The following is a 141,359-nucleotide window of genomic DNA, read 5'->3' on the forward strand; positions in this document are numbered from 1 at the left end:
AATCGCTGGACGTTTGCAGTTTCGGTGTTGACCTCTGGGCAGGTTGAGCAGGAGAGCGAGTGTATGCTGGCACTTTCAATAGTCCAGACAAGTTCAGAGCCCAAGTGTTTGTGTTTCATTTGAGATGTTAGCAGAGGGAGGTGAGAGCCAGCAACAGCTTTCAGTGATGGCACCTTTAGGGTAGGATCAATCGCTGGACGTTTGCAGTTTCAGTGTTGAGCTCTGGGCAGGTTGAGCACGAGAGCGAGTGTATGCTGGCACTTTTCCTAGTCCAAACAAGTTCCTAGGCCAAGAGTTTGTATTTCATTTGAGAGATTAGCAGGGGGAGATGAGGGCCAGCAACAGCTTTCAGTGCTGGTAAGTATCTAGTAGAAGCAATCTCTGGACGTTTGCAGTTTCGGTGTTGAGCTCTGGGCAGGTTGAGCAGGAGAGTGAGTGTATGCTGGCACTTTTAATAGACCAAACAAGTTCAGAGCCCAAGAGTTTGTGGTTCATTTGAGAGTTTAGAAGGGGGAGGTGAGGGCCAGCAACAGCTTTCAGTGATGGCACCTTAAGGGTAGGATTAGCCGCTGGAGGTTTGCAGTTTCGGTGTTGAGCTCTGGGCAGGTTGAGCAGGAGAGCGAGTGTATGCTGGCACTTTTCATAGTCCAAACAAGTTCAGAACCCAAGTGTTTGTGGTTCATTTCAGAGGTTAGCAGGGGGAGATGAGGGCCAGCAACAGCTTTCAGTGCCTGCAAGTTTCTAGTAGGAGCAATCGCTGGACGTTTCCAGTTTCAGTGCTGAGCTCTGGGCAGGTTGAGCAGGAGAGCGACTGTATGCTGACACTTTTAATAGACCAAACAATTTCAGAGCCCACGTGTTTGTGGTTCATTTGAGAGGTTAGCAGGGGGAGGTGAGGTCCAGCAACAGCTTTCAGTGCTGACACCTTTAGTGTAGGAGCAACCGCTGGACGTTTGCAGATTCTGTTTTGAGATCTGGGCAGGTTGATCAGGAGAGCGAGTGTATGCTGACACTTTTAATAGACCAAACAAGTTCAGAGCCCAAGAGTTTGCAGTTGATTTTAGAGGTTAGCAGGGGGAGGTGAGGGCCAGCAACAGCTTTCAGTGCTGGCACCTTTAGGGTAGGAGCAATCGATGGATATTTGCACTTTCGGTGTTGATCTCTGGACAGGTTGAGCAGTACAGCGAGTGATGCTGGCAATTTTAATAGTCCAAACAAGGTCCTAGGACAAGAGTTTGAAGTTCATTGGAGAGATACACTTTTAATGGTCCAAACAAGTTCAGAACCCAAGAGTTTGTGGTTCATTTGAGAGGTTAACAGGGGTAGGTAAGGGCCAGCAACAGCTTTCAGTGCTGGCACCTTTAGGGTAGGAGCAATCGCTGGACGTTTGAAGTTTCGGTGTTGAGCTCTGGGCAGGTTGAGCAGGAGAGCGAGTGGATACTGCCACATTTAATAGTCCAAACAATTTCATAGGCCAAGAGATTGCAGTTCATTTGAGAGGTTAGCAGTGGGCGTACAGGGTCAGCAACAGCTTTCACTGCTGTCAAGATTCTAGTAGGAGCAATCACTGGACGTTTGCAGTTTCGGTGTTGAGCTCTGGGCAGGTTGAGCAGGAGAGCGATTGGATACTGGCATTTTTCATAGTCCAAACAAGTTCAGAGCCCAAGTGTTTGTGGTTCATTTGAGAGGTTAGCAGGGGGAGGTGAGGGCCAGCAACAGCTTTCAGTACTGGCAAGTTTCTAGTAGGAGCAATCGCTGGACGTTTGCAGTTTTGGTGTTGAGCTCTGGGCATGTTGAGCAGGAGAGCGAGTGGATACTGGCACTTTTAATAGTCCAAACAAGTTAAGAACCGAAGTTTTTGTGGTTCATTTGAGAGGTTAGCAGGGGGAGGTGAGGGCCAGCAACAGCTTTCAGTGCTGGCACCTTTAGGGTAGGAGCAATCGCTGGACGTTTGCAGTTTCGGTGTTGAGCTCTGGGCAGGTTGAGCAGGAGAGCGAGTGTATGCTGTCACTTTTAATAGACCAAACAAGTTCAGAGCTCAAGAGTTTGTGGTTCATTTGAGAGGTTAGCAGAGGGCGTACAGGGTCAGCAATAGCTTTCACTGCTGTCAAGATTCTAGTAGGAGCAATCACTGGAGGTTTGCAGTTTTGGTGATGAGCTATGGGCAGGTCTAGCAGGCGAGCGTGTGTATGTTGGCACTTTTCATAGTCCAAACAAGTTCAGAGCCTAAGTGTTTGTGGTTCATTTGAGAGGTTAGCAGGGGGAGGTGAGGGCCAGCAACAGCTTTCAGTGCTGGCACCTTTAGGGTAGGAGCAATCACTGGATGTTTGCAGTTTCGGTGTTGAGCTCTGGGCAGGTTGAGCAGGAGAGCGAGTGTATGCTGGCACTTATAATAGTCCAAACAAGTTCAGAAACCAAGCATTTGTGGTTCATTTGATAGTTTAGCAGGGGAGCTGAGGGCCAGCAACAGCTTTCAGTGCTGGCAAGTTTCTCGAAGGAGCAATTGCTGGACATTTGCAGTTTCGGTGTTGAGCTCTGAAAAGGTTGAGCAGGAGAGCGAGTGTATGCTGGCATTTTTCATAGTCCAAACAAGTTCAGAAACCAAGTGTTTGTGGTTCATTTGAGAGGTTAGCAGTGGGAGGTGAGGGCCACCAATGGCTTTCAGTGCTGGCACCTTTAGGGTAGGAGCAATCGCTGGAGGTTTGCAGTTTCGGTGTTGAGCTCTGGGCAGGTTGAGCAGGAGAGCGAGTGTATGCTGGCACTTCTAATAGACCAAACAAGTTCTACACCCTAGCGTTTCTGGTTTATTTGAGAGGTTAGCAGGGGGAGGTCACGGCCAGCAACAGCTTTCAGTGCTGGCAAGTTTCTAGAAGGAGCAATCGCTGGACGTTTGCAGTTTCATTGTTGAGCTGTGGGCATGTTGAGCAGGAGAGCGAGTGTATGTTGGCCCTTTTAATAGCCTAAACAAGTTCATAGGCCAAGACTTTTCAGTTCATTTGAGACATTAGCAGGGGTTGTGAGGTCCAGCAACAGCTTTCAGTGCTGGCAAGTTTTTACTACGAGCAATCGCTGGACGTTTGCAGTTTCGGTGTTGAGCTCTGGGCGGGTTGAGCAGGAGAGCGAGTGTATGGTGGCACTTTTAATACGCCAGACAACTTCAGAGCCCAAGTGTTTTCGGTTCATTTGAGAGGTTAGCAGTGGGAGGTGACGGCCAGCAACAGCTTTCAGTGCTGGCACCTTTAGGGTAGGAGCAATCGCTGGACGTTTGCGGTTTCGGTGTTGAGCTCTGGGCAGGTTGAGCAGGACAGCGCCTGTATGCTGGCACTTTTCATAGTCCAGACAAGTTCAGAGCCCAAGCATTTGTGGTTCATTTGAGAGGTTAGCAGTGGGAGCTGACGGCCAGCAACAGCTTTCAGTGCTGGCACCTTTAGGGTAGGAGCAATCGCTGGACGTTTGCAGTTTCGGTGTTGAGCTCTGGGCAGGTTGAGCAGGAGAGCGAGTGTATGTTGGCACTTTTAATAGTCTAAAAAAGTTCATAGGCCAAGACTATGCAGTTCATTTGAGAGGTTAGCAGGGGGAGGTGAGGGTCAGCAACAGCTTTCAGTGCTGGCAAGTTTTTAGGACGAGCAATCGCTGGACGTTTGCAGTTTCGGTGTTGAGCTCTGGGCAGTTTGGGCAGGACAGCGAGTGTATGCTGGCACTTTTCATAGTCCAAACAAGTTCAGAGCCCAAGTGTTTGCGGTTCATTTGAGAGGTTAGCAGGGGTAGGTGAACGCCAGCAACAGCTTTCAGTGCTGGCAAGTTTCTAGTACGAGCAATCGCTGGACGTTTGCAGTTTCGGTGTTGAGCTCTGGGCAGGTTGAGCAGGAGAGCGAGTGTATGCTGGCTCTTTTCATAGTCCAAACAAGTTCAGAGCCCAAGTGTTTGTTGTTCATTTGAGCGGATAGCAGGGGGAGGTGAGGGCCAGCAACAGCTTTCAGTGCTGGCACCTTTAGGGCAGGAGCAATCGCTGGACGTTTGCCATTTCGGTGTTGAGCTCTGGGCAGTTTGACAGGAGAGCGCGTGTATGCTGGCACTTTTCATAGTCCAAACAAGTTCAGAGCCCAAGTGTTTGTGGTTCATTTCAGAGGTTAGCAGGGGGAGGTGAGGGCCAGCAACAGCTCTCAGTGCTGGCAACTTTCTAGTAGGAGCAATCGCTGGACTTTTGCAGTTTCAGTGTTGAGCTCCGGGCAGTTTGAGAACTAGAGCGAGTGTATGCTGGCACTTTTCATAGTCCAAACAAGTTTAGAACCCAAGCGTTTGAGGTTCATTTGAGAGATTGTCAGGGGGAGGTGAGGGCCAGCAACAGCTTTCAGTGCTGGCACCTTTAGGGTAGGAGCAATCGCTGGAGGTTTGCAGTTTCGGTGTTGAGCTCTGGGCAGGTTGAGCAGGAGAGCGAGTGTATACTGCCACATTTAATAGTCCCAACAAGCTCATAGGCCAAGAGATTGCAGTTCATTTGACAGTTTAGCAGTGGGAGTACAGGGTCAGCAACAGCTTTCACTGCTGTCAAGATTCTAGTAGGAGCAATCACTGGAGGTTTGCAGTTTCGGTGATGAGCTCTGGGCAGGTCTAGCAGGAGAGCGTGTGTATGTTGACACTTTTCATAGTCCAAACAAGTTCAGAGCCCAAGTGTTTGTGGTTCATTTGAGAGGTTAACAGGGGGAGGTGAGGGCCAGCAACAGCTTTCAGTGCTGGCAAGTTTCTAGTAGGAGCAATCGCTGGACGTCTGCAGTTTCGGTGTTGAGCTCTGGGCATGTTGAGCAGGAGAGCGAGTGGATACTGGCACATTTAATAGTCCAAACAAGTTCATAGGCCAACAGCTTGCAGTTGCTTTGAGAGATTAGCAGGGGGAGGTGAGGGCCAGCAACAGCTTTCAGTGCTGTCAAGTTACTAGTAGGAGCAATCGCTGGACATCTGCAGTTTCGGTGTTGAGCTCTGGGCAGGTTGAGCAGGAGAGCGAGTGGATACTGGCACATTTAATAGTCCAAACAAGTTCATAGGCCAACAGCTTGCAGTTGCTTTGAGAGATTAGCAGTGGGAGGTGAGGGCCAGCAACAGCTTTCAGTGCTGTCAATTTACTAGTAGGAGCAATCGCTGGACGTTTGCAGTTTCGGTGTTGAGCTCTGGGTAGGTTGAGCAGGAGAGCGAGTGTATGCTGACACTTTTAGTAGACCAAACAAGATCAGAGCCCAAGAGTTTGTGGTTCATTTGAGAGGTTAGCGGGGGGAGGTGAGGGCCAGCAACAGCTTTCAGTGCTGGCACCTTTAGGGTAGGAGCAATCGCTGGACGTTTGCAGTTTCGGTGTTGAGCTCTGGGCAGGTTGAGCAGGAGAGCGAGTGTATACTGCCACTTTTAATAGTCCAAAAAAGTTCATAGGCCAAGAGATTGCAGTTCATTTGAGAGGTTAGCAGTGGGAGTACAGGGTCAGCAACAGCTTTCACTGCTGTCAAGATTCTAGTAGGAGCAATCACTGGAGGTTTGCAGTTTCGGTGCTGAGCTATGGGCAGGTCTAGCAGGAGAGCGTGTGTATGTTGGCACTTTTCATAGTCCAAACAAGTTCAGAGCCCAAGTGTTTGTGGTTCATTTGAGAGGTTCGCAGGGGGAGGTGAGGGCCAGCAACAGCTTTCAGTACTGGCAAGTTTCTAGTAGGAGCAATCGCTGGACGTTTGCAGTTTCGGTGTTGAGCTCTGGGCAGGTTGAGCACGAGAGCGAGTGGATACTGGCACATTTAATAGTCCCAACAAGCTCATAGGCCAAGAGATTGCAGTTCATTTGACAGTTTAGCAGTGGGAGTACAGGGTCAGCAACAGCTTTCACTGCTGTCAAGATTCTAGTAGGAGCAATCACTGGACGTTTGCAGTTTCGGTGCTGAGCTCTGGGCAGGTCTAGCAGGAGAGCGTGTGTATGTTGGCACTTTTCATAGTCCAAACAAGTTCAGAGCCCAAGTGTTTGTGGTTCATTTGAGAGGTTAGCAGGGGGAGGTGAGGGCCAGCAACAGCTCTCAGCACTGGCACCTTTAGTGTAGGAGCAATCGCTGGACGTTTGCAGTTTCGGTGTTGAGCTCTGGGCAGGTTGAGCAGGAGAGCGAGTGGATACTGGCATTTTTCATAGTCCAAACAAGTTCAGAGCCCAAGCGTTTGTGGTTCATTTGAGAGGTTAGCAGGGGGAGGTGAGGGCCAGCAACAGCTTTCAGTGCTGGCAAGTTTCTAGTACGAGCAATCGCTGGACTTTTGCAGTTTCGGTGTTGAGCTCTGGGTAGGTTGAGCAGGAGAGCGAGTGTATGCTGACACTTTTAATAGACCAAACAAGTTCAGAGCCCAAGAGTTTGTGGTTCATTTGATAGGTTAGCAGGGGGAGGTGAGGGCCAGCAACAGCTTTCAGTGCTGGCACCTTTAGGGTAGGGAGCAATCGCTGGACGTTTGCAGTTTCGGTGCTGAGCTCTGGGCAGGTTAAGCAGGAGAGCGAGTGTATGCTGGCACTTTTCCTAGTCCAAAAAAGTTCAGAACCCAAGTGTTTCTGGTTCATTTGAGAGGTTCGCAGGGGGAGGTGAGGTCCAGCAACAGCTTTCAGTGCTGGTAAGTATCTAGTAGAAGCAATCTCTGGACGTTTGCAGTTTCGGTGTTGAGCTCTGGGCAGGTTGAGCAGGAGAGTGAGTGTATGCTGGCACTTTTAATAGACCAAACAAGTTCAGAGCCCAAGAGTTTGTGGTTCATTTGAGAGTTTAGAAGGGGGAGGTGAGGGCCAGCAACAGCTTTCAGTGATGGCACCTTAAGGGTAGGATTAGCCGCTGGAGGTTTGCAGTTTCGGTGTTGAGCTCTGGGCAGGTTGAGCAGGAGAGCGAGTGTATGCTGGCACTTTTCATAGTCCAAACAAGTTCAGAACCCAAGTGTTTGTGGTTCATTTCAGAGGTTAGCAGGGGGAGATGAGGGCCAGCAACAGCTTTCAGTGCCTGCAAGTTTCTAGTAGGAGCAATCGCTGGACGTTTCCAGTTTCAGTGCTGAGCTCTGGGCAGGTTGAGCAGGAGAGCGACTGTATGCTGACACTTTTAATAGACCAAACAATTTCAGAGCCCACGTGTTTGTGGTTCATTTGAGAGGTTAGCAGGGGGAGGTGAGGTCCAGCAACAGCTTTCAGTGCTGACACCTTTAGTGTAGGAGCAACCGCTGGACGTTTGCAGATTCTGTTTTGAGATCTGGGCAGGTTGATCAGGAGAGCGAGTGTATGCTGACACTTTTAATAGACCAAACAAGTTCAGAGCCCAAGAGTTTGCAGTTGATTTTAGAGGTTAGCAGGGGGAGGTGAGGGCCAGCAACAGCTTTCAGTGCTGGCACCTTTAGGGTAGGAGCAATCGATGGATATTTGCACTTTCGGTGTTGATCTCTGGACAGGTTGAGCAGTACAGCGAGTGATGCTGGCAATTTTAATAGTCCAAACAAGGTCCTAGGACAAGAGTTTGAAGTTCATTGGAGAGATACACTTTTAATGGTCCAAACAAGTTCAGAACCCAAGAGTTTGTGGTTCATTTGAGAGGTTAACAGGGGTAGGTAAGGGCCAGCAACAGCTTTCAGTGCTGGCACCTTTAGGGTAGGAGCAATCGCTGGACGTTTGAAGTTTCGGTGTTGAGCTCTGGGCAGGTTGAGCAGGAGAGCGAGTGGATACTGCCACATTTAATAGTCCAAACAATTTCATAGGCCAAGAGATTGCAGTTCATTTGAGAGGTTAGCAGTGGGCGTACAGGGTCAGCAACAGCTTTCACTGCTGTCAAGATTCTAGTAGGAGCAATCACTGGACGTTTGCAGTTTCGGTGTTGAGCTCTGGGCAGGTTGAGCAGGAGAGCGATTGGATACTGGCATTTTTCATAGTCCAAACAAGTTCAGAGCCCAAGTGTTTGTGGTTCATTTGAGAGGTTAGCAGGGGGAGGTGAGGGCCAGCAACAGCTTTCAGTACTGGCAAGTTTCTAGTAGGAGCAATCGCTGGACGTTTGCAGTTTTGGTGTTGAGCTCTGGGCATGTTGAGCAGGAGAGCGAGTGGATACTGGCACTTTTAATAGTCCAAACAAGTTAAGAACCGAAGTTTTTGTGGTTCATTTGAGAGGTTAGCAGGGGGAGGTGAGGGCCAGCAACAGCTTTCAGTGCTGGCACCTTTAGGGTAGGAGCAATCGCTGGACGTTTGCAGTTTCGGTGTTGAGCTCTGGGCAGGTTGAGCAGGAGAGCGAGTGTATGCTGTCACTTTTAATAGACCAAACAAGTTCAGAGCTCAAGAGTTTGTGGTTCATTTGAGAGGTTAGCAGAGGGCGTACAGGGTCAGCAATAGCTTTCACTGCTGTCAAGATTCTAGTAGGAGCAATCACTGGAGGTTTGCAGTTTTGGTGATGAGCTATGGGCAGGTCTAGCAGGCGAGCGTGTGTATGTTGGCACTTTTCATAGTCCAAACAAGTTCAGAGCCTAAGTGTTTGTGGTTCATTTGAGAGGTTAGCAGGGGGAGGTGAGGGCCAGCAACAGCTTTCAGTGCTGGCACCTTTAGGGTAGGAGCAATCACTGGATGTTTGCAGTTTCGGTGTTGAGCTCTGGGCAGGTTGAGCAGGAGAGCGAGTGTATGCTGGCACTTATAATAGTCCAAACAAGTTCAGAGCCCAAGCGTTTGTGGTTCATTTGATAGTTTAGCAGGGGAGCTGAGGGCCAGCAACAGCTTTCAGTGCTGGCAAGTTTCTCGAAGGAGCAATTGCTGGACATTTGCAGTTTCGGTGTTGAGCTCTGAAAAGGTTGAGCAGGAGAGCGAGTGTATGCTGGCATTTTTCATAGTCCAAACAAGTTCAGAAACCAAGTGTTTGTGGTTCATTTGAGAGGTTAGCAGTGGGAGGTGAGGGCCACCAATGGCTTTCAGTGCTGGCACCTTTAGGGTAGGAGCAATCGCTGGAGGTTTGCAGTTTCGGTGTTGAGCTCTGGGCAGGTTGAGCAGGAGAGCGAGTGTATGCTGGCACTTCTAATAGACCAAACAAGTTCTACACCCTAGCGTTTCTGGTTTATTTGAGAGGTTAGCAGGGGGAGGTCACGGCCAGCAACAGCTTTCAGTGCTGGCAAGTTTCTAGAAGGAGCAATCGCTGGACGTTTGCAGTTTCATTGTTGAGCTGTGGGCATGTTGAGCAGGAGAGCGAGTGTATGTTGGCCCTTTTAATAGCCTAAACAAGTTCATAGGCCAAGACTTTTCAGTTCATTTGAGACATTAGCAGGGGTTGTGAGGTCCAGCAACAGCTTTCAGTGCTGGCAAGTTTTTACTACGAGCAATCGCTGGACGTTTGCAGTTTCGGTGTTGAGCTCTGGGCGGGTTGAGCAGGAGAGCGAGTGTATGGTGGCACTTTTAATACGCCAGACAACTTCAGAGCCCAAGTGTTTTCGGTTCATTTGAGAGGTTAGCAGTGGGAGGTGACGGCCAGCAACAGCTTTCAGTGCTGGCACCTTTAGGGTAGGAGCAATCGCTGGACGTTTGCGGTTTCGGTGTTGAGCTCTGGGCAGGTTGAGCAGGACAGCGCCTGTATGCTGGCACTTTTCATAGTCCAGACAAGTTCAGAGCCCAAGCATTTGTGGTTCATTTGAGAGGTTAGCAGTGGGAGCTGACGGCCAGCAACAGCTTTCAGTGCTGGCACCTTTAGGGTAGGAGCAATCGCTGGACGTTTGCAGTTTCGGTGTTGAGCTCTGGGCAGGTTGAGCAGGAGAGCGAGTGTATGTTGGCACTTTTAATAGTCTAAAAAAGTTCATAGGCCAAGACTATGCAGTTCATTTGAGAGGTTAGCAGGTGGAGGTGAGGGTCAGCAACAGCTTTCAGTGCTGGCAAGTTTTTAGGACGAGCAATCGCTGGACGTTTGCAGTTTCGGTGTTGAGCTCTGGGCAGTTTGGGCAGGACAGCGAGTGTATGCTGGCACTTTTCATAGTCCAAACAAGTTCAGAGCCCAAGTGTTTGCGGTTCATTTGAGAGGTTAGCAGGGGTAGGTGAACGCCAGCAACAGCTTTCAGTGCTGGCAAGTTTCTAGTACGAGCAATCGCTGGACGTTTGCAGTTTCGGTGTTGAGCTCTGGGCAGGTTGAGCAGGAGAGCGAGTGTATGCTGGCTCTTTTCATAGTCCAAACAAGTTCAGAGCCCAAGTGTTTGTTGTTCATTTGAGCGGATAGCAGGGGGAGGTGAGGGCCAGCAACAGCTTTCAGTGCTGGCACCTTTAGGGCAGGAGCAATCGCTGGACGTTTGCGGTTTCGGTGTTGAGCTCTGGGCAGGTTGAGCAGGACAGCGCCTGTATGCTGGCACTTTTCATAGTCCAGACAAGTTCAGAGCCCAAGCATTTGTGGTTCATTTGAGAGGTTAGCAGTGGGAGCTGACGGCCAGCAACAGCTTTCAGTGCTGGCACCTTTAGGGTAGGAGCAATCGCTGGACGTTTGCAGTTTCGGTGTTGAGCTCTGGGCAGGTTGAGCAGGAGAGCGAGTGTATGTTGGCACTTTTAATAGTCTAAAAAAGTTCATAGGCCAAGACTATGCAGTTCATTTGAGAGGTTAGCAGGTGGAGGTGAGGGTCAGCAACAGCTTTCAGTGCTGGCAAGTTTTTAGGACGAGCAATCGCTGGACGTTTGCAGTTTCGGTGTTGAGCTCTGGGCAGTTTGGGCAGGACAGCGAGTGTATGCTGGCACTTTTCATAGTCCAAACAAGTTCAGAGCCCAAGTGTTTGCGGTTCATTTGAGAGGTTAGCAGGGGTAGGTGAACGCCAGCAACAGCTTTCAGTGCTGGCAAGTTTCTAGTACGAGCAATCGCTGGACGTTTGCAGTTTCGGTGTTGAGCTCTGGGCAGTTTGACAGGAGAGCGCGTGTATGCTGGCACTTTTCATAGTCCAAACAAGTTCAGAGCCCAAGTGTTTGTGGTTCATTTCAGAGGTTAGCAGGGGGAGGTGAGGGCCAGCAACAGCTCTCAGTGCTGGCAACTTTCTAGTAGGAGCAATCGCTGGACTTTTGCAGTTTCAGTGTTGAGCTCCGGGCAGTTTGAGAACTAGAGCGAGTGTATGCTGGCACTTTTCATAGTCCAAACAAGTTTAGAACCCAAGCGTTTGAGGTTCATTTGAGAGATTGTCAGGGGGAGGTGAGGGCCAGCAACAGCTTTCAGTGCTGGCACCTTTAGGGTAGGAGCAATCGCTGGACGTTTGCAGTTTCGGTGTTGAGCTCTGGGCAGGTTGAGCAGGAGAGCGAGTGTATACTGCCACATTTAATAGTCCCAACAAGCTCATAGGCCAAGAGATTGCAGTTCATTTGACAGTTTAGCAGTGGGAGTACAGGGTCAGCAACAGCTTTCACTGCTGTCAAGATTCTAGTAGGAGCAATCACTGGAGGTTTGCAGTTTCGGTGATGAGCTCTGGGCAGGTCTAGCAGGAGAGCGTGTGTATGTTGACACTTTTCATAGTCCAAACAAGTTCAGAGCCCAAGTGTTTGTGGTTCATTTGAGAGGTTAACAGGGGGAGGTGAGGGCCAGCAACAGCTTTCAGTGCTGGCAAGTTTCTAGTAGGAGCAATCGCTGGACGTCTGCAGTTTCGGTGTTGAGCTCTGGGCATGTTGAGCAGGAGAGCGAGTGGATACTGGCACATTTAATAGTCCAAACAAGTTCATAGGCCAACAGCTTGCAGTTGCTTTGAGAGATTAGCAGGGGGAGGTGAGGGCCAGCAACAGCTTTCAGTGCTGTCAAGTTACTAGTAGGAGCAATCGCTGGACATCTGCAGTTTCGGTGTTGAGCTCTGGGCAGGTTGAGCAGGAGAGCGAGTGGATACTGGCACATTTAATAGTCCAAACAAGTTCATAGGCCAACAGCTTGCAGTTGCTTTGAGAGATTAGCAGTGGGAGGTGAGGGCCAGCAACAGCTTTCAGTGCTGTCAATTTACTAGTAGGAGCAATCGCTGGACGTTTGCAGTTTCGGTGTTGAGCTCTGGGTAGGTTGAGCAGGAGAGCGAGTGTATGCTGACACTTTTAGTAGACCAAACAAGATCAGAGCCCAAGAGTTTGTGGTTCATTTGAGAGGTTAGCGGGGGGAGGTGAGGGCCAGCAACAGCTTTCAGTGCTGGCACCTTTAGGGTAGGAGCAATCGCTGGACGTTTGCAGTTTCGGTGTTGAGCTCTGGGCAGGTTGAGCAGGAGAGCGAGTGTATACTGCCACTTTTAATAGTCCAAAAAAGTTCATAGGCCAAGAGATTGCAGTTCATTTGAGAGGTTAGCAGTGGGAGTACAGGGTCAGCAACAGCTTTCACTGCTGTCAAGATTCTAGTAGGAGCAATCACTGGAGGTTTGCAGTTTCGGTGCTGAGCTATGGGCAGGTCTAGCAGGAGAGCGTGTGTATGTTGGCACTTTTCATAGTCCAAACAAGTTCAGAGCCCAAGTGTTTGTGGTTCATTTGAGAGGTTCGCAGGGGGAGGTGAGGGCCAGCAACAGCTTTCAGTACTGGCAAGTTTCTAGTAGGAGCAATCGCTGGACGTTTGCAGTTTCGGTGTTGAGCTCTGGGCAGGTTGAGCACGAGAGCGAGTGGATACTGGCACATTTAATAGTCCCAACAAGCTCATAGGCCAAGAGATTGCAGTTCATTTGACAGTTTAGCAGTGGGAGTACAGGGTCAGCAACAGCTTTCACTGCTGTCAAGATTCTAGTAGGAGCAATCACTGGACGTTTGCAGTTTCGGTGCTGAGCTCTGGGCAGGTCTAGCAGGAGAGCGTGTGTATGTTGGCACTTTTCATAGTCCAAACAAGTTCAGAGCCCAAGTGTTTGTGGTTCATTTGAGAGGTTAGCAGGGGGAGGTGAGGGCCAGCAACAGCTTTCAGTGCTGGCAAGTTTCTAGTACGAGCAATCGCTGGACTTTTGCAGTTTCGGTGTTGAGCTCTGGGTAGGTTGAGCAGGAGAGCGAGTGTATGCTGACACTTTTAATAGACCAAACAAGTTCAGAGCCCAAGAGTTTGTGGTTCATTTGATAGGTTAGCAGGGGGAGGTGAGGGCCAGCAACAGCTTTCAGTGCTGGCACGTTTAGGGTAGGAGCAATCGCTGGACGTTTGCAGTTTCGGTGTTGAGCTCTGGGCAGGTTGAGCAGGAGAGCGTGTGTATGTTGGCACTTTTAATATTCCAAACAAGTTCAGAGCCCAAGCGTTTGTGGTTCATTTGAGAGGTTAGCTGGGGGAGGTGAGGACCAGCAACACCTTTCAGTGCTGGCAAGTTTCTAGTAGGAGCAATCGCTGGACGTTTGCAGTTTTGGTGTTGAGCTCTGGGCAGGTTGAGCAGGAGAGCGTGTGTATGTTGGCACTTTTCATAGTCCAAACAAGTTCAGAACCCAAGTGTTTGTGGTTCATTTGAGAGGTTAGCAGGGGGAGGTGAGGGCCAGCAACAGCTTTCAGTGCTGGCACGTTTACGGTAGGAGCAATCGCTGGACGTTTGCAGTTTCGGTGTTGAGCTCTGGGCAGGTTGAGCAGGAGAGCGCATGTATGCTGGCACTTTTAATAGTCCAAACAAGTTCAGAACCCAAGTGTTTGTGTTTCATTTGAGAGGTTAGCAGGGGGAGGTGAGGGCCAGCAACAGCTTTCAGTGCTGGCACCTTTAGGGTAGGAGCAATCGCTGGACGTTTGCAGTTTCAGTGTTGAGCTCTGGGCAGGTTGAGCAGGAGAGCGTGTGTATGTTGGCACTTTTAATATTCCAAACAAGTTCAGAGCCCAAGAGTTTGTGGTTCATTTGAGAGGTTAGCTGGGGGAGGTGAGGACCAGCAACACCTTTCAGTGCTGGCAAGTTTCTAGTAGGAGCAATCGCTGGACGTTTGCAGTTTTGGTGTTGAGCTCTGGGCAGGTTGAGCAGGAGAGCGTGTGTATGTTGGCACTTTTCATAGTCCAAACAAGTTCAGAACCCAAGTGTTTGTGGTTCATTTGAGAGGTTAGCAGGGGGAGGTGAGGGCCAGCAACAGCTTTCAGTGCTGGCAAGTTTCTAGTACGAGCAATCGCTGGACGTTTGCAGTTTCGGTGTTGAGCTCTGGGTAGGTTGAGCAGGAGAGCGAGTGTATGTTGGCACTTTTCATAGTCCAAACAAGTTCAGAGGCCAAGTGTTTGTCCTTCATTTGAGAGGTTAGCAGGGGGAGGTGAGGGCCAGCAACAGCTTTCAGTGCTGGCACCTTTAGGGTAGGGAGCAATCGCTGGACGTTTGCAGTTTCGGTGTTGAGTTCTGGGCAGGTTGAGCACGAGAGCGAGTGTATATTGCCACTTTTAATAGTCCAAAAAAGTTCATAGGCCAAGAGATTGCAGTTCATTTGAGAGGTAAGCAGTGGGAGTACAGGGTCAGCAACAGCTTTCACTGCTGTCAAGATTCTAGTAGGAGCAATCGCTGGACGTTTGCAGTTTCGGTGTCGAGCTCTGGGCAGGTTGAGCAGGAGAGCGAGTGGATACTGGCACTTTTAATAGTCCAAATAAGTTCTGAACCCAAGCGTTTGTGGTTCATTTGAGAGGTTAGCAGGGGGAGGTGAGGGCCAGCAACAGCTTTTAGTGCTGGCAAGTTTCTAGTACGAGCAATCGCTGGACGTTTGCAGTTTCAGTGTTGAGCTCAGGGCAGGTTGAGCAGGAGAGAGAGTGTATGCTGGCACTTTTCATAGTCCAAACAAGTTCAGAATCCTAGCGTTTGTGGTTCATTTGAGAGGTTAGCAGTGGGAGGTGAGGGCCAGCAACAACTTTTATTGCTGGCAAGTTTCTAGTACGAGCAATCGCGGGACGCTGGGTAGGTTGAGCAGGACAGCGAATGTATGTTGACACTTCTAATACTCTTAGCAAGTTCGGAGCCCAAGTGTTTGTGGTTCATTTGAGAGGTTAGCAGGGGTACGTGAGGGCCAGCAACAGCTTTCAGTGCTAGGACCTTTAGGGTAGGAGCAATCGCTGGACGTTTGCAGTTTCGGTGTTGACCTCTGGGCAGGTTGAGCAGGAGAGCGAGTGTATGCTGGCACTTTCAATAGTCCAGACAAGTTCAGAGCCCAAGTGTTTGTGTTTCATTTGAGATGTTAGCAGAGGGAGGTGAGAGCCAGCAACAGCTTTCAGTGATGGCACCTTTAGGGTAGGATCAATCGCTGGACGTTTGCAGTTTCAGTGTTGAGCTCTGGGCAGGTTGAGCACGAGAGCGAGTGTATGCTGGCACTTTTCCTAGTCCAAAGAAGTTCCTAGGCCAAGAGTTTGTATTTCATTTGAGAGATTAGCAGGGGGAGATGAGGGCCAGCAACAGCTTTCAGTGCTGTCAGGTTTCTAGCAGGAGCAATCGCTGGACGTTTGCAGTTTCGGTGTTGAGCTCTGGTCAGGTTGAGCAGGAGAGCAAGTGAATGTTGACACTTTTAAGAGTCCAAACAAGTTCAGAACCCAAGTGTTTGTGGTTCATTTGAGAGGTTAACAGGGGTAGGTAAGGGTCAGCAACAGCTTTTAGTGCTGGCAAGTTTCTCGAAGGAGCAATCGCTGGACGTTTGCAGTTTTGGTGCTGAGCTCTGGGCAGGTTGAGCAGGAGAGCGACTGTATGCTGACACTTTTAATAGACCAAACAATTTCAGAGCCCACGTGTTTGTGGTTCATTTGAGAGGTTAGCAGGGGGAGGTGAGGTCCAGCAACAGCTTTCAGTGCTGACACCTTTAGTGTAGGAGCAACCGCTGGACGTTTGCAGATTCTGTTTTGAGATCTGGGCAGGTTGGTCAGGAGAGCGAGTGTATGCTGACACTTTTAATAGACCAAACAAGTTCAGAGCCCAAGAGTTTGCAGTTGATTTTAGAGGTTAGCAGGGGGAGGTGAGGGCCAGCAACAGCTTTCAGTGCTGGCACCTTTAGGGTAGGAGCAATCGATGGATATTTGCACTTTCGGTGTTGATCTCTGGACAGGTTGAGCAGTACAGCGAGTGATGCTGGCAATTTTAATAGTCCAAACAAGGTCCTAGGACAAGAGTTTGAAGTTCATTGGAGAGATACACTTTTAATGGTCCAAACAAGTTCAGAACCCAAGAGTTTGTGGTTCATTTGAGAGGTTAACAGGGGTAGGTAAGGGCCAGCAACAGCTTTCAGTGCTGGCACCTTTAGGGTAGGAGCAATCGATGGATATTTGCACTTTCGGTGTTGATCTCTGGACAGGTTGAGCAGTACAGCGAGTGATGCTGGCAATTTTAATAGTCCAAACAAGGTCCTAGGACAAGAGTTTGAAGTTCATTGGAGAGATACACTTTTAATGGTCCAAACAAGTTCAGAACCCAAGAGTTTGTGGTTCATTTGAGAGGTTAACAGGGGTAGGTAAGGGCCAGCAACAGCTTTCAGTGCTGGCACCTTTAGGGTAGGGAGCAATCGCTGGACGTTTGCAGTTTCGGTGCTGAGCTCTGGGCAGGTTAAGCAGGAGAGCGAGTGTATGCTGGCACTTTTCCTAGTCCAAAAAAGTTCAGAACCCAAGTGTTTGTGGTTCATTTGAGAGGTTCGCAGGGGGAGGTGAGGGCCAGCAACAGCTTTCAGTGCTGGTAAGTATCTAGTAGAAGCAATCTCTGGACGTTTGCAGTTTCGGTGTTGAGCTCTGGGCAGGTTGAGCAGGAGAGTGAGTGTATGCTGGCACTTTTAATAGACCAAACAAGTTCAGAGCCCAAGAGTTTGTGGTTCATTTGAGAGTTTAGAAGGGGGAGGTGAGGGCCAGCAATAGCTTTCAGTGATGGCACCTTAAGGGTAGGATTAGCCGCTGGAGGTTTGCAGTTTCGGTGTTGAGCTCTGGGCAGGTTGAGCAGGAGAGCGAGTGTATGCTGGCACTTTTCATAGTCCAAACAAGTTCAGAACCCAAGTGTTTGTGGTTCATTTCAGAGGTTAGCAGGGGGAGATGAGGGCCAGCAACAGCTTTCAGTGCCTGCAAGTTTCTAGTAGGAGCAATCGCTGGACGTTTCCAGTTTCAGTGCTGAGCTCTGGGCAGGTTGAGCAGGAGAGCGACTGTATGCTGACACTTTTAATAGACCAAACAAGTTCAGAGCCCACGTGTTTGTGGTTCATTTGAGAGGTTAGCAGGGGGAGGTGAGGTCCAGCAACAGCTTTCAGTGCTGACACCTTTAGTGTAGGAGCAACCGCTGGACGTTTGCAGATTCTGTTTTGAGATCTGGGCAGGTTGATCAGGAGAGCGAGTGTATGCTGACACTTTTAATAGACCAAACAAGTTCAGAGCCCAAGAGTTTGCAGTTGATTTTAGAGGTTAGCAGGGGGAGGTGAGGGCCAGCAACAGCTTTCAGTGCTGGCACCTTTAGGGTAGGAGCAATCGATGGATATTTGCACTTTCGGTGTTGATCTCTGGACAGGTTGAGCAGTACAGCGAGTGATGCTGGCAATTTTAATAGTCCAAACAAGGTCCTAGGACAAGAGTTTGAAGTTCATTGGAGAGATACACTTTTAATGGTCCAAACAAGTTCAGAACCCAAGAGTTTGTGGTTCATTTGAGAGGTTAACACGGGTAGGTAAGGGCCAGCAACAGCTTTCAGTGCTGGCACCTTTAGGGTAGGAGCAATCGCTGGACGTTTGCAGTTTCGGTGCTGAGCTCTGGGCAGGTTAAGCAGGAGAGCGAGTGTATGCTGGCACTTTTCCTAGTCCAAAAAAGTTCAGAACCCAAGTGTTTGTGGTTCATTTGAGAGGTTCGCAGGGGGAGGTGAGGGCCAGCAACAGCTTTCAGTGCTGGTAAGTATCTAGTAGAAGCAATCTCTGGACGTTTGCAGTTTCGGTGTTGAGCTCTGGGCAGGTTGAGCAGGAGAGTGAGTGTATGCTGGCACTTTTAATAGACCAAACAAGTTCAGAGCCCAAGAGTTTGTGGTTCATTTGAGAGTTTAGAAGGGGGAGGTGAGGGCCAGCAACAGCTTTCAGTGATGGCACCTTAAGGGTAGGATTAGCCGCTGGAGGTTTGCAGTTTCGGTGTTGAGCTCTGGGCAGGTTGAGCAGGAGAGCGAGTGTATGCTGGCACTTTTCATAGTCCAAACAAGTTCAGAACCCAAGTGTTTGTGGTTCATTTGAGAGGTTAGCAGTGGGAGTACAGGGTCAGCAACAGCTTTCACTGCTGGCACCTTTAGGGTAGGAGCAATCACTGGACTTTTGAAGTTTCGGTGTTGAGCTCTGGGCAGGTTGAGCAGGAGAGCGAGTGGATACTGCCACATTTAATAGTCCAAACAATTTCATAGGCCAAGAGATTGCAGTTCATTTGAGAGGTTAGCAGTGGGCGTACAGGGTCAGCAACAGCTTTCACTGCTGTCAAGATTCTAGTAGGAGCAATCACTGGACGTTTGCAGTTTCGGTGTTGAGCTCTGGGCAGGTTGAGCAGGAGAGCGATTGGATACTGGCATTTTTCATAGTCCAAACAAGTTCAGAGCCCAAGTGTTTGTGGTTCATTTGAGAGGTTAGCAGGGGGAGGTGAGGGCCAGCAACAGCTTTCAGTACTGGCAAGTTTCTAGTAGGAGCAATCGCTGGACGTTTGCAGTTTTGGTGTTGAGCTCTGGGCATGTTGAGCAGGAGAGCGAGTGGATACTGGCACTTTTAATAGTCCAAACAAGTTAAGAACCAAAGTTTTTGTGGTTCATTTGAGAGGTTAGCAGGGGGAGGTGAGGGCCAGCAACAGCTTTCAGTGCTGGCAAGTTTCTAGTACGAGCAATCGCTGGACGTTTGCAGTTTCGGTGTTTAGGTATGGGTAGGTTGAGCAGGAGAGCGAGTGTATGCTGGCACTTATAATAGTCCAAACAAGTTCAGAAACCAAGCATTTGTGGTTCATTTGATAGTTTAGCAGGGGAGCTGAGGGCCAGCAACAGCTTTCAGTGCTGGCAAGTTTCTCGAAGGAGCAATTGCTGGACATTTGCAGTTTCGGTGTTGAGCTCTGAAAAGGTTGAGCAGGAGAGCGAGTGTATGCTGGCATTTTTCATAGTCCAAACAAGTTCAGAAACCAAGTGTTTGTGGTTCATTTGAGAGGTTAGCAGTGGGAGGTGAGGGCCACCAATGGCTTTCAGTGCTGGCACCTTTAGGGTAGGAGCAATCGCTGGAGGTTTGCAGTTTCGGTGTTGAGCTCTGGGCAGGTTGAGCAGGAGAGCGAGTGTATGCTGGCACTTCTAATAGACCAAACAAGTTCTACACCCTAGCGTTTCTGGTTTATTTGAGAGGTTAGCAGGGGGAGGTCACGGCCAGCAACAGCTTTCAGTGCTGGCAAGTTTCTAGAAGGAGCAATCGCTGGACGTTTGCAGTTTCATTGTTGAGCTGTGGGCATGTTGAGCAGGAGAGCGAGTGTATGTTGGCCCTTTTAATAGCCTAAACAAGTTCATAGGCCAAGACTTTTCAGTTCATTTGAGACATTAGCAGGGGTTGTGAGGTCCAGCAACAGCTTTCAGTGCTGGCAAGTTTTTACTATGAGCAATCGCTGGACGTTTGCAGTTTCGGTATTGAGCTCTGGGCGGGTTGAGCAGGAGAGCGAGTGTATGGTGGCACTTTTAATACGCCAGACAACTTCAGAGCCCAAGTGTTTTCAGTTCATTTGAGAGGTTAGCAGTGGGAGGTGACGGCCAGCAACAGCTTTCAGTGCTGGCACCTTTAGGGTAGGAGCAATCGCTGGACGTTTGCAGTTTCGGTGTTGAGCTCTGGGCAGGTTGAGCAGGACAGCGCCTGTATGCTGGCACTTTTCATAGTCCAAACAAGTTTAGAACCCAAGCGTTTGAGGTTCATTTGAGAGATTGTCAGGGGGAGGTGAGGGCCAGCAACAGCTTTCAGTGCTGGCACCTTTAGGGTAGGAGCAATCGCTGGAGGTTTGCAGTTTCGGTGTTGAGCTCTGGGCAGGTTGAGCAGGGGAGCGAGTGTATACTGCCACATTTAATAGTCCCAACAAGCTCATAGGCCAAGAGATTGCAGTTCATTTGACAGTTTAGCAGTGGGAGTACAGGGTCAGCAACAGCTTTCACTGCTGTCAAGATTCTAGTAGGAGCAATCACTGGAGGTTTGCAGTTTCGGTGATGAGCTCTGGGCAGGTCTAGCAGGAGAGCGTGTGTATGTTCACACTTTTCATAGTCCAAACAAGTTCAGAGCCCAAGTGTTTGTGGTTCATTTGAGAGGTTAACAGGGGGAGGTGAGGGCCAGCAACAGCTTTCAGTGCTGGCAAGTTTCTAGTAGGAGCAATCGCTGGACGTCTGCAGTTTCGGTGTTGAGCTCTGGGCATGTTGAGCAGGAGAGCGAGTGGATACTGGCACATTTAATAGTCCAAACAAGTTCAGAGGCCAACAGCTTGCAGTTGCTTTGAGAGATTAGCAGGGGGAGGTGAGGGCCAGCAACAGCTTTCAGTGCTGTCAAGTTACTAGTAGGAGCAATCGCTGGACATCTGCAGTTTCGGTGTTGAGCTCTGGGCAGGTTGAGCAGGAGACCGAGTGGATACTGGCACATTTAATAGTCCAAACAAGTTCATAGGCCAACAGCTTGCAGTTGCTTTGAGAGATTAGCAGTGGGAGGTGAGGGCCAGCAACAGCTTTCAGTGCTGTCAATTTACTAGTAGGAGCAATCGCTGGACGTTTGCAGTTTCGGTGTTGAGCTCTGGGTAGGTTGAGCAGGAGAGCGAGTGTATGCTGACACTTTTAGTAGAACAAACAAGATCAGAGCCCAAGAGTTTGTGGTTCATTTGAGAGGTTAGCAGGGGGAGGTGAGGGCCAGCAACAGCTTTCAGTGCTGGCACCTTTAGGGTAGGAGCAATCGCTGGACGTTTGCAGTTTCGGTGTTGAGCTCTGGGCAGGTTGAGCAGGAGAGCGAGTGTATACTGCCACTTTTAATAGTCCAAAAAAGTTCATATGCCAAGAGATTGCAGTTCATTTGAGAGGTTAGCAGTGGGAGTACAGGGTCAGCAACAGCTTTCACTGCTGTCAAGATTCTAGGAGGAGCAATCACTGGAGGTTTGCAGTTTCGGTGCTGAGCTATGGGCAGGTCTAGCAGGAGAGCGTGTGTATGTTGGCACTTTTCATAGTCCAAACAAGTTCAGAGCCCAAGTGTTTGTGGTTCATTTGAGAGGTTCGCAGGGGGAGGTGAGGGCCAGCAACAGCTTTCAGTACTGGCAAGTTTCTAGTAGGAGCAATCGCTGGACGTCTGCAGTTTCGGTGTTGAGCTCTGGGCATGTTGAGCAGGAGAGCGAGTGGATACTGGCACATTTAATAGTCCAAACAAGTTCAGAGGCCAAGCGTTTGTGGTTCATTTGAGAGGTTAGCAGGGGGAGGTGAGGGCCAGCAACACCTTTCAGTGCTGGCAAGTTTCTAGTACGAGCAATCGCTGGATCTTTGCAGTTTTGGTGTTGATCTCTGGGTAGGTTGAGCAGGAGAACGAGTGTATGCTGGCACTTTTAATAGTCCAAACAAGTTCAGAACCCAAGTGTTTGTGGTTCATTTGAGAGGTTAGCAGTGGGAGGTGAGGGCCAGCAACAGCTTTCAGTGCTGGCACCTTTAGGGTAGGAGCAATCACTGGACGTTTGCAGTTTCGGTGTTGAGCTCTGGGCAGGTTGAGCAGGAGAGCAAGTGTATGTTGGCACTTTTAATATTCCAAACAAGGTCAGAGCCCAAGAGTTTGTGGTTCATTTGAGAGGTTAGCAGGGGGAGGTGAGGACCAGCAACAGCTTTCAGTGCTGGCAAGTTTCTAGTAGGAGCAATCGCTGGACGTTTGCAGTTTTGGTGTTGAGCTCTGGGCATGTTGAGCAGGAGAGCGAGTCGATGCTGGCACTTTTCATAGTCCAAACAAGTTCAGAGCCCAAGTGTTTGTGGTTCATTTGAGAGGTTAGCAGGGGGAGGTGAGGGCCAGCAACAGCTTTCAGTGCTGGCACCTTTAGGGTAGGAGCAATCGCTGGACTTTTGAAGTTTCGGTGTTGAGCTCTGGGCAGGTTGAGCAGGAGAGCGAGTGTATACTGCCACATTTAATAGTCCCAACAAGCTCATAGGCCAAGAGATTGCAGTTCATTTGACAGTTTAGCAGTGGGAGTACAGGGTCAGCAACAGCTTTCACTGCTGTCAAGATTCTAGTAGGAGCAATCACTGGACGTTTGCAGTTTCGGTGCTGCGCTCTGGGCAGGTCTAGCAGGAGAGCGTGTGTATGTTGGCACTTTTCATAGTCCAAACAAGTTCAGAGCCCAAGTGTTTGTGGTTCATTTGAGAGGTTAGCAGGGGGAGGTGAGGGCCAGCAACAGCTCTCAGCACTGGCACCTTTAGTGTAGGAGCAATCGCTGGACGTTTGCAGTTTCGGTGTTGAGCTCTGGGCAGGTTGAGCAGGAGAGCGAGTGGATACTGGCATTTTTCATAGTCCAAACAAGTTCAGAGCCCAAGCGTTTGTGGTTCATTTGAGAGGTTAGCAGGGGGAGGTGAGGGCCAGCAACAGCTTTCAGTGCTGGCAAGTTTCTAGTACGAGCAATCGCTGGACGTTTGCAGTTTCGGTGTTGAGCTCTGGGTAGGTTGAGCAGGAGAGCGAGTGTATGCTGACACTTTTAATAGACCAAACAAGTTCAGAGCCCAAGAGTTTGTGGTTCATTTGATAGGTTAGCAGGGGGAGGTGAGGGCCAGCAACAGCTTTCAGTGCTGGCACGTTTAGGGTAGGAGCAATCGCTGGACGTTTGCAGTTTCGGTGTTGAGCTCTGGGCAGGTTGAGCAGGAGAGCAAGTGTATGTTGGCACTTTTAATATTCCAAACAAGTTCAGAGCCCAAGCGTTTGTGGTTCATTTGAGAGGTTAGCTGGGGGAGGTGAGGACCAGCAACACCTTTCAGTGCTGGCAAGTTTCTAGTAGGAGCAATCGCTGGACGTTTGCAGTTTCGGTGTTGAGCTCTGGGCAGGTTGAGCAGGAGAGCGTGTGTATGTTGGCACTTTTCATAGTCCAAACAAGTTCAGAACCCAAGTGTTTGTGGTTCATTTGAGAGGTTAGCAGGGGGAGGTGAGGGCCAGCAACAGCTTTCAGTGCTGGCAAGTTTCTAGTACGAGCAATCACTGGACGTTTGCAGTTTCGGTGTTGAGCTCTGGGTAGGTTGAGCAGGAGAGCGAGTGTATGCTGGCACTTTTCATAGTCCAAACAAGTTCAGAACCCAAGTGTTTGTCGTTCATTTGAGAGGTTAGCAGGGGGAGGTGAGGGCCAGCAACAGCTTTCAGTGCTGGCAAGTTTCTAGTACGAGCAATCGCTGGACGTTTGCAGTTTTGGTGTTGAGCTCTGGGCAGGTTGAGCAGGAGAGCGTGTGTATGTTGGCACTTTTCATAGTCCAAACAAGTTCAGAACCCAAGTGTTTGTGGTTCATTTGAGAGGTTAGCAGGGGGAGGTGAGGGCCAGCAAGAGCTTTCAGTGCTGGCACGTTTACGGTAGGAGCAATCGCTGGACGTTTGCAGTTTCGGTGTTGAGCTCTGGGCAGGTTGAGCAGGAGAGCGCATGTATGCTGGCACTTTTAATAGTCCAAACAAGTTCAGAACCCAAGTGTTTGTGTTTCATTTGAGAGGTTAGCAGGGGGAGGTGAGGGCCAGCAACAGCTTTCAGTGCTGGCACCTTTAGGGTAGGAGCAATCGCTGGACGTTTGCAGTTTCAGTGTTGAGCTCTGGGCAGGTTGAGCAGGAGAGCGTGTGTATGTTGGCACTTTTAATATTCCAAACAAGTTCAGAGCCCAAGAGTTTGTGGTTCATTTGAGAGGTTAGCTGGGGGAGGTGAGGACCAGCAACACCTTTCAGTGCTGGCAAGTTTCTAGTAGGAGCAATCGCTGGACGTTTGCAGTTTTGGTGTTGAGCTCTGGGCAGGTTGAGCAGGAGAGCGTGTGTATGTTGGCACTTTTCATAGTCCAAACAAGTTCAGAACCCAAGTGTTTGTGGTTCATTTGAGAGGTTAGCAGGGGGAGGTGAGGGCCAGCAACAGCTTTCAGTGCTGGCAAGTTTCTAGTACGAGCAATCGCTGGACGTTTGCAGTTTCGGTGTTGAGCTCTGGGTAGGTTGAGCAGGAGAGCGAGTGTATGTTGGCACTTTTCATAGTCCAAACAAGTTCAGAGGCCAAGTGTTTGTCCTTCATTTGAGAGGTTAGCAGGGGGAGGTGAGGGCCAGCAACAGCTTTCAGTGCTGGCACCTTTAGGGTAGGGAGCAATCGCTGGACGTTTGCAGTTTCGGTGTTGAGTTCTGGGCAGGTTGAGCACGAGAGCGAGTGTATATTGCCACTTTTAATAGTCCAAAAAAGTTCATAGGCCAAGAGATTGCAGTTCATTTGAGAGGTAAGCAGTGGGAGTACAGGGTCAGCAACAGCTTTCACTGCTGTCAAGATTCTAGTAGGAGCAATCGCTGGACGTTTGCAGTTTCGGTGTCGAGCTCTGGGCAGGTTGAGCAGGAGAGCGAGTGGATACTGGCACTTTTAATAGTCCAAATAAGTTCTGAACCCAAGCGTTTGTGGTTCATTTGAGAGGTTAGCAGGGGGAGGTGAGGGCCAGCAACAGCTTTTAGTGCTGGCAAGTTTCTAGTACGAGCAATCGCTGGACGTTTGCAGTTTCAGTGTTGAGCTCAGGGCAGGTTGAGCAGGAGAGAGAGTGTATGCTGGCACTTTTCATAGTCCAAACAAGTTCAGAATCCTAGCGTTTGTGGTTCATTTGAGAGGTTAGCAGTGGGAGGTGAGGGCCAGCAACAACTTTTATTGCTGGCAAGTTTCTAGTACGAGCAATCGCGGGACGCTGGGTAGGTTGAGCAGGACAGCGAATGTATGTTGACACTTCTAATACTCTTAGCAAGTTCGGAGCCCAAGTGTTTGTGGTTCATTTGAGAGGTTAGCAGGGGTACGTGAGGGCCAGCAACAGCTTTCAGTGCTAGGACCTTTAGGATAGGAGCAATCGCTGGACGTTTGCAGTTTCGGTGTTGACCTCTGGGCAGGTTGAGCAGGAGAGCGAGTGTATGCTGGCACTTTCAATAGTCCAGACAAGTTCAGAGCCCAAGTGTTTGTGTTTCATTTGAGATGTTAGCAGAGGGAGGTGAGAGCCAGCAACAGCTTTCAGTGATGGCACCTTTAGGGTAGGATCAATCGCTGGACGTTTGCAGTTTCAGTGTTGAGCTCTGGGCAGGTTGAGCACGAGAGCGAGTGTATGCTGGCACTTTTCCTAGTCCAAAGAAGTTCCTAGGCCAAGAGTTTGTATTTCATTTGAGAGATTAGCAGGGGGAGATGAGGGCCAGCAACAGCTTTCAGTGCTGTCAGGTTTCTAGCAGGAGCAATCGCTGGACGTTTGCAGTTTCGGTGTTGAGCTCTGGTCAGGTTGAGCAGGAGAGCAAGTGAATGTTGACACTTTTAAGAGTCCAAACAAGTTCAGAACCCAAGTGTTTGTGGTTCATTTGAGAGGTTAACAGGGGGAGGTAAGGGTCAGCAACAGCTTTCAGTGCTGGCAAGTTTCTCGAAGGAGCAATCGCTGGACGTTTGCAGTTTTGGTGTTGAGCTCTGGGCATGTTGAGCAGGAGAGCGAGTGGATACTGACACTTTTATTAGTCCAAACAAGTTCTGAACCCAAGCATTTGTGGTTCATTTGAGAGGTTAGCAGTGGGAGGTGAGAGCCAGCGATAGCTTTCAGGGCTGTCACCTTTAGGGTAGGAGCAATCGCTGGACGTTTGCAGTTTTGGTGCTGAGCTCTGGGCAGGTTGAGCAGGAGAGCGACTGTATGCTGACACTTTTAATAGACCAAACAATTTCAGAGCCCACGTGTTTGTGGTTCATTTGAGAGGTTAGCAGGGGGAGGTGAGGTCCAGCAACAGCTTTCAGTGCTGACACCTTTAGTGTAGGAGCAACCGCTGGACGTTTGCAGATTCTGTTTTGAGATCTGGGCAGGTTGATCAGGAGAGCGAGTGTATGCTGACACTTTTAATAGACCAAACAAGTTCAGAGCCCAAGAGTTTGCAGTTGATTTTAGAGGTTAGCAGGGGGAGGTGAGGGCCAGCAACAGCTTTCAGTGCTGGCACCTTTAGGGTAGGAGCAATCGATGGATATTTGCACTTTCGGTGTTGATCTCTGGACAGGTTGAGCAGTACAGCGAGTGATGCTGGCAATTTTAATAGTCCAAACAAGGTCCTAGGACAAGAGTTTGAAGTTCATTGGAGAGATACACTTTTAATGGTCCAAACAAGTTCAGAACCCAAGAGTTTGTGGTTCATTTGAGAGGTTAACAGGGGTAGGTAAGGGCCAGCAACAGCTTTCAGTGCTGGCACCTTTAGGGTAGGAGCAATCGCTGGACGTTTGCAGTTTCGGTGCTGAGCTCTGGGCAGGTTAAGCAGGAGAGCGAGTGTATGCTGGCACTTTTCCTAGTCCAAAAAAGTTCAGAACCCAAGTGTTTGTGGTTCATTTGAGAGGTTCGCAGGGGGAGGTGAGGGCCAGCAACAGCTTTCAGTGCTGGTAAGTATCTAGTAGAAGCAATCTCTGGACGTTTGCAGTTTCGGTGTTGAGCTCTGGGCAGGTTGAGCAGGAGAGTGAGTGTATGCTGGCACTTTTAATAGACCAAACAAGTTCAGAGCCCAAGAGTTTGTGGTTCATTTGAGAGTTTAGAAGGGGGAGGTGAGGGCCAGCAACAGCTTTCAGTGATGGCACCTTAAGGGTAGGATTAGCCGCTGGAGGTTTGCAGTTTCGGTGTTGAGCTCTGGGCAGGTTGAGCAGGAGAGCGAGTGTATGCTGGCACTTTTCATAGTCCAAACAAGTTCAGAACCCAAGTGTTTGTGGTTCATTTCAGAGGTTAGCAGGGGGAGATGAGGGCCAGCAACAGCTTTCAGTGCCTGCAAGTTTCTAGTAGGAGCAATCGCTGGACGTTTCCAGTTTCAGTGCTGAGCTCTGGGCAGGTTGAGCAGGAGAGCGACTGTATGCTGACACTTTTAATAGACCAAACAATTTCAGAGCCCACGTGTTTGTGGTTCATTTGAGAGGTTAGCAGGGGGAGGTGAGGTCCAGCAACAGCTTTCAGTGCTGACACCTTTAGTGTAGGAGCAACCGCTGGACGTTTGCAGATTCTGTTTTGAGATCTGGGCAGGTTGATCAGGAGAGCGAGTGTATGCTGACACTTTTAATAGACCAAACAAGTTCAGAGCCCAAGAGTTTGCAGTTGATTTTAGAGGTTAGCAGGGGGAGGTGAGGGCCAGCAACAGCTTTCAGTGCTGGCACCTTTAGGGTAGGAGCAATCGATGGATATTTGCACTTTCGGTGTTGATCTCTGGACAGGTTGAGCAGTACAGCGAGTGATGCTGGCAATTTTAATAGTCCAAACAAGGTCCTAGGACAAGAGTTTGAAGTTCATTGGAGAGATACACTTTTAATGGTCCAAACAAGTTCAGAACCCAAGAGTTTGTGGTTCATTTGAGAGGTTAACAGGGGTAGGTAAGGGCCAGCAACAGCTTTCAGTGCTGGCACCTTTAGGGTAGGAGCAATCGCTGGACGTTTGCAGTTTCGGTGCTGAGCTCTGGGCAGGTTAAGCAGGAGAGCGAGTGTATGCTGGCACTTTTCCTAGTCCAAAAAAGTTCAGAACCCAAGTGTTTGTGGTTCATTTGAGAGGTTCGCAGGGGGAGGTGAGGGCCAGCAACAGCTTTCAGTGCTGGTAAGTATCTAGTAGAAGCAATCTCTGGACGTTTGCAGTTTCGGTGTTGAGCTCTGGGCAGGTTGAGCAGGAGAGTGAGTGTATGCTGGCACTTTTAATAGACCAAACAAGTTCAGAGCCCAAGAGTTTGTGGTTCATTTGAGAGTTTAGAAGGGGGAGGTGAGGGCCAGCAACAGCTTTCAGTGATGGCACCTTAAGGGTAGGATTAGCCGCTGGAGGTTTGCAGTTTCGGTGTTGAGCTCTGGGCAGGTTGAGCAGGAGAGCGAGTGTATGCTGGCACTTTTCATAGTCCAAACAAGTTCAGAACCCAAGTGTTTGTGGTTCATTTCAGAGGTTAGCAGGGGGAGATGAGGGCCAGCAACAGCTTTCAGTGCCTGCAAGTTTCTAGTAGGAGCAATCGCTGGACGTTTCCAGTTTCAGTGCTGAGCTCTGGGCAGGTTGAGCAGGAGAGCGACTGTATGCTGACACTTTTAATAGACCAAACAATTTCAGAGCCCACGTGTTTGTGATTCATTTGAGAGGTTAGCAGGGGGAGGTGAGGTCCAGCAACAGCTTTCAGTGCTGACACCTTTAGTGTAGGAGCAACCGCTGGACGTTTGCAGATTCTGTTTTGAGATCTGGGCAGGTTGATCAGGAGAGCGAGTGTATGCTGACACTTTTAATAGACCAAACAAGTTCAGAGCCCAAGAGTTTGCAGTTGATTTTAGAGGTTAGCAGGGGGAGGTGAGGGCCAGCAACAGCTTTCAGTGCTGGCACCTTTAGGGTAGGAGCAATCGATGGATATTTGCACTTTCGGTGTTGATCTCTGGACAGGTTGAGCAGTACAGCGAGTGATGCTGGCAATTTTAATAGTCCAAACAAGGTCCTAGGACAAGAGTTTGAAGTTCATTGGAGAGATACACTTTTAATGGTCCAAACAAGTTCAGAACCCAAGAGTTTGTGGTTCATTTGAGAGGTTAACAGGGGTAGGTAAGGGCCAGCAACAGCTTTCAGTGCTGGCACCTTTAGGGTAGGAGCAATCGCTGGACGTTTGCAGTTTCGGTGCTGAGCTCTGGGCAGGTTAAGCAGGAGAGCGAGTGTATGCTGGCACTTTTCCTAGTCCAAAAAAGTTCAGAACCCAAGTGTTTGTGGTTCATTTGAGAGGTTCGCAGGGGGAGGTGAGGGCCAGCAACAGCTTTCAGTGCTGGTAAGTATCTAGTAGAAGCAATCTCTGGACGTTTGCAGTTTCGGTGTTGAGCTCTGGGCAGGTTGAGCAGGAGAGTGAGTGTATGCTGGCACTTTTAATAGACCAAACAATTTCAGAGCCCAAGAGTTTGTGGTTCATTTGAGAGTTTAGAAGGGGGAGGTGAGGGCCAGCAACAGCTTTCAGTGATGGCACCTTAAGGGTAGGATTAGCCGCTGGAGGTTTGCAGTTTCGGTGTTGAGCTCTGGGCAGGTTGAGCAGGAGAGCGAGTGTATGCTGGCACTTTTCATAGTCCAAACAAGTTCAGAACCCAAGTGTTTGTGGTTCATTTCAGAGGTTAGCAGGGGGAGATGAGGGCCAGCAACAGCTTTCAGTGCCTGCAAGTTTCTAGTAGGAGCAATCGCTGGACGTTTCCAGTTTCAGTGTTGAGCTCTGGGCAGGTTGAGCAGGAGAGCGAGTGTATGTTGGCACTTTTCATAGTCCAAACAAGTTCAGAACCCAAGAGTTTGTGGTTCATTTGAGAGGTTAGCAGTGGGAGGTGAGGGCCAGTAACAGCTTTCACTGCTGGCACCTTTAGGGTAGGAGCAATCACTGGACTTTTGAAGTTTCGGTGTTGAGCTCTGGACAGGTTGAGCAGGAGAGCGAGTGGATACTGCCACATTTAATAGTCCAAACAATTTCATAGGCCAAGAGATTGCAGTTCATTTGAGAGGTTAGCAGTGGGCGTACAGGGTCAGCAACAGCTTTCACTGCTGTCAAGATTCTAGTAGGAGCAATCACTGGACGTTTGCAGTTTCGGTGTTGAGCTCTGGGCAGGTTGAGCAGGAGAGCGATTGGATACTGGCATTTTTCATAGTCCAAACAAGTTCAGAGCCCAAGTGTTTGTGGTTCATTTGAGAGGTTAGCAGGGGGAGGTGAGGGCCAGCAACAGCTTTCAGTACTGGCAAGTTTCTAGTAGGAGCAATCGCTGGACGTCTGCAGTTTTGGTGTTGAGCTCTGGGCATGTTGAGCAGGAGAGCGAGTGGATACTGGCACTTTTAATAGTCCAAACAAGTTAAGAACCGAAGTTTTTGTGGTTCATTTGAGAGGTTAGCAGGGGGAGGTGAGGGCCAGCAACAGCTTTCAGTGCTGGCAAGTTTCTAGTACGAGCAATCGCTGGACGTTTGCAGTTTCGGTGTTTAGCTATGGGTAGGTTGAGCAGGAGAGCGAGTGTATGCTGGCACTTATAATAGTCCAAACAAGTTCAGAAACCAAGCATTTGTGGTTCATTTGATAGTTTAGCAGGGGAGCTGAGGGCCAGCAACAGCTTTCAGTGCTGGCAAGTTTCTCGAAGGAGCAATTGCTGGACATTTGCAGTTTCGGTGTTGAGCTCTGAAAAGGTTGAGCAGGAGAGCGAGTGTATGCTGGCATTTTTCATAGTCCAAACAAGTTCAGAAACCAAGTGTTTGTGGTTCATTTGAGAGGTTAGCAGTGGGAGGTGAGGGCCACCAATGGCTTTCAGTGCTGGCACCTTTAGGGTAGGAGCAATCGCTGGAGGTTTGCAGTTTCGGTGTTGAGCTCTGGGCAGGTTGAGCAGGAGAGCGAGTGTATGCTGGCACTTCTAATAGACCAAACAAGTTCTACACCCTAGCGTTTCTGGTTTATTTGAGAGGTTAGCAGGGGGAGGTCACGGCCAGCAACAGCTTTCAGTGCTGGCAAGTTTCTAGAAGGAGCAATCGCTGGACGTTTGCAGTTTCATTGTTGAGCTGTGGGCATGTTGAGCAGGAGAGCGAGTGTATGTTGGCCCTTTTAATAGCCTAAACAAGTTCATAGGCCAAGACTTTTCAGTTCATTTGAGACATTAGCAGGGGTTGTGAGGTCCAGCAACAGCTTTCAGTGCTGGCAAGTTTTTACTACGAGCAATCGCTGGACGTTTGCAGTTTCGGTGTTGAGCTCTGGGCGGGTTGAGCAGGAGAGCGAGTGTATGGTGGCACTTTTAATACGCCAGACAACTTCAGAGCCCAAGTGTTTTCAGTTCATTTGAGAGGTTAGCAGTGGGAGGTGACGGCCAGCAACAGCTTTCAGTGCTGGCACCTTTAGGGTAGGAGCAATCGCTGGATGTTTGCAGTTTCGGTGTTGAGCTCTGGGCAGGTTGAGCAGGACAGCGCCTGTATGCTGGCACTTTTCATAGTCCAGACAAGTTCAGAGCCCAAGCATTTGTGGTTCATTTGAGAGGTTAGCAGTGGGAGCTGACGGCCAGCAACAGCTTTCAGTGCTGGCACCTTTAGGGTAGGAGCAATCGCTGGACGTTTGCAGTTTCGGTGTTGAGCTCTGGGCAGGTTGAGCACGAGAGCGAGTGTGTGTTGGCACTTTTAATAGTCTAAAAAAGTTCATAGGCCAAGACTATGCAGTTCATTTGAGAGGTTAGCAGGTGGAGGTGAGGGTCAGCAACAGCTTTCAGTGCTGGCAAGTTTTTAGGACGAGCAATCGCTGGACGTTTGCAGTTTCGGTGTTGAGCTCTGGGCAGTTTGGGCAGGACAGCGAGTGTATGCTGGCACTTTTCATAGTCCAAACAAGTTCAGAGCCCAAGTGTTTGCGGTTCATTTGAGAGGTTAGCAGGGGTAGGTGAACGCCAGCAACAGCTTTCAGTGCTGGCAAGTTTCTAGTACGAGCAATCGCTGGACGTTTGCAGTTTCGGTGTTGAGCTCTGGGCAGGTTGAGCAGGAGAGCGAGTGTATGCTGGCTCTTTTCATAGTCCAAACAAGTTCAGAGCCCAAGTGTTTGTTGTTCATTTGAGCGGATAGCAGGGGGAGGTGAGGGCCAGCAACAGCTTTCAGTGCTGGCACCTTTAGGGCAGGAGCAATCGCTGGACGTTTGCCATTTCGGTGTTGAGCTCTGGGCAGTTTGACAGGAGAGCGCGTGTATGCTGGCACTTTTCATAGTCCAAACAAGTTCAGAGCCCAAGTGTTTGTGGTTCATTTGAGAGGTTAGCAGGGGGAGGTGAGGGCCAGCAACAGCTCTCAGTGCTGGCAAGTTTCTAGTAGGAGCAATCGCTGGACTTTTGCAGTTTCAGTGTTGAGCTCCGGGCAGTTTGAGAACTAGAGTGAGTGTATGCTGGCACTTTTCATAGTCCAAACAAGTTTAGAACCCAAGCGTTTGAGGTTCATTTGAGAGATTGTCAGGGGGAGGTGAGGGCCAGCAACAGCTTTCAGTGCTGGCACCTTTAGGGTAGGAGCAATCGCTGGAGGTTTGCAGTTTCGGTGTTCAGCTCTGCACAGGTTGAGCAGAAGAGCCGGTGTATGCTGGCACTTTTAATAGTCTAAACAAGTTCATAGGCCAAGATTTTGCAGTTCATTTGAGAGATTAGCAGGGGGAGGTGAGGGCCAGCAGCAGCTTTTACTGCTGGCTCCTTTAGGATAGGAGCCATTGCTGGACGTTTGCAGTTTCGGTGTTGAGTTCTGGGCGGGTTGAGCAGGAGAGCGAGTGTATGTTGGCACTTTTAATAGTCCAGACAAGGTCAGAGCCCAAGAGTTTGTGATTCCTCTGAGATGTTAGTACGGGGAGGTGAGGGCCAACAACAGCTTTCAGTGCTGGCACCTTTAGGGTAGGAGCAATTGCTGGACGTTTGTAGTTTGGGTGTTTATCTCTGGGCAGTTGAGCAGGAGAGCGAGTGTATGTTGGCATATTTAATAGTCTAAACAAGGTCAGATCCCAGGAGTTTCTGGTTCATTTGAGCGGTTAGCAGTGGGAGGTGAGGGTCAGAAACAGCTTCCAGTGCTTGCACGTTTATAGTAGGAGCAATCGCTGGACGTTTGCAGTTTCGGTATTGAGCTCTGGGCAGTTGAGCAGGAGAGCGAGTGTATGTAAGCACTTTTCATAGTCTAAACAAGTTCAGAGCCCAAGTGTTTGTGGTTCATTTGAGAGGTTAACAGGGGGATGTGAGCAATCGCTGGACGTCTACAGTTTCAGTGTTGATATCTGGGCAGGTTGAGCAGGAGAGCGATTGTATGTTGGCACTTCTAATAGTCCAGACAAGTTCAGAGCCCAAGAGTTTGTGGTTCATTTGACAGGTTAACAGGGGGATGTGAGGGTCAGCAACAGCTTTCAGAGCTCTCAAGTTTCTAGCAGGAGCAATGGGTGTACGTTTGCAGTTTTGGTGTTGATATCTGGGCAGGTTGAGCAGGAGAGCGATTGCATGTTGGCACTTTTAATAGTCCAAACAAGGTCAGAGCCCAAGAGTTTGAGGTTCATTTGAGAGGTTAGCAGAGGGAGGTGAGGGCCAGCAACAGCTTTCAGTGCTGGCTCCTTTAGGGTAGGAGCAATCGCTGGACATTTGCAGTTTCGGTGTTGAGCTCTGGGCAGGTTGAGCAGGAGAGCGAGTGTATATTTGCACTTTTAATAGTCCAAACAAGTTCAGAGCAAATGAGTTTGTCGTTCATCTGAAAGGTTAGCAGGGGGAGGTGAGGGCCAGCAACAGCTTTCAGTGCTGGCACCTTTAGGCTAGGAGCAATCGCTGGAAGTTTGCAGTTTCGGTGTTGAGTTCTGGGCAGTTGAGCAGGAGAGTGAGTGTATGTTGGCAAATTTAATAGTCCAAACAAGGTCAGATGCCAAGAGTTTCTGGTTCATTTGAGAGGTTAGCAGGGGGAGATGAGGGTCAGCAACAGCTTTCAGTGCTGGCAATTTTATAGTAGGAGAAATCGCTGGACGTTTGCAGTTTCGGTGTGGAGCTCTGGGCAGTTGATCAGGAGAGTGAGTTTATGTTGGCACTTTTAATAGTCCAAACAAGGTCAGAGCTCAGGAGTTGGCGGTACATTTGAGAGGTTAGCAGTGGGAGGTGAGGGCCAGGAACAGTTTTCAGTGCTGGCACATTTAGAGCAGGATAAATCGCTGGACGTTTTCAGTTTCAGTGTTGAGCTCTGGGCAGGTTGATCAGGAGAGCGAGTGTATGTTGGCACTTCTAATAGTCCCAACAAGTTCAGAGACCAAGAGTTTGCGATTCATTTGAGAGGTTAGCAGGGGGAGGTAGCACCAGCAACAGCTTTCAGTGCTGGCACCTTTAGGGTAGGAGCATTCGCTGGACGTTTGCAGTTTCAGTGTTGAGCTCTGGGCATGTTGAGCAGGAGAGCGAGTGTATGTTGGCACTTTTAATAGTCCAAACAAGTTCAGAGCCTGGGATTTGGCACTTCATTTGAGAGGTTAGCAGATGGAGGTGAGGGCCAGCAACAGCTTTCAGTGCTGGTGAATGAAGGGTCAAATCACTGACGGTCCCTGGCTGAGACCCTACTCTGATACATAAAAGCTTTACTTGCATATTTTTAGTTATTTGCTGAGCAGAGTTGATAATAGGATGTTTCAAGACATGTAACTCCCTTCGTGTCAAGATCAAATGGGCCTTGAGGTAGCTCCTTATGCCTCCTGAATATATCATTGATAACAGGGACTTGAGACGTTTGTTTCAAGCTAAGTGCTAAAGAACTAGTTCAAACTGACCCTTTTGTAACATTCCGAGGCCAAAGGATGGATAAGCCAATTCCATGACCATGTATGGACAAAGGAAGCCCGAAGTTTAATTAGCGGACAGTGTGAGGAAGACTATGAACGACCACCAGAGGGTGAAAAGACCCTAACCCTAATTTTACTGCGCATGCTTGGACTATGCAAATGAATTCCGGGAACTCATCCACATAAGACCGCCCTTTTTAGAATTCTGATGAATATGTATGATTTTTCTGTATATGAACTGAGGTGCTTTGCTAACCCGTTGGAGCACTCGTGGTGGACGAATCCCCAGTGCTGCCCAGCGCTGTATTAAAGAATGCCTGCTTAATAACAAACTAGTTGTTATTGAGTTATTCATCTCAGAAAACCGTCCCGATCGCGGGCTTGGTACCGACTTTGTTGTTTCAGTTTTGGCGACCCAGATGGGACGATCTCTGTCCGGCTGCAGGAACCTCTGAGTCGGCGACTCCCTAGGCCGGCCCTGGAGAATTCTCTGGAGGGACTCACCGATTCAGTGGATCTTCGCGGGGGCCGACAAGGACCTCTGGTAAGAATAAGGCATTCTTTTTGGTTTGGGACCGGTCATTTGAAGCTGCTCATAAGTCGCGGTTCGTGAGAACCCCGCCGGGTGGCATACAATTGCATGTATGATTTGTATTAATCACTTGGTTACTACGTTGCATGGTTTGTATTGATCATTTGGTTAGTACGGTCATTTGGTCGTGCATTTGTATTTGATTGCAGTTTACATATGTGTGTGTGATGCACACATATGTCTGATATACGCGTATTTGAAAATCTTTCATCAGCCTAAGTTGACATTTGTTACCCGGGAGTTAATAGTTGTTATTTTATCTGTGATAGTAATTGTCAGTTTTGTGTAGTGTTCGTGCCCCGACCCCTGTCCTTGTGTCCTATAAATTTAGAATGGGGAACCAACAAGGCGGAGTGTTGAAAAAGAGCCCTTTGGGCTGCATTTTAGACCACTGGAAAGATATCGGGGGACCACCTGGAGGGACTGTAAATCGTAAGACCTTAATTAAATATTGTAACCAGTGGTGGCCTTTATACAAGCTAGATGATGAAGAAAAATGGCCTTTTAACAGAACTTTAAAGTACAACACTTTGTTGCAGCTTATGTTATTTCTGCGCTGAGAAGGAAAATGGGATGAAGTGGTTTATGCAGATATGTTTTTCACTTTGCGAAATCACCCTGAATGGCAAAAAGAATGCGGAATCAATTTAGCACCCCAGGACCCTATGGTCCTGGCGATAGAAAAAGAGAACAATAAGCAAAATAGGAAGCTAAAAAGATGCTGCTCGGCTTGCAGCATTGGGCAAAGATGTTTAAAGATTGGTTCACAGAATGAGAGATTAGAGGATTGCTTGCCTCCACCAGAAGAAGGTGATAGAGAAGGAGATGCTGGTGCTGTTGGGGGTTGAAGAATCAGGACCCTGATTGGGAGGATGTGGATGCAATGTTGGATGCGGTGTTTAGTGAGTGAGAGAAGCAGATGGTTGTGAGAGTGGCTAGAACCCAGGTACAGGCTCTGGTTTTGGCTGGAACTCTGCCAGGAACAGTGGATCCGATTACTAATCCCGGTTGGGACCCTAATCAGACGGGAGACCGGAATTTGTTAGTGCGGTACAGGGAATGGATTGCTTATGGAACAAGAAATGCTGTCCCAAAATCAGTGAATTGGTCTAAGTTGTATGTAATTAAACAAGATAAAAAAGAATCCCCTACTGAATTTTTGAACCAATTAAAAGAAGGAATGCAGAAATATACCCCTTTAGACCCTACCTCTCAGGAGGGAAAGGGTCATTTGATATTCCTGTTTTTGGGACAGTCGGCGGATGATATCAGGAGAAAGTTACAGAAAGTGCAAGGGACAGATATGAGAGATTTGGCGAAATTGTTGGAGGCTGCCTGGCAAGTGTGGCGGAATAGGGATAGTCAGAAAGGGAGTGTAATGAGCAAAACAATTGCCAATGCTACAGTGGCTGCCTTACGCACCACAGGGGGCCAGGTACCCCCTCGGAACCCATCAAGAAACAACACTGTTGGAGGAAGGGGGGCCACGAGAAGCGGTGTAAGTGCCCCACCTGGGGGAAATCAACCCCTCCTGAAAGATCAGTGTGTTTACTGCAAGCAAGTGGGGCATTGGAAAAGGGATTGTCCGAGGCTGGGCAACCCGGTGATGGTAACAGATGTAGAAGATGATTGATGGGGACCAGGGCAATCTTCCCTAGCGGAGCCCTTGGTAAAAGTTCAGCTAGGGAAAGAAAAGAAACCTGTAGAATTTTTAATAGATACAGGTACTATGTTTTCAGTGTTGAATCAGACCTTATTACCTGTGAGTAGGCAAACTGTTAATATTGTAGGAGCAACTGGACAGGTTGAGAAGGCGTTCTTTCTGAAACCATTAAAATTCAAAATTGGGAAAAGCGTAGGGATTCATAAATTCCTCTACCTGCCTGAGGCTCCTAAACCACTTTTGGGAAGGGACTTATTAGAACAACTGAATGCCAAAATAAGATTTAGAAATGCAGGAATTGAATTTAAAATACCAGAAGAAAACCACATTGAAATTTTAAGTTTGGCTCTTACTGAACCCCCAATTAGGGAAGAAAGAATTCCACAAGAAATAAAAGACCAGGTATACCCAGGAGTATGGGCCTCAGGGATACCTGGAAAGGCTAAAAATGCAGAATTGGTTGTTGTTAAACTCAAAGAGGGAGCATGACCTGTTAGGGTGAAGCAGTATCCTCTGAAATTGGAAGACAGGCGAGGAGTGAAAAACATTATAGAAGAGTTTATAAAATTTGAATTATTAATTGAATGTTCTTCAGAATATAACACTCTTATTCTACCTGTCAAAAAGCCTCAATTAATACAAGACCTGAGGGCAATAAATAAGATAGTGGAAGATTTACACCCGGTAGTGGCAAACCCATACACCTTATTGACTAATTTAAAGGAAACCTGTGAATGGTTCACAGTATTAGATCTGAAAGATGCATTCTTTTGCCTCACCTTGGCCCCTGAAAGCCACAAGTTATTTGCCTTTGAATGGGAAAACCCTGATTCAGGACGAAAAACCCAACTAACCTGGACAGTGCTACCTCAAGGATTTAAAAACAGCCCCACAATATTTGGAAATCAATTAGCTAAAGAATTAGAGGCCTGGGAAAGACCTCCAGGAAATGGGAATTTTTTGCAATATGTGGATGATATTTTGATAGCCACAGAAACGAATGAAGAATGTAAAGAATGGACTGTGAGTTTGTTGAATTTTCTTGGACTAAGTGGTTACCAAGTCTCATTACAGAAAGCCCAGATCCTGAAGAAAGAAGTAATATACTTGGGATTTGTGATTTCCAAGGGACAGAGACAGCTCGGAAAAGACCGAAAAGAAGCTATTTGCAGGACTCCAGAACCAACCACGGTAAAAGAGCTTCGAACCTTTTTGGGAATGACAGGTTGGTGCCGATTATGGATTTATAATTATGGACTTACGGTTCATGCTGACGTGATCCTAAGACTTTTGGATGTGGTACAATTGCCTTCGGTGGTTGCAATTATGCATTGCAAAGGGCACCAAAAGGGTAACACTGCTCAGGAAGTGGGGAATAAATTGGCAGATTATGAGGCAAAAAGAGCGGCCGAACAAGGTGAGGTATTAAGTTTGGTTCCTGAAAGAGCTTTGCCACTACCAGACTTGGTCGATTATGATGAAAAGTGGTCGATTATGATGAAAAGGATCTTAGATTAATTAAAGATTTGGAAGCAGAAGCTGAATCATCAGGTTGGGCGAAATTAAAAGATACTAGAATAATAGTTCCCTTTAGAATATTATGGAAACTGGTGAAAACAGAACATGACAAGACCCATTGGGGAACTGAAGCTTTGTATAATTCCCTTACAAAGCAAATGGTGGCCGGGAATTTGTTTCAAACTGTGAAAACCATAGGTGATAGATGTGAGACATGCTTAAAGAATAATCCAAAAGTAGAAAATCGTGTAAAATTTGGAAGTATTGATAAAGGGAAAGTTCCAGGTCAAAATTGGCAGATAGATGCCCTCTCTATTGTGTTACTAAGGCTCCGAGTCAAACCAAGGACTAAAGGAAAACTGAGTCCTTTTGAAATTTTGTACAGAAGACTATTTCAAACTAGGTATCAAGGGCAAGATCTCACCCAAGTAGGAGAAATTAATATACAACAATATCTGATTGCATTGGGGAAGCAATTACAAAAAGTAAATAAATTAGTAATGTCCACTAGAGCATGGGGTTTGGATTCCCCGGTGCATTTGTTTAAACTGGGGATTGGGTTTACGTTAAAAATATTTCAGGTGATCCTCTTGGAGAGAAATGGAGCGGCCCCTTTCAAGTTCTACTCACAACCTACACTGCAGTCAAGCTTGAGAAGCACGCTGCTTGGATCCACTATTCGAGAATTAAGAAAGCGCCCGGTGGATCATGGAAATCCCAACCCATAGGACCCACGTCTGTAAGACTGATCCAAAACAAATATTAATGTATGATATGTGGTGTGCAGGAAAATTGATATTCTATAATGTAACCGACCCAGAAATAATGTGTAAATTTTTAATTCTGCCAACACTCTTTTCGAGTCAAGAGAATGTAGAATATTGGTTACTGGGATTCCGAGGGAAGTATATTGGGAATAGTAATAAAACATACGATTTAGATCTTCGCGAGACCACCCCTGACGGCCTTTTGTGTGGACAACAATCCCAATTATATGAACCCTGCTTGTTAGAACATTCTCTTAATAGTTGTAAACAGACAATCCTTTCTCCTAATGTGTTCAAAATGTTTGTAGAGGTTAATGCTAGAAATGTGTGCTTGGTGACTAACAATCAATCAATAGTTGAAGAATATAACGTGACCACCCCATTCATTTAACTTGGCATGGGCAAACATACTCATTCTTTGCATATACAGAGGAGCAAGTGGCAATGTTTTGGCATTATGAGAGCTTAAATTTAAGTCATGCAAGTTTATCTCTAAAGAAATTATAACTAGAGACAAACTTGTTGGACTATCTAGTCAAATTGAATCTGATACTGCCCATCATTGGTGGGATACCTTTTCAGGATACTCACCCTCTGCAAAACAAACTTTGAATGTTTTAGTTCATCCACTTTTGATACTGTTGGTATTTGTTATCATACTAACAGCCGTCAATTGCCTCTTGTGGTATAGGCTGAAAAAGCTGACTGTGAGAGTTTGGGCTTTGCCTAAGGTAATGAAATATGACAATTTAGAATCTTTGTAAAAGAATTTACAAAGTTTAAAGAAAAGGGGGGAATGAATGAAGGGTTAAATCACTGATGGTCCCCGGCTGAGACCCTGCTCTGATACATAAAAGCTTTACTTGCATAGTTTTAGTTATTTGCTGAGCAGAGTTGATAATAGGATGTTTCAAGACGTGTAACTCCCTTCCTGACAAGATCAAATGGGCCTTGAGGTAGCTCGTTATGCCTCCTGAGTATATCATTGATAACAGGGAGTCAGGACGTTTGTTTCAAGCTAAGTGCTAAAGAACTAGTTCAAACTGACCCTTTTGTAACATTCCGAGGCCAAAGGATGGATGAGCCAATTCCATGACCATGTATGGACAAAGGAAGCCCGAAGTTCAATTAGCGGACAGTGTGAGGAAGACTATGAACGACCACCAGAGGGTGAAAAGACCCTAACCCTAATTTTACTGCGCATGCTTGGACTATGCAAATGAATTCCGGGAACTCATCCACATAAGACCGCCCTTTTTAGAATTCTGATGAATATGTATGATTTTTCTGTATATGAACTGAGGTGCTTTGCTAACCCGTTGGAGCACTCGTGGTGGACGAATCCCCAGTGCTGCCCAGCGCTGTATTAAAAAATGCCTGCTTAATAACAAACTAGTTGTTATTGAGTTATTCATCTCAGAAAACCGTCCCGATCGCGGGCTCGGTACCGACTTTGTTCTTTCACTGGCACCTTTAGGGCAGGAGCAATCGTTGGACATTTGCAGTTTTGGTGTTGACCTCTGGGCAGGTTGAGCAGGAGAGCGAGTGTATGTTGGCACTTTTAATAGTCCAAACAAGTTCAGAGACCAAGATTTGGCGGTTCATTTGAGAAGTTAGCAGGGGGAGGTGAGCGCCAGCAACAGCTTTCAGTGATGGCAAGTTTCTAGTAGGAGCAATCGCTGGACGTTTGCAGTTTCGGTGGTGAGCTCTGGGCAGGTTGAGCACGACAGTGAGTGTATGTTGGCACTTTTCATAGTCCAACCAAGTTCAGAGTAAAAGAGTTTGCAGTTCATTTGAGAGGTTAGGAGGGGGACGTGAGGGCCAGCAACAGCTTTCAGTGCTGGCACCTTTAGGGTAGGAGCAATTGCTGGACGTTTGCAGTTTCGGTGTTGAGCTCTAGTCAGGTTGAGCAGGAGAGCGAGTGTATGTTGGCACTTTTCATAGTCTAAACAAGTTCAGAGGCCAAGTGTTTGCTGTTCATTTGAGAGGTTAGCAGGGGGAGGTGAGGGCCAGCAACAGCTTTCAGTGCTGGCTCCTTTAGGGTAGGAGCAATTGCTGGACGTTTGCAGTTTCGGTGTTGAGCTCTGGGTGTTGGAGAGGGAGAACCACCCGGAGTAACGATGAAATCTCAATATGAGTATAGTCGTTCTCCCCTTTATTCAGGCTTACAGAGTATATATAGACAGATGCCAAGAACACGCGTCCGCAACAGTTGTATAATTGGCTTACAGCCTCTGTTCACGCGCCAGGGTGGCGAGTGTGAGTGGTACAGTGCTCTTGTGCACGCACAGGAGCACTTCTCCTCTTCGTGGATATAGCTCCTTCTTCTTGTTTACCATTCGGGGAACTACAGGCCTGTCAGCCTGACCTCGGTGCCGGGGAAGGTTATGGAGAGGCTCATCTTGAGGGCGCTCACGGGACACGTGCAGGTTACCCAAGGGATCAGGCCCAGGCAGCACGGGTTCATGAAAGGCAGGTCCTGCTTGACCAACCTGATCTCCTTCTATGACCAGGTGACCCGCCTAGTGGATGAGGGGAAGGCTGTTGATGTTGTCTACCTGGACTTCAGCAAAGCCTTTGACACTGTTCCCCACAGTATTCTCCTAGAGAAGCTGGCGGCCTGTGGTTTAGACAGGTACACTCTTCGCTGGGTAAAAAACTGGCTGGATGGCCGAGCCCAGAGGGTTGTGGTGAATGGGGTGAAATCCAGCTGGCGGCCGGTCACAAGCGGAGTCCCCCAGGGCTCGGTTTTGGGACCGGTCTTGTTTAATATCTTCATTGATGATCTGGATGAGGGGATAGAGTGCTCCCTCAGCAAGTTTGCAGATGACACCAAGTTGGGAGGGAGTGTTGATCTGCTTGAGGGTAGGAAGGCTCTGCAGAGGGATCTGGACAGGCTGGATCGATGGGCTGAGGCCAACGGGATGAAGTTCAATAAGGCCAAGTGCCGGGTTCTACACTTCGGCCACAACAACCCCAGGCAACGCTACAGGCTTGGGGATGAGTGGCTGGAAAGTTCCCCTGCAGAAAAGGACCTGGGGGTGTTGATCGACACCCGGCTGAATATGAGCCAGCAGTGTGCCCAGGTGGCCAAGAAGGCCAACGGCATCCTGGCTTGCATCAGAAATGGTGTGGCCAGCAGGAGCAGGGAGGTGATCATGCCTCTGTACTCGGCTCTGGTGAGGCCGCACCTCGAATACTGTGTTCAGTTTTGGGCCCCTCACTACAAGAAGGACATTGAGGTGCTGGAGCGTGTCCAGAGAAGGGCGACGAAGCTGGTGAGGGGTCTGGAACACAAGTCTTATGAGGAGCGGCTGAGCGAGCTGGGGTTGTTTAGCCTGGAGAAGAGGAGGCTGAGGGGAGACCTCATCGCTCTCTACAACTACCTGAAAGGGGGTTGCAGAGAGGTGGGTGTTGGTCTCTTCTCCCAAGTGAATAGTGACAGGACTAGAGGAAATGGCCTCAAGTTGCGACAGGGGAGGTTCAGGCTAGACATTAGGAAAAAGTTCTTCACTGAGAGAGTGGTGAGACACTGGAATAGGCTGCCCAGGGAGGTGGTAGAGTCACCCTCCCTGGAGGTATTCAAGGAGCGTGTGGATGTGGCATTGTGGGATGTAGCTTGATGGACATGGTGCTGTGTGGTGTTGGGTGGGTTGTGGCTTGTTATTGTTGTTGTGTGGCGTGGGTTTTGTGGTTGTGTTGTGGTTTGGTTTTTTTTTTTTTTTTTTTGTGGGTTTTTTGATGTTGTGTGTTGTGGGTTCCCCCCCCCCCCCCCCCCCCCCAGGTTGGACTCGATGATCTTACAGGTCTTTTCCAACCGTACTGATTCTGTGATTCTGTGATTCTGTGATTCCACTGTTTCTTATCACAACAGGCTTTCAAGGACAGTTAACGGTTTCCTCCGAGCCTTCCCTCTCATCAAAGACTGGGTTGCTCATGGGAATCAGATCGTGTCCCTTCTTACTAAGCCATTCCTCCACATCTGGGCAGGTTGAGCAGGAGAGCGAGTGTATGTTGGCACTTTTAATAGTCCAAACGAAGTCAGAGCCCAATAGTTTGAGGTCCATTTGAGAGGTTAGCAGTGGGAGGTGAGGGCCAGCAACAGCTTTCAGTGCTGGCACCTTTAGGGTAGGACCAATTGCTGGACGTTTACAGTTTTGGTGTTGAGCTCTGGGCAGGTTGAGCAGGAGAGCGAGTGTATGTTGGCACTTTTAACAGTCCAAACAATGTTAGAGCCCAAGAGTTTGTGGCTCATTTGAGAGGGTAGCAGTGGGAGGTGAGGGCCATCAACAGCTATCAGTTCTGGCAGCTTTAGGGTAGGAGCAATTGCTGGACGTTTGCAGTTTCACTGTTGAGCTCTGGGCAGGTTGAGCAGGAGAGCGAGTGTATGTTGGCACTTCTCCTATTCTAAACAAGTGCAGAGCCCAAGAGTTTGTGGTTCATTTGAGAGGTTAGCAGGGGGAAATGAGGGTCAGCAACAACTTCCAGTGCTGGCAAGTTTCTAGTAGGAGCAATCACTGGACGATTGCATTTTATGTGTTGAGTACTGGGGAGGTTGAGCAGGAGAGTGAGTGTATGTTGGCACTTTTTATAGTCCAAACACATTCAGAGCCCAAGAATTGATGGTTCTTTTGAGAGGTTAGCAGTGGGAGGTGAGGGCCAGCAACAGCTTTCAGTGCTGGCACCTTTAGGGTAGGAGCAATCACTGGACGATTGCAGTTTCGGTGTTGAGCTCTGGGCAGGTTGAGACTGAGATCGAGTGTATGTTGGCACTTTTCATAGTCCAAACAAGTTCAGAGCCCAAGTGTTTGTGGTTCATTTGAGAGGTTAGCAGGGGGAGGTGAGGGCCAGCAACAGTTTTCACTGCTGGCACCTTTAATGTAGGAGCAATCATTGGACGTTTGCAGTTTCGGTGTTGAGCTGTGGGCAGGTTGAGCAGGAGAGCGAGTCTATGCTGACACTTTTAGTAGTCGAAACTAATTCAGAGCCCACGAGTTTGTTGTTCATTTCAGAGGTTAGCAGTGGGAAATGAGGGCCAGCAATAGCTTTCAGTGCTGGCAAGTTTCTAGTTTGCTGTATCAGTGTTGAGCTCTAGGCAGTTTGAGCAGGAGAGCGATTGCATTTTGGCACTTTTAATAGTCCAAACAAGGTCAGAGTCCAAGAGTTTGTTTTTCGTTTGAGAGGTTAGCAGTGGGAGGTGAGGGCCGGCAACAGCTTTCAGTGCTGGCACCTTTAGAGTAGGAGAAATTGCTGTACGTTTGCAGTTTCGGTGTTGAGCTCTGGGCAGGCTGAGCAGGAGAGCGAGTGTATGCTGGCACTTTTCATAATCCAAACAACGTCAGAGCCCAAGAGTTTGAGGTTGATTTGCAAGGTTAGCAGTGGGAGATGAGGGCCAGCAACAGCGTTCAGTGCTGGCAAGTTTCTAGTAGGACCACTCGCCGGAGGTTTGCAGTTTCGGTGTGGAGCTCTGGGCTGGTTGAGCAGGAGACGGAGTGTATGTTGGCACTTTTAATAGTCCAAACAAGTTCAGAGACCAAGTGTTTGTGGTTCATTTCAGAGGTTAGCAGGGGGAGATGAAGGCCAGCAACAGCTTTCAGTGCCTGCAAGTTCCTAGTAGGACCACTCGCCGGACGTTTACAGTTTCGGTGTTGAGGTCTGGGCTGGTTGAGCAGGAGAGCGAGTGTATGTTGGCAGTTTTAATAGTTCAAATAAGGTCAGAGCCCCAGAGTTTGTGGTCATTTGAGAGGTTAGCAGGGGGAGGTGAGGGCCAGGAACAGCTTTCAGTGCTGGCACCTTTAGGGTAGGAGAAATCGCTGGACGTTTGCAGTTTCAGTGTTGAGCTCTGGGCAGGTTGAGCAGGACAGTGAGTATATGTTGGCACATTTCACACTCTAAACAAGTTCAGAGCAAAAGTGTTTGCAGTTCATTTGAGAGGTTAGCAGCGGGAGGTGAGGGCCAGCAACAGCTTTCAGTGCTGGCACCTTTAGGGAAGGAGCAATCGCTGGACGTTTGCAGTTTCGGTGTTGAGCTCTGGGCAGGTTGAGCAGGAGAGCGAGTGTATGCTGGCACTTTTAATAGTCCAAAGAAGTTCTGAACCCAAGCGTTTGTGGTTCATTTGAGAGGTTAGCAGGGGGAGGTGAGGGCCAGCAACAGCTTTCAGTGCTGGCAAGTTTCTAGTACGAGCAATCGCTGGACGTTTGCAGTTTCGGTGGTGAGCTCTGGGCAGGTTGAGCAGGAGAGCGAGTGCCTGTTGGCACTTTTCATAGTCCAAAAAAGTTCAGAACCCCAGTGTTTGTGGTTCCTTTGAGAGGTTAGCAGGGGGAGGTGGGGGCCAGCAACAGCTTTCAGTGCTGGCACTTTTCGAGTAGGAGCAATCGCTGGACATTTGCACTTTCTGTGTTGAGCTCTTGGCAGGTTGATCAGGAGAGCGGGTATATGTTGGCAAATATAATAGTCTAAAAAGCTCAGAGCCCAAGTGTTTGTGGTTCATTTGAGAGGTTAGTAGTGGGAGGTGAGGGCCAGCAACACCTTTCAGTGCTGGCACCTTTAGCGTAGGTTCAATTCCTGGACATTTGCCGTTTCTCTTTTGAGCTCTGGGCATATTGAGCAGGAGAGCAACTGTATGTTGGCACTTTTACTAGGTGATCAAAACCCCTCTCCCCCCAGCCGCTGCCAGCGCCCGGCCCTTCAGGAGTGTCGCCATCCTCATATGTGAGTCCCTGTCATTGTCAAGGGATCGGGCATGGCACTTTGTCCCCCAGGCTCATTTTCCAAAACTTTGATTGTACGGTTGAAAGCCTCATTTGTATGGTCCCAAACCCTCATTTTTAGGGTACAAACCCTTATTTATATATTCCAAACCCCCTTTTAAGTTTCAAAGTCTCAATGATTACCGACTTACACAATTCTATATTTCTACTATTCTGTGATTTTAAGGGCCCGGAGTTTCATTTTTAAAGCCCAAAGTCTGATTGTGAAGTTCCAAAGCCTCAGTTTTAGAGGCCAAAGCCTTATGTATAGGGTCCAAAGGCTCATCTGTAGCTTCCAAAGCCTCCTTTTCAGGGACCAAAGCCTCATTTTCATGATTCGGTCCACAATTTGGAGAGCCCAACGCCTATTTTGAGCCTCCCAAGACCCATTTCTAGGGTGCAAAGACTTTTTTTTTGGTATCGAAGCATCATTTGAGGGCACAAATCCTAATTTCCGTGTTCATTAATGCTTCAAGATATGTCTGATACTTCAGAGTTTTGCTTCTGACTTTGACCTATGAAAGGGTTGTGCAATCTCCTCTCAGTACCTGAGGTTCAAGGACTCAGCCCCAAATGCACCCTGGGGCTCGTTACAATGCACAAAGCCCTGAAGATGCATATCCCCTTCACAATTCTCTTAAAGCCTTCAAGCCTTTTACAGATCATTGGAGAGGTTTCATAGCGTAGTTCAGGAGGAAGATTTCAAAGAGCACCTTTTAAAAATGGATTTTTTTTTATTTTCAAAGCTATATTTTGTGACTTTTGAGTTTAAAGAAGAGGTGATAGCAGCATTCTCCGATAGATATTGATCCACGGTGTCTCCTCCAGGAGATCTGGACAGGCAGGAGAAACAGTCATTTCTCTCATTGGCCACCTGGGAATTCCATCCCTTTTCCTTACATCAGACTCCTCCAGTGAGGTCTGCAGCTGGAAGTTACAGCTCCTTTGTAGCAGCTCCCACCTGCTTTGCTTAGACAACTGGCTGTAAAGAGGCACAGAAGGGATTTTCCTAACTGCAAGCAAGCAAAAGAAATGATACAAATTAATAACTGTGTAAAAATGCCTCAGATTTTCAGGCAGAGCTCTGCTGTCTGATGATAAGTGTCCTGGGAGACGCAGGTGGAGCCTGGGCAGAGGGTCCCAGGGCACCTACACTACTACCAGGGATCTGTGTCCCTGTACCTGCACCCTGCACCATGGTGCTTGAGGTGCCTTTGCTTTTAAAACCAAAACATCACACATATTCCTTCCAAAGACCAGTATAGAAAAGCAAACCAAAAACCAAAACCACCAAGAGTTTTAGAAGTTGAGAAGTGAAGTTGAACATTTCCTTCCCTTTTCCATTGTTTCCTTCATTTCTTCGTTGCTTCTGTGGAATATTTGCTGGAGGTAATTTAGGAATTAAATTTATATTAAAGGTACAGCATTGAAGAAATCTTCAGGGTGGAGTGTGGCGAATATGCAAGGAATCCATCCCACAGAAGTTCCCTAGGCAACCTTAGATGTTGGCAACACCAGGGGAGTTTGGTGCGCTGACTCTAAGAGAAACTACACGGAGGGTGGAGCGGAGTGGAGACACTGCGGCCAGGCTCTGTGATAAGATGGGAACTGGAAGGTACTATGGAACTGACAAGCTGCATATTTACTACCCTGAGCTGCATATTTACCACCCTGAGCCAACAGTCTGTCATTTTTCGACAAAATACTATCCTTTGGGTGAACTTTGCTCATTATAATCTCATTATAATACAAGAAAACACACCTCCATCCCAAAGCTACCCACCTCCAAGGTGCGACCACCCCTCACTGAGCTTGCGCTCTGAATTTTTCTTAGTCTATACCTTTAAAAGTAAATGAGAAACTTTTACACCAATTACAATAGAGGTATGTATGACTACAGTCACTCAAGCTCCACCTGTAAGGACAAATAACATAAAAATGGCTTAAGAGAGGAAGGATGCCAGGGAAGATACCATCGCAGACCACCTTTGACACCTGGGATCAGTCGACGGGCTGAGCCTCTCTTCCCCCCCACAGGAACGCCTTTGGGTAAGATTCGAACACTTGGTTATACCAAGTGCTTCCCTGGGAAACTTAGAAATCTCTATAGAGTCGCTTTATAACTTAACACGTTTGTAGCCAGGCTATATTACTCATATTCTTGGTATTTGCACATGCTTTGCAAGCAGTAATTTTATCACCAGCAATCCAAAAGAACTTGTGTATCTGTTGCTTCAATAAACTGCACTATTAGTTAATCTAGCCATGAGAGTTCTCATTGAACACCACCAAATCCCTTAATTGTGGCCGTGCTAGTTCATGGAACACGACTAGACTGAAAGTGTGCAGTGTTATGAGTGCATCCGTAATCGTGAGAGTTCAATACGTTGAACGCGACCAGACTTGTAACACAGAGAATTGGGCATCACTCAGAATCTAACCCTAGCCGCCCCCAGCCCCTCTGATATCTGAGGACAAGTTGGAACGCAAGGGGGTTCATTTTCTGCCAAATTGCCTTGTCCTTTAATGCAATAGCGTCATTGGGTTTTTTTGACATTTTCTGAACTGTTCTGTCATAATCAGGCCTATAATATTAAAAACATCATGTTTACATCTCATATGGAGTCCAGTGCCCTAAAACACTCCCTGCCCAGGACTGTCCTTCCCACTGCTCACCCTTTCACACAGCCAGTCACACTCAGAGGTGTTGAGCTCCCTGCACTGGTACAGAGAAGAAGGGCGACCATCGTCAGTGAAAGGCTCTGTTTCTGCATGGATGACATATTGGTGTTGCCAGTACTTCTGGAAGGAGACCCTCGATCAGCCAGACACACTCCCTTCACATTCGCGCCAGGTTCCATGAGTTGTCACTCCATTTTAGGTGAAGAAAGGGACAAGATTGTCCTTACCCACCACCAGGCACCTCAATGCAGATGTCTACATGTAATCGAGTCGTCTAGACGTCCCTTTGCAGTCACTGGAGAGAAAAAGGTTGTCTCAGCTGGAGATTTCCTGGTGACCTGGCTATTAATATTAATATTACATTTTAATATTGTTGTTACTATGCATATTAAATACATTTAGGATTTGTCTTTCTGGACAGATAATGGAGTATGTATATACAGGATATAAGTATGGGCTGGTCTATACCTTCAGCGCTGTACGCTATGGGTAGAGTTACTATTTGCTAAGTATCATGTCTTTTCCATACTCTAGAATAGGGAAGCAATGGGACAGCAGTGTCATCCTCCTACTGAGAAGTTGGGCTCAGTCTAGAATGGCAAGGAGCCCACCCTGACTGATGTGATAAGAAGCGGACTGAAAAGGAGCTCGTCAAAGAGAGGTGTGTTAAAGTGGCAACTGAAATCCGGTCACTCCTGCCTCCAAGGTGGGAAATTGTGGGCTGGAGAGCCAGAGGGCTCTGCTGGCAACAGGTCAGCAGCAGGTCCTCTTCAGAGAAGGTGACACACATTTGAGCCTTTCAAAAGGGCCTTTGTAACTGCTGTGAACTGGGGCCCTGTGACAGTGACAGTAAGTTTGTCTGCCTCCAGAGCTACCACTGAAACAGTTTGGATGATGGATGCTGTTCTGGCGGTTTCCTTTTGGGTATCCATTTCATTGAGACAGAGTTGTTTCTTTGCAATTAGGTGACTGAGGTCTTCTGGCACTGGTCTTCTCGTTCTGGAGCACGTCCTGACATCCTTTGTCATCCAGAGCTTTCCGCACTGTTCTCGAGACGAGCAATGGTCACAATGCGGAACAAATCCTGTGAGTAACAGTTTACGCAGCAGGCTTGGATTTTGTGAATCCCCAAAGGCAATGGACGTGGCTGGTGCTCCATCCCTGAATGTTGATGTGCTGACAACCTAGAGTGAAGTCTGGGGTGTTTCCTGAGAGCAGCCAGACTTACCCAGGTGTTTTGGATTAGACACAAACTTAAAAATGACTTTAAAATGTTTACTGTGAACACAAGAGAGCTTGGTGGTGGGTGGGGAGTGGAATGGACAGTGTCCTTCTGCAGAGCCCTTGGCAGTGGTCTCCCTGGAGGTGCCGGCTTTAAGCCAGACAAGTACGAATTATGCTCTCTGCAGACTTGACGTACTCTCAACCTTCTTCCCTTTGATCTCCCTCCACACTGCTCTTACTCCCAGGCTGATGGGCTGTGTTGTTTTTGTTATTGATGACCCTGCACACCATCGGTAGCTGAACCATGCGGTGCCCCAGAGAGGTAGCTCTTGATGGCCCTGGGAATCCCTGGGAACTGATAGAAATGTTCATCATAATACCCTCTTTCTTCCTCCTTCCGGGCACTGCTTGGGGGTTCAAGGTGGGTCTCCTCAGCATCATCTAGCTGGGTTTTGGCATAAACTCCTAGTAAGTGTTTGGGCAAGAGTGTTTCCCTCAGCTCAGTGCTATCCTTTCTCACTCTGGCAGCCCAGAGAGGTGACCATGTGCTGGGGTGCATCAAGCACAGCACAGCGAGCCGGTCGAGGGAGGTGATTGTCCCACTCTGCGCTGCGCTGGTGCAGCCCCCATCTCGAGGACTGCTTGTAGTTTTGGGCGCCTCAATAGAAGAAGGACACCAAACTATGAGAGTGTGTCCAGAGGAGGGCGACCAAGATGGTGAAGGGTCTCACGGGCAAGACTTCCGAGGAGCGGCTGAGGTCACTTGCTTTGTTCAGCTTGGAGAAGAGATGGCTGAGGGGTGAGCTCGTTGCAGCCTACAACTTCCTCAAGGGGGGCAGCGGAGGGGGAGGTGCTGATCTCCTCTCTCTGCTCACCAGCAATAGGACACCTGGAAATGGAATGAAGCTGCCTCAGGGGAAGTTCAGACTGGACATGAGGAAAAGGTTCTTCACTGAGAGTGTGGACGGTCACTGGAACAGGCTCCCCAGGGAAGTGGTCACGGCACCTGTAGGAGATCAGTACGCCAGTGACCTTGAGCTGATAAGCACGTCTATAAACTAAGGTCATTGGAAGAAAGCCAGGAGGTAAAAAGGGAACTTAACAGGGTAGAGAACAATCCAAGGAGTAAATAGCTTGTGTAGCCACAGCCAATGAAATATTGCGTGATAACAGCCGTAAGCCAATTAAAGAAGCAGAAGAGGCGCGTGCATCGCGCGTGCATCACGTATGATCAGTTGAGAAGGTATAAAAGGAAATGTTGCAAAACAATAAACGTCTCCTTTTACCATCGACTATGGAGTCCGTTTTTCATTCCCTCAGGCACCAAGCCTGTCAGCGTTCAAGGAGCATCTGGATGTCATCAATTTATTGCAGGTGTTCCAGAGCCTCACCCTGTTGCAGTGCAGTCTGGATCAGCCCATGGCAAATGGTAGGGCTGTGTTTCCACCCCTGGGGCAGTTGGTTCACGGCGTACTGGACACCCCACCAAATGAAAGTAAACTGTGGCCTGCACTCTGCTGCCAAAGGGGTTGAGAAAAATGCATTAGTGATGTCAATTTTGGCATACCACTTGGCTGCCTTTGACTGCAGATAGTACTGAAGTTCAAGCACGTCCGGCATGGCAGCCCCCAGCGGCAGCATGACTTAATCCAGACCGCAATAGTCTGCTGTTAGCCTCCCCTCTCCATTAGGCTTTCGCACTGGCCACATGGGACTGTTGAAGGATGAGCAAGTCTTGCTGATCACTGCTTGGTTGTCCAGACAATGAATCAGCTTATGGATGGGAATCAGGGAGTCTCAGTCGGTGCGATATTGCCACCGGTGCACCATTGTGGTAGCGATCGGCACCCGTTGTTCTTCAACCCTCAGCGACCCCACAACAGAAGGGTCGTCCAAGAGACCAGGCAAGGTAGACAGTTGTTTAATATCCTCCGTCTCCAAGGCCGCCATACCAAAGCCCAGCGGTACCCTTTTGGGTCCTTGAAATACCCTCTCCTGAGGCAGTCTCTGTCAAGGATACATGGAGCCTCTGGTCCAGTCACAACGGCGTGCTCTTGCCAGTCATTCCCAGTTAGGCTCACTCCGGCCTCCAATACCATTAGCTGGTGGGATCCCCCTGTCACTCCAGAAATACAGATGGCTTCTGCCCCTTTATAGCTTGATGGCATGAGGGTACACCAGGCACCAGTGTCCACTAAAGTCTTATACTGCTGTGGGTCTGATGTGCCAGGCCATCGAATCCACACAGGCCAACAAAGCCGGTTGTCCCCTTCCTCCCCCTGGTCACGCAGGTAAAACCACAGGGTGGCCCTGAGGTGTGTACCCACTCTATCCTCTCTTGTGAGCAGAGGAACATTTACTCCTAATAGCTGAGATACTGGTCCATACAGGTGGGGCGTAGGGCATATCCTCTTTGAATTGCTGGTCCTCCTGGGACATTTTCTGCACAGGCGAGATGCAGGCCCATGGGGAGGAAGAGAGACTTTCTTCATATTGCCAGGGTTGGCCAGCCAATTCATCCACCGTCTGTCTCTCTCTGTCTTTCCAGGTCATTACTGCCAATGAGCTGGCATATGATGATGGTGCGCTCCATACAAACTTCTGCCCCATGGGTTGTGTGCACCTGACTTCATCTGGATCTTTGGATAAGTGCTTGTTGTCCAATTCATCATAAATCACCTCCAGCATGGCTTACTCCCTCAGGTACTGGATACCTCTCTCCATGGTGGTCCACTTGCCTGGGTGACACCTGACATCTTCCTTGAAGGGACACCTTTCTTTCACACCTGACAGAAGTCTTCACCTCTTCTTGTGATGGCCCTGCTTTGGAGGAGCCTGTCTAGTCCACTTCTTCCTCCCTCCCCTTCTTAGTAGGAGTTTTTCCCCTTACTAAACAAGCTTTCGCATCCAATATTTCCAATATTTCTTCTCGTGTATAGGGGTTACCGATACCGGCATGGGTTGGTTCTCTGCTTCAGCTGCACTGCCTGTTGCTGTGGTTGGAGTAGCCACAGTGCCTCTCACCGGGGTTTGAGTAGCCACAGTGTTTGTCGGGAGGTTGAAGTAGCCACAGTGCCTGTTGCCAGGTTTTGAGTAGCTGCAGTGCTTGTCATTCTGTTGTCAGATCTAGAGACCTTCTCTTCCCCTTGAGGGTACCGAACAGTGTTGAACGGGGCTTGGTAAGCATGGGCCAGGCCCCAGCACGGTGCAGTGATTTGTGTCTATCTTTGAGCCCCACATTGGGCACCAAAAAGGACTGTCTTGGTTTAACCCCAGCCAGCAATTAAGCACCGCACAGCCGCTCATTCACTCCCCACAGTGGGATGGGGGAGAGGACTGGAGAAAGGGAAAACTCATGGGCTGAGATAAAAACAATCTAATAGGACAGAAAAGGAAGAAAATAATAATGATAAAAGAATATACAGAGCAAGTGGTGCACAATGCAATTGCTCACCACCTGCTGACCAATGCCCAGCCAGCTCCCGAGCAGCAGCCCCGACCCTGTTTTCTTGTTCAGCATGACGTCATATGGTATGGAATATCCCTCTGGCCAGGCTGGGTCAGCTGTCCTGGCTGTGTCCCCTCCCAGCTTCTTGTGCAGCTGGCAGGGCAGTGTGAGGAGCTGAGAAGTCCTTGACTTAGTGTAAGCGCTGCTCAGCAACAACTAAACCATCAGTGTGTTACCAACATTATTATCCTCCTAAATCCAAAACACAGGACCATACCAGCTACTAGGAAGAAAATTAGCTCCGTCCCAGCTGAAACCAGGACAAGTGGGAATTGAAAGAGCTGACCCCTTGGTAGGAGACGTTCTGGTTTTGCAGGGTTTCTTCCCTTGCGGAGAGGAGTGCAAAACCTGCTCCCCATCAGGTTGGACTTTGCCTCAAAACGTGGTGCTGCCCTTTCTGTTGTGACATCACTGACTGCCGTTGATGTCACAAAGCATTGTCAGCGCTGAGGTAGACCCAGCAGGGCATAAGATCGGGGTTGTCCCTGCACCATTGTCACTCTTGGTCTTGAGAGAACAAAGATCGCAGAGTGGCTGGCTTGCTCCCAAGCAAGCAGGATGTTTGGTGCCTGCACCTCAGCAGATGCGGAGAGACAGCCATGGAGGGCCCACGATCTTAGTGAAACATTGGAATAGGCTGCCCAGGGAGGTGGTAGAGTCACCCTCCCTGGAGGTATTCAAGGAGCATATGGATGTGGCATTGTGGGATGTAGCTTGATGGACATGGTGCTGTGTGGTGTTGGGTGGGTTGGTTTTTGGTGTGTTCTGCCTTGTTGTTGTTGTGTGGTGGTTGGCTTGCGTGGGTGGTTTGTGGAGTTTTTTTTTGGTTTTTTGTTGTTTTTTGTGGTGGTTTTTTTTTTTTTTTTTTTTCCCCCCCCCCCAGGTTGGACTTGATGATCTTACAGGTCTTTTCCAACCGTAGTGATTCTGTGATTCTGTGATTCTGTGACTCTGTGATCTGAATGGGTATGTTTGAAAAATCCTCCTCTCCTTTCCCCAAGGGTATTTTCCACCTCATCAGCTGGGGTGGGTGGGGGACAGACAGGGGACGCACACGAGGGCAGCCTGAGAGCTCGGCCTGGAGGTGGTGTAAGGCAGCAGTAGTCTCCTCAGTCTCTTCACAAATGCCAGCACTAGGCCTCGAAAGCCTTTTGTCTCTGCCAAATGAGGGACGAGTCCCTTTTAGATCACATGGAGGGAGTCCCAAGTGGTTGCCCAGCTCCATCCTGCTGCAGTAACTGTGACAGCTTAGCTTAGCTGTGGGCTAAGGAACATCCCTGGGCAGCCAGGAAGGCAGTGGAGGCCGTACAGGGCTCACCAGGGAGCGCTCTGGGTGCCTGCAGCAGCTCTTCCTGGCCTGGGGACAGCAGCTGGCCCCAGCCTTGGGAGGAGGGAGGCAGGCAGACAGGGAATGAGGCCAGGACAGCAGCACGACTCGAGAGAGAGAGAGCCAGCCTCCCCTGGCTGCTGATCATTTCCACGATGCACAGAGTCATCTCCATTAGCACCGTGTGAACACGCGTGCGTCTGAGCAGCCCTGGGTGTATGTAGAGGTGGGAGTCAGCACCGGGTGCTCCTCCAGCCTGACGGCACCTGCACAGCAGGCTGCTTGATGCCAGCCCGGGGAGCCTGGGCAGCAGTGGGCTCCCCGTGCCCAGGCCACTCCTGCAGGGATCTGCAGTAGGACCAACCCACAGGGGTCCTCCCTCCCAGGTGGCACAGCAACTGCCTCCTGGGTAGCCCCCTGAGGACATCATGGGCAGCACCAGGGTGCTAGGGTTGTGGAGATGCCAGCCAGGTCAGGCAGGTGGGTGCAAGAGGGCCCAGAAAGCAGGGAGGGATCAGGTCAGAAGCCCTGTGTGCTGCCTGGCTGCCCGGCAGGAGCAGGCAGCCCCAGAGCATGGGGGCTGTCTGCACTACTGCCCTGCAGCTGCACAGCCCAGCAACTCCATTCCGGGGGCACGGCCCTGCCCCTTCTCCAGGGAGAGACGAACGGGGACAGACTGCCGCCCCTGTGTCAGGCCAGAGGCCTGTGTGTCCCAGGGGTGCTGTGCAAGGGGCCAGACCTTCCCAAAGGCCCAGGGGCCCTCGGGCTTGCAGCTGTGCTGAGCACAGGAACCTCATAGCAAGTGAGCTCCTGAACGGATCCCTGGCAAACCTGCGTCCCAGCCTTGGGCTTTGCTAACAAGAGTCTTCCTTCTCTTTTTAGACAATGCAACACCCACCAGAAGGGCAGGAGGGTCCTGAGGCTCCTTTTCCTGCTGCTTCCCGTCCTGTCTGGTGAGTATCCCTGACCACAAATGGTGTCCTCAGTCCTGGGGAGAGGGATCAGCTCCTGAGGAAAATAACCATCTCTTGACAATGTGACCCACAGCTGTTGTCTACTGCCAGGGCTCAACGGTGTGGGGAAAGGGAGCCTTGTGCGTAAGTGCCTCTTGCTGCGGGAAAGCCAACGCCTGCAAAGGCGGAGACGGATCTTCCCGAGTGACCTCTGCAGGGTCGCAGGCTGAAGTGGGGAGCACTTTGGCAGAAGGTGCCTTTGCTGCCTGCATCCATCCCACCCCCTCTTCATCTTGCAGGAGGCGCCAGGGCTTCCTGAAGTGGAGCTGGAGTCTCTGGGGTAAGAGCGCTTTCTTGCCAAGGAACGCACTCTGTGGAGCCATCTCAGCTGGCTTCGTGCTGCCTGCACTCACTCGCCTCGCATCCAGGGCTCCTGACCTTCCCCATCTGCTACCCGTGGTGGTGGAAGGGAGCCGTTTGTAAACAGGAGGAAGGAAAGGGGCTTGCAGGTGGAGAGTGACCCAAGCCCAGAGCACCCTTCTCTGCACGGTGTTTGGAGCCTGCCTGCAGAGGCTGGGCAGCTGCTGGACAAGAGCTGCTTTCTCTTTGCCTCCAGGAACTCACAGGCTTGGCTGGAGCAGAAGATGTGGGAGATCAAGGAGACAGCGGCTCACGTGTCTGCTGCCAGGGCGAACATACTGCAGGCAGTGCGAGAGGTCCTTGGAGACCATGGTGTCCAAGAGGAGAAGAAAGAGGTAAGGGTGCTGGGGGTAGATCAGAGACCTCGCTGCCTCTGTGGGCTCCCTCCTGCTGCTTCCTCGTGGCCCTCTCAAAGTCAGCACCTTTTCTGACAGGTCTTGCCTTGGCTTTTCAGACACAGAGGCGCTCCTTGGCTCTGTGCTAGGACTCAGCGTTCGTGCAGAACAGCCCGTGCATGTGTTTGTGTTCACTGCCATCTCTCTGTTCCTAATCTTTCCCCAGGAAATTCTGCAGTTGACTCAGGTGGCAATTAAGAACGTGCTTGAAAACTACCTCCCGATGCCTGACTGGGCTCTGGAAGCCATAGGTACGCAGACGGGAAGCCTCACTGCCCTCGGTTTGTGTATGGCACTCCCCAAATCTGCCAAGCTCTGCTGTCAAGCCTGAGAAATACATCCTAATGCGGCACTTCAACTCCTAATCTCTGGCCACCTTCATGTCAGGTGCCACCATTGAGGAGGAGAGGACATCCAAGAGTTACGGTGGGCAAGGCAAGAAGAGCTGGTGGCTTTCTCCATTCGGCTTCTCTTCTGCAAACCCTCCAGAGACGATCTTGCAGGTATCACGAGGGCAGTCCTGACTCATGGCTCACCTCCCTGTTTTTGGGCTGGCAGACCAAGTGCACAGCGCTTCCCTTCCAGCCAGCCGTATTGCTCAGCCCTGCAGTCTGCATCGCAGTCCTGACCCCTGCGAGGCTCTTTGACTGCCTTGCTGCTGATGGTCACGGCTTTCTGGTTTCAGCCCCATATTGCCCCTGGCAACTGCTGGGCTTTCCAAGGATCTCGGGGCCGCATGGTCATCCGGCTGCCTGAGCAGATCTGGCCAAGGGCTTTCACCATCTGGCATATCTCCGGGGCAGTCTCTCCTTCCGGAGAAGTCAGCAGCACCCCCAAAGAGTTTGCCGTCTCCTTAAGTCTTTGCCTTGTGCTTCTCGGGGCGGGGCCTGGCCCCAGGGAAAAGCTCTACCAGAGACATGCTTCTCGCAGCGGCTTCTCTCAGAGCTCTGTCTGGGGCTGGCTGCTGCAGGGCACCACCTCCCCTGGGGGACCACTGGGGGCACGTGGCGGGTCTGTGCCTCTGGGGGCTTCTCTCTGCTTCATGGCCAAGGATCCTGGAGCACGTGCTCAAAGCACCCTCACCCAGAGTCAGCCTAAGCTGTGCTAGGCTACCCCTAGAGCCGAGGGAGGTGGGCAAGGCTTCCCGGTTCGGCCTCGGCGGGCCCTTTTTCTGGTGCCCTGCTCGAGCCTGACCTGCTCCCTTTGTCTCTTGTCTGTGAGGGCGTGGATGAGGCAAGGGCAGAAACTCTTCTGGGGACATTCACCTACGAGGTGCACAAGGAGGTGGCTCAGACATTCCACGTGCAGGTACCGAAAGAGCTGTGGGCAGCATGCGTGGGAAGAAGGCCCGGTTCCCTGCAAGTCCGTGGAGGAAAGAGCTCTGGTTGCCCTTGCTTCCTCCTTCGTCAGGGCTGCCGTTTGGTCCTTGGCAGGGGCAGCGTGGGCAGAGGGGGCTCCGGCGATGTGCTGTGGCTCTTGCCACCTGCCTAATGATGGCTCCCCCCATTTCTTTACAGAAGGAGCTTCCCAGGACCTTTCGCTACATCAAATTCGAGGTGCAAAGCAACTGGGGAAACCCAGAGTACACGTGTGTGTACCGAGTACAGGTTCATGGGAAGACGGCGAGCCACCATGACCACCCGCAGGCTCAAGAGCTCCTTTGAGAAGACTAATAAAACAAGATGTGTGGCAGTTTGGCTTGTGTGTCTTCCTTGTAAAAAGGAAGGTCTGAGGTCTGCCTCAGACCTGGCTTTTGCCCGATTTGGAGGCAGGAGGCAGGTCATCCTGTGTAAACGGCTGCCCTCGATGCACCAGCAGGAGCCATTGCCCGTGGCCCCTTTCCTTCTGCTGTAGAGCTCCAGCCCCTGGCAAAACTTCCAGCGGGACACAGGGAGCACCGGCAGGTGTCCCCGGCAGGGCATCAGCACTGTCTCCATATTCCAGGACACTGGCATGGTCCCCATGTCCCAGGACACCGACGCTGTCCCCCCAGTCCCTGGCTGCCCTGTTGCCACTGTGACCTCACAAGAGCCGGCAGCAGCAGTTGCTGGTAGAGCCCTGGGAAGGGCCGAATGCGGTGACTGTGGGGGGATTCCTCCGTGATGGCTGGTCTTTGTAAAAGGTGGGTGGGTCAGACCTGGTCCTCCCTGGGGACCGTCCCAAAGGGGCTGTGACCCCGCAGCGCTGGCCCCACTGCTGCCTTGGGCAGCCCCAGGCAGGCTGAGGACACAGCCCTGTCTCTGCTTCTCCCAGGCACAGCACGTTTGCTGGAGCGAGTTGGGAGCGAGGGGAGCTGGTGACGACAGCAGGCACCAGCCTTCTGGTGGAAGCTTCCTCTGGCTGCTGCGCAGTATCCTCTCCTTTGGCTTCACAGAGGCATTCGGCATCGTCCTGCTCTGCTCCACCTTCCTCTTCCTCTTCGTCCTGCTCTGGCCCCTCTTTGTGCTGCAGGACCAGGTGCTGCCGGCCCTGCTCGTCCTGGGGAGAGCCGCGCCCCCTGTTGCCAAGATCTTCCTCACCCGCCTGCTGCCAGCCCTGGCTGACTTCCTCACCGTTCTCTTCCCACCCGTCCTCCTCTTCCTCGGCATCATACACCTGCTGGTGCCGCTGCCAAGCTGAGACCATCAAAGACAGTGGCAGTGCCTGGGGATAAGGTGTTTGAGAAGATGTAGGAGAAGCAGCCCTGCAGACCCCCAGGGCAGGGGAGAAGGAGGGGAAGAGGTGCTCCAGGTGCGGGAGCAGAGATTCCCCTGCAGCTCCTGGGGAGGACCATGGTGACGCAGGCTCTCACCCTGCAGCCCGTGGAGGTCTGCGGTTGTCATGGCTTAACCCCAGCCAGCAAGTAAGCACCACACAGCTGCTCGCTCACTCCCCCTATGGCGGGATGGGTGAGAGAATTGGCAGGGTAAAAGTGAGAAAACTCGTGGGTTGAGATAAAGACAGTTTAATAGGTAAAGCAAAAGCCACGCACGCAAGCAAAGCAAAACAAGGAATTCACTCACTACTTCCCATCAGCAGGCAGGTGTGCAGCCATCTACAGTGAAGCAGGGCTCCATCACACGTAGCGATTACTAGGTAAGACAAACGCCATCAGTCCAAACGTCCCCTCATTCTTTCTTCTTCCCCCAGCTGTATATGCTGAGCATGACATCATATGGTATGGAATATCCCTTTGGTCAGTTGGGGTCAGCTGTCTCAGCTGTGTCCCCTCCCAACTTCTGTGCCTACTCGTTGATGGGGTGGTGTGAGAAGCAGAAAAGGCCTCGGCTCTGTGTAAGCACTGCTCAGCAGGAATGAAAACATCCCTCTACTATCAACACTGCTGCAGCACAAATCCACAACACAGCCGCATACCAGCTACGGTGAAGAAAATCAAGTCTATCCCAGCCCAAACCAGCACACCAGGGTGCCCCTTCACCGACGCTGGGGAGCACCCCAGCTCCGCCTGATGACAGCAGCCACTCAAACACAGGCGGTACAGACAGGGCAACAGGTTTCTTGTCCTGCTGCAGGCTGCATGGAGCAGGTACAGGGCTGCTGGACTGGGACCTCCCGGCACCCCCGGCTCATTTTCAGCTCCACCTTCTAGTCCTTCCGTTCCCCTTATATCCGGATGCTCTCCTTCCCCATCTTTTGTCTGGTCGGTTTTTCCTGAAGGGAACTGGGTTCACCAGTTTCGCCCCAGGCCAGCTAGTTTTCTCCTTTCATGCTCTGCTATCTCCAACAGTTTCTCACTTTCTAAAGGGGTTAGTTGTGCCTCGAGACAGGGTACATGAAGACAAAAGTGAATGAGAGCTTCTGTGAGCTACGAGACAGCAGCCACCATCAAAAAATATCTATCCTCTTCACTGTCCACTTTAGAAATCTCGAGTAATCTCTAAAGTCGCCAGTAAGGAGCAGCTTAGCAGCTGTTCAAATCAGTCGGGCTTGGTTTGGATCCCAGCGAGATCCGTGTGTTCAGAGAAGACTTTTCCGAACGACTCCTCAAGTTCTCTGTCTCTGAGGCTGTGAGGGGGAGGGCATTGGTTAAAGAGGTTCAGGCAGTGGAGAAAAGAGAAAGAGTATTACTTTTGCGTTTCCTCACTGTTAGGGCCCCAACCTGTCTTTTCTGATCCCCAGCCTTTTCTCAGGGCCCCCAGTTTCCTCTTGAGGGCCTAAACCCTGAAGGCAGAGCTGGTCGCCTGGCAACGGCCGCCCAGGACTCTGTGGGGAATCAGTGGACCCAGGACAGCCAATCGCATTTGGGGAAGGATGTGATTGATATGTAACCTGACAGCCAATCCAAGGCAACATCACCTCCAGGAAGGGTGGGCACTGATGGGGGTGGGGAGGAGCCCTCAGGCAGCCAATAAGAGAGAGCATCCTCTCAGGGGAGGAGACTGACAGCCCTCCCAACCTGTGCCGGCAAAGACTGGTTTGAGAAGAAGGCGGGCTCAACCGGCAGCCGGGCTGAGCTTCAACATGGCGTGGGTGGGGCCTGCTGTGAGGCTGAGCAGCCCCCAGCCCAGGCCCGGGGGCCCTCTTCCCCCCTTCCACCCCTCCCCACCACCTCCCATCCCCACCCCCGCCTCCCCACCCCCACCTCCCCCAGGTGCTGTAACCCCCTGTCTCCATGGAGCTGCCGCCTCACAGTCAGTGTCCCATGGCTGTGCTACTAGGCGGCGGCCATGGGCCACTGGGCTTCTTGCTGCCACCAGCGCCAGCATCCGACCGATGGTGACGAGGACGTGACGGTAAGGCTGCTGGGATGGTGGTGGGGTGGATGAGGATGGGTGGGGGGTGATGCTTGCCGTGGGGCCACCTGCTATCACCTCACCCCCCATCACCTCCGTGCAGCACAGGCGAGCCCGCAGCAGCCTGAAGGGTGGTGAGGAGGGGGAGGGCCTGGCCGCCATCCAGCATCTCCCGCCTGAGGTGGTGAGTTGAGTAGGGGGGGATGGCGGGGCTGGGGTCCCCCCCTCAAAGCAGGGGGGTCCCAGGGTTGATGATCTCCCCAGCTCTCTCCCCACAGCTGCTGCTCATCATCACCTGCCTGACGATGCCCCTCCCTGCTGAGACTGGGCCAGACCTGCCGCTGCCTCCATGAGGTGTGCGACAGCGAGGACACCTGGTGCCACCTCTGCACCCCTCTCTTCCCATCCGCCGCCAGTGCTCGGCCCTGCAGGAGGGCCACCACCCTCACCTGTGAGTCCCTGTCATTGCCAAGGCATGGGGGGGTGGCACTTTGTCCCAAGCCTCATTTTCTGAGTCCAAACTTTGATTGTACGGTTGAAAGACGCATTTGTATGGTTCCAAAACCCTCCTTTTTAGGATACGAACTCTCATTTATAAGTTCCAAGCCCCTTTTTAAGGTTCAGAGGCTTAAACGTTTCTCTATTTCTATGATTCTATAATGTTAAGGACCCAGACTTTCATTGTAAAGACCCAAAGTCGTATTTTGGGTGTCCAAATCCTCATTTTGAGGGCCCAAATAGTCATTTTGTGGGTCCAAAGCCACATTAGGGTGCCACGCCTCAGTTTTTTGTGGGGACAGATCTCTTGAGGGCAAAAAATATATTGTCAACATCTGAAGCCCCATTTTGACGGCTAAATCTTCATTTTGAGGACTGAAATCTTCGTTTGGGGCCGGAATCACCATTTTGAGGTTCCAAATCCTCATTTTGAGCGTCCAAATCCTCATTTTGAGCGTCCAAATCCTCATTTTGAGCGTCCAAATCCTCATTTTCAGTGTCCAAATCCTCATTAAAGGTTCCAAAGACTCATTCTGAGGATCCAAATCCTCACTTTGAGGGTCTGAAATTTCATTTTGTGAGTCCAAATAGTCATTTGGATGGCTCTGAGCCTTATTTTGAGGGTCGAAACACTTACTTTGAGGATCCAAAGCCTCATGTGGAGGGCCAAAATAGTCATTTGGAGAGCCCGTAGTCTCATTTTGAGGGACCAAACAGTAATTTTGAAGGCCCAAAGCCCTATTTTGAGGGTCCAAATCCTCATTTTGAGGATCCGAATCCTCACTTTAAGGGTTTGGACCCTCATTTTGAGGGTCCAAATAGGCATTTGGAGGGCCCAAACCCTCATTTTGAGGTTCGAAATCCTCATATTGAGGGGCCAAATAGTCATTTTGAGGGCCCGTAGCCTCTTTTTAAGGTTCAAATAGTCATTTAGAGGGTCCAAAACCTCATGTTGAGGGTCCAGATTGTCATTTTGAAGTCCCAAAGCCTCATTGTGACAATCCAAATCCTCGTTTTGAGGAGCCCAGATGTCATTTTGAGGGTCCAAAACGTCATTTTAGAGCCCAAAGCCTCATTTGGAGTTTGCGAAGGCTCGTTTTGAGGTTCCAAATCCTTATTTTGAGGGTCCAAACAGGCATTTTGAGGGTCCAAATGGTCATTCTGAGGTTCCAAAGCCTCATTTTGAGGGTCCAAATAGTCATTTTGAGGGTCCAAAGCCTCAGTTAAGGGTAAACCTATTCGTGGGGTTGTTTCTGCTCAAGGACCTGGTTGCACTTGGTGGGTAATGCAGAAGAATGGGGAAGTCCAGTGCGTACCTGAAGGTGACTTAATTCTGGGTGAAACTAATCCATGATTTGAGTTACATGTTACAGGAATTACTATAGCAGGAACCACCTGAACCAATGAAGGACAAGTCTTACAAGAAGCAGTGCAGGTGCAGCAGTGACCTGACCTGAGCTGGCTGTGGTGCCCAATAACTCCATGCAATACAACACCTCTTCTGTCCTGAGTGACCACCGTAACAGATGGAGCCCAAAGTCATGGACTAAATGAACTCAGTGGACATTTTGTGGACATTTGTGGATATTTATGGACACTTTACAGACATTTCACAGGAGTGATCCATAGACTAAGGGAATGATATCGGCGTACTATATGAAAGGATGGGAAGGATGATGGTAGGCAGAGAATGTATTGGATAGTGTGCTACCTGAGTATGACATAAATGGTATGGAATAAGGGGTGGAGAATGTGCTCGTTTTGGCTGCGATAGAGTTAATTTTCTTCATAGTAGCTGGTATAGGGCTGTGTTTTGGATTTGTACTAAAAACAGTATTGCTAAACAGGGACGTTTTAGTTACCGCTCATTTTGAGGGTCCAAATTGTCATATTGAGGATCCAGATAGTCATTTTGAGGGTCCAAAGCCTCATTTTGAGACTCCAGAACAATATTTTGACCGTCCAAAATTGGATTTTCTGGGTCCAAGTAGTCATTTTAGGGCCCAAAGCCTCCTATTGGGGGTCCAAAACTTAATAAAGGTTCAAAGCTTCATTTGGAGGGCCAAAAGTCTCATATTGAGGGGCCAAATAGTCATTTTGAGGGCCCGTAGCCTCTTTTTAAGGTTCAAATAGTCGTTTAGAGGGTCCAAAACCTCATGTTGAGGGTCCAGATTGTCATTTTGAAGACCCAAAGCCTCATTGTGACAATCCAAATCCTCGTTTTGAGGAGCCCAGATGTCATTTTGAGGGTCCAAAACGTCATTTTAGAGCCCAAAGCCTCATTTGGAGTTTGCGAAGGCTCGTTTTGAGGTTCCAAATCCTTATTTTGAGGGTCCAAACAGGCATTTTAAGGGTCCAAACAGTCTTTTTGAGCGTCCAAACGGTCATTCTGAGGTTCCAAAGCCTCGTTTTCAGGGTCCAAATAGTCATTTTGAGGGTCCAAAGCCTCATTTTGTGCCTTCTCAGACCCGTTTGTAGGCTGCCACGCCTCAGTTTTTAGTGGGAACGGATCCCTTGAGGGCACAAAACCTATTGTCAAGGTCCAAGGCCCTGTTTTGAGGGCCAAAATCTTCATTTTGAGGACTGAAATGTTCGTTTCGAGGCCCAAAACCTTTGTTTGGGGACCGGAATCCCCATTTTGAGGGCCCAGAGCCTCATTTTGAGTGTCCAAATAGTAATTTTGAGAGCCCTTAGCCTCACTTTGAAGGTCCAAAGAGACATTTGGAGGGCCCAAAGTCGGACTTTGGGTGTCCAAATCCTCATTTGGAGGGTCCAAATAGTCATTTTGAGGGTCCAAAGCCTCATTTTGAGGCTCCAAATAGTCGTTTTGAGGCTCCAAGGCATCATTTTGAGAGTCCAAAAACACATTTGAAAGGCCCAAATATTCATTTTGAGGGTGCGAAGAGTCAATTTGATGGTCCAAATAGTTATTTTAGGGCTTAAAGCCTCATTTTGAGGGTCCAGGACCTCATTTAGAGAGTCTACATAGTCATTTTGAGGCTCCAGTACTCATTTTCAGGGCCCAAAGCCTCATTTTGAGGGTCCAAATCCTCATTTTGAAGGTCCAAAATTTCATTTTGTGAGTCCAAATAGTCATTTGGATGGCTCTGAGCCTTATTTTGAGGGTCGAAACACTTACTTTGAGGATCCAAAGCCTCATTTGGAGGGCCAAAATAGTCATTTGGAGAGCCCGTAGTCTCATTTTGAGGGACCAAACAGTAATTTTGAAGGCCCAAAGTCCTATTTTGAGGGTCCAAATCCTCATTTTGAGGATCCGAATCCTCACTTTAAGGGTTTGGACCCTCATTTTGAGGGTCCAAATAGGCATTTGGAGGGCCCAAAACCTCATTTTGAGGTTCGAAATCCTCATATTGAGGGGCCAAATAGTCATTTTGAGGGCCCGTAGCCTCTTTTTAAGGTTCAAATAGTCATTTAGAGGGTCCAAAACCTCATGTTGAGGGTCCAGATTGTCATTTTGAAGTCCCAAAGCCTCATTGTGACAATCCAAATCCTCGTTTTGAGGAGCCCAGATGTCATTTTGAGGGTCCAAAACGTCATTTTAGAGCCCAAAGCCTCATTTGGAGTTTGCGAAGGCTCGTTTTGAGGTTCCAAAGCCTTATTTTGAGGGTCCAAACAGTCATTTTAAGGGTCCAAACAGTCTTTTTGAGCGTCCAAACGGTCATTCTGAGGTTCCAAAGCCTCGTTTTCAGGGTCCAAATAGTCATTTTGAGGGTCCAAAGCCTCATTTTGTGCCTTCTCAGACCCGTTTGTAGGCTGCCACGCCTCAGTTTTTAGTGGGAACGGATCCCTTGAGGGCACAAAACCTATTGTCAAGGTCCAAGGCCCTGTTTTGAGGGCCAAAATCTTCATTTTGAGGACTGAAATGTTCGTTTCGAGGCCCAAAACCTTTGTTTGGGGACCGGAATCCCCATTTTGAGGGCCCAGAGCCTCATTTTGAGTGTCCAAATAGTAATTTTGAGAGCCCTTAGCCTCACTTTGAAGGTCCAAAGAGACATTTGGAGGGCCCAAAGTCGGACTTTGGGTGTCCAAATCCTCATTTGGAGGGTCCAGATAGTCATTTTGAGGGTCCAAAGCCTCATTTTGAGGCTCCAAATAGTCGTTTTGAGGCTCCAAGGCGTCATTTTGAGAGTCCAAAAACACATTTGAAAGGCCCAAATATTCATTTTGAGGGTGCGAAGAGTCAATTTGATGGTCCAAATAGTTATTTTAGGGCTTAAAGCCTCATTTTGAGGGTCCAGGACCTCATTTAGAGAGTCTACATAGTCATTTTGAGGCTCCAGTACTCATTTTCAGGGCCCAAAGCCTCATTTTGAGGGTCCAAATCCTCATTTTGAAGGTCCAAAATTTCATTTTGTGAGTCCAAATAGTCATTTGGATGGCTCTGAGCCTTATTTTGAGGGTCGAAACACTTACTTTGAGGATCCAAAGCCTCATTTGGAGGGCCAAAATAGTCATTTGGAGAGCCCGTAGTCTCATTTTGAGGGACCAAACAGTAATTTTGAGGGTCCAAATCCTCATTTTGAGGATCCGAATCCTCACTTTAAGGGTTTGGACCCTCATTTTGAGGGTCCAAATAGGCATTTGGAGGGCCCAAAACCTCATTTTGAGGTTCGAAATCCTCATATTGAGGGGCCAAATAGTCATTTTGAGGGCCCGTAGCCTCTTTTTAAGGTTCAAATAGTCATTTAGAGGGTCCAAAACCTCATGTTGAGGGTCCAGATTGTCATTTTGAAGTCCCAAAGCCTCATTGTGACAATCCAAATCCTCGTTTTGAGGAGCCCAGATGTCATTTTGAGGGTCCAAAACGTCATTTTAGAGCCCAAAGCCTCATTTGGAGTTTGCGAAGGCTCGTTTTGAGGTTCCAAATCCTTATTTTGAGGGTCCAAACAGGCATTTTGAGGGTCCAAATGGTCATTCTGAGGTTCCAAAGCCTCATTTTGAGGGTCCAAATAGTCATTTTGAGGGTCCAAAGCCTCAGTTAAGGGTAAACCTATTCGTGGGGTTGTTTCTGCTCAAGGACCTGGTTGCACTTGGTGGGTAATGCAGAAGAATGGGGAAGTCCAGTGCGTACCTGAAGGTGACTTAATTCTGGGTGAAACTAATCCATGATTTGAGTTACATGTTACAGGAATTACTATAGCAGGAACCACCTGAACCAATGAAGGACAAGTCTTACAAGAAGCAGTGCAGGTGCAGCAGTGACCTGACCTGAGCTGGCTGTGGTGCCCAATAACTCCATGCAATACAACACCTCTTCTGTCCTGAGTGACCACCGTAACAGATGGAGCCCAAAGTCATGGACTAAATGAACTCAGTGGACATCTTGTGGACATTTGTGGATATTTATGGACACTTTACAGACATTTCACAGGAGTGATCCATAGACTAAGGGAATGATATCTGCGTACTATATGAAAGGATGGGAAGGATGATGGTAGGCAGAGAATGTATTGGATAGTGTGCTACCTGAGTATGACATAAATGGTATGGAATAAGGGGTGGAGAATGTGCTCGTTTTGGCTGCGATAGAGTTAATTTTCTTCATAGTAGCTGGTATAGGGCTGTGTTTTGGATTTGTACTAAAAACAGTATTGCTAAACAGGGACGTTTTAGTTACTGCTCATTTTGAGGGTCCAAATTGTCATATTGAGGATCCAGATAGTCATTTTGAGGGTCCAAAGCCTCATTTTGAGACTCCAGAACAATATTTTGACCGTCCAAAATTGGATTTTCTGGGTCCAAGTAGTCATTTTAGGGCCCAAAGCCTCCTATTGGGGGTCCAAAACTTAATAAAGGTTCAAAGCTTCATTTGGAGGTTCGAAATCCTCATATTGAGGGGCCAAATAGTCATTTTGAGGGCCCGTAGCCTCTTTTTAAGGTTCAAATAGTCATTTAGAGGGTCCAAAACCTCATGTTGAGGGTCCAGATTGTCATTTTGAAGTCACAAAGCCTCATTGTGACAATTCAAATCCTCGTTTTGAGGAGCCCAGATGTCGTTTTGAGGGTCCAAAACATCATTTTAGAGCCCAAAGCCTCATTTGGAGTTTGCGAAGGCTCGTTTTGAGGTTCCAAATCCTTATTTTGAGGGTCCAAACAGGCATTTTAAGGGTCCAAACAGTCTTTTTGAGCGTCCAAACGGTCATTCTGAGGTTCCAAAGCCTCGTTTTCAGGGTCCAAATAGTCTTTTTGAGGGTCCAAAGCCTCATTTTGTGCCTTCTCAGACCCGTTTGTAGGCTGCCACGCCTCAGTTTTTAGTGGGAACGGATCCCTTGAGGGCACAAAACCTATTGTCAAGGTCCAAGGCCCTGTTTTGAGGGCCAAAATCTTCATTTTGAGGACTGAAATGTTCGTTTCGAGGCACGAAATCTTTGTTTGGGGACCGGAATCCCCATTTTGAGGGCCCAGAGCCTCATTTTGAGTGTCCAAATAGGAATTTTGAGAGCCCTTAGCCTCACTTTGAAGGTCCAAAGAGACATTTGGAGGGCCCAAAGTCGGACTTTGGGTGTCCAAATCCTCATTTGGAGGGTCCAGATAGTCATTTTGAGGGTCCAAAGCCTCATTTTGAGGCTCCAAATAGTCGTTTTGAGGCTCCAAGGCGTCATTTTGAGAGTCCAAAAACACATTTGAAAGGCCCAAATATTCATTTTGAGGGTGCGAAGAGTCAATTTGATGGTCCAAATAGTTATTTTAGGGCTTAAAGCCTCATTTTGAGGGTCCAGGACCTCATTTAGAGAGTCTACATAGTCATTTTGAGCGTCCAGTACTCATTTTCAGGGCCCAAAGCCTCATTTTGAGGGTCCAAATCCTCATTTTGAAGGTCCAAAATTTCATTTTGTGAGTCCAAATAGTCATTTGGATGGCTCTGAGCCTTATTTTGAGGGTCGAAACACTTACTTTGAGGATCCAAAGCCTCATTTGGAGGGCCAAAATAGTCATTTGGAGAGCCCGTAGTCTCATTTTGAGGGACCAAACAGTAATTTTGAAGGCCCAAAGTCCTATTTTGAGGGTCCAAATCCTCATTTTGAGGATCCGAATCCTCACTTTAAGGGTTTGGACCCTCATTTTGAGGGTCCAAATAGGCATTTGGAGGGCCCAAAACCTCATTTTGAGGTTCGAAATCCTCATATTGAGGGGCCAAATAGTCATTTTGAGGGCCCGTAGCCTCTTTTTAAGGTTCAAATAGTCATTTAGAGGGTCCAAAACCTCATGTTGAGGGTCCAGATTGTCATTTTGAAGTCCCAAAGCCTCATTGTGACAATCCAAATCCTCGTTTTGAGGAGCCCAGATGTCATTTTGAGGGTCCAAAACGTCATTTTAGAGCCCAGAGCCTCATTTGGAGTTTGCGAAGGCTCGTTTTGAGGTTCCAAATCCTTATTTTGAGGGTCCAAACAGGCATTTTGAGGGTCCAAATGGTCATTCTGAGGTTCCAAAGCCTCATTTTGAGGGTCCAAATAGTCATTTTGAGGGTCCAAAGCCTCAGTTAAGGGTAAACCTATTCGTGGGGTTGTTTCTGCTCAAGGACCTGGTTGCACTTGGTGGGTAATGCAGAAGAATGGGGAAGTCCAGTGCGTACCTGAAGGTGACTTAATTCTGGGTGAAACTAATCCATGATTTGAGTTACATGTTACAGGAATTACTATAGCAGGAACCACCTGAACCAATGAAGGACAAGTCTTACAAGAAGCAGTGCAGGTGCAGCAGTGACCTGACCTGAGCTGGCTGTGGTGCCCAATAACTCCATGCAATACAACACCTCTTCTGTCCTGAGTGACCACCGTAACAGATGGAGCCCAAAGTCATGGACTAAATGAACTCAGTGGACATCTTGTGGACATTTGTGGATATTTATGGACACTTTACAGACATTTCACAGGAGTGATCCATAGACTAAGGGAATGATATCTGCGTACTATATGAAAGGATGGGAAGGATGATGGTAGGCAGAGAATGTATTGGATAGTGTGCTACCTGAGTATGACATAAATGGTATGGAATAAGGGGTGGAGAATGTGCTCGTTTTGGCTGCGATAGAGTTAATTTTCTTCATAGTAGCTGGTATAGGGCTGTGTTTTGGATTTGTACTAAAAACAGTATTGCTAAACAGGGACGTTTTAGTTACTGCTCATTTTGAGGGTCCAAATTGTCATATTGAGGATCCAGATAGTCATTTTGAGGGTCCAAAGCCTCATTTTGAGACTCCAGAACAATATTTTGACCGTCCAAAATTGGATTTTCTGGGTCCAAGTAGTCATTTTAGGGCCCAAAGCCTCCTATTGGGGGTCCAAAACTTAATAAAGGTTCAAAGCTTCATTTGGAGGTTCGAAATGCTCATATTGAGGGGCCAAATAGTCATTTTGAGGGCCCGTAGCCTCTTTTTAAGGTTCAAATAGTCATTTAGAGGGTCCAAAACCTCATGTTGAGGGTCCAGATTGTCATTTTGAAGTCCCAAAGCCTCATTGTGACAATCCAAATCCTCGTTTTGAGGAGCCCAGATGTCATTTTGAGGGTCCAAAACGTCATTTTAGAGCCCAAAGCCTCATTTGGAGTTTGCGAAGGCTCATTTTGAGGTTCCAAATCCTTATTTTGAGGGTCCAAACAGTCATTTTAAGGGTCCAAACAGTCTTTTTGAGCGTCCAAACGGTCATTCTGAGGTTCCAAAGCCTCGTTTTCAGGGTCCAAATAGTCATTTTGAGGGTCCAAAGCCTCATTTTGTGCCTTCTCAGACCCGTTTGTAGGCTGCCACGCCTCAGTTTTTAGTGGGAACGGATCCCTTGAGGGCACAAAACCTATTGTCAAGGTCCAAGGCCCTGTTTTGAGGGCCAAAATCTTCATTTTGAGGACTGAAATGTTCGTTTCGAGGCACGAAATCTTTGTTTGGGGACCGGAATCCCCATTTTGAGGGCCCAGAGCCTCATTTTGAGTGTCCAAATAGGAATTTTGAGAGCCCTTAGCCTCACTTTGAAGGTCCAAAGAGACATTTGGAGGGCCCAAAGTCGGACTTTGGGTGTCCAAATCCTCATTTGGAGGGTCCAAATAGTCATTTTGAGGGTCCAAAGCCTCATTTTGAGGCTCCAAATAGTCGTTTTGAGGCTCCAAGGCGTCATTTTGAGAGTCCAAAAACACATTTGAAAGGCCCAAATATTCATTTTGAGGGTGCGAAGAGTCAATTTGATGGTCCAAATAGTTATTTTAGGGCTTAAAGCCTCATTTTGAGGGTCCAGGACCTCATTTAGAGAGTCTACATAGTCATTTTGAGGCTCCAGTACTCATTTTCAGGGCCCAAAGCCTCATTTTGAGGGTCCAAATCCTCATTTTGAAGGTCCGAACTTTCATTTTGTGAGTCCAAATAGTCATTTGGATGGCTCTGAGCCTTATTTTGAGGGTCGAAACACTTACTTTGAGGATCCAAAGCCTCATTTGGAGGGCCAAAACAGTCATTTGGAGAGCCCGTAGTCTCATTTTGAGGGACCAAACAGTAATTTTGAAGGCCCAAAGTCCTATTTTGAGGGTCCAAATCCTCATTTTGAGGATCCGAATCCTCACTTTAAGGGTTTGGACCCTCATTTTGAGGGTCCAAATAGGCATTTGGAGGGCCCAAAACCTCATTTTGAGGTTCGAAATCCTCATATTGAGGGGCCAAATAGTCATTTTGAGGGCCCGTAGCCTCTTTTTAAGGTTCAAATAGTCATTTAGAGGGTCCAAAACCTCATGTTGAGGGTCCAGATTGTCATTTTGAAGTCCCAAAGCCTCATTGTGACAATCCAAATCCTCGTTTTGAGGAGCCCAGATGTCATTTTGAGGGTCCAAAACGTCATTTTAGAGCCCAAAGCCTCATTTGGAGTTTGCGAAGGCTCGTTTTGAGGTTCCAAATCCTTATTTTGAGGGTCCAAACAGGCATTTTGAGGGTCCAAATGGTCATTCTGAGGTTCCAAAGCCTCATTTTGAGGGTCCAAATAGTCATTTTGAGGGTCCAAAGCCTCAGTTAAGGGTAAACCTATTCGTGGGGTTGTTTCTGCTCAAGGACCTGGTTGCACTTGGTGGGTAATGCAGAAGAATGGGGAAGTCCAGTGCGTACCTGAAGGTGACTTAATTCTGGGTGAAACTAATCCATGATTTGAGTTACATGTTACAGGAATTACTATAGCAGGAACCACCTGAACCAATGAAGGACAAGTCTTACAAGAAGCAGTGCAGGTGCAGCAGTGACCTGACCTGAGCTGGCTGTGGTGCCCAATAACTCCATGCAATACAACACCTCTTCTGTCCTGAGTGACCACCGTAACAGATGGAGCCCAAAGTCATGGACTAAATGAACTCAGTGGACATCTTGTGGACATTTGTGGATATTTATGGACACTTTACAGACATTTCACAGGAGTGATCCATAGACTAAGGGAATGATATCTGCGTACTATATGAAAGGATGGGAAGGATGATGGTAGGCAGAGAATGTATTGGATAGTGTGCTACCTGAGTATGACATAAATGGTATGGAATAAGGGGTGGAGAATGTGCTCGTTTTGGCTGCGATAGAGTTAATTTTCTTCATAGTAGCTGGTATAGGGCTGTGTTTTGGATTTGTACTAAAAACAGTATTGCTAAACAGGGACGTTTTAGTTACTGCTCATTTTGAGGGTCCAAATTGTCATATTGAGGATCCAGATAGTCATTTTGAGGGTCCAAAGCCTCATTTTGAGACTCCAGAACAATATTTTGACCGTCCAAAATTGGATTTTCTGGGTCCAAGTAGTCATTTTAGGGCCCAAAGCCTCCTATTGGGGGTCCAAAACTTAATAAAGGTTCAAAGCTTCATTTGGAGGTTCGAAATGCTCATATTGAGGGGCCAAATAGTCATTTTGAGGGCCCGTAGCCTCTTTTTAAGGTTCAAATAGTCATTTAGAGGGTCCAAAACCTCATGTTGAGGGTCCAGATTGTCATTTTGAAGTCCCAAAGCCTCATTGTGACAATCCAAATCCTCGTTTTGAGGAGCCCAGATGTCATTTTGAGGGTCCAAAACGTCATTTTAGAGCCCAAAGCCTCATTTGGAGTTTGCGAAGGCTCGTTTTGAGGTTCCAAATCCTTATTTTGAGGGTCCAAACAGTCATTTTAAGGGTCCAAACAGTCTTTTTGAGCGTCCAAACGGTCATTCTGAGGTTCCAAAGCCTCGTTTTCAGGGTCCAAATAGTCATTTTGAGGGTCCAAAGCCTCATTTTGTGCCTTCTCAGACCCGTTTGTAGGCTGCCACGCCTCAGTTTTTAGTGGGAACGGATCCCTTGAGGGCACAAAACCTATTGTCAAGGTCCAAGGCCCTGTTTTGAGGGCCAAAATCTTCATTTTGAGGACTGAAATGTTCGTTTCGAGGCACGAAATCTTTGTTTGGGGACCGGAATCCCCATTTTGAGGGCCCAGAGCCTCATTTTGAGTGTCCAAATAGGAATTTTGAGAGCCCTTAGCCTCACTTTGAAGGTCCAAAGAGACATTTGGAGGGCCCAAAGTCGGACTTTGGGTGTCCAAATCCTCATTTGGAGGGTCCAAATAGTCATTTTGAGGGTCCAAAGCCTCATTTTGAGGCTCCAAATAGTCGTTTTGAGGCTCCAAGGCGTCATTTTGAGAGTCCAAAAACACATTTGAAAGGCCCAAATATTCATTTTGAGGGTGCGAAGAGTCAATTTGATGGTCCAAATAGTTATTTTAGGGCTTAAAGCCTCATTTTGAGGGTCCAGGACCTCATTTAGAGAGTCTACATAGTCATTTTGAGGCTCCAGTACTCATTTTCAGGGCCCAAAGCCTCATTTTGAGGGTCCAAATCCTCATTTTGAAGGTCCGAACTTTCATTTTGTGAGTCCAAATAGTCATTTGGATGGCTCTGAGCCTTATTTTGAGGGTCGAAACACTTACTTTGAGGATCCAAAGCCTCATTTGGAGGGCCAAAATAGTCATTTGGAGAGCCCGTAGTCTCATTTTGAGGGACCAAACAGTAATTTTGAAGGCCCAAAGTCCTATTTTGAGGGTCCAAATCCTCATTTTGAGGATCCGAATCCTCACTTTAAGGGTTTGGACCCTCATTTTGAGGGTCCAAATAGGCATTTGGAGGGCCCAAAACCTCATTTTGAGGTTTGAAATCCTCATATTGAGGGGCCAAATAGTCATTTTGAGGGCCCGTAGCCTCTTTTTAAGGTTCAAATAGTCATTTAGAGGGTCCAAAACCTCATGTTGAGGGTCCAGATTGTCATTTTGAAGTCCCAAAGCCTCATTGTGACAATCCAAATCCTCGTTTTGAGGAGCCCAGATGTCATTTTGAGGGTCCAAAACGTCATTTTAGAGCCCAAAGCCTCATTTGGAGTTTGCGAAGGCTCGTTTTGAGGTTCCAAATCCTTATTTTGAGGGTCCAAACAGGCATTTTGAGGGTCCAAATGGTCATTCTGAGGTTCCAAAGCCTCATTTTGAGGGTCCAAATAGTCATTTTGAGGGTCCAAAGCCTCAGTTAAGGGTAAACCTATTCGTGGGGTTGTTTCTGCTCAAGGACCTGGTTGCACTTGGTGGGTAATGCAGAAGAATGGGGAAGTCCAGTGCGTACCTGAAGGTGACTTAATTCTGGGTGAAACTAATCCATGATTTGAGTTACATGTTACAGGAATTACTATAGCAGGAACCACCTGAACCAATGAAGGACAAGTCTTACAAGAAGCAGTGCAGGTGCAGCAGTGACCTGACCTGAGCTGGCTGTGGTGCCCAATAACTCCATGCAATACAACACCTCTTCTGTCCTGAGTGACCACCGTAACAGATGGAGCCCAAAGTCATGGACTAAATGAACTCAGTGGACATCTTGTGGACATTTGTGGATATTTATGGACACTTTACAGACATTTCACAGGAGTGATCCATAGACTAAGGGAATGATATCTGCGTACTATATGAAAGGATGGGAAGGATGATGGTAGGCAGAGAATGTATTGGATAGTGTGCTACCTGAGTATGACATAAATGGTATGGAATAAGGGGTGGAGAATGTGCTCGTTTTGGCTGCGATAGAGTTAATTTTCTTCATAGTAGCTAGTATAGGGCTGTGTTTTGGATTTGTACTAAAAACAATATTGCTAAACAGGGACGTTTTAGTTACTGCTCATTTTGAGGGTCCAAATTGTCATATTGAGGATCCAGATAGTCATTTTGAGGGTCCAAAGCCTCATTTTGAGACTCCAGAACAATATTTTGACCGTCCAAAATTGGATTTTCTGGGTCCAAGTAGTCATTTTAGGGCCCAAAGCCTCCTATTGGGGGTCCAAAACTTAATAAAGGTTCAAAGCTTCATTTGGAGGTTCGAAATCCTCATATTGAGGGGCCAAATAGTCATTTTGAGGGCCCGTAGCCTCTTTTTAAGGTTCAAATAGTCATTTAGAGGGTCCAAAACCTCATGTTGAGGGTCCAGATTGTCATTTTGAAGTCCCAAAGCCTCATTGTGACAATCCAAATCCTCGTTTTGAGGAGCCCAGATGTCATTTTGAGGGTCCAAAACGTCATTTTAGAGCCCAAAGCCTCATTTGGAGTTTGCGAAGGCTCGTTTTGAGGTTCCAAATCCTTATTTTGAGGGTCCAAACAGTCATTTTAAGGGTCCAAACAGTCTTTTTGAGCGTCCAAACGGTCATTCTGAGGTTCCAAAGCCTCGTTTTCAGGGTCCAAATAGTCATTTTGAGGGTCCAAAGCCTCATTTTGTGCCTTCTCAGACCCGTTTGTAGGCTGCCACGCCTCAGTTTTTAGTGGGAACGGATCCCTTGAGGGCACAAAACCTATTGTCAAGGTCCAAGGCCCTGTTTTGAGGGCCAAAATCTTCATTTTGAGGACTGAAATGTTCGTTTCGAGGCCCAAAATCTTTGTTTGGGGACCGGAATCCCCATTTTGAGGGCCCAGAGCCTCATTTTGAGTGTCCAAATAGGAATTTTGAGAGCCCTTAGCCTCACTTTGAAGGTCCAAAGAGACATTTGGAGGGCCCAAAGTCGGACTTTGGGTGTCCAAATCCTCATTTGGAGGGTCCAAATAGTCATTTTGAGGGTCCAAAGCCTCATTTTGAGGCTCCAAATAGTCGTTTTGAGGCTCCAAGGCGTCATTTTGAGAGTCCAAAAACACATTTGAAAGGCCCAAATATTCATTTTGAGGGTGCGAAGAGTCAATTTGATGGTCCAAATAGTTATTTTAGGGCTTAAAGCCTCATTTTGAGGGTCCAGGACCTCATTTAGAGAGTCTACATAGTCATTTTGAGGCTCCAGTACTCATTTTCAGGGCCCAAAGCCTCATTTTGAGGGTCCAAATCCTCATTTTGAAGGTCCGAACTTTCATTTTGTGAGTCCAAATAGTCATTTGGATGGCTCTGAGCCTTATTTTGAGGGTCGAAACACTTACTTTGAGGATCCAAAGCCTCATTTGGAGGGCCAAAATAGTCATTTGGAGAGCCCGTAGTCTCATTTTGAGGGACCAAACAGTAATTTTGAAGGCCCAAAGCCCTATTTTGAGGGTCCAAATCCTCATTTTGAGGATCCGAATCCTCACTTTAAGGGTTTGGACCCTCATTTTGAGGGTCCAAATAGGCATTTGGAGGGCCCAAAACCTCATTTTGAGGTTCGAAATCCTCATATTGAGGGGCCAAATAGTCATTTTGAGGGCCCGTAGCCTCTTTTTAAGGTTCAAATAGTCATTTAGAGGGTCCAAAACCTCATGTTGAGGGTCCAGATTGTCATTTTGAAGTCCCAAAGCCTCATTGTGACAATCCAAATCCTCGTTTTGAGGAGCCCAGATGTCATTTTGAGGGTCCAAAACGTCATTTTAGAGCCCAAAGCCTCATTTGGAGTTTGCGAAGGCTCGTTTTGAGGTTCCAAATCCTTATTTTGAGGGTCCAAACAGTCATTTTAAGGGTCCAAACAGTCTTTTTGAGCGTCCAAACGGTCATTCTGAGGTTCCAAAGCCTCGTTTTCAGGGTCCAAATAGTCTTTTTGAGGGTCCAAAGCCTCATTTTGTGCCTTCTCAGACCCGTTTGTAGGCTGCCACGCCTCAGTTTTTAGTGGGAACGGATCCCTTGAGGGCACAAAACCTATTGTCAAGGTCCAAGGCCCTGTTTTGAGGGCCAAAATCTTCATTTTGAGGACTGAAATGTTCGTTTCGAGGCACGAAATCTTTGTTTGGGGACCGGAATCCCCATTTTGAGGGCCCAGAGCCTCATTTTGAGTGTCCAAATAGGAATTTTGAGAGCCCTTAGCCTCACTTTGAAGGTCCAAAGAGACATTTGGAGGGCCCAAAGTCGGACTTTGGGTGTCCAAATCCTCATTTGGAGGGTCCAAATAGTCATTTTGAGGGTCCAAAGCCTCATTTTGAGGCTCCAAATAGTCGTTTTGAGGCTCCAAGGCGTCATTTTGAGAGTCCAAAAACACATTTGAAAGGCCCAAATATTCATTTTGAGGGTGCGAAGAGTCAATTTGATGGTCCAAATAGTTATTTTAGGGCTTAAAGCCTCATTTTGAGGGTCCAGGACCTCATTTAGAGAGTCTACATAGTCATTTTGAGGCTCCAGTACTCATTTTCAGGGCCCAAAGCCTCATTTTGAGGGTCCAAATCCTCATTTTGAAGGTCCAAAATTTCATTTTGTGAGTCCAAATAGTCATTTGGATGGCTCTGAGCCTTATTTTGAGGGTCGAAACACTTACTTTGAGGATCCAAAGCCTCATTTGGAGGGCCAAAATAGTCATTTGGAGAGCCCGTAGTCTCATTTTGAGGGACCAAACAGTAATTTTGAAGGCCCAAAGCCCTATTTTGAGGGTCCAAATCCTCATTTTGAGGATCCGAATCCTCACTTTAAGGGTTTGGACCCTCATTTTGAGGGTCCAAATAGGCATTTGGAGGGCCCAAAACCTCATTTTGAGGTTCGAAATCCTCATATTGAGGGGCCAAATAGTCATTTTGAGGGCCCGTAGCCTCTTTTTAAGGTTCAAATAGTCATTTAGAGGGTCCAAAACCTCATGTTGAGGGTCCAGATTGTCATTTTGAAGTCCCAAAGCCTCATTGTGACAATCCAAATCCTCGTTTTGAGGAGCCCAGATGTCATTTTGAGGGTCCAAAACGTCATTTTAGAGCCCAAAGCCTCATTTGGAGTTTGCGAAGGCTCGTTTTGAGGTTCCAAATCCTTATTTTGAGGGTCCAAACAGTCATTTTAAGGGTCCAAACAGTCTTTTTGAGCGTCCAAACGGTCATTCTGAGGTTCCAAAGCCTCGTTTTCAGGGTCCAAATAGTCTTTTTGAGGGTCCAAAGCCTCATTTTGTGCCTTCTCAGACCCGTTTGTAGGCTGCCACGCCTCAGTTTTTAGTGGGAACGGATCCCTTGAGGGCACAAAACCTATTGTCAAGGTCCAAGGCCCTGTTTTGAGGGCCAAAATCTTCATTTTGAGGACTGAAATGTTCGTTTCGAGGCACGAAATCTTTGTTTGGGGACCGGAATCCCCATTTTGAGGGCCCAGAGCCTCATTTTGAGTGTCCAAATAGGAATTTTGAGAGCCCTTAGCCTCACTTTGAAGGTCCAAAGAGACATTTGGAGGGCCCAAAGTCGGACTTTGGGTGTCCAAATCCTCATTTGGAGGGTCCAAATAGTCATTTTGAGGGTCCAAAGCCTCATTTTGAGGCTCCAAATAGTCGTTTTGAGGCTCCAAGGCGTCATTTTGAGAGTCCAAAAACACATTTGAAAGGCCCAAATATTCATTTTGAGGGTGCGAAGAGTCAATTTGATGGTCCAAATAGTTATTTTAGGGCTTAAAGCCTCATTTTGAGGGTCCAGGACCTCATTTAGAGAGTCTACATAGTCATTTTGAGGCTCCAGTACTCATTTTCAGGGCCCAAAGCCTCATTTTGAGGGTCCAAATCCTCATTTTGAAGGTCCAAAATTTCATTTTGTGAGTCCAAATAGTCATTTGGATGGCTCTGAGCCTTATTTTGAGGGTCGAAACACTTACTTTGAGGATCCAAAGCCTCATTTGGAGGGCCAAAATAGTCATTTGGAGAGCCCGTAGTCTCATTTTGAGGGACCAAACAGTAATTTTGAAGGCCCAAAGCCCTATTTTGAGGGTCCAAATCCTCATTTTGAGGATCCGAATCCTCACTTTAAGGGTTTGGACCCTCATTTTGAGGGTCCAAATAGGCATTTGGAGGGCCCAAAACCTCATTTTGAGGTTCGAAATCCTCATATTGAGGGGCCAAATAGTCATTTTGAGGGCCCGTAGCCTCTTTTTAAGGTTCAAATAGTCATTTAGAGGGTCCAAAACCTCATGTTGAGGGTCCAGATTGTCATTTTGAAGTCCCAAAGCCTCATTGTGACAATCCAAATCCTCGTTTTGAGGAGCCCAGATGTCATTTTGAGGGTCCAAAACGTCATTTTAGAGCCCAAAGCCTCATTTGGAGTTTGCGAAGGCTCGTTTTGAGGTTCCAAATCCTTATTTTGAGGGTCCAAACAGGCATTTTGAGGGTCCAAATGGTCATTCTGAGGTTCCAAAGCCTCATTTTGAGGGTCCAAATAGTCATTTTGAGGGTCCAAAGCCTCAGTTAAGGGTAAACCTATTCGTGGGGTTGTTTCTGCTCAAGGACCTGGTTGCACTTGGTGGGTAATGCAGAAGAATGGGGAAGTCCAGTGCGTACCTGAAGGTGACTTAATTCTGGGTGAAACTAATCCATGATTTGAGTTACATGTTACAGGAATTACTATAGCAGGAACCACCTGAACCAATGAAGGACAAGTCTTACAAGAAGCAGTGCAGGTGCAGCAGTGACCTGACCTGAGCTGGCTGTGGTGCCCAATAACTCCATGCAATACAACACCTCTTCTGTCCTGAGTGACCACCATAACAGATGGAGCCCAAAGTCCTGGACTAAATGAACTCAGTGGACATCTTGTGGACATTTGTGGATATTTATGGACACTTTACAGACATTTCACAGGAGCGATCCATAGACTAAGGGAATGATATCTGCGTACTATATGAAAGGATGGGAAGGATGATGGTAGGCAGAGAATGTATTGGATAGTGTGCTACCTGAGTATGACATAAATGGTATGGAATAAGGGGTGGAGAATGTGCTCGTTTTGGCTGCGATAGAGTTAATTTTCTTCATAGTAGCTAGTATAGGGCTGTGTTTTGGATTTGTACTAAAAACAGTATTGCTAAACAGGGACGTTTAAGCTACTGCTCATTTTGAGGGTCCAAATTGTCATATTGAGGATCCAGATAGTCATTTTGAGGGTCCAAAGCCTCATTTTGAGACTCCAGAACAATATTTTGACCGTCCAAAATTGGATTTTCTGGGTCCAAGTAGTCATTTTAGGGCCCAAAGCCTCCTATTGGGGGTCCAAAACTTAATAAAGGTTCAAAGCTTCATTTGGAGGTTCGAAATCCTCATATTGAGGGGCCAAATAGTCATTTTGAGGGCCCGTAGCCTCTTTTTAAGGTTCAAATAGTCATTTAGAGGGTCCAAAACCTCATGTTGAGGGTCCAGATTGTCATTTTGAAGTCCCAAAGCCTCATTGTGACAATTCAAATCCTCGTTTTGAGGAGCCCAGATGTCATTTTGAGGGTCCAAAACGTCATTTTAGAGCCCAAAGCCTCATTTGGAGTTTGCGAAGGCTCGTTTTGAGGTTCCAAATCCTTATTTTGAGGGTCCAAACAGGCATTTTAAGGGTCCAAACAGTCTTTTTGAGCGTCCAAACGGTCATTCTGAGGTTCCAAAGCCTCGTTTTCAGGGTCCAAATAGTCTTTTTGAGGGTCCAAAGCCTCATTTTGTGCCTTCTCAGACCCGTTTGTAGGCTGCCACGCCTCAGTTTTTAGTGGGAACGGATCCCTTGAGGGCACAAAACCTATTGTCAAGGTCCAAGGCCCTGTTTTGAGGGCCAAAATCTTCATTTTGAGGACTGAAATGTTCGTTTTGAGGCACGAAATCTTTGTTTAGGGACCGGAATCCCCATTTTGAGGGCCCAGAGCCTCATTTTGAGTGTCCAAATAGGAATTTTGAGAGCCCTTAGCCTCACTTTGAAGGTCCAAAGAGACATTTGGAGGGCCCAAAGTCGGACTTTGGGTGTCCAAATCCTCATTTGGAGGGTCCAAATAGTCATTTTGAGGGTCCAAAGCCTCATTTTGAGGCTCCAAATAGTCGTTTTGAGGCTCCAAGGCGTCATTTTGAGAGTCCAAAAACACATTTGAAAGGCCCAAATATTCATTTTGAGGGTGCGAAGAGTCAATTTGATGGTCCAAATAGTTATTTTAGGGCTTAAAGCCTCATTTTGAGGGTCCAGGACCTCATTTAGAGAGTCTACATAGTCATTTTGAGGCTCCAGTACTCATTTTCAGGGCCCAAAGCCTCATTTTGAGGGTCCAAATCCTCATTTTGAAGGTCCAAAATTTCATTTTGTGAGTCCAAATAGTCATTTGGATGGCTCTGAGCCTTATTTTGAGGGTCGAAACACTTACTTTGAGGATCCAAAGCCTCATTTGGAGGGCCAAAATAGTCATTTGGAGAGCCCGTAGTCTCATTTTGAGGGACCAAACAGTAATTTTGAAGGCCCAAAGCCCTATTTTGAGGGTCCAAATCCTCATTTTGAGGATCCGAATCCTCACTTTAAGGGTTTGGACCCTCATTTTGAGGGTCCAAATAGGCATTTGGAGGGCCCAAAACCTCATTTTGAGGTTCGAAATCCTCATATTGAGGGGCCAAATAGTCATTTTGAGGGCCCGTAGCCTCTTTTTAAGGTTCAAATAGTCATTTAGAGGGTCCAAAACCTCATGTTGAGGGTCCAGATTGTCATTTTGAAGTCCCAAAGCCTCATTGTGACAATCCAAATCCTCGTTTTGAGGAGCCCAGATGTCATTTTGAGGGTCCAAAACGTCATTTTAGAGCCCAAAGCCTCATTTGGAGTTTGCGAAGGCTCGTTTTGAGGTTCCAAATCCTTATTTTGAGGGTCCAAACAGGCATTTTGAGGGTCCAAATGGTCATTCTGAGGTTCCAAAGCCTCATTTTGAGGGTCCAAATAGTCATTTTGAGGGTCCAAAGCCTCAGTTAAGGGTAAACCTATTCGTGGGGTTGTTTCTGCTCAAGGACCTGGTTGCACTTGGTGGGTAATGCAGAAGAATGGGGAAGTCCAGTGCGTACCTGAAGGTGACTTAATTCTGGGTGAAACTAATCCATGATTTGAGTTACATGTTACAGGAATTACTATAGCAGGAACCACCTGAACCAATGAAGGACAAGTCTTACAAGAAGCAGTGCAGGTGCAGCAGTGACCTGACCTGAGCTGGCTGTGGTGCCCAATAACTCCACGCAATACAACACCTCTTCTGTCCTGAGTGACCACCGTAACAGATGGAGCCCAAAGTCCTGGACTAAATGAACTCAGTGGACATCTTGTGGACATTTGTGGATATTTATGGACACTTTACAGACATTTCACAGGAGTGATCCATAGACTAAGGGAATGATATCTGCGTACTATATGAAAGGATGGGAAGGATGATGGTAGGCAGAGAATGTATTGGATAGTGTGCTACCTGAGTATGACATAAATGGTATGGAATAAGGGGTGGAGAATGTGCTCGTTTTGGCTGCGATAGAGTTAATTTTCTTCATAGTAGCTAGTATAGGGCTGTGTTTTGGATTTGTACTAAAAACAGTATTGCTAAACAGGGACGTTTTAGTTACTGCTCATTTTGAGGGTCCAAATTGTCATATTGAGGATCCAGATAGTCATTCTGAGGGTCCAAAGCCTCATTTTGAGACTCCAGAACAATATTTTGACCGTCCAAAATTGGATTTTCTGGGTCCAAGTAGTCATTTTAGGGCCCAAAGCCTCCTATTGGGGGTCCAAAACTTAATAAAGGTTCAAAGCTTCATTTGGAGGTTCGAAATCCTCATATTGAGGGGCCAAATAGTCATTTTGAGGGCCCGTAGCCTCTTTTTAAGGTTCAAATAGTCATTTAGAGGGTCCAAAACCTCATGTTGTGCCTTCTCAGACCCGTTTGTAGGCTGCCACGCCTCAGTTTTTAGTGGGAACGGATCCCTTGAGGGCACAAAACCTATTGTCAAGGTCCAAGGCCCTGTTTTGAGGGCCAAAATCTTCATTTTGAGGACTGAAATGTTCATTTCGAGGCCCAAAATCTTTGTTTGGGGACCGGAATCCCCATTTTGAGGGCCCAGAGCCTCATTTTGAGTGTCCAAATAGGAATTTTGAGAGCCCTTAGCCTCACTTTGAACGTCCAAAGAGACATTTGGAGGGCCCAAAGTCGGACTTTGGGTGTCCAAATCCTCATTTGGAGGGTCCAAATAGTCATTTTGGGGGTCCAAAGCCTCATTTTGAGGCTCCAAATAGTCGTTTTGAGGCTCCAAGGCATCATTTTGAGAGTCCAAAAACACATTTGAAAGGCCCAAATATTCATTTTGAGGGTGCGAAGAGTCAATTTGATGGTCCAAATAGTTATTTTAGGGCTTAAAGCCTCATTTTGAGGGTCCAGGACCTCATTTAGAGAGTCTACATAGTCATTTTGAGGCTCCAGTACTCATTTTCAGGGCCCAAAGCCTCATTTTGAGGGTCCAAATCCTCATTTTGAAGGTCCGAAATTTCATTTTGTGAGTCCAAATAGTCATTTGGATGGCTCTGAGCCTTATTTTGAGGGTCGAAACACTTACTTTGAGGATCCAAAGCCTCATTTGGAGGGCCAAAACAGTCATTTGGAGAGCCCGTAGTCTCATTTTGAGGGACCAAACAGTAATTTTGAAGGCCCAAAGCCCTATTTTGAGGGTCCAAATCCTCATTTTGAGGATCCGAATCCTCACTTTAAGGGTTTGGACCCTCATTTTGAGGGTCCAAATAGGCATTTGGAGGGCCCAAAACCTCATTTTGAGGTTCGAAATCCTCATATTGAGGGGCCAAATAGTCATTTTGAGGGCCCGTAGCCTCTTTTTAAGGTTCAAATAGTCATTTAGAGGGTCCAAAACCTCATGTTGAGGGTCCAGATTGTCATTTTGAAGTCCCAAAGCCTCATTGTGACAATCCAAATCCTCGTTTTGAGGAGCCCAGATGTCATTTTGAGGGTCCAAAACGTCATTTTAGAGCCCAAAGCCTCATTTGGAGTTTGCGAAGGCTCGTTTTGAGGTTCCAAATCCTTATTTTGAGGGTCCAAACAGTCATTTTAAGGGTCCAAACAGTCTTTTTGAGCGTCCAAACGGTCATTCTGAGGTTCCAAAGCCTCGTTTTCAGGGTCCAAATAGTCATTTTGAGGGTCCAAAGCCTCATTTTGTGCCTTCTCAGACCCGTTTGTAGGCTGCCACGCCTCAGTTTTTAGTGGGAACGGATCCCTTGAGGGCACAAAACCTATTGTCAAGGTCCAAGGCCCTGTTTTGAGGGCCAAAATCTTCATTTTGAGGACTGAAATGTTCGTTTTGAGGCCCAAAATCTTTGTTTGGGAACCGGAATCCCCATTTTGAGGGCCCAGAGCCTCATTTTGAGTGTCCAAATAGGAATTTTGAGAGCCCTTAGCCTCACTTTGAAGGTCCAAAGAGACATTTGGAGGGCCCAAAGTCGGACTTTGGGTGTCCAAATCCTCATTTGGAGGGTCCAAATAGTCATTTTGGGGGTCCAAAGCCCCATTTTGAGGCTCCAAATAGTCGTTTTGAGGCTCCAAGGCGTCATTTTGAGAGTCCAAAAACACATTTGAAAGGCCCAAATATTCATTTTGAGGGTGCGAAGAGTCAATTTGATGGTCCAAATAGTTATTTTAGGGCTTAAAGCCTCATTTTGAGGGTCCAGGACCTCATTTAGAGAGTCTACATAGTCATTTTGAGGCTCCAGTACTCATTTTCAGGGCCCAAAGCCTCATTTTGAGGGTCCAAATCCTCATTTTGAAGGTCCAAAATTTCATTTTGTGAGTCCAAATAGTCATTTGGATGGCTCTGAGCCTTATTTTGAGGGTCGAAACACTTACTTTGAGGATCCAAAGCCTCATTTGGAGGGCCAAAACAGTCATTTGGAGAGCCCGTAGTCTCATTTTGAGGGACCAAACAGTAATTTTGAAGGCCCAAAGCCCTATTTTGAGGGTCCAAATCCTCATTTTGAGGATCCAAATCCTCACTTTAAGGGTTTGGACCCTCATTTTGAGGGTCCAAATAGGCATTTGGAGGGCCCAAAACCTCATTTTGAGGTTCGAAATCCTCATATTGAGGGGCCAAATAGTCATTTTGAAGGCCCGTAGCCTCTTTTTAAGGTTCAAATAGTCATTTAGAGGGTCCAAAACCTCATGTTGAGGGTCCAGATTGTCATTTTGAAGTCCCAAAGCCTCATTGTGACAATCCAAATCCTCGTTTTGAGGAGCCCAGATGTCATTTTGAGGGTCCAAAACGTCATTTTAGAGCCCAAAGCCTCATTTGGAGTTTGCGAAGGCTCGTTTTGAGGTTCCAAATCCTTATTTTGAGGGTCCAAACAGGCATTTTGAGGGTCCAAATGGTCATTCTGAGGTTCCAAAGCCTCATTTTGAGGGTCCAAATAGTCATTTTGAGGGTCCAAAGCCTCAGTTAAGGGTAAACCTATTCGTGGGGTTGTTTCTGCTCAAGGACCTGGTTGCACTTGGTGGGTAATGCAGAAGAATGGGGAAGTCCAGTGCGTACCTGAAGGTGACTTAATTCTGGGTGAAACTAATCCATGATTTGAGTTACATGTTACAGGAATTACTATAGCAGGAACCACCTGAACCAATGAAGGACAAGTCTTACAAGAAGCAGTGCAGGTGCAGCAGTGACCTGACCTGAGCTGGCTGTGGTGCCCAATAACTCCATGCAATACAACACCTCTTCTGTCCTGAGTGACCACCGTAACAGATGGAGCCCAAAGTCCTGGACTAAATGAACTCAGTGGACATCTTGTGGACATTTGTGGATATTTATGGACACTTTACAGACATTTCACAGGAGTGATCCATAGACTAAGGGAATGATATCTGCGTACTATATGAAAGGATGGGAAGGATGATGGTAGGCAGAGAATGTATTGGATAGTGTGCTACCTGAGTATGACATAAATGGTATGGAATAAGGGGTGGAGAATGTGCTCGTTTTGGCTGCGATAGAGTTAATTTTCTTCATAGTAGCTAGTATAGGGCTGTGTTTTGGATTTGTACTAAAAACAGTATTGCTAAACAGGGACGTTTTAGTTACTGCTCATTTTGAGGGTCCAAATTGTCATATTGAGGATCCAGATAGTCATTTTGAGGGTCCAAAGCCTCATTTTGAGACTCCAGAACAATATTTTGACCGTCCAAAATTGGATTTTCTGGGTCCAAGTAGTCATTTTAGGGCCCAAAGCCTCCTATTGGGGGTCCAAAACTTAATAAAGGTTCAAAGCTTCATTTGGAGGTTCAAAATGCTCATATTGAGGGGCCAAATAGTCATTTTGAGGGCCCGTAGCCTCTTTTTAAGGTTCAAATAGTCGTTTAGAGGGTCCAAAACCTCATGTTGAGGGTCCAGATTGTCATTTTGAAGTCCCAAAGCCTCATTGTGACAATTCAAATCCTCGTTTTGAGGAGCCCAGATGTCATTTTGAGGGTCCAAAACGTCATTTTAGAGCCCAAAGCCTCATTTGGAGTTTGCGAAGGCTCGTTTTGAGGTTCCAAATCCTTATTTTGAGGGTCCAAACAGTCATTTTAAGGGTCCAAACAGTCTTTTTGAGCGTCCAAACGGTCATTCTGAGGTTCCAAAGCCTCGTTTTCAGGGTCCAAATAGTCATTTTGAGGGTCCAAAGCCTCATTTTGTGCCTTCTCAGACCCGTTTGTAGGCTGCCACGCCTCAGTTTTTAGTGGGAACGGATCCCTTGAGGGCACAAAACCTATTGTCAAGGTCCAAGGCCCTGTTTTGAGGGCCAAAATCTTCATTTTGAGGACTGAAATGTTCGTTTTGAGGCCCAAAATCTTTGTTTGGGGACCGGAATCCCCATTTTGAGGGCCCAGAGCCTCATTTTGAGTGTCCAAATAGTAATTTTGAGAGCCCTTAGCCTCACTTTGAAGGTCCAAAGAGACATTTGGAGGGCCCAAAGTCGGACTTTGGGTGTCCAAATCCTCATTTGGAGGGTCCAAATAGTCATTTTGGGGGTCCAAAGCCCCATTTTGAGGCTCCAAATAGTCGTTTTGAGGCTCCAAGGCGTCATTTTGAGAGTCCAAAAACACATTTGAAAGGCCCAAATATTCATTTTGAGGGTGCGAAGAGTCAATTTGATGGTCCAAATAGTTATTTTAGGGCTTAAAGCCTCATTTTGAGGGTCCAGGACCTCATTTAGAGAGTCTACATAGTCATTTTGAGGCTCCAGTACTCATTTTCAGGGCCCAAAGCCTCATTTTGAGGGTCCAAATCCTCATTTTGAAGGTCCAAAATTTCATTTTGTGAGTCCAAATAGTCATTTGGATGGCTCTGAGCCTTATTTTGAGGGTCGAAACACTTACTTTGAGGATCCAAAGCCTCATTTGGAGGGCCAAAACAGTCATTTGGAGAGCCCGTAGTCTCATTTTGAGGGACCAAACAGTAATTTTGAAGGCCCAAAGCCCTATTTTGAGGGTCCAAATCCTCATTTTGAGGATCCAAATCCTCACTTTAAGGGTTTGGACCCTCATTTTGAGGGTCCAAATAGGCATTTGGAGGGCCCAAAACCTCATTTTGAGGTTCGAAATCCTCATATTGAGGGGCCAAATAGTCATTTTGAAGGCCCGTAGCCTCTTTTTAAGGTTCAAATAGTCATTTAGAGGGTCCAAAACCTCATGTTGAGGGTCCAGATTGTCATTTTGAAGTCCCAAAGCCTCATTGTGACAATCCAAATCCTCGTTTTGAGGAGCCCAGATGTCATTTTGAGGGTCCAAAACTTCATTTTAGAGCCCAAAGCCTCATTTGGAGTTTGCGAAGGCTCGTTTTGAGGTTCCAAATCCTTATTTTGAGGGTCCAAACAGGCATTTTGAGGGTCCAAATGGTCATTCTGAGGTTCCAAAGCCTCATTTTGAGGGTCCAAATAGTCATTTTGAGGGTCCAAAGCCTCAGTTAAGGGTAAACCTATTCGTGGGGTTGTTTCTGCTCAAGGACCTGGTTGCACTTGGTGGGTAATGCAGAAGAATGGGGAAGTCCAGTGCGTACCTGAAGGTGACTTAATTCTGGGTGAAACTAATCCATGATTTGAGTTACATGTTACAGGAATTACTATAGCAGGAACCACCTGAACCAATGAAGGACAAGTCTTACAAGAAGCAGTGCAGGTGCAGCAGTGACCTGACCTGAGCTGGCTGTGGTGCCCAATAACTCCATGCAATACAACACCTCTTCTGTCCTGAGTGACCACCGTAACAGATGGAGCCCAAAGTCCTGGACTAAATGAACTCAGTGGACATCTTGTGGACATTTGTGGATATTTATGGACACTTTACAGACATTTCACAGGAGTGATCCATAGACTAAGGGAATGATATCTGCGTACTATATGAAAGGATGGGAAGGATGATGGTAGGCAGAGAATGTATTGGATAGTGTGCTACCTGAGTATGACATAAATGGTATGGAATAAGGGGTGGAGAATGTGCTCGTTTTGGCTGCGATAGAGTTAATTTTCTTCATAGTAGCTAGTATAGGGCTGTGTTTTGGATTTGTACTAAAAACAGTATTGCTAAACAGGGACGTTTTAGTTACTGCTCATTTTGAGGGTCCAAATTGTCATATTGAGGATCCAGATAGTCATTTTGAGGGTCCAAAGCCTCATTTTGAGACTCCAGAACAATATTTTGACCGTCCAAAATTGGATTTTCTGGGTCCAAGTAGTCATTTTAGGGCCCAAAGCCTCCTATTGGGGGTCCAAAACTTAATAAAGGTTCAAAGCTTCATTTGGAGGTTCAAAATGCTCATATTGAGGGGCCAAATGGTCATTTTGAGGGCCCGTAGCCTCTTTTTAAGGTTCAAATAGTCGTTTAGAGGGTCCAAAACCTCATGTTGAGGGTCCAGATTGTCATTTTGAAGACCCAAAGCCTCATTGTGACAATTCAAATCCTCGTTTTGAGCAGCCCAGATGTCATTTTGAGGGTCCAAAACGTCATTTTAGAGCCCAAAGCCTCATTTGGAGTTTGCGAAGGCTCGTTTTGAGGTTCCAAATCCTTATTTTGAGGGTCCAAACAGGCATTTTAAGGGTCCAAACAGTCTTTTTGAGCGTCCAAACGGTCATTCTGAGGTTCCAAAGCCTCGTTTTCAGGGTCCAAATAGTCATTTTGAGGGTCCAAAGCCTCATTTTGTGCCTTCTCAGACCCGTTTGTAGGCTGCCACGCCTCAGTTTTTAGTGGGAACGGATCCCTTGAGGGCACAAAACCTATTGTCAAGGTCCAAGGCCCTGTTTTGAGGGCCAAAATCTTCATTTTGAGGACTGAAATGTTTGTTTCGAGGCACGAAATCTTTGTTTGGGGACCGGAATCCCCATTTTGAGGGCCCAGAGCCTCATTTTGAGTGTCCAAATAGGAATTTTGAGAGCCCTTAGCCTCACTTTGAAGGTCCAAAGAGACATTTGGAGGGCCCAAAGTCGGACTTTGGGTGTCCAAATCCTCATTTGGAGGGTCCAAATAGTCATTTTGGGGGTCCAAAGCCTCATTTTGAGGCTCCAAATAGTCGTTTTGAGGCTCCAAGGCATCATTTTGAGAGTCCAAAAACACATTTGAAAGGCCCAAATATTCATTTTGAGGGTGCGAAGAGTCAATTTGATGGTCCAAATAGTTATTTTAGGGCTTAAAGCCTCATTTTGAGGGTCCAGGACCTCATTTAGAGAGTCTACATAGTCATTTTGAGGCTCCAGTACTCATTTTCAGGGCCCAAAGCCTCATTTTGAGGGTCCAAATCCTCATTTTGAAGGTCCGAAATTTCATTTTGTGAGTCCAAATAGTCATTTGGATGGCTCTGAGCCTTATTTTGAGGGTCGAAACACTTACTTTGAGGATCCAAAGCCTCATTTGGAGGGCCAAAATAGTCATTTGGAGAGCCCGTAGTCTCATTTTGAGGGACCAAACAGTAATTTTGAAGGCCCAAAGCCCTATTTTGAGGGTCCAAATCCTCATTTTGAGGATCCGAATCCTCACTTTAAGGGTTTGGACCCTCATTTTGAGGGTCCAAATAGGCATTTGGAGGGCCCAAAACCTCATTTTGAGGTTCGAAATCCTCATATTGAGGGGCCAAATAGTCATTTTGAGGGCCCATAGCCTCTTTTTAAGGTTCAAATAGTCGTTTAGAGGGTCCAAAACCTCATGTTGAGGGTCCAGATTGTCATTTTGAAGACCCAAAGCCTCATTGTGACAATCCAAATCCTCGTTTTGAGGAGCCCAGATGTCATTTTAAGGGTCCAAAACTTCACTTTAGAGCCCAAAGCCTCATTTGGAGTTTGCGAAGGCTCGTTTTGAGGTTCCAAATCCTTATTTTGAGGGTCCAAACAGGCATTTTGAGGGTCCAAATGGTCATTCTGAGGTTCCAAAGCCTCATTTTGAGGGTCCAAATAGTCATTTTGAGGGTCCAAAGCCTCAGTTAAGGGTAAACCTATTCGTGGGGTTGTTTCTGCTCAAGGACCTGGTTGCACTTGGTGGGTAATGCAGAAGAATGGGGAAGTCCAGTGCGTACCTGAAGGTGACTTAATTCTGGGTGAAACTAATCCATGATTTGAGTTACATGTTACAGGAATTACTATAGCAGGAACCACCTGAACCAATGAAGGACAAGTCTTACAAGAAGCAGTGCAGGTGCAGCAGTGACCTGACCTGAGCTGGCTGTGGTGCCCAATAACTCCATGCAATACAACACCTCTTCTGTCCTGAGTGACCACCATAACAGATGGAGCCCAAAGTCCTGGACTAAATGAACTCAGTGGACATCTTGTGGACATTTGTGGGTATTTATGGACACTTTACAGACATTTCACAGGAGTGATCCATAGACTAAGGGAATGATATCTGCGTACTATATGAAAGGATGGGAAGGATGATGGTAGGCAGAGAATGTATTGGATAGTGTGCTACCTGAGTATGACATAAATGGTATGGAATAAGGGGTGGAGAATGTGCTCGTTTTGGCCGCGATAGAGTTAATTTTCTTCATAGTAGCTAGTATAGGGCTGTGTTTTGGATTTGTACTAAAAACAGTATTGCTAAACAGGGACGTTTAAGCTACTGCTCATTTTGAGGGTCCAAATTGTCATATTGAGGATCCAGATAGTCATTTTGAGGGTCCAAAGCCTCATTTTGAGACTCCAGAACAATATTTTGACCGTCCAAAATTGGATTTTCTGGGTCCAAGTAGTCATTTTAGGGCCCAAAGCCTCCTATTGGAGATCCAAAACTTAATAAAGGTTCAGAGCTTCATTTGGAGGTTCAAAATGCTCATATTGAGGGGCCAAATAGTCATTTTGAGGGCCCGTAGCCTCTTTTTAAGGTTCAAATAGTCGTTTAGAGGGTCCAAAACCTCATGTTGAGGGTCCAGATTGTCATTTTGAAGACCCAAAGCCTCATTGTGACAATTCAAATCCTCGTTTTGAGGAGCCCAGATGTCATTTTGAGGGTCCAAAACGTCATTTTAGAGCCCAAAGCCTCATTTGGAGTTTGCGAAGGCTCGTTTTGAGGTTCCAAATCCTTATTTTGAGGGTCCAAACAGGCATTTTAAGGGTCCAAACAGTCTTTTTGAGCGTCCAAACGGTCATTCTGAGGTTCCAAAGCCTCGTTTTCAGGGTCCAAATAGTCATTTTGAGGGTCCAAAGCCTCATTTTGTGCCTTCTCAGACCCGTTTGTAGGCTGCCACGCCTCAGTTTTTAGTGGGAACGGATCCCTTGAGGGCACAAAACCTATTGTCAAGGTCCAAGGCCCTGTTTTGAGGGCCAAAATCTTCATTTTGAGGACTGAAATGTTCGTTTCGAGGCCCGAAATCTTTGTTTGGGGACCAGAATCCCCATTTTGAGGGCCCAGAGCCTCATTTTGAGTGTCCAAATAGGAATTTTGAGAGCCCTTAGCCTCACTTTGAAGGTCCAAAGAGACATTTGGAGGGCCCAAAGTCGGACTTTGGGTGTCCAAATCCTCATTTGGAGGGTCCAAATAGTCATTTTGGGGGTCCAAAGCCTCATTTTGAGGCTCCAAATAGTCGTTTTGAGGCTCCAAGGCATCATTTTGAGAGTCCAAAAACACATTTGAAAGGCCCAAATATTCATTTTGAGGGTGCGAAGAGTCAATTTGATGGTCCAAATAGTTATTTTAGGGCTTAAAGCCTCATTTTGAGGGTCCAGGACCTCATTTAGAGAGTCTACATAGTCATTTTGAGGCTCCAGTACTCATTTTCAGGGCCCAAAGCCTCATTTTGAGGGTCCAAATCCTCATTTTGAAGGTCCGAAATTTCATTTTGTGAGTCCAAATAGTCATTTGGATGGCTCTGAGCCTTATTTTGAGGGTCGAAACACTTACTTTGAGGATCCAAAGCCTCATTTGGAGGGCCAAAATAGTCATTTGGAGAGCCCGTAGTCTCATTTTGAGGGACCAAACAGTAATTTTGAAGGCCCAAAGCCCTATTTTGAGGGTCCAAATCCTCATTTTGAGGATCCGAATCCTCACTTTAAGGGTTTGGACCCTCATTTTGAGGGTCCAAATAGGCATTTGGAGGGCCCAAAACCTCATTTTGAGGTTCGAAATCCTCATATTGAGGGGCCAAATAGTCATTTTGAGGGCCCATAGCCTCTTTTTAAGGTTCAAATAGTCGTTTAGAGGGTCCAAAACCTCATGTTGAGGGTCCAGATTGTCATTTTGAAGACCCAAAGCCTCATTGTGACAATCCAAAACCTCGTTTTGAGGAGCCCAGATGTCATTTTGAGGGTCCAAAACGTCATTTTAGAGCCCAAAGCCTCATTTGGAGTTTGCGAAGGCTCGTTTTGAGGTTCCAAATCCTTATTTTGAGGGTCCAAACAGGCATTTTGAGGGTCCAAATGGTCATTCTGAGGTTCCAAAGCCTCATTTTGAGGGTCCAAATAGTCATTTTGAGGGTCCAAAGCCTCAGTTAAGGGTAAACCTATTCGTGGGGTTGTTTCTGCTCAAGGACCTGGTTGCACTTGGTGGGTAATGCAGAAGAATGGGGAAGTCCAGTGCGTACCTGAAGGTGACTTAATTCTGGGTGAAACTAATCCATGATTTGAGTTACATGTTACAGGAATTACTATAGCAGGAACCACCTGAACCAATGAAGGACAAGTCTTACAAGAAGCAGTGCAGGTGCAGCAGTGACCTGACCTGAGCTGGCTGTGGTGCCCAATAACTCCATGCAATACAACACCTCTTCTGTCCTGAGTGACCACCGTAACAGATGGAGCCCAAAGTCCTGGACTAAATGAACTCAGTGGACATCTTGTGGACATTTGTGGATATTTATGGACACTTTACAGACATTTCACAGGAGTGATCCATAGACTAAGGGAATGATATCTGCGTACTATATGAAAGGATGGGAAGGATGATGGTAGGCAGAGAATGTATTGGATAGTGTGCTACCTGAGTATGACATAAATGGTATGGAATAAGGGGTGGAGAATGTGCTCGTTTTGGCCGCGATAGAGTTAATTTTCTTCATAGTAGCTAGTATAGGGCTGTGTTTTGGATTTGTACTAAAAACAGTATTGCTAAACAGGGACGTTTAAGCTACTGCTCATTTTGAGGGTCCAAATTGTCATATTGAGGATCCAGATAGTCATTTTGAGGGTCCAAAGCCTCATTTTGAGACTCCAGAACAATATTTTGACCGTCCAAAATTGGATTTTCTGGGTCCAAGTAGTCATTTTAGGGCCCAAAGCCTCCTATTGGGGGTCCAAAACTTAATAAAGGTTCAAAGCTTCATTTGGAGGTTCAAAATGCTCATATTGAGGGGCCAAATAGTCATTTTGAGGGCCCGTAGCCTCTTTTTAAGGTTCAAATAGTCGTTTAGAGGGTCCAAAACCTCATGTTGAGGGTCCAGATTGTCATTTTGAAGACCCAAAGCCTCATTGTGACAATTCAAATCCTCGTTTTGAGGAGCCCAGATGTCATTTTGAGGGTCCAAAACTTCATTTTAGAGCCCAAAGCCTCATTTGGAGTTTGCGAAGGCTCGTTTTGAGGTTCCAAATCCTTATTTTGAGGGTCCAGACAGGCATTTTAAGGGTCGAAACAGTCTTTTTGAGCGTCCAAACGGTCATTCTGAGGTTCCAAAGCCTCGTTTTCAGGGTCCAAATAGTCATTTTGAGGGTCCAAAGCCTCATTTTGTGCCTTCTCAGACCCGTTTGTAGGCTGCCACGCCTCAGTTTTTAGTGGGAACGGATCCCTTGAGGGCACAAAACCTATTGTCAAGGTCCAAGGCCCTGTTTTGAGGGCCAAAATCTTCATTTTGAGGACTGAAATGTTCGTTTTGAGGCCCAAAATCTTTGTTTGGGGACCGGAATCCCCATTTTGAGGGCCCAGAGCCTCATTTTGAGTGTCCAAATAGGAATTTTGAGAGCCCTTAGCCTCACTTTGAAGGTCCAAAGAGACATTTGGAGGGCCCAAAGTCGGACTTTGGGTGTCCAAATCCTCATTTGGAGGGTCCAAATAGTCATTTTGGGGGTCCAAAGCCTCATTTTGAGGCTCCAAATAGTCGTTTTGAGGCTCCAAGGCATCATTTTGAGAGTCCAAAAACACATTTGAAAGGCCCAAATATTCATTTTGAGGGTGCGAAGAGTCAATTTGATGGTCCAAATAGTTATTTTAGGGCTTAAAGCCTCATTTTGAGGGTCCAGGACCTCATTTAGAGAGTCTACATAGTCATTTTGAGGCTCCAGTACTCATTTTCAGGGCCCAAAGCCTCATTTTGAGGGTCCAAATCCTCATTTTGAAGGTCCGAAATTTCATTTTGTGAGTCCAAATAGTCATTTGGATGGCTCTGAGCCTTATTTTGAGGGTCGAAACACTTACTTTGAGGATCCAAAGCCTCATTTGGAGGGCCAAAATAGTCATTTGGAGAGCCCGTAGTCTCATTTTGAGGGACCAAACAGTAATTTTGAAGGCCCAAAGCCCTATTTTGAGGGTCCAAATCCTCATTTTGAGGATCCGAATCCTCACTTTAAGGGTTTGGACCCTCATTTTGAGGGTCCAAATAGGCATTTGGAGGGCCCAAACCCTCATTTTGAGGTTCGAAATCCTCATATTGAGGGGCCAAATAGTCATTTTGAGGGCCCGTAGCCTCTTTTTAAGGTTCAAATAGTCGTTTAGAGGGTCCAAAACCTCATGTTGAGGGTCCAGATTGTCATTTTGAAGACCCAAAGCCTCATTGTGACAATTCAAATCCTCGTTTTGAGGAGCCCAGATGTCATTTTGAGGGTCCAAAACTTCATTTTAGAGCCCAAAGCCTCATTTGGAGTTTGCGAAGGCTCGTTTTGAGGTTCCAAATCCTTATTTTGAGGGTCCAGACAGGCATTTTAAGGGTCGAAACAGTCTTTTTGAGCGTCCAAACGGTCATTCTGAGGTTCCAAAGCCTCGTTTTCAGGGTCCAAATAGTCATTTTGAGGGTCCAAAGCCTCATTTTGTGCCTTCTCAGACCCGTTTGTAGGCTGCCACGCCTCAGTTTTTAGTGGGAACGGATCCCTTGAGGGCACAAAACCTATTGTCAAGGTCCAAGGCCCTGTTTTGAGGGCCAAAATCTTCATTTTGAGGACTGAAATGTTCGTTTTGAGGCCCGAAATCTTTGTTTGGGGACCGGAATCCCCATTTTGAGGCCCAGAGCCTCATTTTGAGTGTCCAAATAGGAATTTTGAGAGCCCTTAGCCTCACTTTGAAGGTCCAAAGAGACATTTGGAGGGCCCAAAGTCGGACTTTGGGTGTCCAAATCCTCATTTGGAGGGTCCAAATAGTCATTTTGGGGGTCCAAAGCCTCATTTTGAGGCTCCAAATAGTCGTTTTGAGGCTCCAAGGCATCATTTTGAGAGTCCAAAAACACATTTGAAAGGCCCAAATATTCATTTTGAGGGTGCGAAGAGTCAATTTGATGGTCCAAATAGTTATTTTAGGGCTTAAAGCCTCATTTTGAGGGTCCAGGACCTCATTTAGAGAGTCTACATAGTCATTTTGAGGCTCCAGTACTCATTTTCAGGGCCCAAAGCCTCATTTTGAGGGTCCAAATCCTCATTTTGAAGGTCCAAAATTTCATTTTGTGAGTCCAAATAGTCATTTGGATGGCTCTGAGCCTTATTTTGAGGGTCGAAACACTTACTTTGAGGATCCAAAGCCTCATTTGGAGGGCCAAAATAGTCATTTGGAGAGCCCGTAGTCTCATTTTGAGGGAGCAAACAGTAATTTTGAAGGCCCAAAGCCCTATTTTGAGGGTCCAAATCCTCATTTTGAGGATCCGAATCCTCACTTTAAGGGTTTGGACCCTCATTTTGAGGGTCCAAATAGGCATTTGGAGGGCCCAAACCCTCATTTTGAGGTTCGAAATCCTCATATTGAGGGGCCAAATAGTCATTTTGAGGGCCCGTAGCCTCTTTTTAAGGTTCAAATAGTCATTTAGAGGGTCCAAAACCTCATGTTGAGGGTCCAGATTGTCATTTTGAAGTCCCAAAGCCTCATTGTGACAATCCAAATCCTCGTTTTGAGGAGCCCAGATGTCATTTTGAGGGTCCAAAACGTCATTTTAGAGCCCAAAGCCTCATTTGGAGTTTGCGAAGGCTCGTTTTGAGGTTCCAAATCCTTATTTTGAGGGTCCAAACAGGCATTTTGAGGGTCCAAATGGTCATTCTGAGGTTCCAAAGCCTCATTTTGAGGGTCCAAATAGTCATTTTGAGGGTCCAAAGCCTCAGTTAAGGGTAAACCTATTCGTGGGGTTGTTTCTGCTCAAGGACCTGGTTGCACTTGGTGGGTAATGCAGAAGAATGGGGAAGTCCAGTGCGTACCTGAAGGTGACTTAATTCTGGGTGAAACTAATCCATGATTTGAGTTACATGTTACAGGAATTACTATAGCAGGAACCACCTGAACCAATGAAGGACAAGTCTTACAAGAAGCAGTGCAGGTGCAGCAGTGACCTGACCTGAGCTGGCTGTGGTGCCCAATAACTCCATGCAATACAACACCTCTTCTGTCCTGAGTGACCACCGTAACAGATGGAGCCCAAAGTCATGGACTAAATGAACTCAGTGGACATCTTGTGGACATTTGTGGATATTTATGGACACTTTACAGACATTTCACAGGAGTGATCCATAGACTAAGGGAATGATATCTGCGTACTATATGAAAGGATGGGAAGGATGATGGTAGGCAGAGAATGTATTGGATAGTGTGCTACCTGAGTATGACATAAATGGTAGTTGGAATAAGGGGTGGAGAATGTGCTCGTTTTGGCTGCGATAGAGTTAATTTTCTTCATAGTAGCTAGTATAGGGCTGTGTTTTGGATTTGTACTAAAAACAGTATTGCTAAACAGGGACGTTTTAGTTACTGCTCATTTTGAGGGTCCAAATTGTCATATTGAGGATCCAGATAGTCATTTTGAGGGTCCAAAGCCTCATTTTGAGACTCCAGAACAATATTTTGACCGTCCAAAATTGGATTTTCTGGGTCCAAGTAGTCATTTTAGGGCCCAAAGCCTCCTATTGGGGGTCCAAAACTTAATAAAGGTTCAAAGCTTCATTTGGAGGTTCAAAATGCTCATATTGAGGGGCCAAATAGTCATTTTGAGGGCCCGTAGCCTCTTTTTAAGGTTCAAATAGTCGTTTAGAGGGTCCAAAACCTCATGTTGAGGGTCCAGATTGTCATTTTGAAGACCCAAAGCCTCATTGTGACAATTCAAATCCTCGTTTTGAGGAGCCCAGATGTCATTTTGAGGGTCCAAAACGTCATTTTAGAGCCCAAAGCCTCATTTGGAGTTTGCGAAGGCTCGTTTTGAGGTTCCAAATCCTTATTTTGAGGGTCCAAACAGGCATTTTAAGGGTCCAAACAGTCTTTTTGAGCGTCCAAACGGTCATTCTGAGGTTCCAAAGCCTCGTTTTCAGGGTCCAAATAGTCATTTTGAGGGTCCAAAGCCTCATTTTGTGCCTTCTCAGACCCGTTTGTAGGCTGCCACGCCTCAGTTTTTAGTGGGAACGGATCCCTTGAGGGCACAAAACCTATTGTCAAGGTCCAAGGCCCTGTTTTGAGGGCCAAAATCTTCATTTTGAGGACTGAAATGTTCGTTTCGAGGCCCAAAATCTTTGTTTGGGGACCAGAATCCCCATTTTGAGGGCCCAGAGCCTCATTTTGAGTGTCCAAATAGGAATTTTGAGAGCCCTTAGCCTCACTTTGAAGGTCCAAAGAGACATTTGGAGGGCCCAAAGTCGGACTTTGGGTGTCCAAATCCTCATTTGGAGGGTCCAAATAGTCATTTTGGGGGTCCAAAGCCTCATTTTGAGGCTCCAAATAGTCGTTTTGAGGCTCCAAGGCATCATTTTGAGAGTCCAAAAACACATTTGAAAGGCCCAAATATTCATTTTGAGGGTGCGAAGAGTCAATTTGATGGTCCAAATAGTTATTTTAGGGCTTAAAGCCTCATTTTGAGGGTCCAGGACCTCATTTAGAGAGTCTACATAGTCATTTTGAGGCTCCAGTACTCATTTTCAGGGCCCAAAGCCTCATTTTGAGGGTCCAAATCCTCATTTTGAGGATCCGAATCCTCACTTTAAGGGTTTGGACCCTCATTTTGAGGGTCCAAATAGGCATTTGGAGGGCCCAAAACCTCATTTTGAGGTTCGAAATCCTCATATTGAGGGGCCAAATAGTCATTTTGAGGGCCCATAGCCTCTTTTTAAGGTTCAAATAGTCATTTAGAGGGTCCAAAACCTCATGTTGAGGGTCCAGATTGTCATTTTGAAGACCCAAAGCCTCATTGTGACAATCCAAATCCTCGTTTTGAGGAGCCCAGATGTCATTTTAAGGGTCCAAAACTTCACTTTAGAGCCCAAAGCCTCATTTGGAGTTTGCGAAGGCTCGTTTTGAGGTTCCAAATCCTTATTTTGAGGGTCCAAACAGGCATTTTGAGGGTCCAAATGGTCATTCTGAGGTTCCAAAGCCTCATTTTGAGGGTCCAAATAGTCATTTTGAGGGTCCAAAGCCTCAGTTAAGGGTAAACCTATTCGTGGGGTTGTTTCTGCTCAAGGACCTGATTGCACTTGGTGGGTAATGCAGAAGAATGGGGAAGTCCAGTGCGTACCTGAAGGTGACTTAATTCTGGGTGAAACTAATCCATGATTTGAGTTACATGTTACAGGAATTACTATAGCAGGAACCACCTGAACCAATGAAGGACAAGTCTTACAAGAAGCAGTGCAGGTGCAGCAGTGACCTGACCTGAGCTGGCTGTGGTGCCCAATAACTCCATGCAATACAACACCTCTTCTGTCCTGAGTGACCACCGTAACAGATGGAGCCCCAAAGTCATGGACTAAATGAACTCAGTGGACATCTTGTGGACATTTGTGGGTATTTATGGACACTTTACAGACATTTCACAGGAGTGATCCATAGACTAAGGGAATGATATCTGCGTACTATATGAAAGGATGGGAAGGATGATGGTAGGCAGAGAATGTATTGGATAGTGTGCTACCTGAGTATGACATAAATGGTATGGAATAAGGGGTGGAGAATGTGCTCGTTTTGGCCGCGATAGAGTTAATTTTCTTCATAGTAGCTAGTATAGGGCTGTGTTTTGGATTTGTACTAAAAACAGTATTGCTAAACAGGGACGTTTAAGCTACTGCTCATTTTGAGGGTCCAAATTGTCATATTGAGGATCCAGATAGTCATTTTGAGGGTCCAAAGCCTCATTTTGAGACTCCAGAACAATATTTTGACCGTCCAAAATTCGATTTTCTGGGTCCAAGTAGTCATTTTAGGGCCCAAAGCCTCCTATTGGGGATCCAAAACTTAATAAAGGTTCAGAGCTTCATTTGGAGGTTCAAAATGCTCATATTGAGGGGCCAAATAGTCATTTTGAGGGCCCGTAGCCTCTTTTTAAGGTTCAAATAGTCGTTTAGAGGGTCCAAAACCTCATGTTGAGGGTCCAGATTGTCATTTGAAGACCCAAAGCCTCATTGTGACAATTCAAATCCTCGTTTTGAGGAGCCCAGATGTCATTTTGAGGGTCCAAAACGTCATTTTAGAGCCCAAAGCCTCATTTGGAGTTTGCGAAGGCTCGTTTTGAGGTTCCAAATCCTTATTTTGAGGGTCCAAACAGGCATTTTAAGGGTCCAAACAGTCTTTTTGAGCGTCCAAACGGTCATTCTGAGGTTCCAAAGCCTCGTTTTCAGGGTCCAAATAGTCATTTTGAGGGTCCAAAGCCTCATTTTGTGCCTTCTCAGACCCGTTTGTAGGCTGCCACGCCTCAGTTTTTAGTGGGAACGGATCCCTTGAGGGCACAAAACCTATTGTCAAGGTCCAAGGCCCTGTTTTGAGGGCCAAAATCTTCATTTTGAGGACTGAAATGTTCGTTTCGAGGCCCAAAATCTTTGTTTGGGGACCGGAATCCCCATTTTGAGGGCCCAGAGCCTCATTTTGAGTGTCCAAATAGGAATTTTGAGAGCCCTTAGCCTCACTTTGAAGGTCCAAAGAGACATTTGGAGGGCCCAAAGTCGGACTTTGGGTGTCCAAATCCTCATTTGGAGGGTCCAAATAGTCATTTTGGGGGTCCAAAGCCTCATTTTGAGGCTCCAAATAGTCGTTTTGAGGCTCCAAGGCATCATTTTGAGAGTCCAAAAACACATTTGAAAGGCCCAAATATTCATTTTGAGGGTGCGAAGAGTCAATTTGATGGTCCAAATAGTTATTTTAGGGCTTAAAGCCTCATTTTGAGGGTCCAGGACCTCATTTAGAGAGTCTACATAGTCATTTTGAGGCTCCAGTACTCATTTTCAGGGCCCAAAGCCTCATTTTGAGGGTCCAAATCCTCATTTTGAAGGTCCGAACTTTCATTTTGTGAGTCCAAATAGTCATTTGGATGGCTCTGAGCCTTATTTTGAGGGTCGAAACACTTACTTTGAGGATCCAAAGCTCATTTGGAGGGCCAAAATAGTCATTTGGAGAGCCCGTAGTCTCATTTTGAGGGAGCAAACAGTAATTTTGAAGGCCCAAAGCCCTATTTTGAGGGTCCAAATCCTCATTTTGAGGATCCGAATCCTCACTTTAAGGGTTTGGACCCTCATTTTGAGGGTCCAAATAGGCATTTGGAGGGCCCAAAACCTCATTTTGAGGTTCGAAATCCTCATATTGAGGGGCCAAATAGTCATTTTGAGGGCCCATAGCCTCTTTTTAAGGTTCAAATAGTCGTTTAGAGGGTCCAAAACCTCATGTTGAGGGTCCAGATTGTCATTTTGAAGACCCAAAGCCTCATTGTGACAATCCAAAACCTCGTTTTGAGGAGCCCAGATGTCATTTTGAGGGTCCAAAACGTCATTTTAGAGCCCAAAGCCTCATTTGGAGTTTGCGAAGGCTCGTTTTGAGGTTCCAAATCCTTATTTTGAGGGTCCAAACAGGCATTTTGAGGGTCCAAATGGTCATTCTGAGGTTCCAAAGCCTCATTTTGAGGGTCCAAATAGTCATTTTGAGGGTCCAAAGCCTCAGTTAAGGGTAAACCTATTCGTGGGGTTGTTTCTGCTCAAGGACCTGGTTGCACTTGGTGGGTAATGCAGAAGAATGGGGAAGTCCAGTGCGTACCTGAAGGTGACTTAATTCTGGGTGAAACTAATCCATGATTTGAGTTACATGTTACAGGAATTACTATAGCAGGAACCACCTGAACCAATGAAGGACAAGTCTTACAAGAAGCAGTGCAGGTGCAGCAGTGACCTGACCTGAGCTGGCTGTGGTGCCCAATAACTCCATGCAATACAACACCTCTTCTGTCCTGAGTGACCACCATAACAGATGGAGCCCAAAGTCCTGGACTAAATGAACTCAATGGACATCTTGTGGACATTTGTGGGTATTTATGGACACTTTACAGACATTTCACAGGAGTGATCCATAGACTAAGGGAATGATATCTGCGTACTATATGAAAGGATGGGAAGGATGATGGTAGGCAGAGAATGTATTGGATAGTGTGCTACCTGAGTATGACATAAATGGTATGGAATAAGGGGTGGAGAATGTGCTCGTTTTGGCCGCGATAGAGTTAATTTTCTTCATAGTAGCTAGTATAGGGCTGTGTTTTGGATTTGTACTAAAAACAGTATTGCTAAACAGGGACGTTTAAGCTACTGCTCATTTTGAGGGTCCAAATTGTCATATTGAGGATCCAGATAGTCATTTTGAGGGTCCAAAGCCTCATTTTGAGACTCCAGAACAATATTTTGACCGTCCAAAATTGGATTTTCTGGGTCCAAGTAGTCATTTTAGGGCCCAAAGCCTCCTATTGGGGGTCCAAAACTTAATAAGGTTCAAAGCTTCATTTGGAGGTTCAAAATGCTCATATTGAGGGGCCAAATAGTCATTTTGAGGGCCCGTAGCCTCTTTTTAAGGTTCAAATAGTCGTTTAGAGGGTCCAAAACCTCATGTTGAGGGTCCAGATTGTCATTTTGAAGACCCAAAAGCCTCATTGTGACAATTCAAATCCTCGTTTTGAGGAGCCCAGATGTCATTTTGAGGGTCCAAAACGTCATTTTAGAGCCCAAAGCCTCATTTGGAGTTTGCGAAGGCTCGTTTTGAGGTTCCAAATCCTTATTTTGAGGGTCCAAACAGGCATTTTAAGGGTCCAAACAGTCTTTTTGAGCGTCCAAACGGTCATTCTGAGGTTCCAAAGCCTCGTTTTCAGGGTCCAAATAGTCATTTTGAGGGTCCAAAGCCTCATTTTGTGCCTTCTCAGACCCGTTTGTAGGCTGCCACGCCTCAGTTTTTAGTGGGAACGGATCCCTTGAGGGCACAAAACCTATTGTCAAGGTCCAAGGCCCTGTTTTGAGGGCCAAAATCTTCATTTTGAGGACTGAAATGTTCGTTTCGAGGCCCAAAATCTTTGTTTGGGGACCAGAATCCCCATTTTGAGGGCCCAGAGCCTCATTTTGAGTGTCCAAATAGGAATTTTGAGAGCCCTTAGCCTCACTTTGAAGGTCCAAAGAGACATTTGGAGGGCCCAAAGTCGGACTTTGTGGTGTCCAAATCCTCATTTGGAGGGTCCAAATAGTCATTTTGGGGGGTCCAAAGCCTCATTTTGAGGCTCCAAATAGTCGTTTTGAGGCTCCAAGGCATCATTTTGAGAGTCCAAAAACACATTTGAAAGGCCCAAATATTCATTTTGAGGGTGCGAAGAGTCAATTTGATGGTCCAAATAGTTATTTTAGGGCTTAAAGCCTCATTTTGAGGGTCCAGGACCTCATTTAGAGAGTCTACATAGTCATTTTGAGGCTCCAGTACTCATTTTCAGGGCCCAAAGCCTCATTTTGAGGGTCCAAATCCTCATTTTGAAGGTCCGAACTTTCATTTTGTGAGTCCAAATAGTCATTTGGATGGCTCTGAGCCTTATTTTGAGGTCGAAACACTTACTTTGAGGATCCAAAGCCTCATTTGGAGGGCCAAAATAGTCATTTGGAGAGCCCGTAGTCTCATTTTGAGGGAGCAAACAGTAATTTTGAAGGCCCAAAGCCCTATTTTGAGGGTCCAAATCCTCATTTTGAGGATCCGAATCCTCACTTTAAGGGTTTGGACCCTCATTTTGAGGGTCCAAATAGGCATTTGGAGGGCCCAAAACCTCATTTTGAGGTTCGAAATCCTCATATTGAGGGGCCAAATAGTCATTTTGAGGGCCATAGCCTCTTTTTAAGGTTCAAAATAGTCGTTTAGAGGGTCCAAAACCTCATGTTGAGGGTCCAGATTGTCATTTTGAAGACCCAAAGCCTCATTGTGACAATCCAAAACCTCGTTTTGAGGAGCCCAGATGTCATTTTGAGGGTCCAAAACGTCATTTTAGAGCCCAAAGCCTCATTTGGAGTTTGCGAAGGCTCGTTTTGAGGTTCCAAATCCTTATTTTGAGGGTCCAAACAGGCATTTTGAGGGTCCAAATGGTCATTCTGAGGTTCCAAAGCCTCATTTTGAGGGTCCAAATAGTCATTTTGAGGGTCCAAAGCCTCAGTTAAGGGTAAACCTATTCGTGGGGTTGTTTCTGCTCAAGGACCTGGTTGCACTTGGTGGGTAATGCAGAAGAATGGGGAAGTCCAGTGCGTACCTGAAGGTGACTTAATTCTGGGTGAAACTAATCCATGATTTGAGTTACATGTTACAGGAATTACTATAGCAGGAACCACCTGAACCAATGAAGGACAAGTCTTACAAGAAGCAGTGCAGGTGCAGCAGTGACCTGACCTGAGCTGGCTGTGGTGCCCAATAACTCCATGCAATACAACACCTCTTCTGTCCTGAGTGACCACCATAACAGATGGAGCCCAAAGTCCTGGACTAAATGAACTCAATGGACATCTTGTGGACATTTGTGGGTATTTATGGACACTTTACAGACATTTCACAGGAGTGATCCATAGACTAAGGGAATGATATCTGCGTACTATATGAAAGGATGGGAAGGATGATGGTAGGCAGAGAATGTATTGGATAGTGTGCTACCTGAGTATGACATAAATGGTATGGAATAAGGGTGGAGAATGTGCTCGTTTTGGCCGCGATAGAGTTAATTTTCTTCATAGTAGCTAGTATAGGGCTGTGTTTGGATTTGTACTAAAAACAGTATTGCTAAACAGGGACGTTTAAGCTACTGCTCATTTTGAGGGTCCAAATTGTCATATTGAGGATCCAGATAGTCATTTTGAGGGTCCAAAGCCTCATTTTGAGACTCCAGAACAATATTTTGACCGTCCAAAATATTGGATTTTCTGGGTCCAAGTAGTCATTTTAGGGCCCAAAGCCTCCTATTGGGGATCCAAAACTTAATAAAGGTTCAAAGCTTCATTTGGAGGTTCAAAATGCTCATATTGAGGGGCCAAATAGTCATTTTGAGGGCCCGTAGCCTCTTTTTAAGGTTCAAATAGTCGTTTAGAGGGTCCAAAACCTCATGTTGAGGGTCCAGATTGTCATTTTGAAGACCCAAAGCCTCATTGTGACAATTCAAATCCTCGTTTTGAGGAGCCCAGATGTCATTTTGAGGGTCCAAAACGTCATTTTAGAGCCCAAAGCCTCATTTGGAGTTTGCGAAGGCTCGTTTTGAGGTTCCAAATCCTTATTTTGAGGGTCCAAACAGGCATTTTAAGGGTCCAAACAGTCTTTTTGAGCGTCCAAACGGTCATTCTGAGGTTCCAAAGCCTCGTTTTCAGGGTCCAAATAGTCATTTTGAGGGTCCAAAGCCTCATTTTGTGCCTTCTCAGACCCGTTTGTAGGCTGCCACGCCTCAGTTTTTAGTGGGAACGGATCCCTTGAGGGCACAAAACCTATTGTCAAGGTCCAAGGCCCTGTTTTGAGGGCCAAAATCTTCATTTTGAGGACTGAAATGTTCGTTTCGAGGCCCAAAATCTTTGTTTGGGGACCAGAATCCCCATTTTGAGGGCCCAGAGCCTCATTTTGAGTGTCCAAATAGGAATTTTGAGAGCCCTTAGCCTCACTTTGAAGGTCCAAAGAGACATTTGGAGGGCCCAAAGTCGGACTTTGGGTGTCCAAATCCTCATTTGGAGGGTCCAAATAGTCATTTTGGGGGTCCAAAGCCTCATTTTGAGGCTCCAAATAGTCGTTTTGAGGCTCCAAGCATCATTTTGAGAGTCCAAAAACACATTTGAAAGGCCCAAATATTCATTTTGAGGGTGCAAAGAGTCAATTTGATGGTCCAAATAGTTATTTTAGGGCTTAAAGCCTCATTTTGAGGGTCCAGGACCTCATTTAGAGAGTCTACATAGTCATTTTGAGGCTCCAGTACTCATTTTCAGGCCCAAAGCCTCATTTTGAGGTCCAAATCCTCATTTTGAAGGTCCGAACTTTCATTTTGTGAGTCCAAATAGTCATTTGGATGGCTCTGAGCCTTATTTTGAGGGTCGAAACACTTACTTTGAGGATCCAAAGCCTCATTTGGAGGGCCAAAATAGTCATTTGGAGAGCCCGTAGTCTCATTTTGAGGGACCAAACAGTAATTTTGAAGGCCCAAAGCCCTATTTTGAGGGTCCAAATCCTCATTTTGAGGATCCGAATCCTCACTTTAAGGGTTTGGACCCTCATTTTGAGGGTCCAAATAGGCATTTGGAGGGCCCAAAACCTCATTTTGAGGTTCGAAATCCTCATATTGAGGGGCCAAATAGTCATTTTGAGGGCCCATAGCCTCTTTTTAAGGTTCAAATAGTCGTTTAGAGGGTCCAAAACCTCATGTTGAGGGTCCAGATTGTCATTTTGAAGACCCAAAGCCTCATTGTGACAATCCAAAACCTCGTTTTGAGGAGCCCAGATGTCATTTTGAGGGTCCAAAACGTCATTTTAGAGCCCAAAGCCTCATTTGGAGTTGCGAAGGCTCGTTTTGAGGTTCCAAATCCTTATTTTGAGGGTCCAAACAGGCATTTTGAGGGTCCAAATGGTCATTCTGAGGTTCCAAAGCCTCATTTTGAGGGTCCAAATAGTCATTTTGAGGGTCCAAAGCCTCAGTTAAGGGTAAACCTATTCGTGGGGTTGTTTCTGCTCAAGGACCTGGTTGCACTTGGTGGGTAATGCAGAAGAATGGGGAAGTCCAGTGCGTACCTGAAGGTGACTTAATTCTGGGTGAAACTAATCCATGATTTGAGTTACATGTTACAGGAATTACTATAGCAGGAACCACCTGAACCAATGAAGGACAAGTCTTACAAGAAGCAGTGCAGGTGCAGCAGTGACCTGACCTGAGCTGGCTGTGGTGCCCAATAACTCCATGCAATACAACACCTCTTCTGTCCTGAGTGACCACCATAACAGATGGAGCCCAAAGTCCTGGACTAAATGAACTCAATGGACATCTTGTGGACATTTGTGGGTATTTATGGACACTTTACAGACATTTCACAGGAGTGATCCATAGACTAAGGGAATGATATCTGCGTACTATATGAAAGGATGGGAAGGATGATGGTAGGCAGAGAATGTATTGGATAGTGTGCTACCTGAGTATGACATAAATGGTATGGAATAAGGGGTGGAGAATGTGCTCGTTTTGGCCGCGATAGAGTTAATTTTCTTCATAGTAGCTAGTATAGGGCTGTGTTTTGGATTTGTACTAAAAACAGTATTGCTAAACAGGGACGTTTAAGCTACTGCTCATTTTGAGGGTCCAAATTGTCATATTGAGGATCCAGATAGTCATTTTGAGGGTCCAAAGCCTCATTTTGAGACTCCAGAACAATATTTTGACCGTCCAAAATTGGATTTTCTGGGTCCAAGTAGTCATTTTAGGGCCCAAAGCCTCCTATTGGGGGTCCAAAACTTAATAAAGGTTCAAAGCTTCATTTGGAGGTTCAAAATGCTCATATTGAGGGGCCAAATAGTCATTTTGAGGGCCCGTAGCCTCTTTTTAAGGTTCAAATAGTCGTTTAGAGGGTCCAAAACCTCATGTTGAGGGTCCAGATTGTCATTTTGAAGACCCAAAGCCTCATTGTGACAATTCAAATCCTCGTTTTGAGGAGCCCAGATGTCATTTTGAGGGTCCAAAACGTCATTTTAGAGCCCAAAGCCTCATTTGGAGTTTGCGAAGGCTCGTTTTGAGGTTCCAAATCCTTATTTTGAGGGTCCAAACAGGCATTTTAAGGGTCCAAACAGTCTTTTTGAGCGTCCAAACGGTCATTCTGAGGTTCCAAAGCCTCGTTTTCAGGGTCCAAATAGTCATTTTGAGGGTCCAAAGCCTCATTTTGTGCCTTCTCAGACCCGTTTGTAGGCTGCCACGCCTCAGTTTTTAGTGGGAACGGATCCCTTGAGGGCACAAAACCTATTGTCAAGGTCCAAGGCCCTGTTTTGAGGGCCAAAATCTTCATTTTGAGGACTGAAATGTTCGTTTTGAGGCCCGAAATCTTTGTTTGGGGACCGGAATCCCCATTTTGAGGGCCCAGAGCCTCATTTTGAGTGTCCAAATAGGAATTTTGAGAGCCCTTAGCCTCACTTTGAAGGTCCAAAGAGACATTTGGAGGGCCCAAAGTCGGACTTTGGGTGTCCAAATCCTCATTTGGAGGGTCCAAATAGTCATTTGGGGGTCCAAAGCCTCATTTTGAGGCTCCAAATAGTCGTTTTGAGGCTCCAAGGCGTCATTTTGAGAGTCCAAAAACACATTTGAAAGGCCCAAATATTCATTTTGAGGGTGCGAAGAGTCAATTTGATGGTCCAAATAGTTATTTTAGGGCTTAAAGCCTCATTTTGAGGGTCCAGGACCTCATTTAGAGAGTCTACATAGTCATTTTGAGGCTCCAGTACTCATTTTCAGGGCCCAAAGCCTCATTTTGAGGGTCCAAATCCTCATTTTGAAGGTCCGAAATTTCATTTTGTGAGTCCAAATAGTCATTTGGATGGCTCTGAGCCTTATTTTGAGGGTCGAAACACTTACTTTGAGGATCCAAAGCCTCATTTGGAGGGCCAAAATAGTCATTTGGAGAGCCCGTAGTCTCATTTTGAGGGACCAAACAGTAATTTTGAAGGCCCAAAGCCCTATTTTGAGGGTCCAAATCCTCATTTTGAGGATCCGAATCCTCACTTTAAGGGTTTGGACCCTCATTTTGAGGGTCCAAATAGGCATTTGGAGGGCCCAAAACCTCATTTTGAGGTTCGAAATCCTCATATTGAGGGGCCAAATAGTCATTTTGAGGGCCCGTAGCCTCTTTTTAAGGTTCAAATAGTCATTTAGAGGGTCCAAAACCTCATGTTGAGGGTCCAGATTGTCATTTTGAAGTCCCAAAGCCTCATTGTGACAATCCAAATCCTCGTTTTGAGGAGCCCAGATGTCATTTTGAGGGTCCAAAACGTCATTTTAGAGCCCAAAGCCTCATTTGGAGTTTGCGAAGGCTCGTTTTGAGGTTCCAAATCCTTATTTTGAGGGTCCAAACAGGCATTTTGAGGGTCCAAATGGTCATTCTGAGGTTCCAAAGCCTCATTTTGAGGGTCCAAATAGTCATTTTGAGGGTCCAAAGCCTCAGTTAAGGGTAAACCTATTCGTGGGGTTGTTTCTGCTCAAGGACCTGGTTGCACTTGGTGGGTAATGCAGAAGAATGGGGAAGTCCAGTGTGTACCTGAAGGTGACTTAATTCTGGGTGAAACTAATCCATGATTTGAGTTACATGTTACAGGAATTACTATAGCAGGAACCACCTGAACCAATGAAGGACAAGTCTTACAAGAAGCAGTGCAGGTGCAGCAGTGACCTGACCTGAGCTGGCTGTGGTGCCCAATAACTCCATGCAATACAACACCTCTTCTGTCCTGAGTGACCACCGTAACAGATGGAGCCCAAAGTCATGGACTAAATGAACTCAGTGGACATCTTGTGGACATTTGTGGATATTTATGGACACTTTACAGACATTTCACAGGAGTGATCCATAGACTAAGGGAATGATATCTGCGTACTATATGAAAGGATGGGAAGGATGATGGTAGGCAGAGAATGTATTGGATAGTGTGCTACCTGAGTATGACATAAATGGTATGGAATAAGGGGTGGAGAATGTGCTCGTTTTGGCTGCGATAGAGTTAATTTTCTTCATAGTAGCTAGTATAGGGCTGTGTTTTGGATTTGTACTAAAAACAGTATTGCTAAACAGGGACGTTTAAGTTACTGCTCATTTTGAGGGTCCAAATTGTCATATTGAGGATCCAGATAGTCATTTTGAGGGTCCAAAGCCTCATTTTGAGACTCCAGAACAATATTTTGACCGTCCAAAATTGGATTTTCTGGGTCCAAGTAGTCATTTTAGGGCCCAAAGCCTCCTATTGGGGGTCCAAAACTTAATAAAGGTTCAAAGCTTCATTTGGAGGTTCAAAATGCTCATATTGAGGGGCCAAATAGTCATTTTGAGGGCCCGTAGCCTCTTTTTAAGGTTCAAATAGTCGTTTAGAGGGTCCAAAAACCTCATGTTGAGGGTCCAGATTGTCATTTTGAAGACCCAAAGCCTCATTGTGACAATTCAAATCCTCGTTTTGAGGAGCCCAGATGTCATTTTGAGGGTCCAAAACGTCATTTTAGAGCCCAAAGCCTCATTTGGAGTTTGCGAAGGCTCGTTTTGAGGTTCCAAATCCTTATTTTGAGGGTCCAAACAGGCATTTTAAGGGTCCAAACAGTCTTTTTGAGCGTCCAAACGGTCATTCTGAGGTTCCAAAGCCTCGTTTTCAGGGTCCAAATAGTCATTTTGAGGGTCCAAAGCCTCATTTTGTGCCTTCTCAGACCCGTTTGTAGGCTGCCACGCCTCAGTTTTTAGTGGGAACGGATCCCTTGAGGGCACAAAACCTATTGTCAAGGTCCAAGGCCCTGTTTTGAGGGCCAAAATCTTCATTTTGAGGACTGAAATGTTCGTTTCGAGGCCCAAAATCTTTGTTTGGGGACCAGAATCCCCATTTTGAGGGCCCAGAGCCTCATTTTGAGTGTCCAAATAGGAATTTTGAGAGCCCTTAGCCTCACTTTGAAGGTCCAAAGAGACATTTGGAGGGCCCAAAGTCGGACTTTGGGTGTCCAAATCCTCATTTGGAGGGTCCAAATAGTCATTTTGGGGGTCCAAAGCCTCATTTTGAGGCTCCAAATAGTCGTTTTGAGGCTCCAAGGCATCATTTTGAGAGTCCAAAAACACATTTGAAAGGCCCAAATATTCATTTTGAGGGTGCAAAGAGTCAATTTGATGGTCCAAATAGTTATTTTAGGGCTTAAAGCCTCATTTTGAGGGTCCAGGACCTCATTTAGAGAGTCTACATAGTCATTTTGAGGCTCCAGTACTCATTTTCAGGGCCCAAAGCCTCATTTTGAGGGTCCAAATCCTCATTTTGAAGGTCCGAACTTTCATTTTGTGAGTCCAAATAGTCATTTGGATGGCTCTGAGCCTTATTTTGAGGGTCGAAACACTTACTTTGAGGATCCAAAGCCTCATTTGGAGGGCCAAAATAGTCATTTGGAGAGCCCGTAGTCTCATTTTGAGGGACCAAACAGTAATTTTGAAGGCCCAAAGCCCTATTTTGAGGGTCCAAATCCTCATTTTGAGGATCCGAATCCTCACTTTAAGGGTTTGGACCCTCATTTTGAGGGTCCAAATAGGCATTTGGAGGGCCCAAAACCTCATTTTGAGGTTCGAAATCCTCATATTGAGGGGCCAAATAGTCATTTTGAGGGCCCATAGCCTCTTTTTAAGGTTCAAATAGTCGTTTAGAGGGTCCAAAACCTCATGTTGAGGGTCCAGATTGTCATTTTGAAGACCCAAAGCCTCATTGTGACAATCCAAAACCTCGTTTTGAGGAGCCCAGATGTCATTTTGAGGGTCCAAAACGTCATTTTAGAGCCCAAAGCCTCATTTGGAGTTTGCGAAGGCTCGTTTTGAGGTTCCAAATCCTTATTTTGAGGGTCCAAACAGGCATTTTGAGGGTCCAAATGGTCATTCTGAGGTTCCAAAGCCTCATTTTGAGGGTCCAAATAGTCATTTTGAGGGTCCAAAGCCTCAGTTAAGGGTAAACCTATTCGTGGGGTTGTTTCTGCTCAAGGACCTGGTTGCACTTGGTGGGTAATGCAGAAGAATGGGGAAGTCCAGTGCGTACCTGAAGGTGACTTAATTCTGGGTGAAACTAATCCATGATTTGAGTTACATGTTACAGGAATTACTATAGCAGGAACCACCTGAACCAATGAAGGACAAGTCTTACAAGAAGCAGTGCAGGTGCAGCAGTGACCTGACCTGAGCTGGCTGTGGTGCCCAATAACTCCATGCAATACAACACCTCTTCTGTCCTGAGTGACCACCATAACAGATGGAGCCCAAAGTCCTGGACTAAATGAACTCAATGGACATCTTGTGGACATTTGTGGATATTTATGGACACTTTACAGACATTTCACAGGAGTGATCCATAGACTAAGGAATGATATCTGCGTACTATATGAAAGGATGGGAAGGATGATGGTAGGCAGAGAATGTATTGGATAGTGTGCTACCTGAGTATGACATAAATGGTATGGAATAAGGGGTGGAGAATGTGCTCGTTTTGGCCGCGATAGAGTTAATTTTCTTCATAGTAGCTAGTATAGGGCTGTGTTTTGGATTTGTACTAAAAACAGTATTGCTAAACAGGGACGTTTAAGCTACTGCTCATTTTGAGGGTCCAAATTGTCATATTGAGGATCCAGATAGTCATTTTGAGGGTCCAAAGCCTCATTTTGAGACTCCAGAACAATATTTTGACCGTCCAAAATTGGATTTTCTGGGTCCAAGTAGTCATTTTAGGGCCCAAAGCCTCCTATTGGGGGTCCAAAACTTAATAAAGGTTCAAAGCTTCATTTGGAGGTTCAAAATGCTCATATTGAGGGGCCAAATAGTCATTTTGAGGGCCCGTAGCCTCTTTTTAAGGTTCAAATAGTCGTTTAGAGGGTCCAAAACCTCATGTTGAGGGTCCAGATTGTCATTTTGAAGACCCAAAGCCTCATTGTGACAATTCAAATCCTCGTTTTGAGGAGCCCAGATGTCATTTTGAGGGTCCAAAACGTCATTTTAGAGCCCAAAGCCTCATTTGGAGTTTGCGAAGGCTCGTTTTGAGGTTCCAAATCCTTATTTTGAGGGTCCAAACAGGCATTTTAAGGGTCCAAACAGTCTTTTTGAGCGTCCAAACGGTCATTCTGAGGTTCCAAAGCCTCGTTTTCAGGGTCCAAATAGTCATTTTGAGGGTCCAAAGCCTCATTTTGTGCCTTCTCAGACCCGTTTGTAGGCTGCCACGCCTCAGTTTTTAGTGGGAACGGATCCCTTGAGGGCACAAAACCTATTGTCAAGGTCCAAGGCCCTGTTTTGAGGGCCAAAATCTTCATTTTGAGGACTGAAATGTTCGTTTTGAGGCCCGAAATCTTTGTTTGGGGACCGGAATCCCCATTTTGAGGGCCCAGAGCCTCATTTTGAGTGTCCAAATAGGAATTTTGAGAGCCCTTAGCCTCACTTTGAAGGTCCAAAGAGACATTTGGAGGGCCCAAAGTCGGACTTTGGGTGTCCAAATCCTCATTTGGAGGGTCCAAATAGTCATTTTGGGGGTCCAAAGCCTCATTTTGAGGCTCCAAATAGTCGTTTTGAGGCTCCAAGGCGTCATTTTGAGAGTCCAAAAACACATTTGAAAGGCCCAAATATTCATTTTGAGGGTGCGAAGAGTCAATTTGATGGTCCAAATAGTTATTTTAGGGCTTAAAGCCTCATTTTGAGGGTCCAGGACCTCATTTAGAGAGTCTACATAGTCATTTTGAGGCTCCAGTACTCATTTTCAGGGCCCAAAGCCTCATTTTGAGGGTCCAAATCCTCATTTTGAAGGTCCGAAATTTCATTTTGTGAGTCCAAATAGTCATTTGGATGGCTCTGAGCCTTATTTTGAGGGTCGAAACACTTACTTTGAGGATCCAAAGCCTCATTTGGAGGGCCAAAATAGTCATTTGGAGAGCCCGTAGTCTCATTTTGAGGGACCAAACAGTAATTTGAAGGCCCAAAGCCCTATTTTGAGGGTCCAAATCCTCATTTTGAGGATCCGAATCCTCACTTTAAGGGTTTGGACCCTCATTTTGAGGGTCCAAATAGGCATTTGGAGGGCCCAAAACCCTCATTTTGAGGTTCGAAATCCTCATATTGAGGGGCCAAATAGTCATTTTGAGGGCCCGTAGCCTCTTTTTAAGGTTCAAATAGTCATTTAGAGGGTCCAAAACCTCATGTTGAGGGTCCAGATTGTCATTTTGAAGTCCCAAAGCCTCATTGTGACAATCCAAATCCTCGTTTTGAGGAGCCCAGATGTCATTTTGAGGGTCCAAAACGTCATTTTAGAGCCCAAAGCCTCATTTGGAGTTTGCGAAGGCTCGTTTTGAGGTTCCAAATCCTTATTTTGAGGTCCAAACAGGCATTTTGAGGGTCCAAATGGTCATTCTGAGGTTCCAAAGCCTCATTTTGAGGGTCCAAATAGTCATTTTGAGGGTCCAAAGCCTCAGTTAAGGGTAAACCTATTCGTGGGGTTGTTTCTGCTCAAGGACCTGGTTGCACTTGGTGGGTAATGCAGAAGAATGGGGAAGTCCAGTGCGTACCTGAAGGTGACTTAATTCTGGGTGAAACTAATCCATGATTTGAGTTACATGTTACAGGAATTACTATAGCAGGAACCACCTGAACCAATGAAGGACAAGTCTTACAAGAAGCAGTGCAGGTGCAGCAGTGACCTGACCTGAGCTGGCTGTGGTGCCCAATAACTCCATGCAATACAACACCTCTTCTGTCCTGAGTGACCACCGTAACAGATGGAGCCCAAAGTCCTGGACTAAATGAACTCAGTGGACATCTTGTGGACATTTGTGGATATTTATGGACACTTTACAGACATTTCACAGGAGTGATCCATAGACTAAGGGAATGATATCTGCGTACTATATGAAAGGATGGGAAGGATGATGGTAGGCAGAGAATGTATTGGATAGTGTGCTACCTGAGTATGACATAAATGGTATGGAATAAGGGGTGGAGAATGTGCTCGTTTTGGCTGCGATAGAGTTAATTTTCTTCATAGTAGCTAGTATAGGGCTGTGTTTTGGATTTGTACTAAAAACAGTATTGCTAAACAGGGACGTTTTAGTTACTGCTCATTTTGAGGGTCCAAATTGTCATATTGAGGATCCAGATAGTCATTTTGAGGGTCCAAAGCCTCATTTTGAGACTCCAGAACAATATTTTGACCGTCCAAAATTGGATTTTCTGGGTCCAAGTAGTCATTTTAGGGCCCAAAGCCTCCTATTGGGGGTCCAAAACTTAATAAAGGTTCAAAGCTTCATTTGGAGGTTCAAAATGCTCATATTGAGGGGCCAAATAGTCATTTTGAGGGCCCGTAGCCTCTTTTTAAGGTTCAAATAGTCGTTTAGAGGGTCCAAAACCTCATGTTGAGGGTCCAGATTGTCATTTTGAAGACCCAAAGCCTCATTGTGACAATTCAAATCCTCGTTTTGAGGAGCCCAGATGTCATTTTGAGGGTCCAAAACGTCATTTTAGAGCCCAAAGCCTCATTTGGAGTTTGCGAAGGCTCGTTTTGAGGTTCCAAATCCTTATTTTGAGGGTCCAAACAGGCATTTTAAGGGTCCAAACAGTCTTTTTGAGCGTCCAAACGGTCATTCTGAGGTTCCAAAGCCTCGTTTTCAGGGTCCAAATAGTCATTTTGAGGGTCCAAAGCCTCATTTTGTGCCTTCTCAGACCCGTTTGTAGGCTGCCACGCCTCAGTTTTTAGTGGGAACGGATCCCTTGAGGGCACAAAACCTATTGTCAAGGTCCAAGGCCCTGTTTTGAGGGCCAAAATCTTCATTTTGAGGACTGAAATGTTCGTTTCGAGGCCCGAAATCTTTGTTTGGGGACCGGAATCCCCATTTTGAGGGCCCAGAGCCTCATTTTGAGTGTCCAAATAGGAATTTTGAGAGCCCTTAGCCTCACTTTGAAGGTCCAAAGAGACATTTGGAGGGCCCAAAGTCGGACTTTGGGTGTCCAAATCCTCATTTGGAGGGTCCAAATAGTCATTTTGGGGGTCCAAAGCCTCATTTTGAGGCTCCAAATAGTCGTTTTGAGGCTCCAAGGCATCATTTTGAGAGTCCAAAAACACATTTGAAAGGCCCAAATATTCATTTTGAGGGTGCGAAGAGTCAATTTGATGGTCCAAATAGTTATTTTAGGGCTTAAAGCCTCATTTTGAGGGTCCAGGACCTCATTTAGAGAGTCTACATAGTCATTTTGAGGCTCCAGTACTCATTTTCAGGGCCCAAAGCCTCATTTTGAGGGTCCAAATCCTCATTTTGAAGGTCCGAAATTTCATTTTGTGAGTCCAAATAGTCATTTGGATGGCTCTGAGCCTTATTTTGAGGGTCGAAACACTTACTTTGAGGATCCAAAGCCTCATTTGGAGGGCCAAAATAGTCATTTGGAGAGCCCGTAGTCTCATTTTGAGGGACCAAACAGTAATTTTGAAGGCCCAAAGCCCTATTTTGAGGGTCCAAATCCTCATTTTGAGGATCCGAATCCTCACTTTAAGGGTTTGGACCCTCATTTTGAGGGTCCAAATAGGCATTTGGAGGGCCCAAAACCTCATTTTGAGGTTCGAAATCCTCATATTGAGGGGCCAAATAGTCATTTTGAGGGCCCATAGCCTCTTTTTAAGGTTCAAATAGTCATTTAGAGGGTCCAAAACCTCATGTTGAGGGTCCAGATTGTCATTTTGAAGACCCAAAGCCTCATTGTGACAATCCAAAACCTCGTTTTGAGGAGCCCAGATGTCATTTTAAGGGTCCAAAACTTCACTTTAGAGCCCAAAGCCTCATTTGGAGTTTGCGAAGGCTCGTTTTGAGGTTCCAAATCCTTATTTTGAGGGTCCAAACAGGCATTTTGAGGGTCCAAATGGTCATTCTGAGGTTCCAAAGCCTCATTTTGAGGGTCCAAATAGTCATTTTGAGGGTCCAAAGCCTCAGTTAAGGGTAAACCTATTCGTGGGGTTGTTTCTGCTCAAGGACCTGGTTGCACTTGGTGGGTAATGCAGAAGAATGGGGAAGTCCAGTGCGTACCTGAAGGTGACTTAATTCTGGGTGAAACTAATCCATGATTTGAGTTACATGTTACAGGAATTACTATAGCAGGAACCACCTGAACCAATGAAGGACAAGTCTTACAAGAAGCAGTGCAGGTGCAGCAGTGACCTGACCTGAGCTGGCTGTGGTGCCCAATAACTCCATGCAATACAACACCTCTTCTGTCCTGAGTGACCACCGTAACAGATGGAGCCCAAAGTCCTGGACTAAATGAACTCAGTGGACATCTTGTGGACATTTGTGGGTATTTATGGACACTTTACAGACATTTCACAGGAGTGATCCATAGACTAAGGGAATGATATCTGCGTACTATATGAAAGGATGGGAAGGATGATGGTAGGCAGAGAATGTATTGGATAGTGTGCTACCTGAGTATGACATAAATGGTATGGAATAAGGGGTGGAGAATGTGCTCGTTTTGGCCGCGATAGAGTTAATTTTCTTCATAGTAGCTAGTATAGGGCTGTGTTTTGGATTTGTACTAAAAACAGTATTGCTAAACAGGGACGTTTAAGCTACTGCTCATTTTGAGGGTCCAAATTGTCATATTGAGGATCCAGATAGTCATTTTGAGGGTCCAAAGCCTCATTTTGAGACTCCAGAACAATATTTTGACCGTCCAAAATTGGATTTTCTGGGTCCAAGTAGTCATTTTAGGGCCCAAAGCCTCCTATTGGGGATCCAAAACTTAATAAAGGTTCAAAGCTTCATTTGGAGGTTCAAAATGCTCATATTGAGGGGCCAAATAGTCATTTTGAGGGCCCGTAGCCTCTTTTTAAGGTTCAAATAGTCGTTTAGAGGGTCCAAAACCTCATGTTGAGGGTCCAGATTGTCATTTTGAAGACCCAAAGCCTCATTGTGACAATTCAAATCCTCGTTTTGAGGAGCCCAGATGTCATTTTGAGGGTCCAAAACGTCATTTTAGAGCCCAAAGCCTCATTTGGAGTTTGCGAAGGCTCGTTTTGAGGTTCCAAATCCTTATTTTGAGGGTCCAAACAGGCATTTTAAGGGTCCAAACAGTCTTTTTGAGCGTCCAAACGGTCATTCTGAGGTTCCAAAGCCTCGTTTTCAGGGTCCAAATAGTCATTTTGAGGGTCCAAAGCCTCATTTTGTGCCTTCTCAGACCCGTTTGTAGGCTGCCACGCCTCAGTTTTTAGTGGGAACGGATCCCTTGAGGGCACAAAACCTATTGTCAAGGTCCAAGGCCCTGTTTTGAGGGCCAAAATCTTCATTTTGAGGACTGAAATGTTCGTTTCGAGGCCCGAAATCTTTGTTTGGGGACCGGAATCCCCATTTTGAGGGCCCAGAGCCTCATTTTGAGTGTCCAAATAGTAATTTTGAGAGCCCTTAGCCTCACTTTGAAGGTCCAAAGAGACATTTGGAGGGCCCAAAGTCGGACTTTGGGTGTCCAAATCCTCATTTGGAGGGTCCAAATAGTCATTTTGGGGGTCCAAAGCCTCATTTTGAGGCTCCAAATAGTCGTTTTGAGGCTCCAAGGCATCATTTTGAGAGTCCAAAAACACATTTGAAAGGCCCAAATATTCATTTTGAGGGTGCGAAGAGTCAATTTGATGGTCCAAATAGTTATTTTAGGGCTTAAAGCCTCATTTTGAGGGTCCAGGACCTCATTTAGAGAGTCTACATAGTCATTTTGAGGCTCCAGTACTCATTTTCAGGGCCCAAAGCCTCATTTTGAGGGTCCAAATCCTCATTTTGAAGGTCCGAAATTTCATTTTGTGAGTCCAAATAGTCATTTGGATGGCTCTGAGCCTTATTTTGAGGGTCGAAACACTTACTTTGAGGATCCAAAGCCTCATTTGGAGGGCCAAAATAGTCATTTGGAGAGCCCGTAGTCTCATTTTGAGGGAGCAAACAGTAATTTTGAAGGCCCAAAGCCCTATTTTGAGGGTCCAAATCCTCATTTTGAGGATCCGAATCCTCACTTTAAGGGTTTGGACCCTCATTTTGAGGGTCCAAATAGGCATTTGGAGGGCCCAAAACCTCATTTTGAGGTTCGAAATCCTCATATTGAGGGGCCAAATAGTCATTTTGAGGGCCCATAGCCTCTTTTTAAGGTTCAAATAGTCGTTTAGAGGGTCCAAAACCTCATGTTGAGGGTCCAGATTGTCATTTTGAAGACCCAAAGCCTCATTGTGACAATCCAAAACCTCGTTTTGAGGAGCCCAGATGTCATTTTGAGGGTCCAAAACGTCATTTTAGAGCCCAGAGCCTCATTTGGAGTTTGCGAAGGCTCGTTTTGAGGTTCCAAATCCTTATTTTGAGGGTCCAAACAGGCATTTTGAGGGTCCAAATGGTCATTCTGAGGTTCCAAAGCTCATTTTGAGGGTCCAAATAGTCATTTTGAGGGTCCAAAGCCTCAGTTAAGGGTAAACCTATTCGTGGGGTTGTTTCTGCTCAAGGACCTGGTTGCACTTGGTGGGTAATGCAGAAGAATGGGGAAGTCCAGTGCGTACCTGAAGGTGACTTAATTCTGGGTGAAACTAATCCATGATTTGAGTTACATGTTACAGGAATTAACTATAGCAGGAACCACCTGAACCAATGAAGGACAAGTCTTACAAGAAGCAGTGCAGGTGCAGCAGTGACCTGACCTGAGCTGGCTGTGGTGCCCAATAACTCCATGCAATACAACACCTCTTCTGTCCTGAGTGACCACCATAACAGATGGAGCCCAAAGTCCTGGACTAAATGAACTCAATGGACATCTTGTGGACATTTGTGGGTATTTATGGACACTTTACAGACATTTCACAGGAGTGATCCATAGACTAAGGGAATGATATCTGCGTACTATATGAAAGGATGGGAAGGATGATGGTAGGCAGAGAATGTATTGGATAGTGTGCTACCTGAGTATGACATAAATGGTATGGAATAAGGGGTGGAGAATGTGCTCGTTTTGGCCGCGATAGAGTTAATTTTCTTCATAGTAGCTAGTATAGGGCTGTGTTTTGGATTTGTACTAAAAACAGTATTGCTAAACAGGGACGTTTAAGCTACTGCTCATTTTGAGGGTCCAAATTGTCATATTGAGGATCCAGATAGTCATTTTGAGGGTCCAAAGCCTCATTTTGAGACTCCAGAACAATATTTTGACCGTCCAAAATTGGATTTTCTGGGTCCAAGTAGTCATTTTAGGGCCCAAAGCCTCCTATTGGGGGTCCAAAACTTAATAAAGGTTCAAAGCTTCATTTGGAGGTTCAAAATGCTCATATTGAGGGGCCAAATAGTCATTTTGAGGGCCCGTAGCCTCTTTTTAAGGTTCAAATAGTCGTTTAGAGGGTCCAAAACCTCATGTTGAGGGTCCAGATTGTCATTTTGAAGACCCAAAGCCTCATTGTGACAATTCAAATCCTCGTTTTGAGGAGCCCAGATGTCATTTTGAGGGTCCAAAACGTCATTTTAGAGCCCAAAGCCTCATTTGGAGTTTGCGAAGGCTCGTTTTGAGGTTCCAAATCCTTATTTTGAGGGTCCAAACAGGCATTTTAAGGGTCCAAACAGTCTTTTTGAGCGTCCAAACGGTCATTCTGAGGTTCCAAAGCCTCGTTTTCAGGGTCCAAATAGTCATTTTGAGGGTCCAAAGCCTCATTTTGTGCCTTCTCAGACCCGTTTGTAGGCTGCCACGCCTCAGTTTTTAGTGGGAACGGATCCCTTGAGGGCACAAAACCTATTGTCAAGGTCCAAGGCCCTGTTTTGAGGGCCAAAATCTTCATTTTGAGGACTGAAATGTTCGTTTCGAGGCCCAAAATCTTTGTTTGGGGACCAGAATCCCCATTTTGAGGGCCCAGAGCCTCATTTTGAGTGTCCAAATAGGAATTTTGAGAGCCCTTAGCCTCACTTTGAAGGTCCAAAGAGACATTTGGAGGGCCCAAAGTCGGACTTTGGGTGTCCAAATCCTCATTTGGAGGGTCCAAATAGTCATTTTGGGGGTCCAAAGCCTCATTTTGAGGCTCCAAATAGTCGTTTTGAGGCTCCAAGGCATCATTTTGAGAGTCCAAAAACACATTTGAAAGGCCCAAATATTCATTTTGAGGGTGCGAAGAGTCAATTTGATGGTCCAAATAGTTATTTTAGGGCTTAAAGCCTCATTTTGAGGGTCCAGGACCTCATTTAGAGAGTCTACATAGTCATTTTGAGGCTCCAGTACTCATTTTCAGGGCCCAAAGCCTCATTTTGAGGGTCCAAATCCTCATTTTGAAGGTCCGAAATTTCATTTTGTGAGTCCAAATAGTCATTTGGATGGCTCTGAGCCTTATTTTGAGGGTCGAAACACTTACTTTGAGGATCCAAAGCCTCATTTGGAGGGCCAAAATAGTCATTTGGAGAGCCCGTAGTCTCATTTTGAGGGACCAAACAGTAATTTTGAAGGCCCAAAGCCCTATTTTGAGGGTCCAAATCCTCATTTTGAGGATCCGAATCCTCACTTTAAGGGTTTGGACCCTCATTTTGAGGGTCCAAATAGGCATTTGGAGGGCCCAAAACCTCATTTTGAGGTTCGAAATCCTCATATTAAGGGGCCAAATAGTCATTTTGAGGGCCCATAGCCTCTTTTTAAGGTTCAAATAGTCGTTTAGAGGGTCCAAAACCTCATGTTGAGGGTCCAGATTGTCATTTTGAAGACCCAAAGCCTCATTGTGACAATCCAAAACCTCGTTTTGAGGAGCCCAGATGTCATTTTGAGGGTCCAAAACTTCATTTTAGAGCCCAAAGCCTCATTTGGAGTTTGCGAAGGCTCGTTTTGAGGTTCCAAATCCTTATTTTGAGGGTCCAAACAGGCATTTTGAGGGTCCAAATGGTCATTCTGAGGTTCCAAAGCCTCATTTTGAGGGTCCAAATAGTCATTTTGAGGGTCCAAAGCCTCAGTTAAGGGTAAACCTATTCGTGGGGTTGTTTCTGCTCAAGGACCTGGTTGCACTTGGTGGGTAATGCAGAAGAATGGGGAAGTCCAGTGCGTACCTGAAGGTGACTTAATTCTGGGTGAAACTAATCCATGATTTGAGTTACATGTTACAGGAATTACTATAGCAGGAACCACCTGAACCAATGAAGGACAAGTCTTACAAGAAGCAGTGCAGGTGCAGCAGTGACCTGACCTGAGCTGGCTGTGGTGCCCAATAACTCCATGCAATACAACACCTCTTCTGTCCTGAGTGACCACCATAACAGATAGAGCCCAAAGTCCTGGACTAAATGAACTCAATGGACATCTTGTGGACATTTGTGGATATTTATGGACACTTTACAGACATTTCACAGGAGTGATCCATAGACTAAGGGAATGATATCTGCGTACTATATGAAAGGATGGGAAGGATGATGGTAGGCAGAGAATGTATTGGATAGTGTGCTACCTGAGTATGACATAAATGGTATGGAATAAGGGGTGGAGAATGTGCTCGTTTTGGCCGCGATAGAGTTAATTTTCTTCATAGTAGCTAGTATAGGGCTGTGTTTTGGATTTGTACTAAAAACAGTATTGCTAAACAGGGACGTTTTAGTTACTGCTCATTTTGAGGGTCCAAATTGTCATATTGAGGATCCAGATAGTCATTTTGAGGGTCCAAAGCCTCATTTTGAGACTCCAGAACAATATTTTGACCGTCCAAAATTGGATTTTCTGGGTCCAAGTAGTCATTTTAGGGCCCAAAGCCTCCTATTGGGGGTCCAAAACTTAATAAAGGTTCAAAGCTTCATTTGGAGGTTCAAAATGCTCATATTGAGGGGCCAAATAGTCATTTTGAGGGCCCGTAGCCTCTTTTTAAGGTTCAAATAGTCGTTTAGAGGGTCCAAAACCTCATGTTGAGGGTCCAGATTGTCATTTTGAAGACCCAAAGCCTCATTGTGACAATTCAAATCCTCGTTTTGAGGAGCCCAGATGTCATTTTGAGGGTCCAAAACGTCATTTTAGAGCCCAAAGCCTCATTTGGAGTTTGCGAAGGCTCGTTTTGAGGTTCCAAATCCTTATTTTGAGGGTCCAAACAGGCATTTTAAGGGTCGAAACAGTCTTTTTGAGCGTCCAAACGCTCATTCTGAGGTTCCAAAGCCTCGTTTTCAGGGTCCAAATAGTCATTTTGAGGGCCCAAATCCTCATTTTGTGCCTTCTCAGACCCGTTTGTAGGCTGCCACGCCTCAGTTTTTAGTGGGAACGGATCCCTTGAGGGCACAAAACCTATTGTCAAGGTCCAAGGCCCTGTTTTGAGGGCCAAAATCTTCATTTTGAGGACTGAAATGTTCGTTTTGAGGCCCGAAATCTTTGTTTGGGGACCAGAATCCCCATTTTGAGGGCCCAGAGCCTCATTTTGAGTGTCCAAATAGGAATTTTGAGAGCCCTTAGCCTCACTTTGAAGGTCCAAAGAGACATTTGGAGGGCCCAAAGTCGGACTTTGGGTGTCCAAATCCTCATTTGGAGGGTCCAAATAGTCATTTTGGGGGTCCAAAGCCTCATTTTGAGGCTCCAAATAGTCGTTTTGAGGCTCCAAGGCATCATTTTGAGAGTCCAAAAACACATTTGAAAGGCCCAAATATTCATTTTGAGGGTGCGAAGAGTCAATTTGATGGTCCAAATAGTTATTTTAGGGCTTAAAGCCTCATTTTGAGGGTCCAGGACCTCATTTAGAGAGTCTACATAGTCATTTTGAGGCTCCAGTACTCATTTTCAGGGCCCAAAGCCTCATTTTGAGGGTCCAAATCCTCATTTTGAAGGTCCGAAATTTCATTTTGTGAGTCCAAATAGTCATTTGGATGGCTCTGAGCCTTATTTTGAGGGTCGAAACACTTACTTTGAGGATCCAAAGCCTCATTTGGAGGGCCAAAATAGTCATTTGGAGAGCCCGTAGTCTCATTTTGAGGGACCAAACAGTAATTTTGAAGGCCCAAAGCCCTATTTTGAGGGTCCAAATCCTCATTTTGAGGATCCGAATCCTCACTTTAAGGGTTTGGACCCTCATTTTGAGGGTCCAAATAGGCATTTGGAGGGCCCAAAACCTCATTTTGAGGTTCGAAATCCTCATATTGAGGGGCCAAATAGTCATTTTGAGGGCCCATAGCCTCTTTTTAAGGTTCAAATAGTCGTTTAGAGGGTCCAAAACCTCATGTTGAGGGTCCAGATTGTCATTTTGAAGACCCAAAGCCTCATTGTGACAATCCAAAACCTCGTTTTGAGGAGCCCAGATGTCATTTTGAGGGTCCAAAACGTCATTTTAGAGCCCAAAGCCTCATTTGGAGTTTGCGAAGGCTCGTTTTGAGGTTCCAAATCCTTATTTTGAGGGTCCAAACAGGCATTTTGAGGGTCCAAATGGTCATTCTGAGGTTCCAAAGCCTCATTTTGAGGGTCCAAATAGTCATTTTGAGGGTCCAAAGCCTCAGTTAAGGGTAAACCTATTCGTGGGGTTGTTTCTGCTCAAGGACCTGGTTGCACTTGGTGGGTAATGCAGAAGAATGGGGAAGTCCAGTGCGTACCTGAAGGTGACTTAATTCTGGGTGAAACTAATCCATGATTTGAGTTACATGTTACAGGAATTACTATAGCAGGAACCACCTGAACCAATGAAGGACAAGTCTTACAAGAAGCAGTGCAGGTGCAGCAGTGACCTGACCTGAGCTGGCTGTGGTGCCCAATAACTCCATGCAATACAACACCTCTTCTGTCCTGAGTGACCACCGTAACAGATGGAGCCCAAAGTCCTGGACTAAATGAACTCAGTGGACATCTTGTGGACATTTGTGGATATTTATGGACACTTTACAGACATTTCACAGGAGTGATCCATAGACTAAGGGAATGATATCTGCGTACTATATGAAAGGATGGGAAGGATGATGGTAGGCAGAGAATGTATTGGATAGTGTGCTACCTGAGTATGACATAAATGGTATGGAATAAGGGGTGGAGAATGTGCTCGTTTTGGCCGCGATAGAGTTAATTTTCTTCATAGTAGCTAGTATAGGGCTGTGTTTTGGATTTGTACTAAAAACAGTATTGCTAAACAGGGACGTTTTAGTTACTGCTCATTTTGAGGGTCCAAATTGTCATATTGAGGATCCAGATAGTCATTTTGAGGGTCCAAAGCCTCATTTTGAGACTCCAGAACAATATTTTGACCGTCCAAAATTGGATTTTCTGGGTCCAAGTAGTCATTTTAGGGCCCAAAGCCTCCTATTGGGGGTCCAAAACTTAATAAAGGTTCAAAGCTTCATTTGGAGGTTCAAAATGCTCATATTGAGGGGCCAAATAGTCATTTTGAGGGCCCGTAGCCTCTTTTTAAGGTTCAAATAGTCGTTTAGAGGGTCCAAAACCTCATGTTGAGGGTCCAGATTGTCATTTTGAAGACCCAAAGCCTCATTGTGACAATTCAAATCCTCGTTTTGAGGAGCCCAGATGTCATTTTGAGGGTCCAAAACTTCATTTTAGAGCCCAAAGCCTCATTTGGAGTTTGCGAAGGCTCGTTTTGAGGTTCCAAATCCTTATTTTGAGGGTCCAAACAGGCATTTTAAGGGTCCAAACAGTCTTTTTGAGCGTCCAAACGGTCATTCTGAGGTTCCAAAGCCTCGTTTTCAGGGTCCAAATAGTCATTTTGAGGGTCCAAAGCCTCATTTTGTGCCTTCTCAGACCCGTTTGTAGGCTGCCACGCCTCAGTTTTTAGTGGGAACGGATCCCTTGAGGGCACAAAACCTATTGTCAAGGTCCAAGGCCCTGTTTTGAGGGCCAAAATCTTCATTTTGAGGACTGAAATGTTCGTTTTGAGGCCCGAAATCTTTGTTTGGGGACCGGAATCCCCATTTTGAGGGCCCAGAGCCTCATTTTGAGTGTCCAAATAGGAATTTTGAGAGCCCTTAGCCTCACTTTGAAGGTCCAAAGAGACATTTGGAGGGCCCAAAGTCGGACTTTGGGTGTCCAAATCCTCATTTGGAGGGTCCAAATAGTCATTTTGGGGGTCCAAAGCCTCATTTTGAGGCTCCAAATAGTCGTTTTGAGGCTCCAAGGCATCATTTTGAGAGTCCAAAAACACATTTGAAAGGCCCAAATATTCATTTTGAGGGTGCGAAGAGTCAATTTGATGGTCCAAAATAGTTATTTTAGGGCTTAAAGCCTCATTTTGAGGGTCCAGGACCTCATTTAGAGAGTCTACATAGTCATTTTGAGGCTCCAGTACTCATTTTCAGGGCCCAAAGCCTCATTTTGAGGGTCCAAATCCTCATTTTGAAGGTCCGAAATTTCATTTTGTGAGTCCAAATAGTCATTTGGATGGCTCTGAGCCTTATTTTGAGGGTCGAAACACTTACTTTGAGGATCCAAAGCCTCATTTGGAGGGCCAAAATAGTCATTTGGAGAGCCCGTAGTCTCATTTTGAGGGAGCAAACAGTAATTTTGAAGGCCCAAAGCCCTATTTTGAGGGTCCAAATCCTCATTTTGAGGATCCGAATCCTCACTTTAAGGGTTTGGACCCTCATTTTGAGGTCCAAATAGGCATTTGGAGGGCCCAAAACCTCATTTTGAGGTTCGAAATCCTCATATTGAGGGGCCAAATAGTCATTTTGAGGGCCCGTAGCCTCTTTTTAAGGTTCAAATAGTCATTTAGAGGGTCCAAAACCTCATGTTGAGGGTCCAGATTGTCATTTTGAAGTCCCAAAGCCTCATTGTGACAATCCAAATCCTCGTTTTGAGGAGCCCAGATGTCATTTTGAGGGTCCAAAACGTCATTTTAGAGCCCAAAGCCTCATTTGGAGTTTGCGAAGGCTCGTTTTGAGGTTCCAAATCCTTATTTTGAGGGTCCAAACAGGCATTTTGAGGGTCCAAATGGTCATTCTGAGGTTCCAAAGCCTCATTTTGAGGGTCCAAATAGTCATTTTGAGGGTCCAAAGCCTCAGTTAAGGGTAAACCTATTCGTGGGGTTGTTTCTGCTCAAGGACCTGGTTGCACTTGGTGGGTAATGCAGAAGAATGGGGAAGTCCAGTGTGTACCTGAAGGTGACTTAATTCTGGGTGAAACTAATCCATGATTTGAGTTACATGTTACAGGAATTACTATAGCAGGAACCACCTGAACCAATGAAGGACAAGTCTTACAAGAAGCAGTGCAGGTGCAGCAGTGACCTGACCTGAGCTGGCTGTGGTGCCCAATAACTCCATGCAATACAACACCTCTTCTGTCCTGAGTGACCACCGTAACAGATGGAGCCCAAAGTCATGGACTAAATGAACTCAGTGGACATCTTGTGGACATTTGTGGATATTTATGGACACTTTACAGACATTTCACAGGAGTGATCCATAGACTAAGGGAATGATATCTGCGTACTATATGAAAGGATGGGAAGGATGATGGTAGGCAGAGAATGTATTGGATAGTGTGCTACCTGAGTATGACATAAATGGTATGGAATAAGGGGTGGAGAATGTGCTCGTTTTGGCTGCGATAGAGTTAATTTTCTTCATAGTAGCTAGTATAGGGCTGTGTTTTGGATTTGTACTAAAAACAGTATTGCTAAACAGGGACGTTTAAGTTACTGCTCATTTTGAGGGTCCAAATTGTCATATTGAGGATCCAGATAGTCATTTTGAGGGTCCAAAGCCTCATTTTGAGACTCCAGAACAATATTTTGACCGTCCAAAATTGGATTTTCTGGGTCCAAGTAGTCATTTTAGGGCCCAAAGCCTCCTATTGGGGGTCCAAAACTTAATAAAGGTTCAAAGCTTCATTTGGAGGTTCAAAATGCTCATATTGAGGGGCCAAATAGTCATTTTGAGGGCCCGTAGCCTCTTTTTAAGGTTCAAATAGTCGTTTAGAGGGTCCAAAACCTCATGTTGAGGGTCCAGATTGTCATTTTGAAGACCCAAAGCCTCATTGTGACAATTCAAATCCTCGTTTTGAGGAGCCCAGATGTCATTTTGAGGGTCCAAAACGTCATTTTAGAGCCCAAAGCCTCATTTGGAGTTTGCGAAGGCTCGTTTTGAGGTTCCAAATCCTTATTTTGAGGGTCCAAACAGGCATTTTAAGGGTCCAAACAGTCTTTTTGAGCGTCCAAACGGTCATTCTGAGGTTCCAAAGCCTCGTTTTCAGGGTCCAAATAGTCATTTTGAGGGTCCAAAGCCTCATTTTGTGCCTTCTCAGACCCGTTTGTAGGCTGCCACGCCTCAGTTTTTAGTGGGAACGGATCCCTTGAGGGCACAAAACCTATTGTCAAGGTCCAAGGCCCTGTTTTGAGGGCCAAAATCTTCATTTTGAGGACTGAAATGTTCGTTTCGAGGCCCGAAATCTTTGTTTGGGGACCGGAATCCCCATTTTGAGGGCCCAGAGCCTCATTTTGAGTGTCCAAATAGTAATTTTGAGAGCCCTTAGCCTCACTTTGAAGGTCCAAAGAGACATTTGGAGGGCCCAAAGTCGGACTTTGGGTGTCCAAATCCTCATTTGGAGGGTCCAAATAGTCATTTTGGGGGTCCAAAGCCTCATTTTGAGGCTCCAAATAGTCGTTTTGAGGCTCCAAGGCATCATTTTGAGAGTCCAAAAACACATTTGAAAGGCCCAAATATTCATTTTGAGGGTGCGAAGAGTCAATTTGATGGTCCAAATAGTTATTTTAGGGCTTAAAGCCTCATTTTGAGGGTCCAGGACCTCATTTAGAGAGTCTACATAGTCATTTTGAGGCTCCAGTACTCATTTTCAGGGCCCAAAGCCTCATTTTGAGGGTCCAAATCCTCATTTTGAAGGTCCGAAATGTCATTTTGTGAGTCCAAATAGTCATTTGGATGGCTCTGAGCCTTATTTTGAGGGTCGAAACACTTACTTTGAGGATCCAAAGCCTCATTTGGAGGGCCAAAATAGTCATTTGGAGAGCCCGTAGTCTCATTTTGAGGGACCAAACAGTAATTTTGAAGGCCCAAAGCCCTATTTTGAGGGTCCAAATCCTCATTTTGAGGATCCGAATCCTCACTTTAAGGGTTTGGACCCTCATTTTGAGGGTCCAAATAGGCATTTGGAGGGCCCAAAACCTCATTTTGAGGTTCGAAATCCTCATATTGAGGGGCCAAATAGTCATTTTGAGGGCCCGTAGCCTCTTTTTAAGGTTCAAATAGTCATTTAGAGGGTCCAAAACCTCATGTTGAGGGTCCAGATTGTCATTTTGAAGACCCAAAGCCTCATTGTGACAATCCAAATCCTCGTTTTGAGGAGCCCAGATGTCATTTTAAGGGTCCAAAACTTCACTTTAGAGCCCAAAGCCTCGTTTGGAGTTTGCGAAGGCTCGTTTTGAGGTTCCAAATCCTTATTTTGAGGGTCCAAACAGGCATTTTGAGGGTCCAGATGGTCATTCTGAGGTTCCAAAGCCTCATTTTGAGGGTCCAAATAGTCATTTTGAGGGTCCAAAGCCTCAGTTAAGGGTAAACCTATTCGTGGGGTTGTTTCTGCTCAAGGACCTGGTTGCACTTGGTGGGTAATGCAGAAGAATGGGGAAGTCCAGTGCGTACCTGAAGGTGACTTAATTCTGGGTGAAACTAATCCATGATTTGAGTTACATGTTACAGGAATTACTATAGCAGGAACCACCTGAACCAATGAAGGACAAGTCTTACAAGAAGCAGTGCAGGTGCAGCAGTGACCTGACCTGAGCTGGCTGTGGTGCCCAATAACTCCATGCAATACAACACCTCTTCTGTCCTGAGTGACCACCGTAACAGATGGAGCCCAAAGTCCTGGACTAAATGAACTCAGTGGACATCTTGTGGACATTTGTGGATATTTATGGACACTTTACAGACATTTCACAGGAGTGATCCATAGACTAAGGGAATGATATCTGCGTACTATATGAAAGGATGGGAAGGATGATGGTAGGCAGAGAATGTATTGGATAGTGTGCTACCTGAGTATGACATAAATGGTATGGAATAAGGGGTGGAGAATGTGCTCGTTTTGGCTGCGATAGAGTTAATTTTCTTCATAGTAGCTAGTATAGGGCTGTGTTTTGGATTTGTACTAAAAACAGTATTGCTAAACAGGGACGTTTAAGCTACTGCTCATTTTGAGGGTCCAAATTGTCATATTGAGGATCCAGATAGTCATTTTGAGGGTCCAAAGCCTCATTTTGAGACTCCAGAACAATATTTTGACCGTCCAAAATTGGATTTTCTGGGTCCAAGTAGTCATTTTAGGGCCCAAAGCCTCCTATTGGGGGTCCAAAACTTAATAAAGGTTCAAAGCTTCATTTGGAGGTTCAAAATGCTCATATTGAGGGGCCAAATAGTCATTTTGAGGGCCCATAGCCTCTTTTTAAGGTTCAAATAGTCGTTTAGAGGGTCCAAAACCTCATGTTGAGGGTCCAGATTGTCATTTTGAAGACCCAAAGCCTCATTGTGACAATTCAAATCCTCGTTTTGAGGAGCCCAGATGTCATTTTGAGGGTCCAGAACTTCATTTTAGAGCCCAAAGCCTCATTTGGAGTTTGCGAAGGCTCGTTTTGAGGTTCCAAATCCTTATTTTGAGGGTCCAAACAGGCATTTTAAGGGTCGAAACAGTCTTTTTGAGCGTCCAAACGGTCATTCTGAGGTTCCAAAGCCTCGTTTTGAGGGTCCAAATAGTCATTTTGAGGGTCCAAAGCCTCATTTTGTGCCTTCTCAGACCCGTTTGTAGGCTGCCACGCCTCAGTTTTTAGTGGGAACGGATCCCTTGAGGGCACAAAACCTATTGTCAAGGTCCAAGGCCCTGTTTTGAGGGCCAAAATCTTCATTTTGAGGACTGAAATGTTCGTTTCGAGGCCCGAAATCTTTGTTTGGGGACCGGAATCCCCATTTTGAGGGCCCAGAGCCTCATTTTGAGTGTCCAAATAGTAATTTTGAGAGCCCTTAGCCTCACTTTGAAGGTCCAAAGAGACATTTGGAGGGCCCAAAGTCGGACTTTGGGTGTCCAAATCCTCATTTGGAGGGTCCAAATAGTCATTTTGGGGGTCCAAAGCCTCATTTTGAGGCTCCAAATAGTCGTTTTGAGGCTCCAAGGCATCATTTTGAGAGTCCAAAAACACATTTGAAAGGCCCAAATATTCATTTTGAGGGTGCGAAGAGTCAATTTGATGGTCCAAATAGTTATTTTAGGGCTTAAAGCCTCATTTTGAGGGTCCAGGACCTCATTTAGAGAGTCTACATAGTCATTTTGAGGCTCCAGTACTCATTTTCAGGGCCCAAAGCCTCATTTTGAGGGTCCAAATCCTCATTTTGAAGGTCCAAAATGTCATTTTGTGAGTCCAAATAGTCATTTGGATGGCTCTGAGCCTTATTTTGAGGGTCGAAACACTTACTTTGAGGATCCAAAGCCTCATTTGGAGGGCCAAAATAGTCATTTGGAGAGCCCGTAGTCTCATTTTGAGGGACCAAACAGTAATTTTGAAGGCCCAAAGCCCTATTTTGAGGGTCCAAATCCTCATTTTGAGGATCCGAATCCTCACTTTAAGGGTTTGGACCCTCATGTTGAGGGTCCAAATAGGCATTTGGAGGGCCCAAAACCTCATTTTGAGGTTCGAAATCCTCATATTGAGGGGCCAAATAGTCATTTTGAGGGCCCGTAGCCTCTTTTTAAGGTTCAAATAGTCATTTAGAGGGTCCAAAACCTCATGTTGAGGGTCCAGATTGTCATTTTGAAGACCCAAAGCCTCATTGTGACAATCCAAATCCTCGTTTTGAGGAGCCCAGATGTCATTTTAAGGGTCCAAAACTTCACTTTAGAGCCCAAAGCCTCATTTGGAGTTTGCGAAGGCTCGTTTTGAGGTTCCAAATCCTTATTTTGAGGGTCCAAACAGGCATTTTGAGGGTCCAAATGGTCATTCTGAGGTTCCAAAGCCTCATTTTGAGGGTCCAAATAGTCATTTTGAGGGTCCAAAGCCTCAGTTAAGGGTAAACCTATTCGTGGGGTTGTTTCTGCTCAAGGACCTGGTTGCACTTGGTGGGTAATGCAGAAGAATGGGGAAGTCCAGTGCGTACCTGAAGGTGACTTAATTCTGGGTGAAACTAATCCATGATTTGAGTTACATGTTACAGGAATTACTATAGCAGGAACCACCTGAACCAATGAAGGACAAGTCTTACAAGAAGCAGTGCAGGTGCAGCAGTGACCTGACCTGAGCTGGCTGTGGTGCCCAATAACTCCATGCAATACAACACCTCTTCTGTCCTGAGTGACCACCATAACAGATGGAGCCCAAAGTCCTGGACTAAATGAACTCAGTGGACATCTTGTGGACATTTGTGGGTATTTATGGACACTTTACAGACATTTCACAGGAGTGATCCATAGACTAAGGGAATGATATCTGCGTACTATATGAAAGGATGGGAAGGATGATGGTAGGCAGAGAATGTATTGGATAGTGTGCTACCTGAGTATGACATAAATGGTATGGAATAAGGGGTGGAGAATGTGCTCGTTTTGGCTGCGATAGAGTTAATTTTCTTCATAGTAGCTAGTATAGGGCTGTGTTTTGGATTTGTACTAAAAACAGTATTGCTAAACAGGGACGTTTAAGCTACTGCTCATTTTGAGGGTCCAAATTGTCATATTGAGGATCCAGATAGTCATTTTGAGGGTCCAAAGCCTCATTTTGAGACTCCAGAACAATATTTTGACCGTCCAAAATTGGATTTTCTGGGTCCAAGTAGTCATTTTAGGGCCCAAAGCCTCCTATTGGGGGTCCAAAACTTAATAAAGGTTCAAAGCTTCATTTGGAGGTTCAAAATGCTCATATTGAGGGGCCAAATAGTCATTTTGAGGGCCCGTAGCCTCTTTTTAAGGTTCAAATAGTCGTTTAGAGGGTCCAAAACCTCATGTTGAGGGTCCAGATTGTCATTTTGAAGACCCAAAGCCTCATTGTGACAATTCAAATCCTCGTTTTGAGGAGCCCAGATGTCATTTTGAGGGTCCAGAACTTCATTTTAGAGCCCAAAGCCTCATTTGGAGTTTGCGAAGGCTCGTTTTGAGGTTCCAAATCCTTATTTTGAGGGTCCAAACAGGCATTTTAAGGGTCGAAACAGTCTTTTTGAGCGTCCAAACGGTCATTCTGAGGTTCCAAAGCCTCGTTTTGAGGGTCCAAATAGTCATTTTGAGGGTCCAAAGCCTCATTTTGTGCCTTCTCAGACCCGTTTGTAGGCTGCCACGCCTCAGTTTTTAGTGGGAACGGATCCCTTGAGGGCACAAAACCTATTGTCAAGGTCCAAGGCCCTGTTTTGAGGGCCAAAATCTTCATTTTGAGGACTGAAATGTTCGTTTCGAGGCCCGAAATCTTTGTTTGGGGACCGGAATCCCCATTTTGAGGGCCCAGAGCCTCATTTTGAGTGTCCAAATAGTAATTTTGAGAGCCCTTAGCCTCACTTTGAAGGTCCAAAGAGACATTTGGAGGGCCCAAAGTCGGACTTTGGGTGTCCAAATCCTCATTTGGAGGGTCCAAATAGTCATTTTGGGGGTCCAAAGCCTCATTTTGAGGCTCCAAATAGTCGTTTTGAGGCTCCAAGGCATCATTTTGAGAGTCCAAAAACACATTTGAAAGGCCCAAATATTCATTTTGAGGGTGCGAAGAGTCAATTTGATGGTCCAAATAGTTATTTTAGGGCTTAAAGCCTCATTTTGAGGGTCCAGGACCTCATTTAGAGAGTCTACATAGTCATTTTGAGGCTCCAGTACTCATTTTCAGGGCCCAAAGCCTCATTTTGAGGGTCCAAATCCTCATTTTGAAGGTCCGAAATTTCATTTTGTGAGTCCAAATAGTCATTTGGATGGCTCTGAGCCTTATTTTGAGGGTCGAAACACTTACTTTGAGGATCCAAAGCCTCATTTGGAGGGCCAAAATAGTCATTTGGAGAGCCCGTAGTCTCATTTTGAGGGACCAAACAGTAATTTTGAAGGCCCAAAGCCCTATTTTGAGGGTCCAAATCCTCATTTTGAGGATCCGAATCCTCACTTTAAGGGTTTGGACCCTCATTTTGAGGGTCCAAATAGGCATTTGGAGGGCCCAAAACCTCATTTTGAGGTTCGAAATCCTCATATTGAGGGGCCAAATAGTCATTTTGAGGGCCCATAGCCTCTTTTTAAGGTTCAAATAGTCATTTAGAGGGTCCAAAACCTCATGTTGAGGGTCCAGATTGTCATTTTGAAGACCCAAAGCCTCATTGTGACAATCCAAATCCTCGTTTTGAGGAGCCCAGATGTCATTTTGAGGGTCCAAAACTTCACTTTAGAGCCCAAAGCCTCATTTGGAGTTTGCGAAGGCTCGTTTTGAGGTTCCAAATCCTTATTTTGAGGGTCCAAACAGGCATTTTGAGGGTCCAAATGGTCATTCTGAGGTTCCAAAGCCTCATTTTGAGGGTCCAAATAGTCATTTTGAGGGTCCAAAGCCTCAGTTAAGGGTAAACCTATTCGTGGGGTTGTTTCTGCTCAAGGACCTGGTTGCACTTGGTGGGTAATGCAGAAGAATGGGGAAGTCCAGTGCGTACCTGAAGGTGACTTAATTCTGGGTGAAACTAATCCATGATTTGAGTTACATGTTACAGGAATTACTATAGCAGGAACCACCTGAACCAATGAAGGACAAGTCTTACAAGAAGCAGTGCAGGTGCAGCAGTGACCTGACCTGAGCTGGCTGTGGTGCCCAATAACTCCATGCAATACAACACCTCTTCTGTCCTGAGTGACCACCGTAACAGATGGAGCCCAAAGTCATGGACTAAATGAACTCAGTGGACATCTTGTGGACATTTGTGGATATTTATGGACACTTTACAGACATTTCACAGGAGTGATCCGTAGACTAAGGGAATGATATCTGCGTACTATATGAAAGGATGGGAAGGATGATGGTAGGCAGAGAATGTATTGGATAGTGTGCTACCTGAGTATGACATAAATGGTATGGAATAAGGGGTGGAGAATGTGCTCGTTTTGGCTGCGATAGAGTTAATTTTCTTCATAGTAGCTAGTATAGGGCTGTGTTTTGGATTTGTACTAAAAACAGTATTGCTAAACAGGGACGTTTTAGTTACTGCTCATTTTGAGGGTCCAAATTGTCATATTGAGGATCCAGATAGTCATTTTGAGGGTCCAAAGCCTCATTTTGAGACTCCAGAACAATATTTTGACCGTCCAAAATTGGATTTTCTGGGTCCAAGTAGTCATTTTAGGGCCCAAAGCCTCCTATTGGGGGTCCAAAACTTAATAAAGGTTCAAAGCTTCATTTGGAGGTTCAAAATGCTCATATTGAGGGGCCAAATAGTCATTTTGAGGGCCCGTAGCCTCTTTTTAAGGTTCAAATAGTCGTTTAGAGGGTCCAAAACCTCATGTTGAGGGTCCAGATTGTCATTTTGAAGACCCAAAGCCTCATTGTGACAATTCAAATCCTCGTTTTGAGGAGCCCAGATGTCATTTTGAGGGTCCAGAACTTCATTTTAGAGCCCAAAGCCTCATTTGGAGTTTGCGAAGGCTCGTTTTGAGGTTCCAAATCCTTATTTTGAGGGTCCAAACAGGCATTTTAAGGGTCCAAACAGTCTTTTTGAGTGTCCAAACGGTCATTCTGAGGTTCCAAAGCCTCATTTTCAGGGTCCAAATAGTCATTTTGAGGGTCCAAAGCCTCATTTTGTGCCTTCTCAGACCCGTTTGTAGGCTGCCACGCCTCAGTTTTTAGTGGGAACGGATCCCTTGAGGGCACAAAACCTATTGTCAAGGTCCAAGGCCCTGTTTTGAGGGCCAAAATCTTCATTTTGAGGACTGAAATGTTCGTTTCGAGGCCCGAAATCTTTGTTTGGGGACCGGAATCCCCATTTTGAGGGCCCAGAGCCTCATTTTGAGTGTCCAAATAGTAATTTTGAGAGCCCTTAGCCTCACTTTGAAGGTCCAAAGAGACATTTGGAGGGCCCAAAGTCGGACTTTGGGTGTCCAAATCCTCATTTGGAGGGTCCAAATAGTCATTTTGGGGGTCCAAATCCTCATTTTGAGGCTCCAAATAGTCGTTTTGAGGCTCCAAGGCATCATTTTGAGAGTCCAAAAACACATTTGAAAGGCCCAAATATTCATTTTGAGGGTGCGAAGAGTCAATTTGATGGTCCAAATAGTTATTTTAGGGCTTAAAGCCTCATTTTGAGGGTCCAGGACCTCATTTAGAGAGTCTACATAGTCATTTTGAGGCTCCAGTACTCATTTTCAGGGCCCAAAGCCTCATTTTGAGGGTCCAAATCCTCATTTTGAAGGTCCAAAATTTCATTTTGTGAGTCCAAATAGTCATTTGGATGGCTCTGAGCCTTATTTTGAGGGTCGAAACACTTACTTTGAGGATCCAAAGCCTCATTTGGAGGGCCAAAATAGTCATTTGGAGAGCCCGTAGTCTCATTTTGAGGGACCAAACAGTAATTTTGAAGGCCCAAAGCCCTATTTTGAGGGTCCAAATCCTCATTTTGAGGATCCGAATCCTCACTTTAAGGGTTTGGACCCTCATTTTGAGGGTCCAAATAGGCATTTGGAGGGCCCAAAACCTCATTTTGAGGTTCGAAATCCTCATATTGAGGGGCCAAATAGTCATTTTGAGGGCCCGTAGCCTCTTTTTAAGGTTCAAATAGTCATTTAGAGGGTCCAAAACCTCATGTTGAGGGTCCAGATTGTCATTTTGAAGACCCAAAGCCTCATTGTGACAATCCAAATCCTCGTTTTGAGGAGCCCAGATGTCATTTTGAGGGTCCAAAACTTCACTTTAGAGCCCAAAGCCTCATTTGGAGTTTGCGAAGGCTCGTTTTGAGGTTCCAAATCCTTATTTTGAGGGTCCAAACAGGCATTTTGAGGGTCCAAATGGTCATTCTGAGGTTCCAAAGCCTCATTTTGAGGGTCCAAATAGTCATTTTGAGGGTCCAAAGCCTCAGTTAAGGGTAAACCTATTCGTGGGGTTGTTTCTGCTCAAGGACCTGGTTGCACTTGGTGGGTAATGCAGAAGAATGGGGAAGTCCAGTGCGTACCTGAAGGTGACTTAATTCTGGGTGAAACTAATCCATGATTTGAGTTACATGTTACAGGAATTACTATAGCAGGAACCACCTGAACCAATGAAGGACAAGTCTTACAAGAAGCAGTGCAGGTGCAGCAGTGACCTGACCTGAGCTGGCTGTGGTGCCCAATAACTCCATGCAATACAACACCTCTTCTGTCCTGAGTGACCACCGTAACAGATGGAGCCCAAAGTCCTGGACTAAATGAACTCAGTGGACATCTTGTGGACATTTGTGGATATTTATGGACACTTTACAGACATTTCACAGGAGTGATCCATAGACTAAGGGAATGATATCTGCGTACTATATGAAAGGATGGGAAGGATGATGGTAGGCAGAGAATGTATTGGATAGTGTGCTACCTGAGTATGACATAAATGGTATGGAATAAGGGGTGGAGAATGTGCTCGTTTTGGCTGCGATAGAGTTAATTTTCTTCATAGTAGCTAGTATAGGGCTGTGTTTTGGATTTGTACTAAAAACAGTATTGCTAAACAGGGACGTTTTAGTTACTGCTCATTTTGAGGGTCCAAATTGTCATATTGAGGATCCAGATAGTCATTTTGAGGGTCCAAAGCCTCATTTTGAGACTCCAGAACAATATTTTGACCGTCCAAAATTGGATTTTCTGGGTCCAAGTAGTCATTTTAGGGCCCAAAGCCTCCTATTGGGGGTCCAAAACTTAATAAAGGTTCAAAGCTTCATTTGGAGGTTCAAAATGCTCATATTGAGGGGCCAAATAGTCATTTTGAGGGCCCGTAGCCTCTTTTTAAGGTTCAAATAGTCGTTTAGAGGGTCCAAAACCTCATGTTGAGGGTCCAGATTGTCATTTTGAAGACCCAAAGCCTCATTGTGACAATTCAAATCCTCGTTTTGAGGAGCCCAGATGTCATTTTGAGGGTCCAGAACTTCATTTTAGAGCCCAAAGCCTCATTTGGAGTTTGCGAAGGCTCGTTTTGAGGTTCCAAATCCTTATTTTGAGGGTCCAAACAGGCATTTTAAGGGTCCAAACAGTCTTTTTGAGTGTCCAAACGGTCATTCTGAGGTTCCAAAGCCTCATTTTCAGGGTCCAAATAGTCATTTTGAGGGTCCAAAGCCTCATTTTGTGCCTTCTCAGACCCGTTTGTAGGCTGCCACGCCTCAGTTTTTAGTGGGAACGGATCCCTTGAGGGCACAAAACCTATTGTCAAGGTCCAAGGCCCTGTTTTGAGGGCCAAAATCTTCATTTTGAGGACTGAAATGTTCGTTTCGAGGCCCGAAATCTTTGTTTGGGGACCGGAATCCCCATTTTGAGGGCCCAGAGCCTCATTTTGAGTGTCCAAATAGTAATTTTGAGAGCCCTTAGCCTCACTTTGAAGGTCCAAAGAGACATTTGGAGGGCCCAAAGTCGGACTTTGGGTGTCCAAATCCTCATTTGGAGGGTCCAAATAGTCATTTTGGGGGTCCAAATCCTCATTTTGAGGCTCCAAATAGTCGTTTTGAGGCTCCAAGGCATCATTTTGAGAGTCCAAAAACACATTTGAAAGGCCCAAATATTCATTTTGAGGGTGCGAAGAGTCAATTTGATGGTCCAAATAGTTATTTTAGGGCTTAAAGCCTCATTTTGAGGGTCCAGGACCTCATTTAGAGAGTCTACATAGTCATTTTGAGGCTCCAGTACTCATTTTCAGGGCCCAAAGCCTCATTTTGAGGGTCCAAATCCTCATTTTGAAGGTCCAAAATTTCATTTTGTGAGTCCAAATAGTCATTTGGATGGCTCTGAGCCTTATTTTGAGGGTCGAAACACTTACTTTGAGGATCCAAAGCCTCATTTGGAGGGCCAAAATAGTCATTTGGAGAGCCCGTAGTCTCATTTTGAGGGACCAAACAGTAATTTTGAAGGCCCAAAGCCCTATTTTGAGGGTCCAAATCGTCATTTTGAGGATCCGAATCCTCACTTTAAGGGTTTGGACCCTCATTTTGAGGGTCCAAATAGGCATTTGGAGGGCCCAAAACCTCATTTTGAGGTTCGAAATCCTCATATTGAGGGGCCAAATAGTCATTTTGAGGGCCCGTAGCCTCTTTTTAAGGTTCAAATAGTCATTTAGAGGGTCCAAAACCTCATGTTGAGGGTCCAGATTGTCATTTTGAAGACCCAAAGCCTCATTGTGACAATCCAAATCCTCGTTTTGAGGAGCCCAGATGTCATTTTAAGGGTCCAAAACTTCACTTTAGAGCCCAAAGCCTCATTTGGAGTTTGCGAAGGCTCGTTTTGAGGTTCCAAATCCTTATTTTGAGGGTCCAAACAGGCATTTTGAGGGTCCAAATGGTCATTCTGAGGTTCCAAAGCCTCATTTTGAGGGTCCAAATAGTCATTTTGAGGGTCCAAAGCCTCAGTTAAGGGTAAACCTATTCGTGGGGTTGTTTCTGCTCAAGGACCTGGTTGCACTTGGTGGGTAATGCAGAAGAATGGGGAAGTCCAGTGCGTACCTGAAGGTGACTTAATTCTGGGTGAAACTAATCCATGATTTGAGTTACATGTTACAGGAATTACTATAGCAGGAACCACCTGAACCAATGAAGGACAAGTCTTACAAGAAGCAGTGCAGGTGCAGCAGTGACCTGACCTGAGCTGGCTGTGGTGCCCAATAACTCCATGCAATACAACACCTCTTCTGTCCTGAGTGACCACCGTAACAGATGGAGCCCAAAGTCCTGGACTAAATGAACTCAGTGGACATCTTGTGGACATTTGTGGATATTTATGGACACTTTACAGACATTTCACAGGAGTGATCCATAGACTAAGGGAATGATATCTGCGTACTATATGAAAGGATGGGAAGGATGATGGTAGGCAGAGAATGTATTGGATAGTGTGCTACCTGAGTATGACATAAATGGTATGGAATAAGGGGTGGAGAATGTGCTCGTTTTGGCTGCGATAGAGTTAATTTTCTTCATAGTAGCTAGTATAGGGCTGTGTTTTGGATTTGTACTAAAAACAGTATTGCTAAACAGGGACGTTTTAGTTACTGCTCATTTTGAGGGTCCAAATTGTCATATTGAGGATCCAGATAGTCATTTTGAGGGTCCAAAGCCTCATTTTGAGACTCCAGAACAATATTTTGACCGTCCAAAATTGGATTTTCTGGGTCCAAGTAGTCATTTTAGGGCCCAAAGCCTCCTATTGGGGGTCCAAAACTTAATAAAGGTTCAAAGCTTCATTTGGAGGTTCAAAATGCTCATATTGAGGGGCCAAATAGTCATTTTGAGGGCCCGTAGCCTCTTTTTAAGGTTCAAATAGTCGTTTAGAGGGTCCAAAACCTCATGTTGAGGGTCCAGATTGTCATTTTGAAGTCCCAAAGCCTCATTGTGACAATTCAAATCCTCGTTTTGAGGAGCCCAGATGTCATTTTGAGGGTCCAGAACTTCATTTTAGAGCCCAAAGCCTCATTTGGAGTTTGCGAAGGCTCGTTTTGAGGTTCCAAATCCTTATTTTGAGGGTCCAAACAGGCATTTTGAGGGTCCAAATGGTCATTCTGAGGTTCCAAAGCCTCATTTTCAGGGTCCAAATAGTCATTTTGAGGGTCCAAAGCCTCATTTTGTGCCTTCTCAGACCCGTTTGTAGGCTGCCACGCCTCAGTTTTTAGTGGGAACGGATCCCTTGAGGGCACAAAACCTATTGTCAAGGTCCAAGGCCCTGTTTTGAGGGCCAAAATCTTCATTTTGAGGACTGAAATGTTCGTTTCGAGGCCCGAAATCTTTGTTTGGGGACCGGAATCCCCATTTTGAGGGCCCAGAGCCTCATTTTGAGTGTCCAAATAGTAATTTTGAGAGCCCTTAGCCTCACTTTGAAGGTCCAAAGAGACATTTGGAGGGCCCAAAGTCGGACTTTGGGTGTCCAAATCCTCATTTGGAGGGTCCAAATAGTCATTTTGGGGGTCCAAAGCCTCATTTTGAGGCTCCAAATAGTCGTTTTGAGGCTCCAAGGCATCATTTTGAGAGTCCAAAAACACATTTGAAAGGCCCAAATATTCATTTTGAGGGTGCGAAGAGTCAATTTGATGGTCCAAATAGTTATTTTAGGGCTTAAAGCCTCATTTTGAGGGTCCAGGACCTCATTTAGAGAGTCTACATAGTCATTTTGAGGCTCCAGTACTCATTTTCAGGGCCCAAAGCCTCATTTTGAGGGTCCAAATCCTCATTTTGAAGGTCCAAAATTTCATTTTGTGAGTCCAAATAGTCATTTGGATGGCTCTGAGCCTTATTTTGAGGGTCGAAACACTTACTTTGAGGATCCAAAGCCTCATTTGGAGGGCCAAAATAGTCATTTGGAGAGCCCGTAGTCTCATTTTGAGGGACCAAACAGTAATTTTGAAGGCCCAAAGCCCTATTTTGAGGGTCCAAATCCTCATTTTGAGGATCCAAATCCTCACTTTAAGGGTTTGGACCCTCATTTTGAGGGTCCAAATAGGCATTTGGAGGGCCCAAAACCTCATTTTGAGGTTCGAAATCCTCATATTGAGGGGCCAAATAGTCATTTTGAGGGCCCGTAGCCTCTTTTTAAGGTTCAAATAGTCATTTAGAGGGTCCAAAACCTCATGTTGAGGGTCCAGATTGTCATTTTGAAGACCCAAAGCCTCATTGTGACAATCCAAATCCTCGTTTTGAGGAGCCCAGATGTCATTTTGAGGGTCCAAAACTTCACTTTAGAGCCCAAAGCCTCATTTGGAGTTTGCGAAGGCTCGTTTTGAGGTTCCAAATCCTTATTTTGAGGGTCCAAACAGGCATTTTGAGGGTCCAAATGGTCATTCTGAGGTTCCAAAGCCTCATTTTTGAGGGTCCAAATAGTCATTTTGAGGGTCCAAAGCCTCAGTTAAGGGTAAACCTATTCGTGGGGTTGTTTCTGCTCAAGGACCTGGTTGCACTTGGTGGGTAATGCAGAAGAATGGGGAAGTCCAGTGCGTACCTGAAGGTGACTTAATTCTGGGTGAAACTAATCCATGATTTGAGTTACATGTTACAGGAATTACTATAGCAGGAACCACCTGAACCAATGAAGGACAAGTCTTACAAGAAGCAGTGCAGGTGCAGCAGTGACCTGACCTGAGCTGGCCGTGGTGCCCAATAACTCCATGCAATACAACACCTCTTCTGTCCTGAGTGACCACCGTAACAGATGGAGCCCAAAGTCATGGACTAAATGAACTCAGTGGACATCTTGTGGACATTTGTG

At 46.4% G+C, this 141,359-nt stretch overlaps 1 protein-coding gene across 1 annotated transcript; it reads left to right on the top strand.

The window, feature by feature from the left end:
- The first annotated feature begins 55,890 nt into the window (after positions 1–55,890).
- Positions 55,891–58,680, top strand: LOC132321862 (SUN domain-containing protein 3-like). The gene is made up of 7 exons (XM_059835267.1): positions 55,891–56,001; positions 56,228–56,312; positions 56,449–56,564; positions 56,747–56,929; positions 57,283–57,369; positions 57,579–57,683; positions 58,315–58,680. Exons 1-7 carry the CDS (start codon positions 55,891–55,893, stop codon positions 58,678–58,680), a joined length of 1,053 nt encoding a protein of 350 aa, XP_059691250.1.
- Positions 58,681–141,359: the final 82,679 nt, after the last annotated feature.

Source organism: Gavia stellata, unplaced genomic scaffold, assembly GCF_030936135.1.
Source record: "Gavia stellata isolate bGavSte3 unplaced genomic scaffold, bGavSte3.hap2 HAP2_SCAFFOLD_139, whole genome shotgun sequence".
Lineage (NCBI taxonomy): Eukaryota > Metazoa > Chordata > Aves > Gaviiformes > Gaviidae > Gavia > Gavia stellata.

Bases quoted from the DNA above. Each gene is read 5' to 3' on its own strand.
- LOC132321862 (XM_059835267.1), top strand. From the start codon at position 55,891: ATGTGGGAGATCAAGGAGACAGCGGCTCACGTGTCTGCTGCCAGGGCG. The intron at 56,313-56,448 runs GTACGCAGACGG...CCTTCATGTCAG, and splicing joins CTGGGCTCTGGAAGCCATAG to GTGCCACCATTGAGGAGGAG. The intron at 56,565-56,746 runs GTATCACGAGGG...TTCTGGTTTCAG, and splicing joins CTCCAGAGACGATCTTGCAG to CCCCATATTGCCCCTGGCAA.